At 47.1% G+C, this 144,179-nt stretch overlaps 1 protein-coding gene across 1 annotated transcript; it reads left to right on the top strand.

Moving 5' to 3' along the window:
• Positions 1-9,109: 9,109 nt before the first annotated feature.
• Positions 9,110-98,392, top strand: LOC135057306 (G2/M phase-specific E3 ubiquitin-protein ligase-like). Its single transcript, XM_063963197.1, has 10 exons — positions 9,110-9,123; positions 12,712-12,773; positions 22,464-22,561; positions 31,171-31,272; positions 48,558-48,682; positions 49,866-50,031; positions 52,880-52,986; positions 63,310-63,426; positions 66,118-66,254; positions 98,049-98,392. The coding sequence occupies exons 1-10, from the start codon at positions 9,110-9,112 to the stop codon at positions 98,228-98,230; spliced, it is 1,110 nt and encodes a 369-aa protein (XP_063819267.1). The 3' UTR covers positions 98,231-98,392.
• Positions 98,393-144,179: the final 45,787 nt, after the last annotated feature.

Below are 144,179 nucleotides of genomic sequence, written 5' to 3' on the forward strand. Positions count from 1 at the left end.
CAGATGTCAGCACTCGCTCCAGACTGCCCAGCATCACCGCCAGCGGGTGGGCTCGGAATTCTTAGCCTTTTCCTCGCACCCCCAGTTGCGGGAGAATGTGAAGGAGGAGATGTTGACGGGTCACGTTCCGCTTGACTTGACAATTTTCTCACCAGCAGGTCTTTGAACCTCTGCAGACTTGTGTCTGCCGGAAAGAGAGGTTTTAAATTTAGGATCGAGCACGGTGGCCAAAATGTAGTGCTCTGATTTCAACAGATTGACCACCCGTGAATCCTGGTTAAGCGAATTAAGGGCTCCATCCACAAGTCCCACATGCCTAGCGGAATCGCTCTGTTTTAGCTCCTCCTTCAATGTCTCCAGCTTCTTCTGCAAAAGCCTGATGAGGGGAATTACCTGACTCAGGCTGGCAGTGTCTGAACTGACTTCACGTGTGGCAAGTTCAAAGGGTTGCAGAACCTTGCACAACGTTGAAATCATTCTCCACTGCGCTTGAGTCAGGTGCATTCCCCCTCCTTTGCCTATATCGTAGGCAGATGTATAGGCTTGAATGGCCTTTTGCTGCTCCTCCTTCCTCTGAAGCATATAGAGGGTTGAATTCCACCTCGTTACCACCTCTTGCTTCAGATGATGGCAGGGCAGGTTCAGGAATGTTTGGTGGTGCTCCAGTCTTTGGCACGCGGTGGCTGAATGCCGAAAGTGGCCCGCAATTCTTCGGGCCACCGACAGCATCTCTTGCATGCCCTTGTCATTTTTTAAATAATTCTGCACCACCAAATTCAATGTATGTGCAAAACATGGGACGTGCTGGAATTTGCCCAGATGTAATGCACGCACAATATTGCTGGCGTTGTCCGATGTCACAAATCCCCAGGAGAGTCCAATTGGGGCAAGCCATTCTGCGATGATGTTCCTCAGTTTCCGTAAGAGGTTGTCAGCTGTGTGCCTCTTCTGGAAAGCGGTGATACAAAGCGTAGCCTGCCTAGGAACGAGTTGGCATTTGCGAGATGCTGCTACTGGTACCGCTGCTGCTGTTTTTGCTGCGGGAGGCAATACATCTACCCAGTGGGCTGTCACAGTCATATAGTCCTGAGTCTGCCCTGCTCCACTTGTCCACATGTCTGTGGTTAAGTGGACATTGGGTACAACTGCATTTTTTAGGACACTGGTGACTCTTTTTCTGAGGTCTGTGTACATTTTCGGTATCGCCTGCCTAGAGAAATGGAACCTAGACATAGGCGTGCGCAGCACATTTTATTAGGGGGTGCACCTTCGGAGGGGTGTGTCTAGCACCGCCTTTTGGGGCGTGTCTAGCACCATCTATTGACGGTCAACGCAATATAAAATATCCACCCTTGTACCAATCCTAATAATGCAGATACATTGTCAGATGTTGTGGTGTGCACCAAACAAACACCCCTAATGACACTCACTGCAATTACAGTGCTCTTCCTCAGCCTGGTCTGGCTCCCCCTCTCTTTCCCCTGCAAGCTGCAGCAGCTTACTTACAAGTTAGTAACTAAACTGACACTGACAGTCGCAGACTAGTACTGCTGCTGCTGGAAAAACGAGTGACTTGTCAATGCTGCTGCCGACCGCCTGCCAGTATTGAATTTGTCTTCCTATGAGGAACGCTGGCTGCATGCTGCTCCTCATCAGTGGCTAGCGTTGGCATAGCATAGAAAGAGAGAGGTGTGCATGTGGCGGGTGGGCGTGTGAGCAGCATGACGTACTCACATCACGCTGTTTTTGTACACGGAGGAGGAGCCGGGAGTTTGACAGCCGGTGGCAGTGGCACCCTTGATTAACCCAGGAGTCCGGTCAGTAATGCAGTCCTGACAGGGTGCCTGCTCGGCGATCGCTGCATCAGGCTTGTGAGATCAGGGTGCCAGACATTAGGGGGTGCCTGTGCGCACCAGGCACCCCCCCTGCGCACACCTATGAACCTAGATGGTATTTGGTACCGGGGACACAGTACCTCAATCAAGTCTCTAGTTGCCTCTGAATTAACGGTGGATACCGGAACCACGTTTCTCACCGCCCAGGCTGCCAAGGCCTGAGTTATCCGCTTTGCAGCAGGATGACTGCTGTGATATTTCATCTTCCTCGCAAAGGACTGTTGGACAGTCAATTGCTTACTGGAAGTAGTACAAGTGGTCTTCCGACTTCCCCTCTGGGATGACGATCGACTCCCAGCAGCAACAACAGCAGCGCCAGCAGCAGTAGGCGTTACACTCAAGGATGCATCGGAGGAATCCCAGGCAGGAGAGGACTCGTCAGACTTGCCAGTGACATGGCCTGCAGGACTATTGGATTTCCTGTGCAAGGTGGAAATTGACACTGAGGGAGTTGGTGGTGTGGTTTGCAGGAGCTTCGTTACAACAAGAGGAAGGGATTTAGTGGTCAGTGGACTGCTTCCGCTGTCATTCAAAGTTTTTGAACTTGTCACTGACTTATGATGAATGCGCTGCAGGTGACGTACAAGGGAGGATGTTCCGAGGTGGTTAACGTCCTTACCCCTACCTATTACAGCATGACAAAGGCAACACACGGCTTGACACCTGTTGTCCGCATTTGTGTTGAAATAATTCCACACTGAAGAGGTGATTTTTTTTTGTATTTTGACCAGGCATGTCAATGGCCATATTCGTCCCACGGACAACAGGTGTTTCCCCGGGTGCCTGACTTAAACCACCTCACCATCAGAATCCTCCTTGTCAATTTCCTCCCCAGCGCCAGCAACACCCATATCCTCATCCTGGTGTACTTCAACAGTGACATCTTCAATTTGACTATCAGGAACTGGACTGCGGGTGCTACTTCCAGCACTTGCAGGGGGCGTGCAAATGGTGGAAGGCGCAAGCTCTTCCCGTCCAGTGTCGGGAAGGTCAGGCATCGCAACCGACACAATTGGACTCTCCTTGGGGATTTGTGATTTAGAAGAACGCACAGTTCTTTGCTGTGCTTTTGCCAGCTTGTCTTTTCATTTTTCTAGCGAGAGGATGAGTGCTTCCATCCGCATGTGATTCTGAACCACTAGCCATGAACATAGGCCAGGGCCTCAGACGTTCCTTGCCACTCCGTGTCGTAAATGGCATATTGGCAAGTTTACGCTTCTCATCAGACGCTTTCAATTTTGATTTTTGGGTCATTTTACTGAACTTTTGTTTTTTGGATTTTACATGCTCTCTACTATGACATTGGGCATCGGCCTTGGCAGACGACGATGGCATTTCATCGTCTCTGCCATGACTAGTGGCAGCAGCTTCAGCACGAGGTGGAAGTGGATCTTGATCTTTCCCTATTTTAACCTCCACATTTTTGTTCTCCATTTTTTAATGTGTGGAATTATATGCCAGTATCAATAGCAATGGCCTACTACTATATATACTGCGCACAACTGAAATGCACCACAGGTATGGATGGATAGTATACTTGACGACACAGAGGTAGGTACAGCAGTGGCCTATTGTACCGTAATGCTATATATTATATACTGGTGGTCAGCAAACTGTGCAAAACTGAAATGCTCCACAGGTATGGATGGATAGTATACTTGACGACACAGAGGTAGGTAAAGCAGTGGCCTACTGTACCGTAATGCTATATATTATATACTGGTGGTCAGCAAACTGTGCAAAACTGAAATGCACCACAGGTATGGATGGATAGTATACTTGACGACACAGAGGTAGGTATAGCAGTGGCCTACTGTACCGTAATGCTATATATTATATACTGGTGGTCAGCAAACTGTGCAAAACTGAAATGCACCACAGGTATGGATGGATAGTATACTTGACGACACAGAGGTAGGTACAGCAGTGGCCTACTGTACCGTAATGCTATATATTATATACTGGTGGTCAGCAAACTGTGCAAAACTGAAATGCACCACAGGTATGGATGGATAGTATACTTGACGACACAGAGGTAGGTAAAGTGGCCTTCTGTACCGTACTCCTATATATTATATACTGGTGGTCAGCAAAATTATGCACTGTACTCCTACTATATATTACAATGCAGCACAGATATGGAGTGTTTTTCAGGCAGACAACGTATACTGGTGGTCACTGGTCAGCAAAACTCTGCACTGTACTCCTCCTATTTAATACTGCTGGTCCCCAGTCCCCACAATAAAGCAGTGTGAGCACAGATATATGCAGCACACTGAACACAGATATGGAGTGTTTTTCAGGCAGACAACGTATACTGGTGGTCACTGTCAGCAAAACTCTGTACTGTACTCCTCCTATATAATATACTGGTGGTCCCCAGTCCCCACAATAAAGCAGTGTGAGCACAGATATATGCAGCACACTGAGCACAGATATGGAGTGTTTTTCAGGCAGACAACATATACTGGTGGTCACTGTCAGCAAAACTCTGCACTGTACTCCTCCTATATAATACAGCTGCTCCCCAGTCCCCACAATAAAGCAGTGTGAGCACAGATATATGCAGCACACTGAGCACAGATAAGGAGCATTTTTTTCAGGCAGAGAACGGATAAAACTGGTGGTCACTGATCAGCAAAACTCTGCACTGTACTCCTCCTATATTGATAATACAGCTGCTCCCAAGTCCCCACAATTAAGATATAAGGAAGCACAAATATTTGCATCAACAATGAATAAACGGAGAGGACGCCAGCCACGTCCTCTCCCTAACATTTCCAATGCACGACTAAAAATGGCGGCGACGCGCGGCTGCTTATATAGAATCCGAATCTCGCGAGAATCCGACAGCGGGATGATGACGTTCGGGCGCGCTTGGGTTAACCGAGCCATACGGGAGAATCCGAGTATGCCTCGGACCCGTGTAAAATGGGTGAAGTTCGGGGGGGTTCGGTTTCCGAGGAACCGAACCCGCTCATCACTAATTAAAATAATAAAAAGAAGATACTTATGACACATTCTTTGTCATAAGTATCTTCTTTATACTATTCTAATCATTTTAATACATTCAATTAGTTTGGGAGGTGCCTCCAGTTGACAACGGGAACAGGGATAAAGCTGGGGGCGGGGCCAGTGGGCTGTAAAAGCCCATTGAAAAAAGTGGAGGAAGTGGCACTAGTATAAGTGCCTTATTGACTGGGATGGGCTTTCAGCCCACATCAAACCACGCCAGCATCAGCGAGGCACATGTGATTGGACAGCGGATCCAGCGCTGGATCTGCTGGTCCAATCACCCATACATGGCAGCATCAGTGATTACCTCACTCTCCTTTTTCCCATCGAATCCTCACTGCTGGTGGTGGGAGCCTGACTCCAGCAGCAGCTGCGCGGTGATCTCCTCTGTAACCCCGCCAGAGCCTAGTGTAGCAGTGCAGTGCAGCTGCGCGATGATCTCCGCTACACCGCCGGGGGGGGGGGGCAGAGCCAAGTGCATTGTGCAGCGGCCGGCGCAGTCTCCCCTTTTCCTTTGCCCTCTCCCAGGCAGCAGCCTCAGCAGCAGCACCGGCGCCTCTGCACAGGGCACATGGACCCAGGTGAGGGGGGGAGGTTGTGAAGTGATTGGAATTAATATGGGCAGGGGGCAGCTCACACCCTCATCAGAGACCCTCCTGGGTGACAAGGTTGCAGGGAGCTGCAGTGGCAAATTCAGGGGGGAATAAGAAGGCACGTGCCCCCCTCTGTCATTTTCGTGGCGTATATATTTTTATTTTTATACTGTCATTCTTTTATTGTTGTTTCTGCCGGGCTGCTGTTTCAGCTGTTTCGGATACATAGCCGCTGCAACGGAGCTCCGGTCTGTGTTTTCCCCCACAGTCTCCCTCTCCTCTCTCCTTGTCCTCTGACCCGGGCTGCCGTCACCCAATTAAATCCTTGGAAAAAAGTAAAAATGGAAATGGAGAGGGATCGCTGAGGGGCTGGAGGAAGGATGTCGGCTGCAGCATGTGCAGGGGTGTTGGTTCCGCATAATCTGGGAAACATTTTATGACCTGTTGCTTTGCTGCTGCGGTTGGTACTCAGCTACTCCAGTAACACAGCAGCCCCTCCACCACAGGTCTCTCCCTCAGGCAATGCAGCATTTTTATCCCATTAGAATGCAGGGGGGTTGGGCCAAATTGAGGCCACCCCAACCCCACCAGCAAAACTGACAACCCCCCCAGTGGTAGGGTGGGGGCACCACCCTACCAATAAAATTGGCAACTCCCCCCGCCTCTCACCCCAAATTTGCAACCCCACCTTTAAAATTTATAATCTCCCTACCTGAATGCCCACTGCCCGCCACTATTATGCCTTCTGTGCACTGAAATAGCAGCATCGCAGCATGGGCCTAATGCAGATCTGATCGCAGCAGCAAATTTGTTAGTTAATGGGCAAAACCATGTGCACTGCAGGGGGGCAGATATAACATGTGCAGAGAGAGTTAGATTTGGGTGGGGTGTGTTCAAACTGAAATCTAAATTGCAGTGTAAAAATTAAGCAGCCAGTATTTACCCTGCACAGAAACAATATAACCCACCCAAATCTAACTCTCTCTGCACATGTTATATCTGCCCTCCTGCAGTGCACATGGTTTTGCCCATTAGCTCACATATTTGCTGCTGCTGCGATCAGATCTGAATTACCCCCATATTACAACATGTATGCAATGCTGCCGGGAACTGTCAAGATCTTGGCAATATTTGCTGCAGTATGGGGAACTCCAGTGTGTTAAGGCCCCTTGGAACCCACTTCATCCATCCCCACCCCCCCTGTCCTATAATCTGGCCCTAGGATGAGGCTTCACTTTGTGCCTCCCCAGCCATTGACCTCACCGCACGTCACTGCTAAGAGGATTGCACACAAACTGGGCCCTGGGTGTCTGGCTTCTCTCATAGCAGCCTCCAGGAGATGCAGTGTTTACTAATATGGGAGCCGAGCTGCTGTTCCAGCAGCAGCAGCAGAGTGGAGAAGGTGGGCCACCGGATGATGCGACTGGTGCTGCCGTACTGTGCTGGATCAGGAGTGTCTCCTGTGCTGAGGCAGCAGGCGAGGTGCCCCATGCGATTGCATGGCTCACCCACCCCTAGAAATGGCCCTGCAAACACCTATGGGGATTTACTAAAAATGGCAGGGTGAGGTTGGGGCCAGTGGCGGAACTGGGGCCCGCCACTGTCCAGGGGCCCAAAGCATGTAATGAGTCAAACTGACTCATTACATGCCGCTGTGTGCTGCGGGCAACCGTCGCCCGCAGCACACAACCGCCCACAGCACACAGGAGAGGAGCGCAGCGGCCATGGGGGGGGGGGGGGGGGAGGGAGGTGGAGGAGGGAGCCGCAGCAGCGCTGTGTCATTGGTAGAGGCGCTGCTGCTGCTGTCCCTCTGCTTCACCAAAGGCTGTCCTCCGCCACTGTGAATGCTGGGAAGCGCATCCCAGCATTCACAGCGGCGGAGGGCAGCCTATGGTGAAGGACAGGGACAGCAGTAGCAGCGCCTCCACCAATAACACAGTGCTGCTTCGGCTCCCTCCTCCTCCTTCTCTCCTGCCCGGGATTTCTGCCAGAAGTTGCACCAAGGAGCCTGACTACCAGCAGAGACAGTAAATATAATTCTTTCTTTCTTTCTTTCTTTCTTTCTTTCTTTCTTTCTTTCTTTCTTTCTTTCTTTCTTTCTGTGCAAAAAGGGGGACGCTGCCTTCCGTAATGTGTAAAAAGGGGATGCTTCTGCCGTAATGTGTAAAAAGGGGAATCTTTCCGCCGTAAGGTGTAAAAGGGTCTCTACCTGGTGTAGTGGTGTTACTGTGCGTGTAATTTGAATAATGGAGACTACTGTGCACCGTTTTATGAATTGGTATTATTTTGTGTCCACACCCCTTCCCCATGAAGCCACACCCCTATGTATTTTTGCGCACGCCTGCGGCTCGCACTGCCCCTGTTTTGCATGCTTTGGTGGGGCTCCGATGCCATTTCTTGCACACAGTGCTAAAATGTCTAGTTACGGCACTGTTGCTAGGTATCCAGTTCTCTGGCCCTGAGCAGGTCCCCCTCACCAGATCCTCTCCAGGGGTGTGGGGGTGGACTTGGATGGGATGAGGGAAGGGGGGGCCCAAAGTATTTTGTCGCACCTGGGCCCACCGCTCGCTAGTTCCGCCACTGCTTGGGGCATACTTGTCTACCATCCTGGAAGCTGCCAATTTTTTGCGGTAGTCCCCCGCAAACCCGGGAAGGGTAGGTGTCTCTCCCGCATTTCACCCACATCTATGCCGCTTCCTATTGAAGCTGGCAGCGTGAAGATAAAGACACTGAAAGCACAGCGGCGGGGTGGGGCTAAAAGCCACGATCACGTCATTTAGTCCCACCCCCTACCAGCGAATCGCGGGCATTTCCATGTTTGGGGACAGGGCCAAGTGACGTGCCACTCTGGTCCCACCTCCTGAAGTATCAGGCTGCCTCTCTACTCCGGCCTTCTTCTGGAGAGGAGCCAAAAAAAGTAGGTAACTATTGGTTGGGGGCTAATCATTTATTAGTGTGTAGGAAATAAAAATCTACAGCATGCGTGGGGTTATTTATTTGAAGGTGCTGGGGAGTAACCTAGTCTGAAATTACAGCCACACCCAGTTCATGCTGGTCATGCCCAATCTGGTGGCATGGTGTGAACCCACTCTCAAGAAATCCTGCATTTGCCGCTGATAAAAAGGTGAAGGCAGAATCTGTTGTGAGTGTGCATAGTGCATTAATAATACTATAATACTATATGGTAATACTATATGGTAATAACTTCAGAATGAAAACTTTAAGTTCAAAGACTTGAATTGATTTTTCTTCTTTTTACAAGAAGGTCACTCTCTTTTGCCTCACAATTGCTCTTTTTGGTTTGAGAGAACTAGTAATCCAGTCACCAGGAAATATGGGGACTAGTACAAATGAATCAGGCTACGTTACTGGCCCCAGCTGGCAGCCAAAGAAGTCTGGGCCCCTTACTGCTGTACTGTCATACCCCCTGATGGGGGCCCTGCATGTGCATAAGTGATAGAGTTAGAAGTCTGACCTGCCATTGTTATGCAAATTAGTGTTGTCACAGTCAGTGACATCATAACACAGGACAGCAAGTAATGCTCACACATTGCAGAAGAGACTCATTTTGATTACAGCCTCCTAGGATAGTATATATGAAGAACCATGCCCCCGCCTAGGTAAGTGAGTGCTTCTGTTTTGTTTTTAAAAATAGGGATTGCTTTAAGTGTAATATTTATGATCAGATTTACGGTATCCGGTCAGATGGTCGACAATGTTAAGGTTGACACTCATTAGGTCGACCACTATTGGTCGACATTGACATGGTCGACATAGACTAATAGTAGACACATGGAAATGGTCGACCCGTGAAAAGGTCGACAAGAGTTTTTCACTTTTTTTTTCTTTTTTGGAACTTTTTCATACTTTACGATCCACACTGACTACGATTGGGAACGGTAACCTGTGCCAAGTGCATGGTAGCGGAGCGAGGCACTTTGCCCGAAGCATGTCGACCATGTCAATGTTGACCAATAGTGGTCGACCTAATGAGTGTCGACCTTAACATTGTCAACCATTCATACCGGAATCCAGATTTACAATGCATGTGTCTCTAGTTGCCTGGAACCCAACAGAGCTAATTTTTACTCTAACTACATCAATTTTGTAGAATCCATTTAATAGAATCCAAAATCGATTGCAGTGTTTCCCAAACTTCCTTGAATCACGGTGCCCTATAGTATCAGCATTTTCTTATGAGACCCCTAGGCCTAAAGTTTCTATTTGAGAAATTCATAAAAAATGATTAAATTAAGTATTGTGATTGGGTTAATTTATATGGTAGTGAACAGAGATGCACTTCTGTTTGTCCACATAGATTTTGCTTGCCAGCTGGCAACATTGGTTTTGCCTATAACAATGACTATAAATAATTTGATTTGGTCCTGGACCACCAACCAATGGCACACATGCAAGTGTCCCACGGCACACAATTTGGAAACCACCGGATTCACAAATTGTGCTTCAAACTCTTTGAAACTGAAGCTGAAACACTTTAGTACGCTTTCACTGTTGCACTATATATAAATATAATTGTTAAATGTTATTGTTTTTATTCAAAATGATTACGGGTAACAATTTATTTCTCTTTTGCTAAAAATAAGCATTTTGGTTATTTCTAATTTTTAAATCTATTGAACAGTTTTATGCTGTATCAAAATTCTGTTTAAAAGTGGATTTGGGAAGTGTTCTTAAGAGCAATGAAATTTGAGCTCCAGAAAGATTGAAGTATCATGTACGTAGAAGCTTTAAGGTGTCAGAAATCACAAGGCACATATGTAGCTCCCTGAAAAAGGAGCTCAGGTACATTTTGTGTGTTGTGAGTGGTTTACATTTTTGGGAAGGTGGTTTACCTACGTAGCCAAACAGATATTCAGTGGTGCTCATTCACTTCTTTCTTTCCTCCTAACCCCATATAATAGAAACAGAGAATTTGGCAGCAGATAAAAACCATTTGGCCCATCTAGTCTGCCGATGTACATACCCAATAGGGTTATTTCTTGTTAAAGCCAATTAGCCTACTAGTATATTTTTGGATTGTGGGAAGAAACTGGAGTATCAGAGGAAACCCACGCAAGCACGGGGAGAATATACAAACTCCACACAGTTAGGGCCATGGTGGGAATCAAACCCAATTTATTACAAAATATTAGTACTATTTTTATATGTTTTTGAGATGGCATATTGTATTTTTTTTTTAACGCAATGAAGATTTCCATATTTGTAAAAAATGAAAATAAATCCCACCAATCATCTGTTAGATTTGTTCATCCTGGTGCAGATAGACAGCCTCATGCATGAAAGTAAAATCACACATCACATGTGGAAATACACAATGGGGCTAATTCAGACCTGATCGGAGCTGTGCGTGTTCGCACAGCAGCGATCAGGCCTGAACTGCGCATGCGCCGGAGCCCCAGTGCGATCGCCACTGCCTGATTGACAGACAGAGGCGGTCGCTGGGTGGGAGGGGTCATCCGGTGGTGCTGGCGCATGCGCAGTTCAGGCCTGTTTGCTGGCCTGCAACGAGTAGCTCCCTGCCAGCGAGCAGGAGCTGCACTGGCAGGGAGCTACACCTACAGTACAAAAAACATTGCCGCTGTGCGATGCTTTTGTACTTGTGAGGGAGGGTCGGCCCTGACATGCGGGGTGGACTAGCCCTGTGCTGGGCGTCCCCCCGCATGTCTGTGAAGCTGATCGTAGATGTGGTAGATTTAGCACATCTACGATCAGGTCTGAACAGGGCCGGCGACAGGGGGGGTCAAAGGGGACACCTGTACCGGGCCCCAAGACTAAGAGGGGCCCCAAGGATACGCCACTTAGTGGCCGGCAGTGATGTCAGCCATCTTGCCAAATAGGGCAGCGAGCTGTAGGCAGAGTGACAGGAGCCTCTCACACACAGTGACTGTGCGGCGCGAGTGTGCACCCGCTCTTCCAGGTCCAGCTTAGTTATGGGACATGGCAGGTCCCCTGGCCAGGATTCCGGCACCCTGCACCGACCTCTTCTGGTGGGATGTGAGGGCTGTATAGTACCCGCTGTGCGGTGTTCGGGTCTAATTACTGGGGAGTGCAGCGCAGGTGAGTCTTTCCCCATATTAAGAATGTCTTATAAATAATCTGAGGGGGGCCCCAGAGATATCACTGTACCGGGCCCCAAGATTTCTGTTGCCGGCCCTGGGTCTGAATCACCCCCTTTGTCTTATAAGGAAGAGCATGGAATTGTAGACCCAGATGACTGCAGTGGGGGAATATTTCCACCAATGTAATAACATTTATACACACAAACTTGACACCAGAATTGTCACAGTCCTGATGTCCTCTTTATTGAATTAAACCATAAATATAATGGAGCCATGTAGTATTCTACGCGAAAATCTGAAACTTTTAAATGGTTAAGTGGGGTAGGTTGTACGCGGACATAATGTTTCAATGGGTGTAGTATGGTATGCCGGAGCCGGGATCCTGGCGGCCAGCATACCGGCAGCTGAGCGAGCGCAAATGAGCCCCTTGTGGGCTCGCTGCGCTCGCCACACTATTTATTCTCCCTCCAGGGGGCTCGTGGACCCCCAAGAGGGAGAATATTTGTCGGTATGCCAGGTGTCGGGATTACAGCAGCTGGCATACTGAATACCACCCGCACAAATGTTAGTACAATTACTTTAGCTATACCACAGTCACCACATGATCATTTAAATATCCAGATCTGTCCACAAAATGTAATTATAAGCTTGCAGATCTGGTCTATTAAAATTAGGTAGACTTCGATAGATAGATAGATAGATAGATAGAGAACCTTGAGATGCGCTGTTACTAAAGTGCCAGTCTAATGGTGCAGAATAAGTTATATACCAGTAAAGGGCAAGTGACACGGCTTTGACAGCTACTGATCCCATTCCACCACCCCCCACTCTGAACTGCTCCTTCCCAACCTTCTCCCCTGCTCCATCCCATATCATCCATCACCCCCTGCTCTGCTCTGTCCCCTACTCCCATACTTACATTGTCCCCATTCCTCAGTGCTAGGTCTGTCCCGTCTCCCTCGCAGTGGGAGCCGCTGGAGGGGCAGCGTGTGCCCTGGCCTCCTCAGCAGGCGCATTGAGGAGACAGGACAGACCTTAGGAAACTATTATATAGATAACATATACATGGAGGAAGATTATTATTTGCACATTTAATATACAATTCTGTTTTTGTGTTTCTATGAGTAGGAAAAAAAAGCGGAAGACGAACAGGGATGAATCATCACGCACATCCCAAGATGCCACTCCAAGTAAGACCGGAGCCAGGAGTCCTTAAATAATATAGATGTTATTATTATTACATAGAGCTGGTATCATAAAAGGTGCCTTGTTATAGTAAATATTCCATGTTTCATTTATCAATAATAAGATGTGTATGGATTGAAACACAATACAGTAAAATCCTATGCTGGGGTGTATTTCTCTTGTCCTCCAACTTTAAGTGAAAGCACATACAGATTTATATTTATGTAATATCATTATTGGTTATGATTTGTAATATGACAAATGTGATTCTCACACATACTGTTGATACCCGCTGGGCAAAAACGCCTTCTTTACACAAAATGTCCTGGTGGTCCAGTGGCTTATGCAGCTGCAGCCGCGGCTGCTGTCCGACTGCATCCACAATCTGTTTGCTGGGTGCCCGCTGTTTTCTTATGAGCAGCGCACCTGGCTCAGTCTCTCCACTCCCGAGCTCCAGGCTCTTAGTACCGCCGGCACACTTACAGCATGGGAGGCCCCCAATCCATGCCTAGTATAGGTGTGCTGAGAGTGGCCACTCCCCATCCCTGTCATCAGAACATAGTGACTGATAGCTTTTCCCCGCGGCTCCCATCTGTTATTGCTGCGGTGTGTGGGTTCTGCCTGCAGTGTGAGATAAGTAGTGCTTGTGGGATACAAACAATTATCAAAATTACCAGCAGTGGCGTATATTGCCCTTACCACAGACAGTTATAGAGGATGATCATGACAGATTGCAATCAGAGGGGACCTTACAGGATGGCACATTGATAGCTAAAAACCACCCCCCAAGAATTGGCAATAGGAAAATGTCAAATTACATCTTATATTAGTGATTCCCCATTTCAAATATTATTGGTCCCATTTATACAATGCAATGGGATCCATAATTATCTGTCTTTCAGCACTGTTACTGATCAGTTTAGTTAGATATATTTATGATATATACACATATATGCAATAAACCTAATAACCATAGTGTGGCCAGGTCCCAGTCACAATGCCGACTCCCAGCTCCCTGGTGGTGGCCGGGTAAGATATGCACAGAGCAGGCGATAAGGCCTGAGGAAAGCAAGGTGGTGCTGTGGCAGTTGGCAGGTCAGGGGAGGTGAAGGATGCCTCTGGGCAGACAGCAGCACACTCACTGCACTGCTCACACCCTACTTGCACCTGCCCAGCGATGTGTGTCCGTGCATACCTGTGTGTCTGTGCATTCATACCTGTATGTGTGGTGGTGATGGTGGTGGGCACAGCTGTGTTGCTGTCATAGAGACACAAGGTGTTTTGCATTTTCTTCATGTGTGTACAGTATGACCTCTTCCATACTTCTGGACTGTTTGGTGTCTTAGCTCAGTGACATCATATCACTATAACACAGAGGGTGGGATGCAGAGAGGGACAGGTGGGGCCGATATGGGCTGATAAACAGATTGGAGCAGAACCAAGAGAGGGCTACAGATGGAGCTGTAATGTGGTCAGCAATTTTAGCTAGCATGTGAGAGAAGGATGCCCAAGGGGGCTCCTGTGGTGACACTGGGAGTATTGACTAGAGATGAGCGGGTTCGGTTCCTCGGAATCCGAACCCGCCCGAACTTCATGTTTTTTTTCACGGGTCCGAGCGACTCGGATCTTCCCGCCTTGCTCGGTTAACCCGAGCGCGCCCGAACGTCATCATGACGCTGTCGGATTCTCGCGAGGCTCGGATTCTATCGCGAGACTCGGATTCTATATAAGGAGCCGCGCGTCGCCGCCATTTTCACTCGTGCATTGAGATTGATAGGGAGAGGACGTGTCTGGCGTCCTCTCCATTAGAATAGAGATAGATTAGATAGAGAGAGAGAGATTGTGCAGAGTCGCAGACAGAGTTAGTTTACCACAGTCAGTGACCAGTGCAGTTGCTAGTTAACTTTTATTTAATATAATATATCCGTTCACTTCTCTCTGCTATATCCGTTCTCTGCCTGAAAAAAAAACCGATACACAGCACAGTCAGTCACACAGTGTGACTCAGTCTGTGTGCACTCAGCTCAGCCCAGTGTGCTGCACAGTCATCAATGTATAAATTAAAAGCTTATAATTAATTGTGGGGGAGACTGGGGAGCACTGCAGGTTGTTAGCAGGAGCCAGGAGTACAATTATATTAATTAACAGTGCACACTTTTGCTGCAGGAGTGGTGACCAGTGCCTGACCACCAGTATAGTATTGTTGTATACTACTAATATCTCTTTAAATATCAACCAGTCTATATTAGCAGCAGACACAGTACAGTGCGGTAGTTCACGGCTGTGGCTACCTCTGTGTCGGCACACGGCAGGCAGTCCGTCCGACCAGAATTGTATTATTTATTATTATATACCTACCACCTAACCGTGGTTTTTTTTTCATTCTTTATACCGTCATAGTGTCATCCTAATTGTTACGAGTATACTACTATCTCTTTATCAACCAGTGTACAGTGCGGTAGTTCACGGCTGTGGCTACCTCTGTGTCGGCACACGGCAGGCAGTCCGTCCGACCAGAATTGTATTATTTATTATTATATACCTACCACCTAACCGTGGTTTTTTTTTCATTCTTTATACCGTCATAGTGTCATCCTAATTGTTACGAGTATACTACTATCTCTTTATCAACCAGTGTACAGTGCGGTAGTTCACGGCTGTGGCTACCTCTGTGTCGGCACACGGCAGGCAGTCCGTCCGACCAGAATTGTATTATTTATTATTATATACCTACCACCTAACCGTGGTTTTTTTTTTCATTCTTTATACCGTCATAGTGTCATCCTAATTGTTACGAGTATACTACTATCTCTTTATCAACCAGTGTACAGTGCGGTAGTTCACGGCTGTGGCTACCTCTGTGTCGGCACACGGCAGGCAGTCCGTCCGACCAGAATTGTATTATTTATTATTATATACCTACCACCTAACCGTGGTTTTTTTTTTCATTCTTTATACCGTCATAGTGTCATCCTAATTGTTACGAGTATACTACTATCTCTTTATCAACCAGTGTACAGTGCGGTAGTTCACGGCTGTGGCTACCTCTGTGTCGGCACACGGCAGGCAGTCCGTCCGACCAGAATTGTATTATTTATTATTATATACCTACCACCTAACCGTGGTTTTTTTTTCATTCTTTATACCGTCATAGTGTCATCCTAATTGTTACGAGTATACTACTATCTCTTTATCAACCAGTGTACAGTGCGGTAGTTCACGGCTGTGGCTACCTCTGTGTCGGCACACGGCAGGCAGTCCGTCCGACCAGAATTGTATTATTTATTATTATATACCTACCACCTAACCGTGGTTTTTTTTTCATTCTTTATACCGTCATAGTGTCATCCTAATTGTTACGAGTATACTACTATCTCTTTATCAACCAGTGTACAGTGCGGTAGTTCACGGCTGTGGCTACCTCTGTGTCGGCACACGGCAGGCAGTCCGTCCGACCAGAATTGTATTATTTATTATTATATACCTACCAACTAACCGTGGTTTTTTTTTCATTCTTTATACCGTCATAGTGTCATCCTAATTGTTACGAGTATACTACTATCTCTTTATCAACCAGTGTACAGTGCGGTAGTTCACGGCTGTGGCTACCTCTGTGTCGGCAGTCGGCAGGCAGTCCGTCCATCCATAATTGTATTATTATTATAATATATACCACCTAACCGTGGTTTTTTTATACCACCTAACCGTGGCAGTCCGTCCATAATTGTATACTAGTATCCAATCCATCCATCTCCATTGTTTACCTGAGGTGCCTTTTAGTTCTGCCTATAAAATATGGAGAACAAAAAAGTTGAGGTTCCAAAATTAGGGAAAGATCAAGATCCACTTCCACCTCGTGCTGAAGCTGCTGCCACTAGTCATGGCCGAGACGATGAAATGCCAGCAACGTCGTCTGCCAAGGCCGATGCCCAATGTCATAGTACAGAGCATGTCAAATCCAAAACACCAAATATCAGAAAAAAAAGGACTCCAAAACCTAAAATAAAATTGTCGGAGGAGAAGCGTAAACTTGCCAATATGCCATTTACCACACGGAGTGGCAAGGAACGGCTGAGGCCCTGGCCTATGTTCATGGCTAGTGGTTCAGCTTCACATGAGGATGGAAGCACTCAGCCTCTCGCTAGAAAACTGAAAAGACTCAAGCTGGCAAAAGCACCGCAAAGAACTGTGCGTTCTTTGAAATCCCAAATCCACAAGGAGAGTCCAATTGTGTCGTTTGCGATGCCTGACCTTCCCAACACTGGACGTGAAGAGCATGCGCCTTCCACTATTTGCATGCCCCCTGCAAGTGCTGGAAGGAGCACCCGCAGTCCAGTTCCTGATAGTCAGATTGAAGATGTCAGTGTTGAAGTACACCAGGATGAGGAGGATATGGGTGTTGCTGGCGCTGGGGAGGAAATTGACCAGGAGGATTCTGATGGTGAGGTGGTTTGTTTAAGTCAGGCACCCGGGGAGACACCTGTTGTCCGTGGGAGGAATATGGCCGTTGACATGCCAGGTGAAAATACCAAAAAAATCAGCTCTTCGGTGTGGAGGTATTTCACCACAAATGCGGACAACAGGTGTCAAGCCGTGTGTTCCCTTTGTCAAGCTGTAATAAGTAGGGGTAAGGACGTTAACCACCTCGGAACATCCTCCCTTATACGTCACCTGCAGCGCATTCATAATAAGTCAGTGACAAGTTCAAAAACTTTGGGTGACAGCGGAAGCAGTCCACTGACCAGTAAATCCCTTCCTCTTGTAACCAAGCTCACGCAAACCACCCCACCAACTCCCTCAGTGTCAATTTCCTCCTTCCCCAGGAATGCCAATAGTCCTGCAGGCCATGTCACTGGCAAGTCTGACGAGTCCTCTCCTGCCTGGGATTCCTCCGATGCATCCTTGCGTGTAACGCCTACTGCTGCTGGCGCTGCTGTTGTTGCCGCTGGGAGTCGATGGTCATCCCAGAGGGGAAGTCGTAAGCCCACTTGTACTACTTCCAGTAAGCAATTGACTGTTCAACAGTCCTTTGCGAGGAAGATGAAATATCACAGCAGTCATCCTACTGCAAAGCGGATAACTGAGGCCTTGGCATCCTGGGTGGTGAGAAACGTGGTTCCGGTATCCATCATTACTGCAGAGCCAACTAGAGACTTGTTGGAGGTACTGTGTCCCCGGTACCAAATACCATCTAGGTTCCATTTCTCTAGGCAGGCGATACCGAAAATGTACACAGACCTCAGAAAAAGAGTCACCAGTGTCCTAAAAAATGCAGCTGTACCCAATGTCCACTTAACCACGGACATGTGGACAAGTGGAGCAGGGCAGGGTCAGGACTATATGACTGTGACAGCCCACTGGGTAGATGTATGGACTCCCGCCGCAAGAACAGCAGCGGCGGCACCAGTAGCAGCATCTCGCAAACGCCAACTCTTTCCTAGGCAGGCTACGCTTTGTATCACCGCTTTCCAGAATACGCACACAGCTGAAAACCTCTTACGGCAACTGAGGAAGATCATCGCGGAATGGCTTACCCCAATTGGACTCTCCTGTGGATTTGTGGCATCGGACAACGCCAGCAATATTGTGTGTGCATTAAATCTGGGCCAATTCCAGCACGTCCCATGTTTTGCACATACCTTGAATTTGGTGGTGCAGAATTTTTTAAAAAACGACAGGGCCGTGCAAGAGATGCTGTCGGTGGCCAGAAGAATTGCGGGACACTTTCGGCGTACAGGCACCACGTACAGAAAACTGGAGCACCACCAAAAACTACTGAACCTGCCCTGCCATCATCTGAAGCAAGAAGTGGTAACGAGGTGGAATTCAACCCTCTATATGCTTCAGAGGTTGGAGGAGCAGCAAAAGGCCATTCAAGCCTATACAATTGAGCACGATATAGGAGATGGAATGCACCTGTCTCAAGTGCAGTGGAGAATGATTTCAACGTTGTGCAAGGTTCTGATGCCCTTTGAACTTGCCACACGTGAAGTCAGTTCAGACACTGCCAGCCTGAGTCAGGTCATTCCCCTCATCAGGCTTTTGCAGAAGAAGCTGGAGGCATTGAAGAAGGAGCTAACACGGAGCGATTCCGCTAGGCATGTGGGACTTGTGGATGCAGCCCTTAATTCGCTTAACAAGGATTCACGGGTGGTCAATCTGTTGAAATCAGAGCACTACATTTTGGCCACCGTGCTCGATCCTAGATTTAAAGCCTACCTTGGATCTCTCTTTCCGGCAGACACAGGTCTGCTGGGGTTGAAAGACCTGCTGGTGACAAAATTGTCAAGTCAAGCGGAACGCGACCTGTCAACATCTCCTCCTTCACATTCTCCCGCAACTGGGGGTGCGAGGAAAAGGCTCAGAATTCCGAGCCCACCCGCTGGCGGTGATGCAGGGCAGTCTGGAGCGACTGCTGATGCTGACATCTGGTCCGGACTGAAGGACCTGACAACGATTACGGACATGTCGTCTACTGTCACTGCATATGATTCTCTCAACATTGATAGAATGGTGGAGGATTATATGAGTGACCGCATCCAAGTAGGCACGTCACACAGTCCGTACTTATACTGGCAGGAAAAAGAGGCAATTTGGAGGCCCTTGCACAAACTTCCTTTATTCTACCTAAGTTGCCCTCCCACAAGTGTGTACTCCGAAAGAGTGTTTAGTGCCGCCGCTCACCTTGTCAGCAATCGGCGTACGAGGTTACATCCAGAAAATGTGGAGAAGATGATGTTCATTAAAATGAATTATAATCAATTCCTCCGCGGAGACATTGACCAGCAGCAATTGCCTCCACAAAGTACACAGGGAGCTGAGATGGTGGATTCCAGTGGGGACGAATTGATAATCTGTGAGGAGGGGGATGTACACGGTGATATATCGGAGGGTGAAGATGAGGTGGACATCTTGCCTCTGTAGAGCCAGTTTGTGCAAGGAGAGATTAATTGCTTCTTTTTTGGGGGGGGTCCAAACCAACCCGTCATATCAGTCACAGTCGTGTGGCAGACCCTGTCACTGAAATGATGGGTTGGTTAAAGTGTGCATGTCCTGTTTTGTTTATACAACATAAGGGTGGGTGGGAGGGCCCAAGGATAATTCCATCTTGCACCTCTTTTTTCTTTTCTTTTTCTTTGCATCATGTGCTGATTGGGGTGGGTTTTTTGGAAGGGACACCCTGCGTGACACTGCAGTGCCACTCCTAGATGGGCCCGGTGTTTGTGTCGGCCACTAGGGTCGCTAATCTTACTCACACAGCTACCTCATTGCGCCTCTTTTTTTCTTTGCGTCATGTGCTGTTTGGGGAGGGTTTTTTGGAAGGGACATCCTGCGTGACACTGCAGTGCCACTCCTAGATGTGCCCGGTGTTTGTGTCGGCCACTAGGGTCGCTAATCTTACTCACACAGTCAGCTACCTCATTGCGCCTCTTTTTTTCTTTGCGTCATGTGCTGTTTGGGGAGGGTTTTTTGGAAGGGCCATCCTGCGTGACACTGCAGTGCCACTCCTAGATGGGCCCGGTGTTTGTGTCGGCCACTAGGGTCGCTAATCTTACTCACACAGCTACCTCATTGCGCCTCTTTTTTTCTTTGCGTCATGTGCTGTTTGGGGAGGGTTTTTTGGAAGGGACATCCTGCGTGACACTGCAGTGCCACTCCTAGATGGGCCCGGTGTTTGTGTCGGCCACTAGGGTCGCTTATCTTACTCACACAGCGACCTCGGTGCAAATTTTAGGACTAAAAATAATATTGTGAGGTGTGAGGTATTCAGAATAGACTGAAAATGAGTGTAAATTATGGTTTTTGAGGTTAATAATACTTTGGGATCAAAATGACCCCCAAATTCTATGATTTAAGCTGTTTTTTAGTGTTTTTTGAAAAAAACACCCGAATCCAAAACACACCCGAATCCGACAAAAAAAATTCGGTGAGGTTTTGCCAAAACGCGGTCGAACCCAAAACACGGCCGCGGAACCGAACCCAAAACCAAAACACAAAACCCGAAAAATTTCAGGCGCTCATCTCTAGTATTGACTGGCCTGGAGGTGCAAAACAAGATGCACACTGACCGTCTTGTAACAAATATTGCAGTGTTAACCCCGTTGAACAGGTCCTACATGATATCTGGGTAGGGGCCTCACCTGTTTAGCTGCCTTGCCTTTGTAAGAATAACAGCAATATGGTAATGTGCAGAGTGTAACTGAGAGGGATCAGTATGATTCCCTGACTGACGGGATCCCGGCAAAATACCTTTGGTCGCCACAAGGTTCTATTCCCCCTCAGGTGGTGGCATGGACAACCAAACAAGTGGGGCTTCTGTCCGACAGTCGGGAATCTACATACCAATGGAGAGCAGTATGTGACAATGAGCCTTCACAAATACAATAATCTGTAAAGTGGGCAATAGTAAACCCTTTTCACACCAGTAAGAAAGAAAGAAAGAAAGAAAGAAAGAAAGAAAGAAAGAAAGAAAGAAAGAAAGAAAGAAAGAAAAAGAAAGAAAGAAAGAAAGAAAGAAAGAAAGAGTGATAAAAATGTTCAGTCAGAAAACAACAGATAGCAGATTTAGCATAAGTAACATACAATGCAGGAATCACAATTTAACTGCAGTGGGCACTAAATTCAACTACTCAGCTATGATAGTTGTAGGAATCAGCACTGTGTATAACCTGACTCCAAGGAGAGGTATACAGGGAGACCAAACCCAGCATTCCTGGAGACCTGCAGAGCTCCTGTAATGGCTACCCAGCGTCTCTGTGAGGAAGGAGGGTGGAGGAGGAACAGCTCAGGGCAGGAAGATCACAGCGGAATGGCGCCCTTGGCTGGGGGTACCGCTGGGGAAGCGCTGTCCTCCCCTGGCTGACATTTACCACTGGTTCCCTGGCTTCAATAAAGTGTCCCCAGCACCAGTATTATATGTGCCCTGGTGGTCTAGTAAATCCCAAGACTGGCCATGGCCTGGGTCCACATCAGCAACCTCCGGTCCGTCCCCTGTACCAGAGGTATGGACTGCCACGATCGTGGCAGTCCCTCAAGCGGGATCCTGCCTTACCTGTCTCACACTGTCCAGGTGCACCCCTGTTTGGCTATGCTTGTGAAGGCTGCTGGGTCCCGCCAAAAGTTCCTAGCTGTGGCTGGAGTCGCGGTGCCAGTGGGGGTGATGGAGCAGTGAAAGAAAGTTAAAAATGTTGAAAAATAGAAAGCTTGGTCTGCAAAATGCAGCATGAGTTCCAGGGTGACACAGGGTTAATGCAGTACATGCATAATGTAACATGCGCTACAGAGTCAGAACCAAGAACCTTTGGGCATTTATGTAGGTGGTATGCTGTATAGTGGTGGTAACGCTGGGGTACTTACCAGGGTTTCTCCTGTAGCATACACACAGTCTCCATTGAGGAGACATTCAGGGGCACGTCCTTCCTCTATGAAAGATGGAGCTGTGAGACGTGTGGATGAGCTGCGTGTGTGCAGCAGCCCATTTAGACTGGCTAGGTCAGAGGTTGCGCTGTCACTCCACTGAGGTATTCCGGGGTCCCCTCTGCACAGAAGAGATGGCACTGAGCGCTCTCCTTCAACAGCTTCCACATTACTGCATGACATAACTCATTATGAACATGTATTGCAATATCTGACTGCATAACATAATTACAAATACATATGAAGAGCACCGCTAACTTCTTGTCTTCCTTCCACAGAATGTATCTTCTGTGGGCGAGTAGAGAATGATACATCCAAGTACGGAGAGCTCCTGACTAATGATCAAGAGAAAATAACAACACATCATTATTGTTTGGTAAATATGTAAAATTTATTACTTCATGCACCATTTTATTTTATTTTTTTATTTTAGAAAATTAAAAATATATTTATTTTGTTTACTTAAAATGGTCTAAAACTTATATATATATGGGTTATATACGATATCCCAGCGGTCGGGATGCCGGCAGGCAAGATACCAACTGTGACATTCCGACGCTGGGAATCCCGACACCTGCAAGGTACGTAAACCTAATCCCTAACCCCCCTAACCCTAACTCTCCCTCCCCACAGCCTAAACCTAAACATCCCCGTTGGTGTCTAACCCTAACCTCCCCTCCCCAAAGCCTAAACCTAACCCTCCCTCCTCACAGCCTAAACCTAACCCCAGGGCCGAAACTAGGATTTTTGTCACTCGGGGCAAGGTAGTCATTTGACCCCCCCCCCCCCCCCCGCAAAAATAAATAAATGTATTTTACAATAAATAAATAAAAAAAAAAAATTAAAATAAATAAATAAATGAATAAAAATATTATATATATATATATATATATATATATATATATATATATCTTTCAGAACTTTTTTACCTGAAAAACTGCCTTTTCTAACATAAATTTCATATCCAGGAAAAAGTGTCCCCATTTTACACAGTACGACAGGCAAGTGTCCCCATTCCCCATTTTACACATTGCGGCAGACAGGTGACCCCATTTTACACATTGCGGCAGACAGGTGTCCCCATTTTACACATTGCGGCAGGAAAAAGTGTCCCCATTTTACACATTGCGGCAGACAGGTGACCCCATTTTACACATTGCGGCAGACAGGTGTCCCCATTTTACACATTGCGGCAGGAAAAAGTGTCCCCATTTTACACATTGCGGCAGGCACGTGTCCCCATTTTACACAGTACGCTGGCAAGTGTCCCCATTTTACACATTGCGGCAGGAAAAAGTGTCCCCATTTTACACATTGCGGCAGGAAAAAGTGTCACCATTTTACACATTGCGGCAGGAAAAAGTGTCCCCATTTTACACATTGCGGCAGGCACAGGTCCCCATTTTACACAGTACGCTGGCAAGTGTCCCCATTTTACACATTGCGGCAGGCACAGGTCCCCATTTTACACAGTACGCTGGCAAGTGTCCCCATTTTACACATTGCGGCAGGCACAGGTCCCCATTTTACACTGTACGCTGGCAAGTGTCCCCATTTTACACATTGCGGCAGGCACAGGTCCCCATTTTACACAGTACGCTGGCAAGTGTCCCCATTTTACACATTGCGGCAGGCACAGGTCCCCATTTTACACAGTACGCTGGCAAGTGTCCCCATTTTACACATTGCGGCAGGCACAGGTCCCCATTTTACACAGTACGCTGGCAAGTGTCCCCATTTTACACATTGCGGCAGGCACAGGTCCCCATTTTACACATTGCGGCAGGTGGTGGAGGGAGAGAGAGAGAGAGAGAGAGAGGAAGGGAGAGGGGCTGACTTACATTTGAAGCGGTTCTCGCCGCTCTTCAGCCGCCTCTCCCTCCTCGTCTGCGCGGCTCCCCCTTCTTCCTCCTCCGGCGGGGTTTCGTGGAATGACGCGTTTGCGCCGTGACGCAATCGCGTCATTCCGCGAAACCCCGCCCCCCGAGCTGGGCACTCGGGAGAAGGGGGTTTAAAAGTGCCGCGGCGGGTGTTAGGGGGTCTCGGCGCCCCCTCCAATCCGGCGCCCAGGTCGCCTTCCCCCCTAGCCCCCCCCTAGTTTCGGCCCTGCTAACCCTCCCTCTCCTGCAGCTTAACCCTCTCTGGGGTTGCCTAATTCAGTGGTTCCCAAACGATTTTGAATCACAGCGCACTAGACTATCAGAATATTTCTCTAACGTCCTAGAGGATGCTGGGACTCCGTAAGGACCATGGGGATAGATGGGCTCCGCAGGAGACATTGGCACTTTAAGAAAGACTTTGGATCTGGGTGTGCACTGGCTCCTCCGTCTATGCCCCTCCTCCAGACCTCAGTTTGATACTGTGCCCAGTGGAGACTGGGTGCTTTCAGGGAGCTCTCCTGAGTTTCCTGTAAAAGAAAGTATTTTAGTTAGGTTTTTTATTTTCAGGGAGCCTGCTGGCAACAGACTCCCTGCATCGAGGGACTGACGAGAGAGAAACAGACCCACTTCTCTGAGTTTCAGGGCTCTGTTTCTTAGGCTACTGGACACCATTAGCTCCAGAGGGATCGGAACGCAGGTCTCACCCTCGCCGTCCGTCCCAGAGCCGCGCCGCCATCCTCCTCGCTGAGCCGGAAGAGAGAAGCCAGGTGAGTATGTGAGGAAAAGATCTTCAGAGGCGGCAGAAGACACCTTGATCTTCATAGAGGTAACGCACAGCAGTGAAGCTGTGCGCCATTGCTCCCATTCACCTCACACACTTCGGTCACTGTATGGGTGCAAGGCGCAGGGGGGGGGGAAGCCTGGGCAGCAATAAACACCTCCTGTGGCAAATACACATATATACATGTACAGCTGGGCACTGTACATGTATAAAAACAGCCCCCGCCATGTTATTAGGAAATTTGAGCAGGACAGAAGCCCACCGCCGAGGGGGCGGGGCTTCTCCCTCAGCACTCTCCAGCGCCATTTTTTCTCCACAGCACCGCTGAGAGGAAGCTCCCCGGACTCTCCCCTGCTTGACACACGGTGAAAGAGGATTTTAAAGTAGAGGGGGGGCACATAATTGGCGCATATACATGCTACAAAAGCGCTACTGGGTAAACATTTCCTGTGTGTGTGTGGTGTGTCGGTACGCGTGTGTTGACATGTCTGAGGTTGAAGGCTCACCTAAGGAGGAGGGGGAGTGTATGAATATAAGATCTCCGTCGGCAGCGCCGACACCTGACTGGATGGATATGTGGAATGTTTTAAGTGCTAATGTTAATTTATTGCACAAAAGATTAGACAAAGCTGAAGCTAGGGTACAGTCAGGGAGTCAACCCATGTCTGTCCCAATGTCGCCGGGACTTTCGGGGTCTCAGAAGCGCCCACTATCCCAAATAGTTGACACAGATACCGACACGGATTCAGACTCCAGTGTCGACTATGATGATGCAAAATTGCAGCCAAGGGTGGCTAAATGTATTCGATATATGATTATCGCAATTAAAGATGTTTTGCATATCACAGAGGAACCCCCTGTCCCTGACATGAGGGTACACATGTATAAAGGAAAGAAGCCTGAGGTCACCTTTCCATCCTTACATGAGCTGAACGAGTTATGCGAAAAAGCGTGGGAAACTCCAGACAAAAAACTGCAGATTCCCAAAAGGATTCTAACAGCGTATCATTTCCCGTCACAGGACAGAATACGGTGGGAATCCTGCCCTAGGGTAGACAAAGCTCTGACACGCTTATCAAAAAAGATAGCGCTCCCATCCCAAGATACGGCTACCCTCAAGGATCCTGCTGACCGCAAGCAGGAGGTTACCTTGAAGTCCATTTACACACATTCTGGTACGTTACTCAGACCGGCAATTGCGTCGGCCTGGGTTTGTAGTGCTGTAGCAGCATGGACAGATTCTTTATCAGCGGATATTGAGACCCTTGATAAGGATACCATTTTAATGACCCTAGGGCATATAAAAGATGCTGTCTTATATATGAGGGATGCTCAAAGAGACATTAGTTTACTGGGTTCTGTCCATTTCTGCTAGGCGAGTCTTATGGACCCGACTCAAAGAGGCATATGGAGTTTTTGCCTTACAAGGGTGAAGAATTGTTTGGAGAGGGCCTCTCGGACCTCGTCTCCACAGCTACGGCAGGTAAATCGAATTTTTTGCCATATATTCCCTCACAATCTAAGAAAGCGCCTCATTATCAAATGCAGTCCTTATGTCCAAATAAAAACAAAAGAGTACGTGGATTGTCCTTTCTTGCCAGGAGTAAGGGCAGAGGGAAAAAGCTGCACAACACAGCTAGTTCCCAGGAACAGAAGTCCTCCCCGGCCTCTGCAAAATCCACCGCATGACGCTGGGGCTCCCCTGAGGGAGTCCGCTCCAGTGGGGGCACGTCTTCGACTGTTCAGCCACATCTGGGTTCAATCACAGGTGGATCCCTGGTCAATGGAAATTGTTTCCCAGGGATACAAGCTGGAATTCGAAGAGGTGCCTCCTCGCCGGTTTTTCAAATCGGCGCTAACAACTTCTCCCCTGGAAAGGGAGATAGTGTTACATGCGATTCAAAAATTGTGTATTCAACAAGTGGTGGCCAAGGTTCCCCTGCTTCAGAGAGGGAAGGGGTACTATTCAACCCTGTTTGTGGTCCCGAAACCGGACGGTTCGGTCAGACCCATTTTGAATTTAAAATCCCTGAACCTTTACTTAAAACGGTTCAAGTTCAAGATGGAATCGCTCAGAGCGGTCATCGCCAGCCTGGAAGGGGGGGATTTTATGGTATCGCTGGACATAAAGGATGCATACCGGCATGTTCACATATATCCTCCTCATCAGGCGTACCTGGGATTTGCGATACAGGATTGTCATTACCAATTTCAGACGTTGCCGTTTGGGCTTTCCACGGCCCCGAGAATTTTCACCAAGGTAATGGCGGAAATGATAGTGCTCCTGCGCAAGCAGGGTGTCACAATTATCCCGTACTCGGACGATCTCCTCATAAAAGCGAGATCACGGGAGAAGTTGCAGAACAGCGTATCCCTTTCACTGAAGGTGTTACAGCGACACGGCTGGATTCTCAATATTCCAAAGTCGCAGCTGAATCCTACGACTCGCCTGCCCTTCTTGGGCATGATTCTGGACACAGACCAGAAAAGGGTTTTTCTTCCGACGGAAAAAGCGCAGGAATTCATGACTCTAGTCAAGAACCTGTTGAAGCCGAAACAAGTGTCAGTACATCATTGCACTCAAGTCCTGGGAAAAATGGTGGCAACATACGAAGCCATTCCCTTCGGCAGGTTCCATGCAAGGACTTTCCAATGGGACCTATTGGACAAATGGTCCGGGTCACATCTGCACATGCATCAGCGGATCACCTTGTCCCCCAGGGCCAGGGTATCTCTCCTGTGGTGGCTGCAGAGTGCTCACCTTCTAGAGGGCCGCAGGTTCGGCATTCAGGATTGGATCCTGGTGACCACGGACGCGAACCTCCGAGGTTGGGGAGCAGTTACACAGGGAAGAAATTTCCAAGGCCTTTGGTCAAGTCAAGAGACTTGTCTTCACATCAACATCCTGGAACTAAGGGCCATATACAACGCCCTACGTCAAGCGGAGACCTTACTTCGCGACCGACCAGTTCTGATCCAGTCAGACAACGTCACCGCAGTAGCTCATGTAAACCGCCAAGGCGGCACAAGGAGCAGAGTGGCGATGGTGGAAGCCACCAGAATTCTTCGCTGGGCGGAAAATCATGTAAGCGCACTGTCAGCAGTGTTAATTCCGGGAGTGGACAACTGGGAAGCAGACTTCCTCAGCAGACACGACCTGCATCCGGAAGAGTGGAGACTTCATCAAGAAGTCTTCACGCAGATTGCAAGTCGGTGGGGACTGCCCCAAATAGACATGATGGCGTCCCGTCTCAACAAAAAGCTACAAAGGTATTGCGCCAGGGCAAGAGACCCTCAGGCGGTAGCTGTGGATGCCCTAGTGACACCGTGGGTGTTCCAGTCGGTCTATGTATTTCCTCCTCTTCCTCTCATACCCAAGGTGTTGAGAATAATAAGAAAAAGAGGAGTGAGAACAATACTCATTGTTCCAGATTGGCCATGAAGGACCTGGTATCCGGATCTGCAGGAAATGCTCACAGAAGATCCGTGGCCTCTTCCTCTAAGACAGGACCTGTTGCAACAGGGTCCCTGTCTGTTCCAAGACTTACCGCGGCTGCGTTTGACGGCATGGCGGTTGAACGCCGGATCCTAGCGGAAAAAGGTATTCCAGATGAGGTCATTCCTACGCTAATAAAGGCTAGGAAGGACGTGACATCTAAACATTATCACCGAATATGGAGAAAATATGTTTCTTGGTGTGAGGCCAGGAATGCTCCTACGGAAGAATTCCATCTAGGCCGTTTTCTTTACTTCCTACAAACTGGAGTGAATTTGGGCCTAAAATTAGGCTCCATTAAAGTTCAGATTTCGGCCTTATCCATTTTCTTTCAAAAGAAATTGGCCTCTCTGCCTGAAGTACAGACTTTTGTGAAGGGAGTACTGCATATTCAGCCTCCTTTTGTACCTCCGGTGGCGCCTTGGGACCTTTAACGTGGTGTTAAGTTTTCTTAAGTCACATTGGTTTGAACCACTTAAAACAGTGGAGTTGAAATATCTCACTTGGAAGGTGGTCATGTTGTTAGCCTTGGCTTCGGCTAGGCGAGTTTCGGAATTAGCGGCTTTATCACATAAAAGCCCCTATCTGGTTTTCCATATGGATAGAGCGGAATTGCGGACCCGTCCTCAATTCCTACCTAAGGTGGTCTCATCCTTTCATATGAACCAACCTATTGTCGTGCCTGTGGCTACACGTGACTTGGAGGATTCCGAGTCCCTTGATGTGGTCAGGGCTTTGAAGATTTACGTGGCCAGAACGGCTAGGATCAGAAAAACAGAAGCACTGTTTGTCCTGTATGCTGCCAACAAGGTTGGCGGCCCTGCTTCAAAGCACACTATTGCTCGATGGATCTGTAACACGATTCAGCAGGCGCATTCTACGGCAGGATTGCCGTTACCAAAATCGGTTAAGGCCCATTCCACTAGGAAGGTGGGCTCGTCTTGGGCGGCTGCCCGAGGGGTCTCGGCACTACAGCTGTGCCGAGCTGCTACTTGGTCGGGGTCAAACACCTTTCCAAAGTTCTATAAGTTTGATACCCTGGCTGAGGAGGACCTCCTGTTTGCTCAATCGGTGCTGCAGAGTCATCCGCACTCTCCCGCCCGTTTGGGAGCTTTGGTATAATCCCCATGGTCCTTACGGAGTCCCAGCATCCTCTAGGACGTTAGAGAAAATAAGATTTTAAACGTAGCGGTAAATCTTTTTCTCGTAGTTCGTAGAGGATGCTGGGCGCCCGTCCCAAGTGCGGACTACTTCTGCAAGACTTGTATATAGTTATTGCTTTCATAAGGGTTATGTTATAGTTTTGTCGGTTTTGCACCGATGATATGTTGTTGTTTCATACTGTTAACTAGATAGTATATCACAGGTTATACGGTGTGATTGGTGTGGCTGGTATGAATCTTGCCCTTAGATTAACAAAAATCCTTTCCTCGTACTGTCCATCTCCTCTGGGCACAGTTTCTCTAACTGAGGTCTGGAGGAGGGGCATAGAGGGAGGAGCCAGTGCACACCCAGATCCAAAGTCTTTCTTAAAGTGCCCATGTCTCCTGCGGAGCCCGTCTATCCCCATGGTCCTTACGGAGTCCCAGCATCCTCTACGGACTACGAGATAAAGATTTACCGGTAGGTTTAAAATCTTATTTTTTCATGGCACCCCTGGGCCAAAAGTTTTCTATTGATATATTGAGAATAAATATTAAATGAAGTAAATTGTGTTTACATGTCATCCTTAGGTTCAATTGTGCGGTGAGGAACAGGATTTGCTACTGTTTGTCTACATATGTTATGATTGGCAGCCACCAGCACTGGTTTTGCCTATTACATTGATTATAAATCATTTTACTTGATCCTGGGTCACCAATCCAAGGCACCCCTGCAAGTGTCCTGAGGCACCCCAGGGTGCCACGGCACACAGTTTGGGAACCACTGGCCTAATTATAATCCACCCTTCCCGCAGCCTAACCCTAACCTTCCCACACCCGCAGCCTAACCCTCTCCCGGCAGCCTGAACCTAACTCCCCCCTTCCCCACCCCCTCCCGTGGCTTACTTTTCCTGAGTGGTGGCAGGTCGGCGTTTGGGATCCCAGCATCAGCATTAGCATCCTTGTCGGGATCCCAGCATCGGTATTCCATACATTGGGATTCCGAACGCTGGGATCCTTACCGTAGGGTGACCAGACTATCCCTTTAACCTGGGACACTCATGAAGTACACAGGTTCTGCGGCTGGCTGACTTCAAGACTGCATTTCACCTGGTTTTAAGCAGCCAAAGAACCTGTGTAATTCATGAGTGTTCCAGGTTAAAGGGATAGTCTGGTCACCCTACTTACCGTATCCCATATAAACATAGATAAATTATATATGTGTGTTTGTATATATATACATATATATATATATACAGCATGAAAAAAGGAGCGGCACTCGGCGTCTTGAAAATGGCAAAGTGTATTAAAAAACACAGCAACTGATTCCGACGTTTCGGGGCTTACATGCCCCTTTGTCAAGCCCCGAAACGTAGGAATAAGTTGCTGTGTTTTTTAATACACTTTGCCATTTTCAAGACGCCGAGTGCCGCTCCTTTTTTCATGCTGTATATTACCATTCACCTTGGAAAAGGCACCAGCGCAGCTTTGCAACTGTCCAGGGAGTGCCAACTCACCTATATCCCATATCATATATATATAAAAAAATATTGAACATTCTAAAAATAAACTTTCAGTACTAACACTAGAACACGTTATGCAATTGTTTCAAATTGTTATAGAAATGTATCAGTATCCTAGTTGTGGTCATGGCCATATGTACATTTCCCACTCTTTCTGATTCAGCTCTTGTCCAGTGGTGTGCCGCAGAGAGGCCAAGACCATCAGGGCTTCTACGGGTTCCTCTATCCTGATGTGAGAAAAGCAGCGAGTCAGGCAGCAGAGACGGTGAGGAGCTATATAATCATGCTGATACTCGAGTTGATCGCTAACTGCATTTGTTCACTGTGCAGCGATGAGGGGAAAAAGGCACTTCTGCACATGCATATGTGGCGAAATGCACACGCGCGACGTACTATTACAGCGAACGATGTAGTTTCACACAGGCTCTAGCGAAGCTTTTCAGTCGCACTGCTGGCCGTAGAGTGATTGACATGAAGTGGGCGTTTCTGGGTGTCAACTGACCATTTTCAGGGAGTGTTCGAAAAAACGCAGGGGTGCCAGGAAAAACGCAGGCATGGATGGGCAAACGCAGGGTGTGTTTGTGACGTCAAAACAGGAACTGAACAATCTGAAGTGATCGCAAGCGCTGAGTAGGTATTGAGTTACTCTAAAGCTGCACAAAATAAATTTGTAGCCGCTATGCGATCCTTTCGTTCGCACTTCTGCTAAGCTAAAATACACTCCCAGTGGGAGGCAGCATAGCGTTAGCACGGCTGAGGAAAATGGCAGCAGCACGACTGCCTTCGCAGCCAGGGCGGCTTCCCTTAATCAGCAATGCAATCGCATTACAGACCGCCATTAGAATGCTAGCATTCGCAACCAGTTGCAGTTTTGCTACTTCAGCAAAACTGCAACTGAAGCTGAATAAGGTTCATTGGTGGTCATTCCGAGTTGATTGCTCGCTAGCAGTTTTTAGCAGCCGTGCTAACACATTGTCGCCGCCCACGGGAGAGTGTATTTTCGCTTTGCAGGAGTGCAAACGCCTGTGCAGCTGAGCGCTTGCAAATACATTTTGTACAAAACAAGACCAGCCCTGTAGTTACTCCTGTGCGATGATTGCTGCGACGAGTGACACGGTAATGACGTAAGATACCCGCCCAGCAAACGCCCGGCCACGCCTGCGTTTTTCCAAACACTCCCAGAAAATGGTCAGGTGCCACCCAGAAACTCCCACTTCCTGTCAATCACCTTGCGTTCGGCTGTGCGATTGGAATTGATAAAGCCGAATATTTATCTTATATAAAACCCTTTATGAGGTCTAAGAACACTGTACGCTATTTACGTATGAAGTACCGTAAGGGTACGCTCGTTGCGTAACAATCGCTTAGCCGTAGTCGAGACGCTCAAGCGTCACGTTCGCTCACGGCCAAGAGATCACAGGCAGGCACGCTATTGGCTGCTGACTAACGTAATGATTCGCTATAGCGTAGCGGACGCTCGGGACCACGAGGAGATCACCAGCGGCGCCGACGCTCACAATGTTAAACCTTTAAATCTAAACCATAAACAATGCAATATGCTGTAAAACCTTAGTGTAGAGATAGGGTGTAGATGCAACACAGTGTAACCTTATCTACTCAAAAGCTGTTTGAGCGTCACCGACGCTCTGAGAATACTTAACACTATAAGAAATACACAGATACCTGGGCTTAGGGTCCAACGCCTAATATATATATATATTATGAATGATATACTTGCAAAAGAATTAATACAAATACAAATCATACACTACAATATAACATAGACTACCTAACCAGATAACTACACAGGAAATATAATACAATTACTATTTAAAGGAAAATAAGAGAGAAAGAGGAGAAGAGAGGGAGAGAGAGAAATTGGCCCACAATAACAAGAAGATCAATATAGTTGCGGAGAAAACTTACGCACAAAGGAAACGATCGCATGCGCCTCTGGACATCCAGCTCCCGATTTTCAGCAATGATAACCGTTGAAGAGTGAGAGCTGGATGTGATCGGCTTGTCTATTTATGCCCCACACACAATACAATTCAATGGTCCCTACAATCTCATTGTTCATTGGACACAGGAATTCCTCCTCGCATTATAACAAAAGGTCATAGGTTGATTCATACAGGTGGGCCGTGACTATTTCCAACAGCTCAGGTGGGAGGGAAACTGGGTTTCCCGCCGCATGAATAAGTAAGTGCAAATACAGTAAATGTTCATAAACTTCTTATGTCCATAACTATTCGCACGAGCGATTAATCTGCTTCAAACCAACACCGGAATATTTCTAATTAAATACTCTTCCGATGGGTACTAAACACCACTGTATTACTCCTGTCTGACCCTTCGTATCAAACAAAGAGGGATTTCTCTGTTCACGAACATTCTATATTAACCAAACTTTCAGAATCTATCAAAGGGACCATGATCTACAAAATACATTATATAGTGAAAATATGTAACGATTGAGTCGCACGCTACGATCACATAAACTCTACCGTAAATACGCATACCGTGCGCCTGCGGGTGCCCGCGACTGTGAGTATGCGCACGTACGGGAGAGCGTACGCATGCGCAGCACGGACCTGTGTGAGGTGCAAATATGGTAGTGTGCATAGAGATATTTTTCTGACTTTGACAGTCCACCCTTTGGCAGTCAACAATAACTGCCACCTTCTAAAACATTTCAAAAAGAGAAAAATATATGTCAGGGGTTAATACATTTACATGGTTGGGTAGGGGAGGAGAGGAGAAGGTAGGAAAAGGGTATGACCTAGCGAGATAGCAGAAGCATGTGTGTATGGGGGTCATGTATCATCGTGCCGTACGTGTTTTAAATCAAGCTTCGAGGTATTGCGAAGTATACATTTGAATTCCTTCTTATCCCGTGGTACGGGTCTGTGGATGGGCTGTCAAACTTTACCGAGCTCTTTTCGGCTTTGGTTGTAACAAAATGGGGGAGCACATTTTAGTTGATGATACATGAATGGGGGAGATATGTGATTGCTGATATCTGTGCCTGTATTCCCTATCGACTATGTGTGTCATTACCTGAGGGTTGTAGAATTGAAGAAAAGACATAATTACGGTAAATGCGGTGGTATTCTATGTCAGGTAAATGTACATTCGTCGATTGAGGTCTTGTTTGGTGTCTGTTGAATGCAGTCTTCTTTGTGCTTTTGCCCATAAGGTGCGAGCAAAAGCTGTCAATGTCCATAGATTTACAAAAGTGTTGGGCTAGCGTAATTTTAAAATTTCTAGGGAAACTGGGGATCCATGGCATAGTTCATCAAAAATCTGTGTATCAGGTTGTCAAAACTTCTTCTTTAATCCATCTGTTGTCTGTATATCGGCTCATCAAACTCCTCGTCCAAGTGGGTCTTTTTACCTTGGAGAAAACGGAAAAACAGGTGAAAGAAACGGACCGTAGAAATCGCATTTTCATCACATCATTGTTTCTACATTTGGGTCATAAATCAGATCCATGGGAATTACAGTTTCCTCACTCCTCAGACTCATTACCTCAGGTAGTACTTTTCCAATATAACACAATCCTTCAGAGTTTGGGGCAAGCCACTTGTACGCCTTCCTCCCGCATATGAAATATGCATCATCGGGGAGAACATATGGGACGGAGTAGGACATAACCATATTACACACCTTCCATGTGAAATCTCCTAACCCTAATTCTTCCATCTGCTTAGTACACGTATCAGGTTGTACGATATGTGCACAGTATCCTGGTGATACCTCTCCAACTCTCGTAATCCTATTTCCTAAGGTATACCTATACCGGAAAGATTTTTCCTCTACTGGCTATGTGGCGTACAAGCTCTGTATCTGTCGGCATTCTATCTGCTCTATATGAAAAGGTCATGGTTTGGTTACCCCATGACACTTCCCAATTTCCCAGCTTTCGGGGATTGGAGATGTTAAAACATAATAGGGACCTATCCACATGGTATTGGTGGAGCTTCAAACTAGGAGGGCTGGAGATATTAAACCTCCTGTCCACCGGTTTCCCACCCTTTAGCTCAAGTACCTCCCCTATCGTTAAAGGAAATGGTACTAGTCCTGATTTGCTATGACCTTGAGGTATTTGAGAGCATACCCAACAATCTGTTTGATTTAGCACACTACCCACTAAGGAGTGATAGTCACTCAAGGGATGCCGGTCCATGTGGATATTAAAACTGGATTGGCATTTCTTGATGCACCCATCCTCAACTACATTGTCACAGAGCCTACAGATACAGTTTTCTTTTCAGCTAACAAATGTTTACAAATAACATGGCTGCTAGATCGTTTCCGGTACTCGCCTTTTGCTTGGTGGTTGTGTTGCTATTGGAAATTTACACCTCCGTCTCAGTCATCGGAACCTTTCTGGATCCTTTCTCGACCTCTCTGGTACTCTCGCCGAAATAGACTGCTCTGGTCAACATCATGGTCAACAGGAAAATCCATATCACAGTCTCTTGGGGCAAGTCCATCTTACAGGAGGAGAAAAGAAGAAATTTGTAATGGGGTACAGAAAATCAGTTTGAGGGGGAGAGAAACTTGTTACGATAATTAGTTCTCTCGTCTTGTTGTTCTTCTTGTTCTGCTGTCTTCTCAAAGGTGCTGTCTCTCAGTCTTCCAAACGAACATTCTGGTGATGCAATATTCCCTCCAAACCAGCGATCTTTCTGTAAGGAGCAAAAAAAAAAAAAAAATCCTGCATCACCATTTGTCTAACTGAGGGGTGACATACCATCTTTAAAACATGAAAGCATGAGTGAGAAGAGAGAGAAAACAACAACAGCAAAAAAACAAAAGAGAGAGAGAACAATTCATATATGTCACGATCCGGGTATCTGGACGCCATTTCTTACCCATCAGATGCCTCCTAAGGCTGGCTCAGCGCTCCAGGACCGGATCCCATCTGTTATCCTAATGTTCACATTCCTGCATCCTCTCCTGTCTCTCTGAGACGCTGTCACAGTAACGCCTTATTACATCTGGCATGGCGTCTCCCGCGGCCTCCGCCGCCGTCCCTGAGCTTCTGCATGCAGAGTGTCAGAGTGGCGATTACGTCAGCCGCGGCCTCCGCTGTGTCCGCGTGGTTGGATGTGCACTTGTCAGCCTGGCGTCTCCTGTCTCCAGTGGCCGGCGCCGCCATTACTGTTTTCATTACCACATGGATTACAAACCAAACTTCCCTCCAAGTGTCTGCATGGGCGCAGCCATCTTGGATTCTGTCAGCTGATCATTTCCTCCAATCTGTTGTCAGTATTGTTAATCTGCATAATTGCCTAGCCAATCCCTTCCTTGCTGCAGGTATAAATACACTGTGCCTGAGCAAGGAAGGCGTCAGTGCTTTGGTTGTCAAACCTAGTTCCTGTTTGTCTCTCTCCTGTGATTGTCTTCCAGGTTCCAGCTCCTGTCTCAAGACTTCCACCATAGAGACCCGCACCAGCATTCCACCTGCGGTGTAGCCTGACTCTCCAATCCATTGTGGATTCATCTGTTTCCAGCTACAACATTACCTGCTTCCAGCTCAGCTTCCAGCAGAGTACAGCTTCCCTTAAAGGGCCGGTGTCCTTTCTACACTTTACCACTCTCCACCAGTATTATTATTTCTCCGCTCTCAAGTTCTACATTTCAGTTCATATTTCATCGCTCCCAAGTTCATTTATTATTTAACTGGTTCCAGCCAGTATCCACTCCGTGCTAACAACAGTCTGGTTCCAGCCAGTATCCACAGCAGCTGTTTTATCTTCAGCAACCCAGCTTTTCCTGGAGCACCAGCTGGCACAATCCTGGGTTATCTCCATTGCTACAGTCGGGCCTGGTAAGGACTTTCCATCTAGAAGATCATAAGAACTATCTCACACTACCAGTGCCCTGTGGCTCCTGCCATCCTGTAGTACCCAGGAACTGTATTTATTCTTTGCTGACTTTTACGTTTTCTTTTACTGCTGCTGTGTTGCGGAGTTGTCATAATAAACATCATTGACTTTTATCCAAGTTGTCGTGGTCACGCCTTCGGGCAGTTATTATTCATGTTACTTACATGTCCAGGGGTCTGATACAACCTCCCAGGTTCCGGTACATCTCAGCCCCTACAACTGAGGCTGCCTCCCGTCAGCTCAGGCCCTCAGTTGTGACAGTAAGCACTGACCTAATGAATCCAGCCGGAGACCAGGATCAAGCGGCCAGGCCGATGCAAGAACTGGCAGCCCGACTAGAACATCAGGAGGCTGCACAGGGCCACATCATCCGCTGTCTCCAGGATCTCTCTACTCGGCTGGATGGGATTCAGACAACTCTCCGTGGATCAGGCGCGTCTGGTGCGTCAACCACAGTGACTCCAGCTATAACCCCACCCACCTTACCCATTTCTGCTCCACGTCTTCATCTTCCAACGCCAGCAAAATTCGACGGATCTCCAAGATTCTGCAGGGGATTTCTTAACCAGTGTGAGATTCAGTTTGAGCTACAACCTGGCAATTTTCCCAGTGACCGTACAAAAATTGCCTACATTATTTCTCTTCTCAGTGGCTCAGCCCTTGATTGGGCATCACCGTTATGGGAGAGGTCCGACACCCTGCTATCTTCCTACACTGCCTTCGTGTCAACATTCAGGCGCATCTTCGACGAGCCAGGCCGGGTAATCTCAGCTTCATCCGAGATTCTCCGTTTACGCCAGGGGTCACGTACTGTAGGACAATATCTGATACAGTTCCAGATCCTGGCATCCGAACTGGCATGGAACGACGAGGCCCTGTATGCTGCATTCTGGCATGGCTTATCTGAGCGTATTAAAGATGAGTTAGCTACCAGAGACTTACCTTCTAAGTTAGATGAGCTAATCTCACTCTGCACGAAAGTTGATTTACGTTTCAGAGAGAGAGCAACTGAGCGTGGAAGATCATCTGCTCCAAAATCTTCTGCTCCTCCTCCTCGTCAACTGTCACCATCTAAAGATGAGCCCATGCAACTTGGCCGTTCCCGTTTAACTCCTGCTGAGCGCCGAAGACGTCTCTCCGAGTTTCTCTGTCTCTATTGTGCAGCTCCGTCTCACACCATTAATGCCTGTCCCAAACGTCCGGGAAACTCCAAATCCTAGCTCGCCAAGGAGAGGGCCGGCTAGGAGTAATGATCTCCTCTCCATCTCCTCAAGATTGTAATCTCCCAGTCTCGCTTCAAGTTGCTCAACGTTATCGGAACGTCATTGCCCTCCTTGATTCCGGAGCAGCTGGGAACTTTATTACCGAAGCCTATGTTAAACGGTGGTCCCTACCCACCGAGAGACTTCCTTCGTCCATTTCTTTAACTGCCGTGGATGGCAGCAAAATTTTTGATGCAGTTATTTCTTTAAGGACTCTACCAGTTCGTCTGAGAGTGGGAGTTCTTCATTCCGAACTTATTTCTTTTTTAGTGATTCCAAGAGCCACACATCCTGTGGTCCTGGGCCTTCCATGGCTCCGTCTTCACAATCCTACAATTGATTGGACGACTACGCAAATCCTGGCATGGGGTTCCTCCTGTGCTGAGACATGTTTGTTTAAAGTATTGCCTGTCTGTTCTTCCTCCCCCAGGTCGTCTGATGTTCCACCTCCTCCATATCAAGATTTCACGGATGTGTTCAGTAAAGCTTCTGCTGATATCCTTCCTCCTCATAGAGAATGGGACTGTCCGATTGATCTCGTTCCAGGGAAGGTTCCACCTCGAGGCCGAACTTATCCGTTGTCTCTGCCTGAGACGCATTCTATGGAGGAATATATTAAAGAGAACCTAGCAAAGGGGTTCATTCGACCTTCTTCTTCTCCAGCCGCCGCAGGCTTCTTTTTTGTAAAAAAGAAAGATGGTGGTCTGCGGCCGTGCATCGACTACAGAGGTTTGAACGACATTACCATCAAGAACCGTTATCCTTTACCCCTGATTACTGAGCTCTTTGACAGAGTTAGCGGAGCTACCATCTTTACAAAGCTGGACTTGCGAGGTGCATACAATCTCATCCGGATCCGTGAGGGTGACGAGTGGAAGACCGCCTTTAACACCCGTGACGGACATTATGAGTACCTCGTCATGCCCTTCGGATTGAGCAATGCTCCAGCTGTCTTCCAGCATTTTGTCAATGAGATCTTCAGAGACATTCTATACCGTCATGTCGTGGTCTATCTAGACGATATCCTCATTTTTGCCAACGATTTAGAGGAACATCGTTTTTGGGTTAAAGAGGTTCTGTCCCGTCTCCGTGTCAATCATCTCTATTGCAAATTAGAAAAATGCGTCTTTGAAGTCAAGTCCATTCCGTTTCTAGGGTACATTGTGTCCGGTTCCGGACTAGAGATGGATCCTGAGAAACTACAAGCAATCCAAAATTGGCCGGTACCCTTAACCCTCAAAGGGGTCCAGAGGTTCTTAGGGTTCGCCAACTATTACCGAAAGTTTATACGAGACTTTTCCACCATTGTGGCGCCTATTACTGCTTTCACTAAGAAGGGTGCTAACCCGTCCAAGTGGTCTGAAGAAGCCATGCAAGCATTTCATCTTTTAAAACAAAGGTTCATCTCTGCGCCTGTTCTGAAACAGCCTGACATCGACTCTCCTTTCATCTTAGAGGTGGATGCCTCCTCCGTTGGAGTAGGAGCGGTGTTATCTCAGAGGGCTAAAGATGGCCATTTACACCCTTGCAGTTTCTTCTCCCGGAAGTTCTCCCCAGCTGAGCACAACTATGCCATTGGCGACCAGGAGTTGCTAGCCATCAAGCTCGCTCTAGAAGAGTGGAGGTATCTGTTGGAGGGAGCTTCTCATTCAATCACCATACTTACAGACCACAAGAACCTTTTATACCTGAAGGGCGCACAATGTCTCAACCCTCGTCAGGCCAGATGGGCACTTTTCTTTTCCAGGTTCGACTTTAAACTCCAGTTCTGTCCGGGCTCTCAGAATCGCAAGGCCGATGCCCTTTCCCGCTCATGGGAGCAAGAAAATGAGTCAGAGTCTTCAGACAAGCATCCTATTATAAATCCGTTGGCATTCTCCACGGTAGGGATGGACTCTACGCCCCCATCAGGGAAAAGTTTTGTGAAGCCGATGCTAAGGAAGAAGCTCATGCATTGGGCCCATGCTTCCCGTTTTGCCGGACATACAGGTATCCAAAAAACCCTGGAGTTTATCTCTAGGTCCTATTGGTGGCCAACTCTGAAAAAGGACGTCTTGGAGTTTATTGCATCTTGCCCAAAGTGTGCCCAACATAAAGTATCCCGCCAGTCGCCTGCGGGGCAACTGGTTCCACTATCCGTTCCCCGTCGACCATGGACCCACTTGTCGATGGATTTCATTACAGACTTACCCATGTGCAACAAGTTCAATACCATCTGGGTGGTAGTTGACCGGTTCACCAAGATGGCACACTTCATTCCTCTCACCGGTCTTCCGTCAGCTTCCAAGTTGGCTCAAGTATTCATACAAGAGATCTTCCGACTCCACGGTCTTCCTGAAGAAATTATCTCAGATCGAGGAGTTCAATTCACAGCCAAATTCTGGCGAAGTTTATGTCAAGTCCTCCAAGTCAAGCTAAAGTTTTCCACGGCTTACCATCCTCAGACCAATGGTCAAACCGAGAGGGTGAATCAGGACTTGGAGGCCTTCCTCCGCATCTATGTGTCCTCCTCTCAAGATGACTGGGTTCAATTACTTCCCTGGGCCGAGTTCTGTCATAACAACCAGTATCATTCTTCATCTGCTTCAACACCATTCTTCACTAACTTTGGATTCCACCCTAAAGTCCCTGAGTTCCAACCGCTTCCAGCAACTTCTGTTCCCGCAGTGGATATCACCTTGCATCAGTTTGCCAATATCTGGAAGAGCGTACGATCAGCTCTGCTCAAGGCATCGTTCAGGTACAAGAAGTTTGCGGATAAGAAGCGTCGAGCAGTTCCTGCTCTCAAGGTGGGTGATCGGGTATGGTTATCCACGAAGAATTTGAGGTTAAGAGTTCCCAGTATGAAGTTTGCACCTCGCTATATCGGTCCTTTCAAGATTGAACAAGTCATCAATCCTGTTGCTTACAGACTCCAGTTGCCTCCCTTCTTAAAAATACCCAGGACATTCCATGTTTCCCTGTTGAAACCGCTGATCTTGAATCGGTTTCATTCCTCACTTCCTCCAACTCCGAAAGTCCAAACTCAACGAGGCGTTGAGTATGAAGTGGCCAAGATCCTGGACTCACGTCACCGTTACGGTCAACTACAATATCTTATTGACTGGAAGGGTTATGGTCCTGAGGAACGTTCATGGACCAATGCTTCTGATGTCCATGCTCCTGCCTTGGTCCGGAGATTCCATTCCAAGTTTCCTCAAAAGCCAAAGAAGTGTCCTGGGGCCACTCCTAAAGGGGGGGGTGCTGTCACGATCCGGGTATCTGGACGCCATTTCTTACCCATCAGATGCCTCCTAAGGCTGGCTCAGCGCTCCAGGACCGGATCCCATCTGTTATCCTAATGTTCACATTCCTGCATCCTCTCCTGTCTCTCTGAGACGCTGTCACAGTAACGCCTTATTACATCTGGCATGGCGTCTCCCGCGGCCTCCGCCGCCGTCCCTGAGCTTCTGCATGCAGAGTGTCAGAGTGGCGATTACGTCAGCCGCGGCCTCCGCTGTGTCCGCGTGGTTGGATGTGCACTTGTCAGCCTGGCGTCTCCTGTCTCCAGTGGCCGGCGCCGCCATTACTGTTTTCATTACCACATGGATTACAAACCAAACTTCCCTCCAAGTGTCTGCATGGGCGCAGCCATCTTGGATTCTGTCAGCTGATCATTTCCTCCAATCTGTTGTCAGTATTGTTAATCTGCATAATTGCCTAGCCAATCCCTTCCTTGCTGCAGGTATAAATACACTGTGCCTGAGCAAGGAAGGCGTCAGTGCTTTGGTTGTCAAACCTAGTTCCTGTTTGTCTCTCTCCTGTGATTGTCTTCCAGGTTCCAGCTCCTGTCTCAAGACTTCCACCATAGAGACCCGCACCAGCATTCCACCTGCGGTGTAGCCTGACTCTCCAATCCATTGTGGATTCATCTGTTTCCAGCTACAACATTACCTGCTTCCAGCTCAGCTTCCAGCAGAGTACAGCTTCCCTTAAAGGGCCGGTGTCCTTTCTACACTTTACCACTCTCCACCGGTATTATTATTTCTCCGCTCTCAAGTTCTACATTTCAGTTCATATTTCATCGCTCCCAAGTTCATTTATTATTTAACTGGTTCCAGCCAGTATCCACTCCGTGCTAACAACAGTCTGGTTCCAGCCAGTATCCACAGCAGCCGTTTTATCTTCAGCAACCCAGCTTTTCCTGGAGCACCAGCTGGCACAATCCTGGGTTATCTCCATTGCTACAGTCGGGCCTGGTAAGGACTTTCCATCTAGAAGATCATAAGAACTATCTCACACTACCAGTGCCCTGTGGCTCCTGCCATCCTGTAGTACCCAGGAACTGTATTTATTCTTTGCTGACTTTTACGTTTTCTTTTACTGCTGCTGTGTTGCGGAGTTGTCATAATAAACATCATTGACTTTTATCCAAGTTGTCGTGGTCACGCCTTCGGGCAGTTATTATTCATGTTACTTACATGTCCAGGGGTCTGATACAACCTCCCAGGTTCCGGTACATCTCAGCCCCTACAACTGAGGCTGCCTCCCGTCAGCTCAGGCCCTCAGTTGTGACAATATATGTATATATATAACATAACACATCAATAAACAACAACAGGAAAAAAAAACATTTTTCAAACAAACAGTTTTCAAACATTTTAAAACATTTTAAAACATTGTCAGATCATCAGGCTGTCATATCTACATGTCTAATGGTTTCCTTGCGCAGTCCCTCCCCCCAGCACTTCCATATTCCACTGTCTGTATCTGGCCAGAATACATTGATGCGGATAGGTCATGCTGGGGTTTGGTAGACTTCTGCAAAGACCAAGTATATATGCAATGTTTGAATCCTACCAATATTCGTCAGAGATGGGGAGAGAGAAAAAGAAACATTTCACAGATACATTTACAACGTTTCACCCGGTCATTCCTGTGTCTTCAGGGAATGACCTCCCAATTTTATTAACTATTACCTCAGGCTTACCATTAGTCCTAATGATCACCTTTCCTGATTGCACATTATGGGTGTGGTTCAAAATTCTTCCTATATGGTCCCTGTTTATAATTGCGTGTGTTTTAATTTTGCTCATTTCTTGGTCTAGGGGGTCTGACTTTATGTGGGTTATTACAGTTGCTGGCATAATGCCCTTCTCTTTTACAAATAAAACAAACCCGGGGCTTCTTCCAAGTGTCAGTGACCTGAGGTTTTGGTTGATTTGATGCCTCCTCAAACGCTCGGATGCTCATCACCATCAACCGCTTTCCCTGTGCTTCCCTGCTTCCTTGGATATCATGGTTATGTTGTTGTCTAGGGGATTGATATGACTTTTGTATTCCTCTTGATCTACAATCTCTCGCAAAATGTCCTTTTTTATGACAATTGTAACAGACTTCCACATTTAAATTTCTCGCAGGGGTTTGGGGCTTATGCTGGAGTGGTCTTGTGGTTAGGGCCTGTATACTTGCGGCCATTAATTTATCACTTTGTGACTCTCTGTATCTGGTGATATTTCGATCAATATCAATAGCGGCCTCTCTTAATGCGGCCACTGAGATATTTCTCCAGTTTGGGTTGGTGGTCTGTACCCTTGTACTCAATACCTCCTTTAAACCATTCATTAATACCTTAACCGCTATTTCTCTATGCTGTGCGCATGTTTTGATGTCTGTGATCCCAGTGTTCCTAGCCATTACTTGCAGTGCTCGATTGAAATAACTGGAGATACTTTCCCTTTCGTTTTGTCTTATGGAGAAGATTTCATTCCACTTGACAACGGCAGGGAAATATACTTCCAACTGTTGGTTTATCTGCTTAATACATTCCTGATTGTGTTCCTCCGTTTGAGGTACTTCTGTGTCTAATTGGCAATCAGTAATAAATGTTGCAGAGTCGACACCGGAGGGCAAACATGCCCTCAGCACTGTCCGCCAATCTTTGTTGGTGGGTTCTGTTGAGTTTCCTAGTTCTTTAATGAACCTTTGACATGCAACTAGATTTTTCCGTGGATCAGGAAATTCGGACATAATTGATCTCAATTCGGTCCGGGACCAGGGACAGCGCATTGCACTGTCCTGGACGGGAATGGTTCCCTGATCGTCAGTCTTCCCATTGGGGACTGTGATCACCCTGACAGGACTAAACTCAATTACATCACCTTGTTTTGGTCTTACAATATGGGGTACATTTGTTTGTGCGTGATATACAACATTGTACGTACCTGTGGACACGACCTCACCTGACCCTCCGTTAGGGGGTTTGATTATTGCCTTTACCGATTTGGTCGCGTCCACCTGGATGTCTTGTGTGATGGCTGCTGGAAGAGGTGCCGACATCGTGTTGAGTTCACTTTCTTGCTCGTATTCCTGAGGGAAGTTTGACATGGGGTGCAACTTGCACGGGTTAATAGTTGTACATTTAACAGTATTACAATTATCATTGTTATGTTTATTACACTTATTCTTATCATCTATACTACAGTTGCTAAGTGCGTTTTTATTGTTCAACATTGTGCCTTTCTCCGCAACCATAATCCTCTCCGTTGCCACATCTCTCCTCCCAAGATGAGAGTCAGATATGTCAGTTAGCTCTTTTTGCATTTCACTTTCCTGTTGCCATAACTTTAAACAATCATAATGTTTGATCCGTCTCTTTGCTGGTTCAATAAGACCTATCCTTCTCCTTAGATTTAGTAACACTTCTGGGCTAAAGCTACCTATTCTTGGGAATTTCTCCCCGTCATGTACAGTCATTCTTTCCCATTCATCACATAAAACCTCTGTGTGTGAACCGTATTTTTCACACATTACATACCTGGCCGACCCGATTGGTCGGTTTACTAAATCAACCCGAACCGAGGTTGATCGCCCCCTACCTGAACAACTGGCCCCCATAACTTGCAGGTGTTGCTTTTCTTCAGCGAACCCTTACAAAAACCAAGATGCCCGGGGCAGGCTGGCGGTGAAGTTTACCGAGTACTCCACTCACTTCTCGCCCACGTTGGCCAGTAACACAATCACTGTATCCAGAGCTGTTGTACCCAACCTAGGGCCCCTGTGAACCTTTATTTACTGGGGCGCGTTCCCCAGCAAGTATCGGTTGTTGGATAGTTCCTGAGTGACCAGCGAACTTCCCTTTGTAAAAATAAAAAATTACACAAATCACGTCAGAATGTACAAATAGCGTTTATGACCTTCGTACACAAATAGTACCGGTCAGGTTTACTAATGCACACAATTACGTGCGGTACAATCGTTCAGCACATAAGCAACTAATCTTATGTACGGAGCGACCAGCGGAATCGAAAATTGCGGCTGCGAATTCCTTCAGCAAGAGCTTGTATGGCCTATATGGGTGTTGCACCAACCCTTTTAGGTGTTGTGCCTGTGGACTGTATAGCGGACTTCCTTGTCTGCTGTACCTGAACCTGCTGGTCTGCTATGACCTCCTGGTCTGTTACAGTATGACCTCCTGGTCTGCTATACTCTAATGCTCAAATTTTTTTTTTTTTTTGTTTAACCAAGGATGCCTCCCTAGCCACCGTGCATGTCACTTACACGTATGTACCTCACGAGAACTCGATGATTTCTTTTGGTTCAACCTCAAAATTGTATGTAAAAACACTCACTCACCACATGTACACTTTTGTTTCTATTTCTATTTCTGCGCAGAAATTTCTCTTTAGACCAGATGTGTTACAAATTAGGAGAAGGATCTATTAATTTAAATTTCGAATGTTAAAATAAATTTTCGCTATTTATCGCCTGATGCGCTATTTATCGCCTGTTGCGCTACGTTACTTATCGCCTGTTGCATTACTTAAAAATCAACACTATCGTGTGACTTGAGTTACGTGGGCGTACCCAGACGCTCCGTTGCGTAATTTACGCTGCGTGCGTCGGCCTTTGCGTACGCGAGTCTCAGCCCTTTGTTAGAGACACGTGTACACAAAGCCAATGTCCACCGTAACACAACTAACACGTTTATCAATGTAGATGATCCTCGATTGTCTACCGCGCAACACACCAATCTCTCTTTTTACCTTTAGGTAGAGCTGCGTGTGCTTTATACTTTATCCCTTTACTTTTACACTTTAACTATGAAATAGCAACAACTCTCTTAGCACGTTTTATCAATTATAAAATGGCAAACAGGAGAGTGATATATGAAAATACACGAATGAAAAGAAATGCAGATATGCGTGCGTGTGTACGCAAGACAGAAATAAACAGTTTTAAAAGGACACTATCGTTTTGTTCTTACCTCCGGTCCCGGATTCCTTCAGCACCCTTTACTAAGCGAAGCAGACGCTTATCCAAACAGCACTACGAGGAATATGATCTCCCGCCCTTTGCTGCTGGATAATGTCTGCTGAAATTACCTAGTGCAGATATGTGAAGGACGGGCGAGCCGCCAATTGATAAAGCCGAATATTTATCTTATATAAAACCCTTTATGAGGTCTAAGAACACTGTACGCTATTTACGTATGAAGTACCGTAAGGGTACGCTCGTTGCGTAACAATCGCTTAGCCGTAGTCGAGACGCTCAAGCGTCACGTTCGCTCACGGCCAAGAGATCACAGGCAGGCACGCTATTGGCTGCTGACTAACGTAATGATTCGCTATAGCGTAGCGGACGCTCGGGACCACGAGGAGATCACCAGCGGCGCCGACGCTCACAATGTTAAACCTTTAAATCTAAACCATAAACAATGCAATATGCTGTAAAACCTTAGTGTAGAGATAGGGTGTAGATGCAACACAGTGTAACCTTATCTACTCAAAAGCTGTTTGAGCGTCACCGACGCTCTGAGAATACTTAACACTATAAGAAATACACAGATACCTGGGCTTAGGGTCCAACGCCTAATATATATATATATTATGAATGATATACTTGCAAAAGAATTAATACAAATACAAATCATACACTACAATATAACATAGACTACCTAACCAGATAACTACACAGGAAATATAATACAATTACTATTTAAAGGAAAATAAGAGAGAAAGAGGAGAAGAGAGGGAGAGAGAGAAATTGGCCCACAATAACAAGAAGATCAATATAGTTGCGGAGAAAACTTACGCACAAAGGAAACGATCGCATGCGCCTCTGTTTTACTCGGTTTTACTCGGTTTTACTCGGTTCTCAAAACGGCATCTTATTGGCTATCCAAAACACGTGACATCCCTGAGCCAATAAGATGCCGTTTTGAGAACCGAGTAAAACCGAGTAAAACCGAGTAAAACCGAATCCGCTCATCACTACTCTGGACATCCAGCTCCCGATTTTCAGCAATGATAACCGTTGAAGAGTGAGAGCTGGATGTGATCGGCTTGTCCATTTATGCCCCACACACAATACAATTCAATGGTCCCTACAATCTCATTGTTCATTGGACACAGGAATTCCTCCTCGCATTATAACAAAAGGTCATAGGTTGATTCATACAGGTGGGCCGTGACTATTTCCAACAGCTCAGGTGGGAGGGAAACTGGGTTTCCCGCCGCATGGATAAGTAAGTGCAAATACAGTAAATGTTCATAAACTTCTTATGTCCATAACTATTCGCACGAGCGATTAATCTGCTTCAAACCAACACCGGAATATTGCTAATTAAATACTCTTCCGATGGGTACTAAACACCACTGTATTACTCCTGTCTGACCCTTCGTATCAAACAAAGAGGGATTTCTCTGTTCACGAACATTCTATATTAACCAAACTTTCAGAATCTATCAAAGGGACCATGATCTACAAAATACATTATATAGTGAAAATATGTAACGATTGAGTCGCACGCTACGATCACATAAACTCTACCGTAAATACGCATACCGTGCGCCTGCGGGTGCCCGCGACTGTGAGTATGCGCACGTACGGGAGAGCGTACGCATGCGCAGCACGGACCTGTGTGAGGTGCAAATATGGTAGTGTTCATAGAGATATTTTTCTGACTTTGACAGAATCGTTGCTAGAACCAGTGCAAAACCACAAAGGACTACGTACCCATATGACGCGCGTGCGAATTGCTGTGCATACGCATGCGCAGATTAGCCATTTTTTTCACTGATTGCTACGCAGCAAACAACAGCAGCTAGAGATCAACTCGGAATAATCCCCATTGGTACAACCTCTGTCAGTTACTTTTAGTGCTGCTCTCTATGTAGGAGGGGTGAGTTTTTCTTTTAATTGATTGCCCTTTAAAATTCTGGGAAACTCGCCAGAAACTTGCTGATGCCTACATCACACAGGCTATTAGATTTGCCCCCTAGAGTTGGTATTTCCTATCTCTCCTGCTGGGGAGACCAGAAGGTGGTTAGTAGATAAAGTGGGGAACCTCTTTATCTTATTAATGTTCTTATTATGTCAGTATTGTAATTTTTTGTTTCAATTTTTTACAGCCTTGCACAATATGTAAAAAAAGAGGTGCTTCAATACACTGCAGCATTAAAACCTGTGAACAACTTGTTCACTTTCCTTGTGGCCAGGAGAATGAATTTATTTTCCAGTTTTACAAGCAGTTTCAGTAAGTTATCCATTTGATTTTAAGTATGTTGTTATAGCTAAAGCTTCCTGGTCCTTTAAGTCGGCATTTCTTAGAATATCACCTAATACCGGGAGATGCTGTTACACAATAAACTAGTTGCTAGATATATATTAGTTATATAATTTTATGGGAGGAATTCAGCTGTTAGAGTCGGCAGCGGTCTCTTCTGCGCGCCTGCTGGACCTATTGAATTGTTGCTCCTGTTGAGCGCTATCAGCTGGCAGCATCAGCATTGCAGCTTGCATCCTCCCCTCCCCAGGGTGGTGAGTTGAGATGTGAGAAAAATGACCTGTTTGGGCACCCAAATGGAACTTTTTGTGATCGCGTCCATTAGTTTATTCGAGTTTAGCTGCTTATACACAGCTAAACCCGACACAAATGGGCACGATAACCAGCATCAGTTTAAAATTGCCCCTTTGATCTCCTGTCACTTTAGATAGGAGATCAGGAAGCGATAACAATTGAATCCCCCCTCATGGGCTAGCTGTGCTCGATGCGCTTCGTGCCTGGTGGCGACATTTGGTCGCCACACTATTATTTGGGTGGCGTGGATCATCACCCGAGTGGGAATACCGGGCTTGGGTCAGCATTTCCCTGGCTGTTGGGATTCTGGTGTCAGTATCCTGACCGCTGGGATCCCGACAGCTGTTAATTTAACCACATACCTCCATTTATAATATTTTTCTAATAAAAGATAACTCCATCCAGAAGGTTCCATACCAGGATGCTACAACTGTTTTTCTCTCCAAGTGCACAGCCAGGAAGAGAGCAGCCCGGAGGAGAGGAGGTCCAAACAGCACTGTGTCAGCTGCTAACAGTGAAGCTGAACCAATTCCAGCCAATTAGCATTTATATTACATACTTCCAAAGTGCTGTTCAGATTTGAACTTTTCCCAATGGTCAATGTTGGGACAAGAAGATAGAGTCCTGGCTTTGAGATCCTATGAATGTGTTAGGGGGAAGGAGATATGTTAACTAAAAATATATTGTTGGGTGGGTTAGTCCTTAAGTGTATACTAGTGAAGTAACATGGTCATCATTCCAGCTATGTCAGTCCCAAACATAATACAAGCATGTACAGGAACATTCGTTTACATTGTGTCTATTGACTTTTCATTTGAACTACTCACAACTTATTCTTTTATATTTTATCCCCATACAGATCGTTTTGCTCAAAACATCGGCCTGTTCAAAAAATAACTAAAACACCAAAGGAAAATCTCAGTGTATGCACAATATGCTTGGAAGAGCTAACACCTGCTCCTGCTCATGAGGTGATAAAAAGTCCCTGCTGTAAGAACACATGGCTGCATAGGACTTGTCTGCAGGTAAGCTATACGTTACTATTTACTTTTCATCAGGACAGGCTCTTAAAAATCTTGAAAAATTACCTCAGGAGTAGTGGTTGGTCAAGGAGAACCTGGGGAAAGTTGAGTCATAAAGTATAATGGAGTTTTGGGTTTGAAGGAAAGGTGGCTGGTCATCTGTAACAAATGCTGCTGTGTAGGAATATAGAAATGGATATGGCCATGAAGAGGTCATTGGTGACCTTGATGAGGGCAATTTTAGTGGAATGAAGATACTCAACACCTGTTGGGATAGGGCCTAGGATGGAATGGAAGCAAGGAGACGAATGAGGTGAGGTGGTTGTATGCCATCCACTGATACAGGTCCCAACGGATATGCAACACAGATTGAACATGGACTAACTGCGCTTAGGTATTCACATTAAACTAAACCAAAAGACCAGTAAAAAATTGGTTTATTATATTATGCAAAAATTACCCAAAAATAGTACATTCAAATGCAGGAACAAAGGCTGAAACCACTATAACAGTATCAATAAAAAACTGAGTGGTTACATATAAATTGCCACAATGTAAAAAGTAACAGTTGCTAAAATACATTTAGTAGCACTCCATGGAATAGGCAGCATATAAAGCAGACATTGTTAGATTCCTAAACAACTGGGATTTGTATGGTTAATAGCAGACCGTTTCTTCGGATTAGCCCCATGAGCACATATAATAAAAGTTGCCTTCTATCTGTATGACACATTGCAGCCTTTGATCACTATTTATCCAGGTAGATGAATATTTCAATGCTGTTCAATAAGCAGCACTCCAGCACAATAGAATTACACTGAGATGTAGTTAGGGTATGTATAGAACCAATGTCTAATGGGTGCCAAAATGAACAATGCAGCGCATGCCGCAAAGTACCGATGTTCGCTACTTAGCACACGTGGCAGACTCATGCTGTGCATGTGCAGTACAGGTCTGCAACATCAAATGCAGATCAGCAGCAGACTGTATGGGGCTTGTAGGGGGTGGCGATAGACTTTGTTTCTCCATACAGAGGTGTGTTGCCGCTGTTGTGGGGGAGTGACAAGTCCAGGGTCTCTGTGAGAAGATGGACATTTCCTGGCCTATTTGTTTGATCTGTGGAGGCCGGCATGCACAACCCCACGCAGCCAGCCGATGGTGTCGCAGGTAATCCAATGCCTCGTCCTAGGGTCAGGTCAGATGACTAATGCAAGCAGCTGCATTACCATATTAGAGATATCGCTGCTGCCTCCATGTAACCATCAGCGATAGTTGCTGCAACCACATCTGAATCAGGCCCTAATAGCTCAGAGGTAAAGGGGAGGAGAGATGGCACGGTACTAATGTGACACCCTCTGGGGTAAGTATCACAAAAACCTATAAGACTAAGTTTAACAGCAATTTACAACACACTGTAAATTAGATTAGATTACACAGCGCCTCAGCCCCATCCTCACCACCTTCCTCAGCTCCTCATCGGTGTCCACAGCACCTTCCTCAGCCCCTTATTAGTGTCCACAGGCCCTCGGCACCATCCTCATCACCTTCTCAGCCCTCAACCCGTTATCAGTGTCCACAACACCTCAACACCATCCACCCCACCTTCCTCAGCTCCTCATCAGTGTACAAAGCCCCTCAGCACCATCCTCCCCACCTTCCTCAGCCCCATCCTCAGCTCCTTATCAGTGTACAAAGCCCCTCAGCACCATCCTCCCCACCTTCCTCAGCCCTATCCTCAGCTCCTCATCAGTGTACACAGCCCCTCAGCACCATCCTCCCCACCTTCCTCAGCCCCATCCTCAGCTCCTCATCAGTGTACACAGCCCCTCAGCACCATCCTCCCCACCTTCCTCAGCCCTATCCTCAGCTCCTCATCAGTGTACACAGCCCCTCCCCACCTTCCTCAGCCCCATCCTCAGCTCCTTATCAGTGTTCACAGCACCCCAGCCCCATCCTCAGCTCCTCATCAGTGTCCACAGCACCTTCCTCAGCCCCTCATCAGTGTCCACAGCACCTTCCTCAGCCCCTCATCAGTGTCCACAGCCCCTCAGCACCATCCTCCCCACCTTCCTCAGCCCCATCCTCAGCTCCTCATCAGTGTACACAGCCCCTCCCCACCTTCCTCAGCCCCATCCTCAGCTCCTTATCAGTGTTCACAGCACCCCAGCCCCATCCTCAGCTCCTCATCAGTGTCCACAGCACCTTCCTCAGCCCCTCATCAGTGTCCACAGCACCTTCCTCAGCTCCTCATCAGTGTCCACAGCACCTTCCTCAGCCCCTCATCATTGTCCTCAACCCCTCAGCACCATCCTCAACATGCAGCACCATCCCCAGCCCCCACATCAGCATCCTCATCAGTGTCCATAGCACTCATCCGTGTCCTCAGTGGGTGTGGGTGTACAGCACCCTCCTCTCCTGGCTCCCCTCATTGAGTTAGGATGGTGGAGCTGCAGCCTGCTCCTCTCTGTATTCCCACACCGGCTCATTGTAACGTTGCTGCACATATACTGTACTTCCTGCCGAGCATAGCGCCTGGATGTGGGCCTGTTCGGCAGGACTAGCCAATGAACAGCAGCACATCTGCATGTGTGTGTGGGGTGATCGCTGTCGTATCTTGTACCACTGGCTGAGCAGAGCTCTGGGGCTATGATTCTGCTTTTGGCGTTGCATGTGAGGGTGCCGTGCACATGTCTATAATAACTGTGTTTGCTCTTTACATATGAAGGTGAATGACACATGCGTATTCTCCATGAAATTAATCTGACCTGCGCATCCTTGCTCTTGAGCAGAACTTTTGCTTTATGACTATATATATATATTTTGTATTTCAATATAACTTTTTACATTACAGATGCAGGCACTGAATGCAGGCAAATACCATCTAAAGTGTCCTGTATGTCAAAATCTGACTCATTTTCAGGAAGAGTTGCTTCGTATGGGCATATACATCCCACACAGGTATATAACAATTTCATTTACATTTAAAATAGAACCCTGATATACACGTGACGACATGGGGTATTTTAAGACGGGAGGAGGCCAATGTACAGATTGCCATTGGCTCCTTCATCCCAGAAAATAAAGACACTGGCAAATGCACTGAACATCACACAGACTCTGGTATTTTGCATCCTGTCTTCTGCACATGTGCAATAATATGACATTATGATTGTAAATATGGTGTCAGTGCCATATGACTGGTGATGACTTCAGAAACATAATGCCAGAGCCATATTTCCAAAGAGATCAGTGATATAAAGGTGCAGGTGGCAGCAGGACAGAGAGAAGATAAGTAACTGAAATGGGTGCAAGGTGTGCAGTGTGGGCCCCCCTACTCCTATTATAGATAAGCTACTGGTGCCGACATTAACTGCACATTTGCATAGCTTAAACAAGGAAGTGAAAGCTCACTTCCTGATTTGTTTACTTTGCCTTTTATATTAATGTAATGTCAGAAGTATTTTCTTCTTCAGGGTCCATAGTCTCCGCAGGGAAGACATTGGGGTGCAGGTGGTTGGATAGGACCGGGCACCAAATAGTTAATCTTTTAATCTCCCAGGATGCTCCGGTCCTTCCCCCTATACACCGCCCCTAGCTCAGGCTGTCCAGTTTCGTTTTGGTGCTGGCAGGAGCCAGATGCACCTTTAACAGTGGGGCTGCTTCTAAGCAGCCTCAAGCTTTTATTTTATGTTTTATTTTCAGTTATACTTCCTTAGGGCAAGCAGTGCCAGGCTGTCCTAAGGATGCCAGTGCTGCTGCGCCTTCAACTCCCAGGAAGTGGACTGGTGATTCCAGCGGGCACCACAGAGCTCTGCTAGCTGGCTCCCTGGGGACCCCAGATTTCAGCTAGGAAATGGGGGGACAGGTAATGTGAGTCCCCGCTTGCAGGGACTCGTGTCTTTTTAGGCAGTCTCACCTTTCGGTCATAGAGATGGACCGGAGGAGCTGATGTGGCCCCTGGTTTGTCCTGTGTTGTTAGATGCCAGTGGCCCCTGGAGGTTAACGTCAGCATAGGGGAGGTCATCTCTCCACCGGCAGCCCCTCCCCCAGATTCCACAGTGGCTTCCTGCCTCTGAGCTGCTCCTCCTTCACCCTCCTCCCCTCAGAGACGCTCTGCAGGCATTTTATTATTCAGAGCTGAAGCTGCAGGTCTCTGGGAGTTCTGGGTCCAGTCTCCCTGTATACTTCTCCCAAGAGCCAGGTTATATAGCGCTAAATCATACCATGCACTGTGGTCTGAGTAGTTGATTTCAGTGCCCATTGCAGTTTTATTTCTTTATTTCTGCATTGTATGTAACTTGTGCTAGCGCTGCTGTCTGAATTTCTCTCTGTTAGCTTATATCTATCCCTTCTATTTCTGTAACCCTAAGATACAGGTGTATAAGGTTTCACTATACTTCACATTTACAAGTATTTGTGAAGACTGTCCCATTGCTATACCTGCTACACATTCATTACTGTGTTACAGTGTGCTGTACTGTTACTATGTCTACCAAAGGCAAAGGTAACAAGGAGGCTGTTACTCCTCTGCTGGTCTCATCCAAGTCCTGTTCAGCTGGTTTATCCTCTCAGGACATTGTACAAGATGTTATGTGTGCAGCTTGCTATGTTCCACCTAACCAGCCTGCCCCAACGGCCCCTGTTCAGGACTCCCCCTTGGGTGTCTTCATTTTCACAGATAGCGGACTGCTTAGCAGCTCCCATCTTGCCTCCCACAACAACCTGCTTTACCGTCTATGCCTCCTCTCTTGGTGGATGTTCTCTCTTAATCCAGAATCTGGCTCAAACATCTGTTACTTTTCAGCAGCTGTTACAAGGTGACAGACCCTTAGCTACCAAAGCACATAGATGTACGGTACCTTCCTCACAGTCTACACAGCTTTCAGATTCTGACATATCATCTGGGGAGGCAGATGGGGCAGACATCTCCCTCCCTGAGTCCCCCTCAGGGGAAGAGGAGCGTCATTCTATAGTGGATGTACTCACGCTAGTGTGGGCAGTCAAATCTATTTTACAGACTGAAGAGGAGCCCTCTCCTAAACCAAAAGCCCTGCTTTTCAAATGCCAGAAGGTTGTAAAAACTGAATTTCCTCAATCAGATAAGCTCACTGAACTCATGCGTGAAGCATGGAGCACCTCTAGTAAGAAGTTTTAGATACCAAATTGCCTGACTTCCTTTTACTCCTTCCCATCTGGTGTTTGTGCTAAGTGGGAGGTTCCCCCTACCGTGGATTCCCAAATGGCACGCCTGGTTAAAAGCTCTACTTTGCCTAATATTGAAGCTAAAATCTGTCTATTCTCTTACATGAGCTTTTACACGACTGGGTATGGCTGCTGCCTGGGTGGCTAAGGCCATTGAGAGCTAGGCAGAAGCTCTAGAGCAGTGATGGGAAACCTTTGGCACTTCAGCTGTTGTTGAACTACACATCCCAGCATGCCCTGCTACAGTTTTGCTATTTGGCCATGCTAAAACTGTAGCAGGGCATGCTGGGATGTGTAGTTCAACAGCTGGAGTGCCAAAGGTTCCCCATCACTGGTTCTCAAACTCGATCCTCAGGACCTCACATGGTTCATGTTTTCCATGTTACCCAGCAGCTGCACTGTGTATCACCAACTGCCACATTTTAAAGATCAACAGGTGACCTGCAAAACATGAACCATGTGGGGTATTGAGGACCAAGTTTGAGAACCTGTGCTCTAGAGGAAAGCTTTCCTTCTGATGTTACCAGGGAACAGCTATCCCACATCTCGCATATTAGGGAAGCAGCCTCCTACTTAGGTGAAGCAGCTTTGGTTACTAGTCCTAGCTTTCTAAGGTTTTCTCTACTGCAGTGGTAGCATGCCAAGTCACCGGGCTACTCTGGGAAAGCTGACATGGACTCCAAGAAGGCCCTCGAATCACTGCCTTACACTGGGGAGATCCTGTTTGGTGCAGTTGGACAAAATATTGGTTACTCTGGCAGCCTCCAAATCTGCTTTCCTACCCTGAAGCTTCAGACATCTTCCTTTTGGTCCTTTCACCCCTAAGGTAAAGCTAAAGGACAGTCCTTCCCTCAGCAGTCAACTTCCACGAAAGCCCCCAAGCCCTGAGCTAAACAGGCTTGGCCTACCAGATGTTCAGCCACTAAATCTGAATATAATCCCAGAATAGGAGGCCGACTTCTTCAGCACGCACAGTCCTGGCGTCAGACGCAGATGCCTAGGTGCAAGAAGTGGTCTCTCACAGGTACACTCTCTCATTCCTGAGACCCCCCCCCCCTCAGCAGTTCTTTTGTGTCCTCCAACAGACCTGAGCAAAGCGTTGGCCCTCCAGAAGGCCATCTAGTCTCTGTTGCACTTAGGGGTGGTAATTCCTGTCCCTTCAGCACAGTGAGGGAGTTTTTACTCTACCCTTTTCTTGATTCAGAAACCCAATGGATCTCATCGACCTATCTTCAATCTCAAGTCACTGAACAAGTTAATCAGAGTGCCCAGGTTTTCTATGGAAACCCTCTGCTCCATTCCCCTGGCACTGGAGCCTAGGGACTTTATGGTGGCTCTGGACCTGCATGTGCCTATATCGCCCTCTCATCAATGTCATCTCCGGTTTGCTGTCCTCCAGCACCATTTCCAATTCCAGGCACTACCTTTTGGTCTTTCTACAGCTCCTCTGGTCTTTACTAAGATTATGGATGTTATGGCTGCCCAGCTTCATTATCAGGGGGTCAGAATACTCCCATACCTAGATGACCTGCTGATTTTGGAACACTCTCCAGAGTTCCTTCACTGCCATCATCAGCTGACCATTGCCTTCCTGCAAACACATGGATGGCTCAATGAAAAATCGTAAAACAACTGCGCTGTATGAGTATGTAACAGCTGCTCAGAATGTTAAAAAAATCTTTTATAGTTGAAAAACGAGCGCTATATAAAATGTAAAAACAACTAAATGTGGCACCTGTAAAAAAAAAAAATTGTTAATTGTGTTTATAGCTCTTTTTGGAGTTGATTGGGTAAGCACAGTCCGTGTTTGTAATCTGCAGTGAGTGTGAACTGGCCCTAACTTTCCCTACCTTGCGGCCGTTGGTGGTAGAGAGTCCGTGTGCCGGCAGAGCTGGAAGGGTGTCCGGTCTGTGGCTCTGTATGGATTACTGCGTCCAGCAATCGCAAGTCGCGCCTAAGTGACGTCACGGTTAGGCTGCCGGCGGGATAGTGGGTAATGCAGTACAATCTCCTGGTACTGTGTTTCCCGTGCCTCCAATGCGTTTTGTGCATCTGCACGCACTCTTTCAAGGAGGACAAGAAGCTTTTAGGGATTTCCTTTTTATATTAAAAAATCCATTATTGATCAAGTGTTAAAAAACGGAAATGGAAACAGGATTCTTCAGAAAAAGTGGCAACAATGGGGTATATTTACTAACATTCGTAATTTTCGGAAAAAGGTCAAAGTTCAATCACGAATGACATCGACAGTGTAAAATTGCAACTTTTTGAATTGATTACGACTAATTTACTAAGCTGCCGTATTTTGCCTTTTCGGGTTTTCCGATGTCGATGTCATTCGTGTTTTTTTTCTGTTTTTTACGGCAGTGATTAGCAAAACACTGGCGACTTTTTCAAAATGAATCTCGGCCGGATCTGTGTGATCCGTGCTGGGGTTCATTTTTTTTTTTTTTTAAATAAACACTGTAAAACGTTAAAAAAAATTGCGTGGGGTCCCCCCTCCTAAGCATAACCAGCCTCGGGCTCTTTGAGCCGATCCTGGTTGCAGAAATATGGGGAAAAAAAAAGACATGGGTTCCCCCATATTTAAGCAACCAGCATCGGGCTCTGCGCCTGGTCCTGGTTCCAAAAATACGGGGGACAAAAAGCGTAGGGGTCCCCCGTATTTTTAAAACCAGCACCGGGCTCCACTTGCTGGACAGATAATGCCACAGCCGGGGGTCACTTTTATGTAGTGCCCTGCGGCCGTGGCATCAAAAATCCAACTAGTCACCCCTGGCCGGGGTACCCTGGGGGAGTGGGGACCCATTCAATCAAGGGGTCCCCCCCCCCCAGCCACCCAAGGGCCAGGGGTGAAGCCCGAGGCTGTCCCCCCCCATCCAATTGGCTGCGGATGGGGGGCTGATAGCCTTTTGTGAAAATGAAAAGATATTGTTTTTAGTAGCAGTACTACAAGGCCCAGCAAGCCTCCCCCGCATGCTGGTACTTGGAGAACCACAAGTACCAGCATGCGGCGGAAAAACGGGCCCGCTGGTACCTGTAGTACTACTACTAAAAAAATACCCCAAAAAAGACAAGACACACACACCTTGAAAGTAAATTTTTATTACATTCATCCACACAAACATACATACATACTTACCTTATGTTCACACGCAAGTCGGTCCTCTTCTCCAGTAGAATCCAAGGGGTACCTGTTGAATAAATTATACTCACCAGCTCCAGGGTCCCAGGCTCCTCGTAGCATCCATTTGTAATCCACGTACTTGAATAAAATAAAAAAACGGACACCCGAGCCACGCACTGAAAGGGGACCCATGTTTGCACATGGGTCCCCTTTCCCCGACTGCCAGAAACCCACTCTGACTTCTGTCTAAGTGGGTTTCTTCAGCCAATCAGGGAGCGCCACGTTGTAGCACCCTCCTGATCGGCTGTGTGCTCCTGTACTGACTGACAGGCAGCACGCGGCAGTGTTACAATGTAGCGCCTATGCGCTCCATTATAACCAATGGTGGGAACTTTCTGCCCTGCGGTTGACCGAAAGTGACCTCACCGCTGAGCAGAAAGTTCCCACCATTGGTTACAATGGAGCGCATAGGCGCTACATTGTAACACTGCCGTGTGCCGCCTGTCAGTCAGTACAGGAGCACACAGCCGATCAGGAGGGTGCTACAACGTGGCGCTCCCTGATTGGCTGAAGAAACCCACTTAGACAGAAGTCAGAGTGGGTTTCTGGCAGTCGGGGAAAGGGGACCCATGTGCAAACATGGGTCCCCTTTCAGTGCGTGGCTCGGGTGTCCGTTTTTTTATTTTATTCAAGTACGTGGATTACAAATGGATGCTACGAGGAGCCTGGGACCCTGGAGCTGGTGAGTATAATTTATTCAACAGGTACCCCTTGGATTCTACTGGAGAAGAGGACCGACCTGCGTGGGGCCATAGGTAAGTATGTTTGTATGTTTGTGTGGATGTATGTAATAAATCTTTACTTTCAAGGTGTGTGTGTCTTGTCTTTTTTTGGGTATTTTTTTAGTAGTAGTACTACAGGTACCAGCGGGCCCGTTTTTCCGCCGCATGCTGGTACTTGTGGTTCTCCAAGTACCAGCATGCGGGGGAGGCTTGCTGGGCCTTGTAGTACTGCTACTAAAAACAATATCTTTTCATTTTCACAAAAGGCTATCAGCCCCCCATCCGCAGCCAATTGGATGGGGGGGACAGCCTCGGGCTTCACCCCTGGCCCTTGGGCGGCTGGGGGGGGGACCCCTTGATTGAAGGGGTCCCCACTCCCCCAGGGTACCCCGGCCAGGGGTGACTAGTTGGATATTTGATGCCACGGCCGCAGGGCACTATATAAAAGTGACCCCCGGCTGTGGCATTATCTGTCCAGCTAGTGGAGCCCGGTGCTGGTTTTAAAAATACGGGGACCCCTACTCTTTTTGTCCCCCGTATTTTTGGAACCAGGACCAGGCGCAGAGCCCGATGCTGGTTGCTTAAATATGGGGGAACCCCTGTCAAATTTTTCCCCATATTTCTGCAACCAGGATCGGCTCAAAGAGCCCGAGGCTGGTTATGCTTAGGAGGGGGGACCCCACGCAATTTTTATTTAGAAAATAACCACTTTCCCACCCCTTCCCACTGATATACATGCACGGATCTCATGGATCCCTGCATGCCTATACAATCACGGATTAAAAAAGCAGGTCTGTTTTTTTTTAGCACTTTTTTACGAGTTGTAATTTTTCACGGCAGTGTTTTTTTTTTTTTTGCTTTGCACTTCTTAGTAAATGACCGAGATTCATACTTAAACAGCCGCGTTTTGACCGATGGTGTATTCATTCGTAATTATTTTCATGGACTACCCAAAAATTACGAATGCCCTCATCACTGCCGTGATTTGAGTTTAGTAAATTACCGAGATGACACTTTGAAGAAAAAACGGCATCTCGGTCAAAATCGGGACCTTAGTAAATATACCCCAATGTGTTTAATAGTGCTGACTTGTATTTCTGATAAAAAATAATAATAAAAACATGTAAACATCTGAGGGTGCCACATTTAATAGGGTACAAGTATAAAAAAAGTGTTTTAATGTATGTCAATATGTGAGATAAATATTTTGCTATAAAAAAAGCACTTAATTCGATATCTATTTTAAGACCAGAGGGTTGCAATGTTTTTAACATGGCTGCTTCATCAACTGGAAAAAGACCTCCCTGACTCCTTCTCAAAGGATGTTACATCTGGGAGCTCTTTTGGATTCTCAGGTACAGAGAATTTTTCTGCCAGCAGACAACATTTCTGCAAATGGATACGCAAGTTACTTCATAGTCATTGAATGTCAATCCACTCAGCAATGCATGTCCTGGGGTCCATGGTCTCTACCTTCGACATGGTGGAGTACATTCAATTTCACTCCAGACCCCTTCAACACATGATCCTTTCCAGGTGGATGGTCAACATCATCTAATCAAGTTCCAGACAATGGTCCTCCCTCTGTAAATTCGTCTGCCCCTCTCCTGGTAGCTTCAGACATTCCACTTGGACAAGGGTCGCCCCTTCTGGATTCCGGATTGGGTGCTCCTTACCACGGATGCCAGTCTCCGTGGGTGGGGTGCTGTGACCGGCCAACACTCCTTTCAGGGCCGTTGGAATACCATTGAGAGTTGCTTACTAATCAACGTCCTGGAGCTTTGTGCTGTCTACAGAGCACTCACTCTCATGGGACATTCTCCGGGGGCAGGCCTATCCAAGTCCAGTCCGACAACACCACTGCGGTGGCCTACCTCAGTCATCAGGGAGGCACATGCAGTCTGTTGACAATGTAGAAAGTGGCATACATTCTCCGATGGGCTGAACACCATCTCCCAGCCATCTCGGTGGTATTCATCTCAGGGATCCTCAACTGGGAGGCAGACTTCCTCAGCCATCATGACATACACACCGGCAAATGTGCTCTACACCCAAAAGTCTTCCAGCTTCTGATGGACAAATGGAGCCTACTGGATGTGGACCTTGTGGCCTCACGACACAACCACAAGGTTCCCGTGTACGGGTCCAGGACAAGAGACCCTAAAGCAGCCTTTATGGACACCCTGGCAGTGAAGTGTACCTTCTGTCTGGTGTACGTCTTCCCTCGGGTCTCCCTCCTTCCCAGAGTTCTTCGCAAGTTCAAGCAAGAAGGATGCACCGTCCTGTTGATAACTCCAGCCTGGCCCTGGTGCCTTTGATTCCCCGATCTACGGAGTCTCTCCATAGACTCTCCCTTTCCACTTCCTCTGCGACCAGTCCTGTTGTCTCAGAGTCCCTTTCTGGACTTGGACCTAGCACACCTGTCTTTGATGGCATGGCTCTTGAGTCCTCACTCCTAAGGTCCAAAGGTTTCTCCCACTCTCTCTGATTCAAACCATGCTCAGGAACGAAAATCTGCCTCAGCCCGAATCTATTGCTGTGTGTGGCATGCTTACTTCCAGTGGTGTGCTGCCAGAATCTGTGTCACTCTGCTTTTTGGGGTTTCCTCTGTCCTAGCCTTTCTCCAAACTGGATTGGATCTCAGCCTCCGCCTAGCATCTCTGAAAGTGCCCTGTCAGTCTGGTTCCAGCAAGGATAGTTCCACTACCTTCCTTCAGGGTGTCCTTCATATTTGACTTCCCTTGTCCCTCTAGTGGCTCCATGGGATTTGTCATTGGTTCTCCAGGCTCTACAGGAGCCCCCGTTTGATCCTCTGGACTCAGAAGACCTCAATCGGCTCATGGCAAAAACACTTTTTCTGCTGGCTATTGCCTCTGCCTAATGAGTGTCCTGTCGCTGCCCCTTTTTGATCTTTCATCTGGACAGGTCCTCCAGTCCCGGGCCGGCTACCTCCCCAAGGTGGTGTCCAGAATCCACCTTAATGAAGAACTTGTAGTTCCATCCTTATACAATACAGTGGGGAAGGCCTCCTTGGACGTGGCCTATGCTCTTTGGATTTACGTAGATCATACCAACTCCATCAGGAAAATGGATTCCCTCTTTGTCCTCTGTGGGTTCCACAAGAGGGGCTGGCCAGCTAAGAAGCAGATTCTGGCCAGATGGCTTGGCATGACTATCTCACAGGCTTACAACAGGCTGATCTCCCTGTACCGGATACTGGGGGTCATTCTGACCCGATCGCTCGCTGCAGTTTATTGCAGCGCAGCAATGTGGTCGGAATTGCGCTGGTGCCGCAGTGCGCCAGCGCATGCTGGACAGCCGAAGGCCGTTGTTCAGTAGTGATCGCCTCTGCCTGATTGACAGGCAGAGGCGGTCGCAGGACGGGATGGGGCTGGACGGCGGCGTTAAATCTCTCTGCACATGTTACATTTGCCCCATCTGCAGTGCACATGGTTTTGCCCATTAGTGTGCTTTTTTGGTTTGCTAACAAACCTGAATAACCCCAATGTCAGGTGTAGTTTCTCTGTCTGGATTTGTAGATTTGGTGGTTGGGATGTATATGGAGACACATTTACACGTGTGGATATTAAAGACCTGGCACAATGTCCAAATTTAATTAATTGTGTGTTATTTTTGTTGGACAGTGAATTCCATATAGTTGCCAATTTCTGCCTGGTAATATTGTCATGAGCTTGCCAGACTTAGAAAGGACTACATGAAACAGAATAAAGCATTGTAATGTCACATTGTTTCATTAATTTATACCCCTTTTACACCGGCAGCATATAACACGGGTTATTGCACATGAACGTGCATAACCCGTGTTGCTGCTCGGTGTAAAAGGGCAGAGTTGGAATAATCTAGGTCGAGTGACCTGGTATTCCAACTCGGGTAGTTTGTGGGGTTGAACACGTGTTCAACCCGGCAAACTGTTCAGTGTAAACGGGAGCCGGATCGCGCGACCTGGCATCCCGTTTACACTCTATGTGCAGGCGCGCCGGGTGGCGGTTGGAGATCATGTGATCTCCAAGTGCTGCCCCCGTCGCATCACCGGCGTCACCATCGCAGCCGGGTAACACCCGTGTCAGGGCTCCCGGCTGCGACCCGCTATATTGGTCTAAAAGCGGTATTAGTGTAGTTCAGTGATATTTCCTCACATTAACCTTTCAGAGACGCATCGTGGGAATTAGAAGCCAATGCCTATAGGGAACTTCTCCAAGTTCACGAACAATGTGACGTAGACCCTTGCCTGTGTGATTCAGGACGAAATTACAGCGAGACCGGAAGGTAAAATGTTTAAATTTTGTTTGCTTTGTGCATCACTTGTCCACAACTTTTTTGTATCCGGACTATGGGGGTAATTCCAAGTTAATCGCAGTAGGAATTTTGTTAGCAGTTGGGCAAAACCATGTGCACTGCAGGGGAGGCAGTTTTAACATGTGCAGAGAGAGTTAGATTTGGGTGTGGTGTGTTCAATCTGCAATCAAATTTGCAGTGTAAAAATAAAGCAGCCAGTATTTACCCTGCACAGAAATAAAATAACCCACCCAAATCTAACTCTCTCTGCACATGTTATATCTGCCTCCCCTGCAGTGCACATGGTTTTGCCCAACTGCTAACAAAATTCCTGCTGCGATCAACTTGGAATTGCCCCCTATAGGTCTACACTAAAAAGGTCTACAGTCAATAGTTTGACCATTAATGGCAGACATGCAGGGCCGGCTCTACCATTAGGCAGCTCCCTAGGGGTGCCGGCCCCTGGAGGCAAAAAAATGAAGGATGTCTCTATATGCGACCTCCTCCTTTTACACTGAGCTGACCACTGCTGCTGGTCTAATCAGGTGCAGCCGCCGGTATCAGGCTGTACCACATAGCGCCCCAGCGCTTCCTCCGTGCCGACACATGTATCATCAAGTCATGTTAAGGCATATTGGAGGCATTTGTAATGATGGCTACCGAGGGGTGTCCCCACGGCCACCCCTCATATGCATCTCCTCCAGGCCCCTGGATCCCGACTCTCCAGCAGCAAGCAGCACCTGACTACATGTCTGTACCTGAAGCGTCACTGTAATGCTGCTGCTGCTGCCTGTATGAGGACTCCTGCTAATGACGAGTAAAAAACAAGAAAACAACTTAAGCTAATTAACCTGTGAGGGTTTCCATGAGAGCACAGACAGTACAGATCCTACAGCCCGGTTGGTGGATAGCACTTGTAACAGCATAATAGGGAAAACTCAGGTACTGGGGCACAATACAGTACAAACAGAGGGGGGGGGACACATAAAATCATACAATTAAAGGGATATAGTTGACATCACGGCAGACAGGATGCCAGCATTAAAAATACTGGTGTACTTTAGAAATTTGAGTGTTGTACCTTTTCTCTGTATATGTATAATGATGCAATTCACCACAGCCCACTTAGTGGCCACCTGCATCTCCCCTCCCCTCCTTGAGGTGGTGGTGGTGGGGAAGGGGGGTTTACAGGTTAGGGGGCGCTAGGATGAAGCCTTGCCTAGGGTGCAGGGAGACCTTGCACCGGCCCTGCAGACATGCATTAGGTCAACAGGGTTAAAAAATTGACAAGCAAAATGTAGACAGTTCAAAAGATCGACAGAGTCAAAAGGTCGACATGACAATGGTCAACACACATATGGTAGACACAAGTTTTTTTGTTTTTTTTAAATCATTTTTTAAAAAACTTTTTCATACTTTATCATCCATGTGGACTACGATTGGGAATAGTAACCTGTGCCGAGTGCAGCGGTAGCAGAGCGAGGAAGTGTGCCTGAAGCATGGCAAGTGAAGCAGTACACTAATGGGGCATGTTTATTGTAGAAAAATGACAAAACACCCCCCAAAAAAATTAAAAAAATAGTCTACCTTTTTTTTCCTACCTATTCTATGTGGACCTTTTGACCCTTTTGACTATTTGACCATGTTGACCTTTTCTACTGTCTACCTATTCTATGTCGACCTTTTGACCCTGTCGACCTAATACATTTCTACCATTAGTTGTAGACCTATTGACTGTAGACCTCTTTTGTTTAGATTTAATAATCTACACCCAAGCCTTATTTATCAAAGTCCACCTCTGTGCTTTTGCCAGCAGTAGCCCCTGCCATTATAAGGGTTCACTTGCTGTTTCTATGTAATTAATGGGGCTAAGACTCTTCATAAATAAGCCCCTAAATTTGTTAACAATGGCCCCAAGGGTCTACTGTAGGGCTCAGGGAACTTTTTTACCTTTTTCCCCAAAAATATTTTTAGATATGCCGATGTTACCCCCTTGATTTGAAAGGAAGGAAATCATATATTATTGTGCATAAATATTGGTTATCACTGTTTATATGGCATTTCTGAGATACTGTGTGTGTGTATATATATATATATATATATATATATATATATATATAAAATTAATTTTTATTTTAGACAATTATTTTTTGGCAATGAATGGTTTAATTAACACTTTCTCCCCAAAACACCAGAATGAATGTAAGAAAGATGAATGAGGGGGTAAGGGGGGGGGGGGGGGGTGACACAACTTTTAGGACCACTGTCTAATCCTGCGGAACTCTGTCAGCGGTCAGCCACAGAACACTTCAAGTTCTGCGTGCGGGTTGGCAGGCCACGGGCGGGGGGACAGGACAGCGCAGGATGGGCGGGCGTGAGGGAGCACAGTGTGACATCAGCACGCCACACCCCGGCCAGGAACACAGCACAGGGTGGCCAGGAATACAGCGCAGGGCGGGCAGGAGGAAGCGCGGTGTGACGTCAGCACGTCACATCGCGAGCTGGCCGGTGCTGGCCGAGGCTGTGTCTCGGCAGCGCGACCGTCCATTACCCACAGGAATTTCATTTTTACAATGATGTAATTTACCCGTGTTCCCTGACCGCTGGTCTACTGGGTCCCTTGCTTAGGTTTATAGGTTCAACTTTAAGGAAGATATTTATGTTAAGTTTTTCCTCTTTCAGTCAGTGGTTTCTAATACGCTGCAACTGCTGTGGGTCATCGGGGACACACCTGGCTTGTTCAGCATTGTCAACAGCTGATTGCACCTGGACTTGTGGAGATTGCTCACCCATCCTTGATAAACCTAATGCTGAAGAAGGTAAGTATTTTCCCAGGATATTTACTGTAATATATAAAATCAATTTTAAATGAACCCATTTTGTGATGGTAGGTAGTATTGGTGTCTAACATCATAATTTATATTTTACTAAACAGGTAGAATGAGACATTACTCAAAACTGTTAAGTTAAAATTATTTTAAGTAGCATGAAAAGACATTTATTAACCACTTGCCTGATGTGGTCACATCAGATGAGATCACACCAGGCTGGGCTATCCCTGACATGGCTGCATCTGATGCGACCAGTCAGAAAGCTGCTGGAAGATAGTCTACTAGCAGCTGCCAATCTCAGAATTTAGAATAAAGCTAGGACACATCCCCCTTTCCCAACTATAAATAAGTGCAACATCACACATGTTGCACTTATTTATAGTTACACAATAAGTGCACATCCCCCTTTCTCTAACGTCCTAGAGGATGCTGGGGACTCCGTAAGGACCATGGGGATAGACGGGCTCCGCAGGAGACATGGGCACTTTAAGAAAGAATTTAGTTCCTGGTGTGCACTGGCTCCTCCCTCTATGCCCCTCCTCCAGACCTCAGTTTGATACTGTACCCAGAGGAGCTGGGTGCTTTTCAGTGAGCTCTCCTGAGTTTACTGATAGAAAGTATTTTGTTAGGTTTTTTATTTTCAGGGAGCTCTGCTGGCAACAGACTCCCTGCATCGTGGGACTGAGGGGAGGGAAGCAGCCCTACTCTCTGAAGCTAGGTCCTGCTTCTTAGGCTACTGGACACCATTAGCTCCAGAGGGATTGGTATACAGGATCTCACCCTCGCCGTCCGTCCCAGAGCCGCGCCGCCATCCCCCTCGCAGAGCCGGAAGAAAGAAGCCGGGTGAGTATGAGAAGAAAAGAAGACTTCAGAGGCGGCAGAAGACTTCATGATCTTCACTAGAGGTAACGCACAGCACTGCAGCTGTGCGCCATTGCTCCACACACCTCACATACTCCGGTCACTGTAAGGGTGCAGGGGGGGGGGGGGGGCGCCCTGGGCAGCATTTGGGACCTCATATTGGCAAAAAGAACACATATATACAGCTGGGCACTGTATATATGTATGAGCCCTACACAAAATTACTGTTTAAGTGGGACAGAAGCCCGCCGCCGAGGGGGCGGGGCTTCTCCCTCAGCACTCACCAGCGCCATTTTTTCTCCACAGCACTGCTGAGAGGAAGCTCCCCGGGCTCTCCCCTGCTGATACACGGTAGAAGAGGGTTGAAAAGAGAGGGGGGGAGCACATAATTAGGCTCAAAAACTATAACATACAGCACCTACCTGGTTAACATTAAGTTACTGTGTTATTCCTGGGATATTATAGCGCTGGGGTGTGTGCTGGCATACTCTCTCTCTGTCTCTCCAAAGGGCCTGGTGGGGGAACTGTCTTCAGAAAGGACATTCCCTGTGTGTGTGGTGTGTCGGTACGCTTGTGTCGACATGTCTGATGAGGAAGGCTATGTGGGAGAGGAGCGGGAGCAAATGAATGTGGTGTCTCCGCCGACGGCGCCGACACCTGATTGGAGGGATATGTGGAAGGTTTTAAATGATAATGTTAATTCCTTGCATAAAAGATTTGACAAGGCTGATGCATTGGGGCAGTCAGGGTCTCAACTAGTGATGAGTGGGTTCGGTTCCTCGGAAACCAAACCCCCCCCGAACTTCACCCATTTTACACGGTTCCGAGGCATACTCGGATTCTCCCGTATGGCTCGGTTAAACCGAGCGCGCCCGAACGTCATCATCCCGCTGTCGGATTCTCGCGAGATTCGGATTCTATATAAGCAGCCGCGCTTCGCCGCCATTTTCACTCGTGCATTGGAAATGTTAGGGAGAGGACGTGGCTGGCGTCCTCTCCGTTTGTGCTTATTGTTTAATTGTGGGGACTGGAGAGCAGCTGTATTATATAGGAGGAGTACAGTGCAGAGTTTTGCTGATCAGTGACCACCAGTTTTATCCGTTCTCTGCCTGAAAAACGCTTCATATCTGTGCTCAGTGTGCTGCATATATCTGTGCTCACACTGCTTTATTGTGGGGACTGGGGACCAGCAGTATTATATAGGAGGAGTACAGTGCAGAGTTTTGCTGACCAGTGACCACCAGTATACGTTGTCTGCCTGAAAAACGCTCCATATCTGTGCTCAGTGTGCTGCATATATCCAGGGCCGGCTCCAGGCCTACTAGCACCCTGAGCGAGAAAATGTAAAAGCGCCCCCCCCCCCCCATGCGCGCGCCGAAGGCGCGCGCGCGTTCCCGGAAAAGTGGGTGTGGCCTCTGGAAAAGTGGGCGTGGCATCGTAACTTCATATCATCAAACTATAAACATATTTTCACACAATTAGCAGCCTTACACATAGCCACAGTAGTGTTCCTTACACACAATGTCTCCAGTATAGTGCCAGATACACATAATGTGCAGTGCCAGCTACACATGACATGCAGCGCAGCAGTGCCAGCTACACATGACATGCCCCGCAGCAGTGCCAGCTACACATGACATGCCCCGCAGCAGTGCCAGCTACACATGACATGCCCCGCAGCAGTGCCAGCTACACATGACATGCCCCGCAGCAGTGCCAGCTACACATGACATGCCCCGCAGCAGTGCCAGCTACACATGACATGCCCCGCAGCAGTGCCAGCTACACATGATAGTGTTCACTTTTTAGGGCATGGTGCTGATCACAGGGAGGGCACATTTTTAAGTTAGGAGGGCAAAATGATGTACATACTGCTTGTTGTTCTCATACCTATATGTCAAAGCATGGACAGTGCGCGCCGAAGGCGCGCAGCAAAAATTAAGGGGAGTTACTTCGTGGGGAAGGTACGTGGCCACATAATAGTGGCAATTTGCATTACACCACACAGTAGTGCAGCTAATACACACTGCACCAGGTAGAACCTCCTATACACTTTGCGCCAGGCACAGCACTGAGACACATTGCCTAGCCACAGACGCCTAGCGGGAACACTACATGACATGCTCCCCAGCAGTGCCAGCTACACGTGACATGCCCCCCAGCAGTGCCAGCTACACGCGACATGCTCCCCAGCAGTGCCAGCTACACGCGACATGCTCCCCAGCAGTGCCAGCTACACGCGACATGCTCCCCAGCAGTGCCAGCTACACGCGACATGCTCCCCAGCAGTGCCAGCTACACGCGACATGCTCCCCAGCAGTGCCAGCTACACGCGACATGCTCCCCAGCAGTGCCAGCTACACGTGACATGCCCCCCCCAGCAGTGCCAGCTACACGTGACATGCCCCCCAGCAGTGCCAGCTACATAAATGGCCACACAGTGCCAGATATGCACCCACAGTGCCATATATAAAAATGCCCCCACAGTGCCAGATATGCCCCCAAAGGGCCAGATACATAAATGCCCCCAGTGCCAGATACATAAATGCCCACACATTGCCAGATGCATAAATGCCCCCAGTGCCAGATGCATAAGTGCCCACACAGTGCCAGATGCATTATTGCCCCTCACAGTGTCAGATACATTAATGCCCCCAGTGCCAGATATGCCCCCACAGTGCCAGATACATTAATGCCCCCAGTGCCAGATATGTCCCCACAGTACCAGATAAATAAATGCCCCCCACAGTGCCAGATAAATAAATGCCCCCAGTGCCAGATAAATAAGTGCCCCCACAGTGCAGATATACCCCCACAGTGCCAGATACATAAATACCCCCACAGTGCCGATATGCCCTCCCAGTGCCAGATACAGAAATGCCCCCACAGTGCCAGATACATACATGCCCCCACAGTGCAGATACATAAATGCCCCCACAGCGCAGATATGCCCCCACAGTGCCAGAAATGCCCCCACAGTGCCAGATAAATGCCCCCACAGTGCCAGATAAATAAATGCCCCCAGTGCCAGATAAATAAGTGCCCCCACAGTGCCAGATAAATAAATGCCCCCAGTGCCAGATAAATGAATGCCCCCCAGTGCCAGATAAATAAGTGCCCCCACAGTGCAGATATACCCCCACAGTGCCAGATACATAAATACCCCCACAGTGCCGATATGCCCCCCCAGTGCCAGATAAATAAATGCCCCCACAGTGCCAGATAAATAAATGCCCCCAGTGCCAGATAAATAAATGCCCCCAGTGCCAGATAAATAAGTGCCCCCACAGTGCAGATATACCCCCCCAGTGCCAGATACAGAAATGCCCCCACAGTGCCAGATACATACATGCCCCCACAGTGCCAGATACAGTAATGCCCCCTCACAGTGCACAGATAAATGTCCCCCCCCCCCCCACAGTGCCAGATAAATGAATGCCCCCCAGTGCCCCCACAGTGCCAGATAAATGCCCCCCACAGTGCCACATGTGCCCCCAGTACCTGCTGTGCCGAGGCCGAGGGAGGGTGAGTGCTGCTGTGCTGCCGAGGGAGGGTGAGTGCTGCTGTGCGCGCCCGCTGTCTGTGCGGCGCCGGTGTCTGACATCAGACGCCGGCGCCGCATAGCGCACAGTGCCAGCCGGGACTCGGAGGACAGCAGGGGAGATCAGGGCCGGCTCCAGGCTCCGACATGGCGGCGCCAGCGCACGGCGCCCATTAAGGGTGGCGCCCTGCGCGGCCGCTCGAGTCGAACATGCCTCGAGCCGGCCCTGCATATATCTGTGCTCACACTGCTTTATTGTGGGTACTGGGGACCACCAGTATATTATATAGGAGGAGTACAGTGCAGAGTTTTGCTGACCAGTGACCACCAGTATACGTTGTCTGCCTGAAAACGCTCCATATCTGTGCTCAGTGTGCTGCATATATCTGTGCTTACACTGCTTTATTGTGGGTACTGGGGACCACCAGTATATTATATAGGAGGAGTACAGTGCAGAGTTTTGCTGACCAGTGACCACCAGTATACGTTGTCTGCCTGAAAACGCTCCATATCTGTGCTCAGTGTGCTGCATATATCTGTGCTCACACTGCTTTATTGTGGGTACTGGGGACCACCAGTATATTATATAGGAGGAGTACAGTGCAGAGTTTTGCTGACCAGTGACCACCAGTATACGTTGTCTGCCTGAAAAACGCTCCATATCTGTGCTCAGTGTGCTGCATATATCTGTGCTCACACTGCTTTATTGTGGGGACTGGGGACCACCAGTATATTATATAGGAGGAGTACAGTGCAGAGTTTTGCTGACCAGTGACCACCAGTATATATAGCAGTACGGTACAGTAGTCCACTGCTCTACCTACCTCTGTGTCGTCAAGTATACTATCCATCTAGATTCTATACCTGTGGTGCATTTTAGTTTTGCAGTTTGCTGACAGTGACCACCAGTATATATAGCAGTACGGTACGGAAGGCCACTGCTCTACCTACCTCTGTGTCGTCAAGTATACTATCCATCTAGATTCTATACCTGTGGTGCATTTTAGTTTTGCAGTTTGCTGACAGTGACCACCAGTATATTTAGCAGTACGGTACGGAAGGCCACTGCTCTACCTACCTCTGTGTCGTCAAGTATACTATCCATCCATACAGAAAAAATATATATAAAGGAGTGCGCTATCAACGGCAGCCTGTATTGGGAAGGTCAATTCCCTGGGTAATTACAAAAATGAAAAGAGGTGTGTATACTGGCGCCGGCTGTAAGTCAAATAATAGACATAATACAAATAGAAATATAAAATATATAACCACTATTTTATTTGAACAATCTTAACAGATGTTAACTATTAAAATATTGTAGCAATTGCTAAGAATAGTAGATAAAAGATTGAGATTATAAGGTACCACTGGTTATGTCCTTTAAGGTGAGATGTCCCAAATTTCTGACTAGGACTCTATTCCACTTAAGTTCACAAGTTCAATTGGTGAAATATATTGTTACCAGACTTGCTTCCGGAAAAAGGTCCCCCTAGGAATCTCATACATGAAGATCCAAATTGGCAAACAGGGATATTGTCACACGCCAGAGGCGGCGTTCGCCGCGCTTACCCCTGCGTGCCTGCTGGTCTGTGTTGCGGCCTCCGTCTTCGGTGGGCCACGGGTTCCGGCGTCTGGCTGGCGCGGCTCCCGGCGGTTCTCCAGGGCAGGGGCGCCGCCATGACACCCGGCATCACGTGGGCGGGGAGCAGGTGACGTCATCAGACTGTTCCGTCAATCCAGCGGTGGCGGGAGATTCAAAGTCAGACGCGGACAGAGCCTCGGCGCCTGAGTATCGTCTTTCCCTTGAGGTGGATGCCAGCGCTCTTGTTCCCTGCAAGAATCTCTGAAGTTGTACTCCAGTGTCTCCGGCATTTCCAGGTGCCAGTTCGCTGCATTGGTTCCAGCGTTCCCAGCGGCTGGTGTGTCTCTCTGCGGTCCTGTCACCAGTGCTCCTAGGAATCAGCGTCACAGTCACCGTTAACAAGTTCTTCAAATCATCAGCGTCACAGTCATCGTTCACAAGTTCTACAAAGCATCAGCGTCACAGTCACCGTTCACAAGTTCTACAAAGCATCAGTATCACAGACTCCGTTCTCAAGTTCTACACATCATCAGCGTCTTAAACCACTGCACTTCAGTTCTTCAAATCATCAGCGTCTCAGTCACCGTTCTCAAGTTCTACACATCATCAGCGTCTTAAACCACTGCACTTCAGTTCTTCAAATCATCAGCATCTCAGTCACCATTTTCAAGTTCTACAAATCATCAGCGTCTTAAACCACTGCACTTAAGTTCTTCAAATCACCAGCGTCTTAATCTCCGTTCTCAAGTTCTTTTAGTCATCTGTGCCTTTAACCACCGTTCACAAGTTTCCCAACTCATCAGTTTCTTTTCACAATTTCTTCAGTCACCAGTATCTCTGACATTGCTCACAAACCCTTCAATGTTTCTGGACATTCCCTCATAAGTTCCCTTTATGCTATATGACTTTTGAGTTGTCTTTTCCCTGCAATAAAGCTCTTCAATATTTCACCAAACCTTACTGTCAGAGTCCTGTATGAGGAAATCCTATATCAGATCACCCCTGTTCCGGTTCCTCTTCCCAACCATCGGAAGAATCCCCGAGTTCACAACACACTCAATCTAGGTCAGTGACAGATATATCCGGGTCTGTAAGTGACTTGTGCTGGGATTTTATCCGGTGGATGCAAAAGAGTCCATACCGTCAGAGTTGTTGTTGGAGAAACACCTTGTGGTCCTTAAATAGATAGCTCAACGCGTTTCACTGGTCTTGTAACTGCCAGCTTCCTCAGGAGCATGAAACTAGTGTATTACCAGTGCCCTTTATATACCCTTACAATTAAGGAATAACACAAAACATTTGTTGTCTCCATTCTAATACATTAACTAATATTGCACATAACTCAATTTAAAACGCAGCAGAAAACAATCATTCATAAGCCTCAATGGAACAGTATATTTATTTAAAAAAACGAGGTTAGGAAATACTAAAAAACACTGAAAGTATTTACTTGAATTAATGTCATGTGATCGATTCCGATCACATAACCATTTTCAGCCAAAGAACACTGTCTGTGGAGTGTTCGTAAGTTCCCGCCCGTGGGCACGTGACCTCCTCCGATCACGTGATACCAGGGGCTTGCCGGGTCTCTTCCTTGCGGTCCACGGACCCGGAAGTAGCGGTGCGCTGGATGGAGCGCATTATGCACGGAGAGAGAGTGGGCGCTGCGTTCCATTCTCAAAAGAAACCAGCGCAGACACTTAGGGGTATATTTACTAAGGTCCCGATTTTGACCGAGATGCCGTTTTTTCTGCAAAGTGTCATCTCGGTAATTTACTAAACTCAAATCACGGCAGTGATGAGGGCATTCGTAATTTTTTGGAAGTCCAAGAAAAAAATTACGAATGAATACACCATCGGTCAAAACGCGGCTGTTTAAGTATGAATCTCGGTAATTTACTAAGAAGTGCAAAGCAAAAAAAAAAAAAACACTGCCGTGAAAAATTACAACTCGTAAAAAAGTGCTAAAAAAAACCAGACCTGCTTTTTTTCCCCGTGATTGGATAGGCATGCACGGATCCATGAGATCCGTGCATGTATATCAGTGGGAAGGGGTGGGAAAGTGGTTATTTTCGGGAAAAAAAATGCGTGGGGTCCCCCCTCCTAAGCATAACCAGCCTCGGGCTCTTTGAGCCGACCCTGGTTGCAGAAATATGGGGGAAAAACTGACAGGGGTTCCCCCATATTTAAGCAACCAGCATCGGGCTCTGCGCCTGGTCCTGGTTCCAAAAATACGGGGGACAAAAAGAGTAGGGGTCCCCCGTATTTCTAAAACCAGCACCGGGCTCCACTAGCTGGACAGATAATGCCACAGCCGGGGGTCACTTTTATATAGTGCCCTGCGGCCGTGGCATCAAAAATCCAACTAGTCACCCCTGGCCGGGGTACCCTGGGGGAGTGGGGACCCCTTCAATCTGCGGATGGGGGGCTGATAGCCTTTTGTGAAAATGAAAAGATATTGTTTTTAGTAGCAGTACTACAAGGCCCAGCAAGCCTCCCCCGCATGCTGGTACTTGGAGAACCACAAGTACCAGTAACCAATGGTGGGAACTTTCTGCTCAGCGGTGAGGTCACTTTCGGTCAACCGCAGGGCAGAAAGTTCCCACCATTGGTTACAATGGAGCGCATAGGCGCTACATTGTAACACTGCCGCGTGCCGCCTGTCAGTCAGTACAGGAGCACACAGCCGATCAGGAGGGTGCTACAACGTGGCGCTCCCTGATTGGCTGAAGAAACCCACTTAGACAGAAGTCAGAGTGGGTTTCTGGCAGTCGGGGAAAGGGGACCCATGTGCAAACATGGGTCCCCTTTCAGTGCGTGGCTCGGGTGTCCGTTTTTTTATTTTATTCAAGTACGTGGATTACAAATGGATGCTACGAGGAGCCTGGGACCCTGGAGCTGGTGAGTATAATTTATTCAACAGGTACCCCTTGGATTCTACTGGAGAAGAGGACCGACCTGCGTGGGGCCATAGGTAAGTATGTTTGTATGTTTGTGTGGATGTATGTAATAAATCTTTACTTTCAAGGTGTGTGTGTCTTATCTTTTTTTGGGTATTTTTTTAGTAGTAGTACTACAGGTACCAGCGGGCCCGTTTTTCCGCCGCATGCTGGTACTTGTGGTTATCCAAGTACCAGCATGCGGGGGAGGCTTGCTGGGCCTTGTAGTACTGCTACTAAAAACAATATCTTTTCATTTTCACAAAAGGCTATCAGCCCCCCATCCGCAGCCAATTGGATGGGGGGGACAGCCTCGGGCTTCACCCCTGGCCCTTGGGTGGCTGGGGGGGGGGGGGCCTTGATTGAATGGGTCCCCACTCCCCCAGGGTACCCCGGCCAGGGGTGACTAGTTGGATTTTTGATGCCACGGCCGCAGGGCACTATATAAAAGTGACCCTCGGCTGTGGCATTATCTGTCCAGCTAGTGGAGCCCGGTGCTGGTTTTAGAAATACGGGGGACCCCTACTCTTTTTGTCCCCCGTTTTTTTGGAACCAGGACCAGGCGCAGAGCCCGATGCTGGTTGCTTAAATATGGGGGAACCCCTGTCATTTCCCCCCCCATATTTCTGCAACCAGGGTCGGCACAAAGAGCCCGAGGCTGGTTATGCTTAGGAGGGGGGACCCCACGCATTTTTTTTCTCCGTTTTATAGTGTTTATTTAAAAAAAAAAAAAAATGAACCCCAGCACGGATCACACAGATCCGGCTGAGATTCATTTTGAAAAAGTCGGCAGTGTTTTGCTAATCACTGCCGTATAAAAGGTAAAAAAAACACGAATGACATCGACATCGAAACAAATGAAAAATCCGAATACGACAGCTTAGTAAATTAGTCGTAATAAATTCAAAAAGTTGCAGTTTTACACTTTCGATGTCATTCGTGATTGAACTTTGACCTTTTTCCGAAAATTACGAATGTTAGTAAATATACCCCTTAGTATCTTTAAGGGGAGATGTTCAATATATACAGAAAGGGGGGAGGAGGAGGGGATAAGATATAAAGAAAGGCTATTTAGCCTACAAATAAAGGATATAATTTCTAACACACGAATATTACTAATGATCACAGGCACAGTTGTTACAAACATTGTACTATCAGTGTATCTCAAATACAATAAAGTTGGATCCATACAGTATAGTTAAATCTAATAAATAATATAAATACTAAAAACTCCAAACACATAAGTTAGCCGATGGTCAAATCTAACCTGTAATTATCATATTTATAAAACAATTTCTATAGATATCATTCATTAATAATGCACCATATTTAATTTCTAATATTAACATACAGTATGGATCAATTTTCCATTTTATAGTTATAGAATTTAATAACATTATTAACCGGAAAAAGAAGGTATGAATACTTAATTTTGCGTTTAACATTTCATGATTATATATCCCAAAGTTTAAGGGAATGTGAGTACCTAATATAATACAATAAGCTGGAGGGGAGACAGGAGGAACTCGGAGGCCCGGAAGAAAGAGCCAAATTGAATCTATAACATATGTGTATGAATGCACGTAAGGCATGCGTGGCCCACATCAGTGAGAACACCCGCCCTCGTGCAGACACACCCACAATGAACTAGTCCTACTAGGAATTCAGGAATAGAAAATACTATCCATCCATACCTGTGGTGCATTTCAGTTGTGCGCAGTATATATAGTAGTAGGCCATTGCTATTGATACTGGCATATAATTCCACACATTAAAAAATGGAGAACAAAAATGTGGAGGTTAAAATAGGGAAAGATCAAGATCCACTTCCACCTCGTGCTGAAGCTGCTGCCACTAGTCATGGTCGAGACGATGAAATGCCATCAACGTCATCTGCCAAGGCCGATGCCCAATGTCATAGTAGAGAGCATGTAAAATCAAAAAAACAAAAGTTCAGTTAAATGATAGAGATGAGCGGGTTCGGTTTCTCTGAATCCGAACCCGCCAGAACTTCATGGTTTTTTTCACGGGTCCGAGCAGACTCGGATCTTCCCGCCTTGCTCGGTTAACCCGAGCGCGCCCGAACGTCATCATGACGCTGTCGGATTCTCGCGAGGCTCGGATTCTATCGCGAGACTCGGATTCTATATAAGGAGCCGCGCGTCGCCGCCATTTTCACACGTGCATTGAGATTGATAGGGAGAGGACGTGGCTGGCGTCCTCTCCATTTAGATTATAAGAGACTGAGAGAGATTTACTGGAGCTGACTAGGAGGAGTACTGTTACTGTAGAAGTGTAGAGACTGAGTGGAGAGAGTTTACTAGTGAGGACAGTGCAGTTTACTTTATAATCCGTTCTCTGCCTGAAAAAAGCGATACACAGCACACAGTGACTCAGTCACATACCATATCTGTGTGCACTGCTCAGGCTCAGGCCAGTGTGCTGCATCATCTATTATCTATATATAATATTATATATATCTGTCTGACTGCTCAGCTCACACAGCTTATAATTGTGGGGGAGACTGGGGAGCACTACTGCAGTGCCAGTTATAGGTTATAGCAGGAGCCAGGAGTACATAATATATTATATAGTGAGTGACCACCAGACACACAGTGCAGTTTATTTAATATATCCGTTCTCTGCCTGAAAAAAGCGATACACACAGTGACTCAGTCAGTCACATACCATATCTGTGTGCACTGCTCAGGCTCAGGCCAGTGTGCTGCATCATCTATTATCTATATATAATATTATATATATCTGTCTGACTGCTCAGCTCACACAGCTTATAATTGTGGGGGAGACTGGGGAGCACTACTGCAGTGCCAGTTATAGGTTATAGCAGGAGCCAGGAGTACATAATATATTATATAGTGAGTGACCACCAGACACACAGTGCAGTTTATTTAATATATCCGTTCTCTGCCTGAAAAAAGCGATACACACAGTGACTCAGTCAGTCACATACCATATCTGTGTGCACTGCTCAGGCTCAGGCCAGTGTGCTGCATCATCTATTATCTATATATAATATTATATATATCTGTCTGACTGCTCAGCTCACACAGCTTATAATTGTGGGGGAGACTGGGGAGCACTACTGCAGTGCCAGTTATAGGTTATAGCAGGAGCCAGGAGTACATAATATATTATATAGTGAGTGACCACCAGACACACAGTGCAGTTTATTTAATATATCCGTTCTCTGCCTGAAAAAAGCGATACACACAGTGACTCAGTCAGTCACATACCATATCTGTGTGCACTGCTCAGGCTCAGGCCAGTGTGCTGCATCATCTATATATATTATATATCTGTCTGACTGCTCAGCTCACACAGCTTATAATTGTGGGGGAGACTGGGGAGCACTACTGCAGTGCCAGTTATAGGCTATAGCAGGAGCCAGGAGTACATATTATATTAAAATTAAACAGTGCACACTTTTGCTGCAGGAGTGCCACTGCCAGTGTGACTGACCAGTGACCTGACCACACTGACCACCAGTATAGTTAGTAGTATACTTATATTGTGATTGCCTGAAAAAGTTAAACACTCGTCGTGTGACTTCACTTGTGTGTTTTTTTTTTTTTTATTCTATAAAAATAAAACTCATTCTGCTGACAGACAGTGTCCAGCAGGTCCGTCATTATATAATATATAATATATACCTGTCCGGCTGCAGTAGTGATATATATATATTTTTTATATCATTTATCATCCAGTCGCAGCAGACACAGTACGGTAGTTCACGGCTGTGGCTACCTCTGTGTCTCTGCACTCGGCAGGCAGTCCGTCCATAATTGTAATACCACCTAACCGTGGATTTTTTTCATTCTTCTTTATACATACATAGTTACATAGACATCTTCTCTTTATCAACCAGTCTATATTAGCTGCAGACACAGTACAGTACGGTAGTTCACGGCTGTGGCTACCTCTGTGTCTGCACTCGGCAGGCAGTCCGTCCATAATTGTATACCACCTAACCGTGGTTTTTTTTCATTCTTCTTTATACATACATAGTTACATAGACATCTTCTCTTTATCAACCAGTCTATATTAGCTGCAGACACAGTACAGTACGGTAGTTCACGGCTGTGGCTACCTCTGTGTCTGCACTCGGCAGGCAGTCCGTCCATAATTGTATACCACCTAACCGTGGATTTTTTTCAGTCTTCTTTATACATACATAGTTACATAGACATCTTCTCTTTATCAACCAGTCTATATTAGCTGCAGACACAGTACAGTACGGTAGTTCACGGCTGTGGCTACCTCTGTGTCTGCACTCGGCAGGCAGTCCATAATTGTATACTAGTATCCATCTCCATTGTTTACCTGAGGTGCCTTTTAGTTGTGCCTATTAAAATATGGAGAACAAAAATGTTGAGGTTCCAAAATTAGGGAAAGATCAAGATCCACTTCCACCTCGTGCTGAAGCTGCTGCCACTAGTCATGGCCGAGACGATGAAATGCCAGCAACGTCGTCTGCCAAGGCCGATGCCCAATGTCATAGTACAGAGCATGTCAAATCCAAAACACCAAATATCAGAAAAAAAAGGACTCCAAAACCTAAAATAAAATTGTCGGAGGAGAAGCGTAAACTTGCCAATATGCCATTTACCACACGGAGTGGCAAGGAACGGCTGAGGCCCTGGCCTATGTTCATGGCTAGTGGTTCAGCTTCACATGAGGATGGAAGCACTCAGCCTCTCGCTAGAAAAATGAAAAGACTCAAGCTGGCAAAAGCAGCACAGCAAAGAACTGTGCATTCTTCGAAATCCCAAATCCACAAGGAGAGTCCAATTGTGTCGGTTGCGATGCCTGACCTTCCCAACACTGGACGTGAAGAGCATGCGCCTTCCACCATTTGCACGCCCCCTGCAAGTGCTGGAAGGAGCACCCGCAGTCCAGTTCCTGATAGTCAGATTGAAGATGTCAGTGTTGAAGTACACCAGGATGAGGAGGATATGGGTGTTGCTGGCGCTGGGGAGGAAATTGACCAGGAGGATTCTGATGGTGAGGTGGTTTGTTTAAGTCAGGCACCCGGGGAGACACCTGTTGTCCGTGGGAGGAATATGGCCGTTGACATGCCAGGTGAAAATACCAAAAAAATCAGCTCTTCGGTGTGGAGGTATTTCACCAGAAATGCGGACAACAGGTGTCAAGCCGTGTGTTCCCTTTGTCAAGCTGTAATAAGTAGGGGTAAGGACGTTAACCACCTCGGAACATCCTCCCTTATATGTCACCTGCAGCGCATTCATAATAAGTCAGTGACAAGTTCAAAAACTTTGGGTGACAGCGGAAGCAGTCCACTGACCAGTAAATCCCTTCCTCTTGTAACCAAGCTCACGCAAACCACCCCACCAACTCCCTCAGTGTCAATTTCCTCCTTCCCCAGGAATGCCAATAGTCCTGCAGGCCATGTCACTGGCAATTCTGACGAGTCCTCTCCTGCCTGGGATTCCTCCGATGCATCCTTGCGTGTAACGCCTACTGCTGCTGGCGCTGCTGTTGTTGCCGCTGGGAGTCGATGGTCATCCCAGAGGGGAAGTCGTAAGCCCACTTGTACTACTTCCAGTAAGCAATTGACTGTTCAACAGTCCTTTGCGAGGAAGATGAAATATCACAGCAGTCATCCTACTGCAAAGCGGATAACTGAGGCCTTGACAACTATGTTGGTGTTAGACGTGCGTCCGGTATCCGCCGTTAGTTCACAGGGAACTAGACAATTTATTGAGGCAGTGTGCCCCCGTTACCAAATACCATCTAGGTTCCACTTCTCTAGGCAGGCGATACCGAGAATGTACACGGACGTCAGAAAAAGACTCACCAGTGTCCTAAAAAATGCAGTTGTACCCAATGTCCACTTAACCACGGACATGTGGACAAGTGGAGCAGGGCAGGGTCAGGACTATATGACTGTGACAGCCCACTGGGTAGATGTATGGACTCCCGCCGCAAGAACAGCAGCGGCGGCACCAGTAGCAGCATCTCGCAAACGCCAACTCTTTCCTAGGCAGGCTACGCTTTGTATCACCGCTTTCCAGAATACGCACACAGCTGAAAACCTCTTACGGCAACTGAGGAAGATCATCGCGGAATGGCTTACCCCAATTGGACTCTCCTGTGGATTTGTGGCATCGGACAACGCCAGCAATATTGTGTGTGCATTAAATATGGGCAAATTCCAGCACGTCCCATGTTTTGCACATACCTTGAATTTGGTGGTGCAGAATTTTTTAAAAAACGACAGGGGCGTGCAAGAGATGCTGTCGGTGGCCAGAAGAATTGCGGGACACTTTCGGCGTACAGGCACCACGTACAGAAGACTGGAGCACCACCAAAAACTACTGAACCTGCCCTGCCATCATCTGAAGCAAGAAGTGGTAACGAGGTGGAATTCAACCCTCTATATGCTTCAGAGGTTGGAGGAGCAGCAAAAGGCCATTCAAGCCTATACAATTGAGCACGATATAGGAGGTGGAATGCACCTGTCTCAAGTGCAGTGGAGAATGATTTCAACGTTGTGCAAGGTTCTGATGCCCTTTGAACTTGCCACACGTGAAGTCAGTTCAGACACTGCCAGCCTGAGTCAGGTCATTCCCCTCATCAGGCTTTTGCAGAAGAAGCTGGAGGCATTGAAGAAGGAGCTAAAAGGGAGCGATTCCGCTAGGCATGTGGGACTTGTGGATGCAGCCCTTAATTCGCTTAACAAGGATTCACGGGTGGTCAATCTGTTGAAATCAGAGCACTACATTTTGGCCACCGTGCTCGATCCTAGATTTAAAGCCTACCTTGGATCTCTCTTTCCGGCAGACACAAGTCTGCTGGGGTTGAAAGACCTGCTGGTGACAAAATTGTCAAGTCAAGCGGAACGCGACCTGTCAACATCTCCTCCTTCACATTCTCCCGCAACTGGGGGTGCGAGGAAAAGGCTCAGAATTCCGAGCCCACCCGCTGGCGGTGATGCAGGGCAGTCTGGAGCGACTGCTGATGCTGACATCTGGTCCGGACTGAAGGACCTGACAACGATTACGGACATGTCGTCTACTGTCACTGCATATGATTCTCTCAACATTGATAGAATGGTGGAGGATTATATGAGTGACCGCATCCAAGTAGGCACGTCACACAGTCCGTACTTATACTGGCAGGAAAAAGAGGCAATTTGGAGGCCCTTGCACAAACTGGCTTTATTCTACCTAAGTTGCCCTCCCACAAGTGTGTACTCCGAAAGAGTGTTTAGTGCCGCCGCTCACCTTGTCAGCAATCGGCGTACGAGGTTACATCCAGAAAATGTGGAGAAGATGATGTTCATTAAAATGAATTATAATCAATTCCTCCGCGGAGACATTGACCAGCAGCAATTGCCTCCACAAAGTACACAGGGAGCTGAGATGGTGGATTCCAGTGGGGACGAATTGATAATCTGTGAGGAGGGGGATGTACACGGTGATATATCGGAGGGTGAAGATGAGGTGGACATCTTGCCTCTGTAGAGCCAGTTTGTGCAAGGAGAGATTAATTGCTTCTTTTTTGGGGGGGGTCCAAACCAACCCGTCATATCAGTCACAGTCGTGTGGCAGACCCTGTCACTGAAATGATGGGTTGGTTAAAGTGTGCATGTCCTGTTTTGTTTATACAACATAAGGGTGGGTGGGAGGGCCCAAGGACAATTCCATCTTGCACCTCTTTTTTCTTTTCTTTTTCTTTGCATCATGTGCTGATTGGGGAGGGTTTTTTGGAAGGGACATCCTGCGTGACACTGCAGTGCCACTCCTAGATGGGCCCGGTGTTTGTGTCGGCCACTAGGGTCGCTAATCTTACTCACACAGTCAGCTACCTCATTGCGCCTCTTTTTTTCTTTGCGTCATGTGCTGTTTGGGGAGGGTTTTTTGGAAGGGACATCCTGCGTGACACTGCAGTGCCACTCCTAGATGGGCCCGGTGTTTGTGTCGGCCACTAGGGTCGCTAATCTTACTCACACAGCTACCTCATTGCGCCTCTTTTTTTCTTTGCGTCATGTGCTGTTTGGGGAGGGTTTTTTGGAAGGGACATCCTGCGTGACACTGCAGTGCCACTCCTAGATGGGCCCGGTGTTTGTGTCGGCCACTAGGGTCGCTAATCTTACTCACACAGCTACCTCATTGCGCCTCTTTTTTTCTTTGCGTCATGTGCTGTTTGGGGAGGGTTTTTTGGAAGGGCCATCCTGCGTGACACTGCAGTGCCACTCCTAGATGGGCCCGGTGTTTGTGTCGGCCACTAGGGTCGCTAATCTTACTCACACAGCTACCTCATTGCGCCTCTTTTTTTCTTTGCATCATGTGCTGTTTGGGGAGGGTTTTTTGGAAGGGACATCCTGCGTGACACTGCAGTGCCACTCCTAGATGGGCCCGGTGTTTGTGTCGGCCACTAGGGTCGCTTATCTTACTCACACAGCGACCTCGGTGCAAATTTTAGGACTAAAAATAATATTGTGAGGTGTGAGGTATTCAGAATAGACTGAAAATGAGTGTAAATTATGGTTTTTGAGGTTAATAATACTTTGGGATCAAAATGACCCCCAAATTCTATGATTTAAGCTGTTTTTTAGTGTTTTTTGAAAAAAACACCCGAATCCAAAACACACCCGAATCCGACAAAAAAAATTCGGTGAGGTTTTGCCAAAACGCGTTCGAACCCAAAACACGGCCGCGGAACCGAACCCAAAACCAAAACACAAAACCCGAAAAATTTCAGGCGCTCATCTCTATTAAATGACCCAAAACTCTAAATTAAAAGCGTCTGAGGAGAAGCGTAAACTTGCCAATATGCCATTTACGACACGGAGTGGCAAGGAACGGCTGAGGCCTTGGCCTATGTTCATGGCTAGTGGTTCAGATTCACATGAGGATGGAAGCACTCATCCTCTCGCTAGAAAACTGCAGTTCCACTCCTAGATGGGCCAGATGTTTGTGTCGGCCACTTGGGTCGCTTAGCTTAGTCACACAGCTACCTCATTGCACCTCTTTTTTTCTTTGCATCATGTGCTGTTTGGGGACTATTTTTTAAATCTGCCATCCTGTCTGACACTGCAGTGCCACTCATAGATGGGCCAGGTGTTTGTGTCGGCCACTTGTGTCGATTAGCTTAGTCACACAGCGACCTTGGTGCGTCTCTTTTTTTCTTTGCATCATGTGCTGTTTGGGGACTATTTTTTTGAAGTGCCATCCTGTCTGACACTGCAGTGCCACTCCTAGATGGGCCAGGTGTTTGTGTCGGCCACTTGTGTCGCTTAGCTTAGTCACACAGCGACCTTGGTGCGTCTCTTTTTTTCTTTGCATCATGTGCTGTTTGGGGACTATTTTTTTTTAAGTGCCATCCTGTCTGACACTGCAGTGCCACTCCTAGATGGGCCAGGTGTTTGTGTCGGCCACTTGTGTCGCTTAGCTTAGTCACACAGCGACCTTGGTGCGTCTCTTTTTTTCTTTGCATCATGTGCTGTTTGGGGACTATTTTTTTGAAGTGCCATCCTGTCTGACACTGCAGTGCCACTCCTAGATGGGCCAGGTGTTTGTGTCGGCCACTTGTGTCGCTTGGCTTAGTCACACAGTGACCTTGGTGCGCCTCTTTTTTTCTTTGCATCATGTGCTGTTTGGGGACTATTTTTTTGAAGTGCCATCCTGCCTGACACTGCAGTGCCACTCCTAGATGGGCCAGGTGTTTGTGTCGCCCACTTGTGTCGCTTAGCTTAGCCATCCAGCGACCTCGGTGCAAATTTTAGGGCTAAAAATAATATTGTGAGGTGTGAGGTGTTCAGAGTAGACTGAAAATGAGTGTAAATTATGGTTATTGAGGTTAATAATACTATGGGATCGAAATGACCCCCAAATTCTATGATTTAAGCTGTTTTTGAGGGTTTTTTTGTAAAAAAAACACCCGAACCCAAAACACACCCGAATCCGACAAAAAATTTTCAGGGAGGTTTTGGCAAAACGCGTCCGAATCCAAAACACGGCCGCGGAACCGAATCCAAAACCAAAACAGAAAACCCGAAAAATATCCGGTGCACATCTCTAGTCTCAACCCATGCTTGACCCTATGTCGCAGGGACCGTCAGGGTCTCATAAGCGCCCACTATCCCAAATTGTTGACAGATACTGACATGGATTCTGACTCCAGTGTCGATTACGATGATGCAAAGTTACAGCCAAAATTTGCTAAATCCCTTCGATATATGATTATAGCAATAAAGGATGTTTTGCACATCACAGAGGAAACCCCTGTCCCTGACACGAGGGTGTATATGTATAAGGGAAAGAAGCCTGAGGTAACTTTTCCCCCCTCACACGAACTGAATGAGTTATGTGAAAAAGCTTGGGAATCTCCAGATAAAAAACTGCAGATTTCCAAACGGATTCTTATGGCGTATCCTTTCCCGCCAACGGATAGGTTACGATGGGAATCCATCCCTATGGTGGACAAAGCTTTAACACGCTTATCCAAGAAGGTAGCCCTGCCGTCCCAGGATACGGCTACCCTCGAAGATGCTGCTGATCGCAAACAGGAGGTTACCCTGAAGTCTATTTATACACATTCGGGTACCTTACTAAGACCGGCAATTGCATCGGCCTGGGTGTGTAGTGCGGTAGCGGCATGGACGGATACCTTATCTGAGGAGTTGGATACCCTAGATAAGGATACTGTATTATTGACCCTGGGGCATATAAAAGACGCTGTCCTATATATGAGAGATGCTCAAAGAGACATTAGTCTACTGGGTTCTAGAATAAACGCTATGTCGATTTCTGCCAGAAGGGTCCCGTGGACTCGGCAATGGACAGGTGATGCCGACTCAAAAAGGCATATGGAGGTTTTACCTTACAGGGGTGAGGAATTGTTCGGGGAAGGTCTCTCGGACCTGGTCTCCACAGCTACAGCTGGAAACTCAATTTTTTTGCCTTATGTTCCCTCACAGCCTAAGAGAGCACCGCATTATCAATGCAGTCCTTTCGTTCACAAAGAAACAAGAAAGTCCGAGGTGCGTCCTTTCTTGGCAGAGGTAGGGGCAGAGGAAAGAAACTGCACAACGCAGCTAGTTCCCAGGAACAGAAGTCCTCGCCGGCCTCTACAAAATCCACCGCATGACGCTGGGGCTCAACTGGCGGAGCCGGGCCTTGTGGGGGCACGTCTTCGGAATTTCAGCCACATGTGGGTTCACTCCCAGGTGGATCCTTGGGCAATAGAAATTGTGTCTCAGGGTTACAAGCTGGAATTCGAAGAGGTGCCTCCTCGCCGGTATTTCAAATCGGCCCTACCATCTTCCCCCCAAGAGAGGGAAATAGTGTTAAACGCAATACAAAAATTGTATCTTCAGCAGGTGGTGGTCAAGGTTCCCCTGCCTTCAACAGGGAAGGGGTTATTACTCGACCATGTTTGTAGTCCCGAAACCGGACGGTTCGGTCAGACCCATATTGAATTTAAAATCTCTGAACCTATACTTGAAAAGGTTCAAGTTCAAGATGGAATCGCTAAGAGCGGTCATCGCAAGCCTGGAAGGGGGGGATTTTATGGTGTCACTGGACATAAAGGATGCGTACCTTCATGTCCCCATTTATCCACCTCATCAGGCGTACCTAAGATTTGCGGTACAGGATGTCATTACCAATTTCAGACGTTGCCGTTTGGTCTCTCAACGGCCCCTAGGATTGTCACCAAGGTAATGGCGAAAATTATGGTGCACCTGCGGAAGCAAGGTGTCACAATTATCCCGTACTTGGACGATCTCCTCATAAAAGCGAGATCAAGAGAGCAGTTGCTGAACAGCGTATCTCTTTCACTGAAAGTGTTACAGCAACACGGCTGGATTCTCAATATTCCAAAGTCGCAGTTGGTTCCTACGACTCGTCTGCCCTTCTTGGGCATGATTCTGGACACGGACCAGAAGAGGGTTTATCTCCCGATAGAGAAGGCCCAGGAACTCATGACTCTGGTCAATAACCTATTGAAACCAAAACAGGTGTCAGTGCATCATTGCACTCGAGTCCTGGGAAAGATGGTGGCGTCATACGAGGCCATTCCCTTCGGCAGGTTCCATGCGAGGACTTTTCAATGGGACCTACTGGACAAGTGGTCCGGGTCACATCTTCAGATGCATCGGTTGATCACCCTGTCCCCCAGGGCCAGGGTGTCACTACTGTGGTGGCTGCAGAGTGCTCACCTTCTCGAGGGCCGCGGATTGGGCATTCAGGACTGGATCCTGGTGACCACGGACGCAAGCCTCCGAGGTTGGGGAGCAGTCACACAGGGAAGAAATTTCCAGGGTCTTTGGTCAAGTCAAGAGACTTGTCTTCACATCAACATCCTGGAGCTAAGGGCCAAATACAACGCCCTACGTCAAGCGAAGACCTTACTTCGCGACCGACCAGTTCTGATTCAGTCAGACAACATCACCGCAGTGGCTCATGTTAACCGCCAAGGCGGCACAAGGAGCAGAGTGGCAATGGCGGAAGCCACCAGAATTCTTTGCTGGGCGGATAATCATGTAAGCACAATGTCAGCAGTGTTCATTCCAGGAGTGGACAACTGGGAAGCAGACTTCCTCAGCAGACACGACCTACACCCGGGAGAGTGGGGACTTCATCCAGAAGTCTTCGCACAGATTGTGAGTCGGTGGGAACTGCCACAGATAGACATGATGGCGTCCCGCCTCAACAAAAAGCTACAGAGGTATTGCGCCAGGTCAAGAGACCCTCAGGCAGTAGCGGTAGACGCCCTAGTGACACCGTGGGTGTTCCGGTCAGTCTATGTATTTCCTCCTCTTCCTCTCATACCAAAGGTGTTGAGGATAGTAAGAAGAAAAGGAGTGAGAACAATCCTCATTGTTCCAGATTGGCCAAGAAGGACCTGGTATCCAGATCTGCAGGAACTGCTCACAGAAGATCCGTGGCCTCTTCCTCTAAGACAGGACCTGTTGCAACAGGGACCCTGTCTGTTCCAAGACTTACCGCGGCTGCGTTTGACGGCATGGCGGTTGAACGCCGGATCCTAGCAGAAAAAGGCATTCCGGTTGAGGTTATCCCTACCCTGATAAAGGCTAGGAAGGAAGTTACAGCAAAACATTATCACCATATATGGCGAAAATATGTTTCTTGGTGTGAGACCAGGAATGCTCCTACGGAAGAATTCCATCTGGGTCGTTTCCTTCACTTCCTACAAACTGGAGTGAATTTGGGCCTTAAATTAGGTTCCATTAAGGTCCAGATTTCGGCCCTATCCATTTTCTTTCAAAAAGAATTGGCTTCTCTCCCAGAAGTTCAGACTTTTGTAAAGGGAGTGCTGCATATTCAGCCTCCTTTTGTGCCTCCGGTGGCACCTTGGGATCTTAACGTGGTGTTAAGTTTCCTAAAGTCACACTGGTTTGAACCACTTAAAACGGTGGAGTTGAAATATCTCACTTGGAAGGTGGTCATGTTATTAGCCTTGGCTTCGGCTAGGCGAGTGTCTGAATTAGCGGCTTTGTCACATGAAAGCCCCTATTTGGTTTTCCATAAGGATAGAGCAGAATTGCGGACCCGTTAGCAATTTCTGACAAAAGTGGTTTCATCTTTTCATATGAACCAACCTATTGTCGTGCCTGTGGCTACACGTGACTTGGAGGATTCCGAGTTACTTGATGTGGTCAGGGCTTTGAAAATTTACGTAGCCAGAACGGCTAGAGTCAGGAAAACTGAAGCGCTGTTTGTCCTGTATGCATCCAACAAGATTGGTGCCCCTGCTTCAAAGCAAACTATTGCTCGCTGGATTTGTAACACGATTCAGCAAGCGCATTCTACGGCTGGTTTGCCGTTACCAAAATCGGTCAAGGCCCATTCCACTAGGAAGGTGGGCTCTTCTTGGGCGGCTGCCCGGGGGGTCTCGGCACTACAGCTGTGTCGAGCTGCTACTTGGTCGGATTCAAACACTTTTGCAAAATTCTACAAGTTTGATACCCTGGCTGAGGAGGACCTTTTGTTTGCTCAATCGGTGCTGCAGAGTCATCCGCACTCTCCCGCCCGTTTGGGAGCTTTGGTATAATCCCCATGGTCCTTACGGAGTCCCCAGCATCCTCTAGGACGTTAGAGAAAATAAGATTTGACTTACCGGTAAATCTATTTCTCGTAGTCCGTAGAGGATGCTGGGCGCCCGTCCCAAGTGCGGACTTCTTCTGCAGTACTTGTATATAGTTATTGCTTCAATAAGGGTTATGTTATAGTTGCATCGGTCTTGAACTGATGATATGTTGTTTTCATACTGTTAACTGGGTAGTTATCACAAGTTATACGGTGTGATTGGTGTGGCTGGTATGAATCTTGCCCTTGGATTAATAAAATCCTTTTCTCGTACTGTCCATCTCCTCTGGGCACAGATTCTCTAAAAGAGGTCTGGAGGAGGGGCATAGAGGGAGGAGCCAGTGCACACCAGGAACTAAATTCTTTCTTAAAGTGCCCATGTCTCCTGCGGAGCCCGTCTATCCCCATGGTCCTTACGGAGTCCCCAGCATCCTCTACGGACTACGAGAAATAGATTTACCGGTAAGTAAAATCTTATTTTCTAAACTATAAATAAGTGCAACATGGTTATTCCAAGGTGCAAAATGCTTCTTTTTCATTTTGCTCTTACTCTGATTACACATGCATAACGTACGCACGTAAAAAGTTATGTATTTTGCACAGTTTGCAGAGCTGGATACATCTTAAGATGCATCTAGCTCTGCTAGGGTAGCATATGTGCCAGGATGACGTTAGGATAAAACAATAGTGTATGCACCAAGATCACGCTAGGATAAAACAGTACTGTATGCGCCAAGATCACGCTAGGATAAAACAGTAGTGTATGCGCCAAGATCACGCAGGATAAAACAGTAGTGTATGCGCCAAGATCACGCTAGGATTAAACAGTAGTGTATGCTCCAAGATCACGCTAGGATTAAACAGTAGCATATGCGCCATGATGACGCTAAGATAAAACAATAGTATACATACCAGGATGACACTACGATAAAACAGTAGTGCATGCACCAGGATCAAACTAGGATAAAAGGATAGTATATGCACCAGGATCAAACTAGGATAAAAAAAATAAGAATTTACTTACCGATAATTCTATTTCTCGTAGTCCGTAGTGGATGCTGGGGACTCCGTCAGGACCATGGGGTTTAGCGGCTCCGCAGGAGACAGGGCACAATAATAAAAGCTTTAGGATCAGGTGGTGTGCACTGGCTCCTCCCCCTATGACCCTCCTCCAAGCCTCAGTTAGGATACTGTGCCCGGACGAGCGTGCATAATAAGGAAGGATATTGAATCCCGGGTAAGACTCATACCAGCCACACCAATCACACCGTACAACCTGTGATCTGAACCCAGTTAACAGTATGATAACAACGAAGGAGCCTCTGAAAAGATGGCTCACAACAAGAATAATCCGATTTTTGTAACAATAACTATGTACAAGTATTGCAGACAATCCGCACTTGGGATGGGCGCCCAGCATCCACTACGGACTACGAGAAATAGATTTATCGGTAAGTAAATTCTTATTTTCTCTAACGTCCTAAGTGGATGCTGGGGACTCCGTCAGGACCATGGGGATTATACCAAAGCTCCCAAACGGGCGGGAGAGTGCGGATGACTCTGCAGCACCGAATGAGAGAACTCCAGGTCCTCCTCAGTCAGGGTGTGCCCCTGACCAAGTAGCAGCTCGGCAAAGTTGTAAAGCCGAGACCCCTCGGGCAGCCGCCCAAGATGAGCCCACTTCCTTGTGGAATGGGCTTTTGCTGATTTTGGCTGTGGCAAGCCTGCCACAGAATGTGCAAGCTGAATTGTACTACAAATCCAGCGAGCAATCGTCTGCTTAGAAGCAGGAACACTCATCTTGTTGGGTGCATACAGGCTAAACAGCGAGTCAGATTTTCTGACTCCAGTCGTCCTGGAAACATATATTTTCAGGGCCCTGACAACGTCAAGTAACTTGGAGTCCTCCAAGTCCCTAGTAACCGCAGGTACCACAATAGGTTGGTTCATGTGAAAAACAGAAAACACCTTAAGGAGAAATTGAGGACGAGTCCTCAATTCTGCCCTGTCAGAATAAAAAATTAAGTAAGGGCTTTTATATGATAAAGCCGCCCATTCTGACACACGCCTGGCTGAAGCCAGGGCTAATAGAATCTTCACCTTCCATGTGAAATATTTTAATTCCACAGTGGTGAGTGGATCCAACCAATGTGACTTTAGGAAACTCAAAACAACATTGAGATCCCAAGGTGCCACTGGGGGCACAAAAGGAGGCTGTATATGCAGTACCCCTTTTACAAACGTCTGAACTTCAGGCACTGAAGCCAGTTCTTTCTGGAAGAAATTCGACAGGGTCGAAATTTGAACCTTAATGGACCCTAATTTTAGGCCCATAGACAGTCCTGTTTTCAGGAAAAGTAGGAAACGACCCAGTTGGAATTCCTCTGTAGGGACCTTCTTGGCCTCACATCACGCAACATATTTTCGCCCAATGCGGTGAAAATGTTTTGCGATTACATCCTTCCTGGCTTCGACCAGGGTAGGGATGACTTCATCTGGAATGCCCTTTCAGGATCCGGCGTTCAACTGCCATGCCGTCAAACGCAGCCCCGGTAAGTCTTGGAACAGACAAGGCCCCTGCTGGAGCAGGTCCTCTCTTAAAGGTAGAGGCCACGGTTCTTCCGTGAGCATCTCTTGAAGTTCCGGGTACCAAGTCCTTCTTGACCCATCCGGAACCACGAGTATCGTTCTTACTCATCTCCTTCTTATGATTCTCAGTACTTTTGGTATGAGATGCATAGGAGGGAACACATACCCTGACTGGTACACCCACAGTGTTACCAGAGCGTCCACCGCTATTGCCTGAGGGTCCCTTGACCTGGCGCAATATCTGTCTAGTTTTTTGTTCAGGCGGGACGCCATCATGTCCACCTTTGGTTTTTCCCAACGGTTTACAATCATGTGGAAGACTTCCCGCTGAAGTCCCCACTCTCCCGGGTGGAGGTTATGCCTGCTGAGGAAGTCTGCTTCCCAGTTTTCCACTCCCGGAATTAACACTGCTGAGCGTGTTATCACATGATTTTTCGCCCAGCGAAGAATCCTTGCAGTTTCTGCCATTTCCCTCCTGCTTCATGTGCCGCCCTGTCTGTTTACGTGGGCGACTGCCGTGATGTTGTCCCACTGGATCAATACCGGCTGACCTTGAAGCAGAGGTCTTGCTAAGCTTAGAGCCTTGTAAATTGCCCTTAGCTCCAGTATATTTATGTGGAGAGAAGTCTCCAGACTTGATCACACTCCCTGGAAATTTTTTCCTTGTGTGACTGCTCCCCAGCCACTCAGGCTGGCATCCGTGGTCACCAGGACCCAGTCCTGAATGTCGAATCTGCGGCCCTTTCATAGATGAGCACTCTGCAGCCACCGCAGAAGAAAACACCCTTGTCCTTGGAGACAGGGTTATCCGCTGATGCATCTGAAGATGCGATCCGGACCATTTTCCCAGCAGATTCCACTGAAAGGTTCTTGCGTGAAATCTACCGAATGGGATCGCTTTGTAAGAAACCACCATTTTTCACAGGACCCTTGTGCAATGATGCACTGATACTTTTCCTGGTTTTAGGAGGTTCCTGACTAGCTCGGATAACTCCCTGGCCTTCTTCTCCGGGAGAAAACATCCTTTTCTGGACTGTGTCCAGAATCATTCCTAGGAACATTAGACGTGTCGTCGGAAAAGCTGCGATTTTGGAATATTTAGAAACCACTCGTGCTGTCGTAGAACTACTTGAGATAGTGCTACTCCGACCGCCAACTGTTCTCTGGACCTTGCCCTTATCAGAAAAGCGTCCATATTTCTTTTAGGAAGAATCATCATTTCGGCCATTACCATGGTAAAGACCCGGGGTGCCGTGGACAATCCAAACGGCAGCGTCTGAACTGATAGTGACAGTTCTGTACCACGAACCTGAGATACCTTTGGTGAGAAGGACAAAATTTGGACATGTAGGTAAGCGTCCCTGATATCCAGTGACACCATATCGTCCTGGTTCGCTATCACTGCTCTGAGTGACTCCATCTTGATTTGAACCCTTGTATGTAATTGTTCAAATCTTTTAGATCTCACCGAGCCGTTTGGCTTCAGTACCACAATATAGTGTGGAATAATACCCCTTCCCTTGTTGTAGGAGGGGTACTTTGATTTTCACCTGCTGGGAATACAGCCTGTGAATTTTTTTCCAATACTGCCTCCCTGTCGGAGGGAGACGTTGGTAAAGCAGACTTCAGGAACTTGTGAGGGGAAGACGTCTCGAATTTCCAATGTACACCTGGGATACTACGTGTAGGATCCAGGAGTCCACTTGCGAGTGAGCCCACTGCATGCTGAAACTCTTGAGATGACCCCCCACCGCACCTGAGTCCGCTTGTATGGCCCCAGCGTCATGCTGCGGACTTGGCAGAAGCTGTGGAGGACTTCTGTTCCTGGGAATGGGCTGCCTGCTGCAGTCTTCTTCCCTTTCCTCTAACCCTGGGCAGATATGACTGGCCTTTTGCCCGCCTGCCTTTATGGGTACGAAAGGACTGAGACTGAAAAGACTGTGTCCTTTTCTGCTGAGATGTGACTTGGAGTAACAAAAGTGGATTTTTCAGCTGTTGCCATGGCCACCAGGTCCGATGGACCGCCCCTTTATACGGCAATACTTCCATGTGCCGTCTGGAATCTGCATCACCTGACCACTGTCGTGTCTATAAACATCGTCTGGCAGATATGGACATCACATCTACTCTTGATGCCAGAATGCAAATATCCCTCTGCGCATCTCGCATATATAGAAATGCATCCTTAAAATGCTCTATAGTCAATAAAATATTGTTCCTGTCAAGGGTATCAATATTTTCAGTCAGGAAATCCGACCAAGCCCCCCCAGCGCTGCACATCCAGGCTGAGGCGATTGCTGGTCGTAGTATAACACCAGTATGTGTGTATATACTTTTTAGGATATTTTTCAGCTTCCTATCAGCTGGCTCCTTGAGGGCGGCCGTATCTGGAGACGGTAACGCCACTTGTTTTTATAAGCGTGTGAGCGCCTTATCCACCCTAAGGTGTGTTTCCCAACTCGCCCTCACTTCTGGCGGGAAAAGGTATACCTCCAATAATTTTCTATCGGAGGAAACCCACGTATCATCACACACTTTAATTTATCTGATTCAGGAAAAACTACAAGTAGATTATTCCCACCCTACATAATACCCTTATTTGTGGTACTTGTAGTATCAGAAATATGTAACACCTCCTTCATTGCCCTTAACATGTAACGTGTGGCCCTAAAGGAAAATACGTTTGTTTCTTCACCGTCGACACTGAAGTCAGTGTCCGTGTCTGTGTCTGTGTCGACCAACTGAGGTAAATGGGCGTTTTTACAAGCCCCTGACGGTGTCTGAGACGCCTGGACAGGTACTAATTTGTTTGCCGGCCGTCTCATGTCGTCAACCGACCTTGCATCGTGTTGACATTATCACGTAATTCCTAAATAAGCCATCCATTCCGGTGTCGACTCCCTAAAGAGTGACATCACCAATACAGGCAATTTGCTCCGCCTCCTCACCAACATCGTCCTCCTACATGTCGACACACACGTACCGACACACAGCACACACACAGGGAATGCTCTGATAGAGGACAGGACCCCACTAGCCCTTTGGGGAGACAGAGGGAGAGTTTGCCAGCACACACCAAAAACGCTATAATTATACAGGGACAACCCCTTATACAAGTGTTTTCCCTTATAGCATTTTCACATATGTAATCATATCGCCAAATAAGTGCCCCCCCTCTCTGTTTTAACCCTGTTTCTGTAGTGCAGTGCAGGGGAGAGCCTGGGAGCCTTCCTCACAGCAGAGCTGAGCAGGAAAATGGCGCCGTGTGCTGAGGAGAATAGGCCCCGCCCCCTAAAACGGCGGGCTCTTCTCCCGGAGTTTGTGAGATCTGGCAGGGGTTATATACATCCATATAGCCTCAAGGGCTATATGTGATGTATTTTAGCCATAAAAAAGGTATAATACATTGCTGCCCAGGGCGCCCCCCCCAGCGCCCTGCACCCTCAGTGACCGCTGGTATGAAGTGTGCTGACAACAATGGCGCACAGCTGCAGTGCTGTGCGCTACCTTATGAAGACTGAAAGTCTTCTGCCGCCTGTTTCTGGACCTCTTCAACTTCGGCATCTGCAAGGGGGGTCGGCGGCACGGCTCCGGGACGAACCCCAGGGTGAGACCTGTGTTCCGACTCCCTCTGGAGCTAATGGTGTCCAGTAGCCTAAGAAGCAAATCCATCCTGCACGCAGGTGAGTTTACTTCTCTCCCCTAAGTCCCTCGTAGCAGTGAGCCTGTTGCCAGCAGGACTCACTGAAAATAAAAAACCTAACTTAAACTTTTATTCTAAGCAGCTCAGGAGAGCCACCTAGATTGCACCCTTCTCGGCCGGGCACAAGAATCTAACTGAGGCTTGGAGGAGGGTCATAGGGGGAGGAGCCAGTGCACACCACCTGATCCTAAAGCTTTTATTATTGTGCCCTGTCTCCTGCGGAGCCGCTAAACCCCATGGTCCTGACGGAGTCCCCAGCATCCACTTAGGATGTTAGAGAAATAGTATATGCACCAGGATGACACTAGGATAAAACCAGTAGTGTATGCGCCAGGGTGACACTAGGATAAAACAGTAGTATATGCACCAGGATGACACTAGGATAAAACCATTAGTGTATGCGCCAGGGTGACACTAGGATAAAACAGTAGTATATGCACCAGCATGACACTAGGATAAAACCATTAGTGTATGCGCCAGGGTGACACTAGGATAAAACAGTAGTATATGCACCAGCATGACACTAGGATAAAATGGTAGTGTATGCACCAGGATCATGCTGGACAGCCTGCAGGATAAAACAGTAGTGTATGCACCAGGATGACAAATAGTGAGGCCAATCCCAGGCCATTTTTTCAACCCCGGGTATCGGGATTGGCTTTCAACTGTGTCCGGCCGTCCCCCACGCCCTGACTCGCCTCTCCCCACCCGCCCCGCAGACATAAATACACTTACAAACCTGCGGTGGGTGAGTGAAGAGGTAGCCAGCTGCACGCGGGAGGAGGGAGGATACGGCGGGTGAGTGCAGGGAGAGCTGGGAGCAGGTGGTGAGTGAGTGCAAGGGGAGCCGGGAGGAGGCGGCGGGTGAAGACCGCCGTACCTTCCGTCTATGCGGCTGCTGACAGCGCAGCGTGATCTCACAGTCACAGATCACGCTGCGTGGGGGAACCAGGAGCAGGAAGCTGGGCAGCGTCTGAGCATCCTGAGGATGCTCAACGCTGATCCCTCAATCCCTTGGATTGAATCCCGGACGTTTTTTGGGCCTAAATCCCGGGATTCCCCCGATCCCGATCCCGGGATTGGCCTCCCTAATGACAATAGGATAAAACTGTAGTATGTGCGCCAGGATCACGCCAGAATAAAACAGTAGTGTATGCACCAGAATGACACTAGAATAAAACAGTACTGTATGTATGTATCTATCTATCTATGCCAGGAGATGTGGCACAAAAGCCATAACAATTTATTAGGCAGGTCCAAATTATCCATTGTTTACTATTATAGTAAGACAGTTTTCAATAAAGCAAAAAGGAGAGTGGAACTGTATTTGGTGACTGGTGAAGGCACCTTCACCAATCAGTAACATACTTGTGCCACTTACACCGTATACCAATGGAAGAGGAGGTGCAGCTGGAATATGACACTCCCAGTGTTTCCATTTCAAAGCTAAATAGAATATGATCTTATTGATTGCGGGGGAGTTGAATGGTTTTCCACTACTGGGCTATAAATATTTATAATAAGTACCTATAGGGCTTTTGGCCATAAATTGGATAGAGATTTAAAGGAGCCAATTCTGAGGAAGGTGTCACACTCATTTAGAACCTTGTTAATCAAATTGTACACTCCCCCCACCACAAAGTTTAGATTAAAGAACATTTCTATAAAATGTGCCAGATAGCTTCTATTTTATTACAGTTACAACAACAGAATTTAGTTTGATTAGGTCAAATAATATAGTGTTTGGTGGGAGTGAGTTATAGGCTAATTATTAGTTTAATGTGCATTTTAGTGTGATTTAGACACTGTGGGGGCAATTCAATAGATATCGCCGCCCAATCTCACATTTTATGGGAGATCGCAGAGGTGATATTTTGATGATAATTAATGCCCATTATCGCGTCGATCGCTCCCATTAGTGTCTGGTTTAGCTGCATGACCTGACTAAATTAATGGGCGCGATCACGAAAAAAGTGCAGGTTGGGCGCCCAAACAGGTCACTTTTCTCATCTTTCAGCCATGTAAATGTATGTGTTAAGGGGGGTACTAACGGGGGAGATGTGTGCTGAGCGATCTTAACACTGACCACTCAGCACACATCTCTCCGCCCGCTCAGCACAACGCGATGTGCTGAGCGAGGGGACAGACGGACAGGGGGGCGCTCACTTCACACAGCAGTGAAGTGAGCGACCCGCTAGATTGAGCCTGCATGCAGGCTCAATCTAGCACCGGCTATAGCGATGCGCGGGGCCACACATCGCTATCGCTGGGGGCATACACATGGCAGATCCGTGCTTAAAATCTAAGCAATCTAGTCAGATTGCTTAGATTTTAAACACGGATCTCTCCATGTGTTCCCCCCTTTAACCTTCTCATGTTGTAACAGCCTTAGGCAACCTTGAAATTGTTGTATACAGAGTACATCCCCATAAACATATCATTAACAGTGTTGGATCTCTTTCTGATTGCAGAGTTGTTGAATGATGCAGTAATGCCATCCACTAGTAGTGTGCATGAACACCCTGCAGTAACATCTGGAGGAGAGACAAGTTCTCGTGTAAGAGGCTTTAAAATGATCACCACCCGGAGGACCAGAAGAACACCTTTAGAACGTGCCAACCCTAAGCCCGCAGGGGGCAAAAAACATCATTAAAGTTTAGGCACAGAGTGGGGTCTCCATCCCCCATCCCCCACTCTCTTGTAGTTGGCCACATTTGCTGACTGGGGACACTTGAGCCAACAGACCACCATCTGCTACTGACTGCCATATTTGAAGAACTGGATGCAGTCCTCTTATGCAACGTTATTGATAACAAGTACCAAATCAGATGATGTAAGTCTCACATTGCATACAGGATAGAAGAAGAGGTATGAGGTACTGTCAGCTGATACAGACTAATCTGGTAGGATATGGCCACCAAACTCACTCTTTTCCAACACATTTCGATGCTGTACAGTGTCTTTTTCAAGGAGAGTCCATATCCTCAGATTTGTCTATATCTGCTGACAGTACCTCATACCCGGGTTCCATCGTCTATCCTGTGTGCAATGTAAGATTTACATTATCTGATTTGGTACTTTTTATTATTAATTTTCAAGAAGAGTCCATATCCACATACCACCTCTTAATGCTTTTTATTAATAAAGTGTTGGTCAAGTTTTAAGCATTGCACTTTGTTCTTATTTTACACTGCTGGAGGGGAATACGGTGTCCCACAAACAAGAAGAAAAAAGAAACCTTTATGGGTCTGCTATTCATGTTATTTATGTAAGCATATGTGTAACATCTTCAACTTCATTTGATTATCCTTTCCACCAGTGTGGGGTAACCTACAGTCTGTGGGAGCACATCATCTTTTGGATGTCTATTGGGACTTGCTCACGAATACCATCTAGACACGTGTGTGGTGTGACAGATTCAATCAGTGCTACACTATTGTGTGTTTCCTTTTTTTATATACCATCGGAGGTAATGACTGGAACAGACATTCCCTTAAAAAAAAAAGAAAAAGATGTTGGTATAAGAAAGTAAGACTGCGTAGGTCACGTAATGTGGCCGAAAACAGCATAAACTCACCAAAAAACAGAATTTAGAAAACTGCAATACATCACAAGCGCTAAAAGACTTTAGTGCAACATCACCAGAACGTTCCTTTTGGGTTGGATGGAATGTTCTTTTTATCTGATGTTCTCCTTTGGTTCAGACCATTTAGGTATAGAGACTCCAACAAAGGTGGTATGGAATAAAACAGATATAATAAAAACCAATGTGTAGTAAGTTTTGTAAAAACCAAGGTAAGTATAAGTGCCTTTTTAAGAGGCTTTTTATTCTTCTAGGAGACTATACAGAATCCAAAGCGTACCCCACTCACACTTTAAGCGGGGATATATAAGCACATCAAGGTTTCTTTATAAGGATGGTGGCTTCTACCGTTTTCTATACACCCAGTGCAGATCTCAAGGGGTTCAACCAAGCAAAGCTGTGAATGATTTAGATGTAAGGAGTTGATGCGTACCCCAGTACTCACACTAGGAAGGCGGATATGAAGCTTATCAAGGTATCTTTATCTTCTTAAAGTGGAAGTAGCGGTCCTGATGTAGTGTATTTCAAATCACAGATCAGACCACGACAACTCCAAACAGGATAACATAAAAGAAATGGCAAAGAAAAAACCAATGTGTAGTTTGTTCTATTGACCCTATTGGAAGTTTGGTGAGGTGTGGCTTAAGTACCTCTGACTAACTAAAATGATTCCAAAGCGTACCCCACTCACACTTTGAACTGGGACCATAAGGCACATCAGGGTTTCTTTAAGGGTAAAGACTTTTGCCCCTTGTGTTACACCCGGTGTTAGTCTAAAGCAATACAACCAATCAAAGGTGTGATGAACAATACAGATGCGTACCCAACACTCACACTCAGAAGGAAGGTGGAAAACCCATCAAGGTATCTTTCTCTCCTTAAGATAAACAAATGATTTATCAAAATATGGCGTACCCCAACTCACAGTTTGTGGTACTGAATGACTCCCGTAAAGGTATCTTTCAGGTTCCAAAATAGGGAAATAATATTTCCTGCTTGGGTCTAGTGGTTCTCCATTGCTTCCAAAAAAATTTGTAACTCCCACAACGAAAATGGAGGAAGGGGGTTACAATATTTATTCACAGTACATGGGAAACACGATGACGAGAAACATATAATATGAAAAAAACATATGCAGCCGCACATGAAACAATGGGATAAAAATGGCAAAGAGGAATTTTGGAAAACCACTTGCACAAAGATAGATAAAAATGCAAAGATAAAAAGAAAATAAAATCCAGATGGTGGCAAGCTACTCACACTCCTGCTGTCAACATGTTTCAGCCCTCACCGGGCCTTTATCAAGACATAATGGAGTGTGTTAGTAGCTTAGTATTTAAAAGGCAAGGAGCCAATCAGAAGAGAGCAGGAAGTGACATATTAATTAATTATCAAAACGGTTTGTCTTGCCATTTTCATACCAAAGACATGTTGGGACCATACTTGTTAAATAAACTATGCAATAACATTGAATTTTATTGAATTCTAACTGTGAGAAATTATATTTTAGGCAGAACTGTATAGATAATTGCGGCCGTGGACTTCCGGCGGAAGTGACGATGTTATCGAGTGTTTATGGGGGATGTAGTCTTTTATCGATCCACATTGCCATTAGTTCCGCCGGAAACATCACTTGGGAAACAGTCCATCATATTGCAGTTTTCTAAATTCTGTTTTTTGTATGTATAGCTAAATGTGGTGACATTTATTTGAAATCTGTTGCATCTAAGCTGCTTGGCGCCAGTGAGGACTACTCCCTAAACACATTTATTCAGCATAAACTCACCAGCTGGGCTTCCGGCACGCCTCGTAATGCATCACTCTGGCACGGAAGGGGTTACAGTTTTTGTGGGAGGAATGTAAGAAAAACTGCCTGGATTGTGATTGGCTGGATTCTGTATAGGGGAGGGTCTGACATACATATAGTTTTCAGATCCAGGATATCCTGCCTCTTCCCAGTTTTTCTGTGGACTGTACAGTACTCCTGCTTTATCAGTAATTATCTAATTCATTTTACATTTAACTTTTCTACTCTGTGCTCTCCTTATCTTTATAATCTCTATATTTATTTTCCCTACCCCTGTTCTGCCTTTTTATTCACTCTTTCTCCTCTTTCTCCTTAATCATTTGTATCCCAGAGAGGCCTCCTCTTTCCTCCAGCCAGGCGCAGCGCGGGCCTCCCTGCTCGGCTTCTGGACTCTGCTGTGGTCCGGCTGAGCTGGGGCAGGCCTGCTGCGCCTGGGGTGCGGGAGACGCCGGGCATCCGCGGCCGGGCTTGGCCGTCCGCCCGCGCTCCCTTGTGCCTGCGTTCTCCGTCTCCGTCCCCGCTGCTAGCTGCGGCGGTGGATGGAGCACGGGGGGGCCGTGGGCGGCTTCGGCGCCCTGCAGGAGACGAGGTTGTCCCGTCCCTGCACCCGCCGCTGATCAGTCTGGCGATGACGTCGGGGCGGCTGGCGGGCGCGCTGATCCTGCACTGACGGATCGGCGCTCCCGCCCTGCTCCCCGGTGGCCCCCTTCCACAATCAGCCCCCATTTGTTTTTATTTCCGACGGGTGGGGGTGGGGGGGAACGCGCGGCTGCCGGACGCGGTGGGTCCGGCCAGCTCAAGCATGCGGCTCGGGATTTCACTCGACCACGTGGGCGTGGCCTCCATGACCATTTCTCCCTCCCCACTGGGTGGGCGGGGGGTTGCGCGGCTGCCGGACGCAGTGGGTCCGGACAGCGTGTGCGTGCTGCATTGGAATTGGTCCATCACAGTGAGGGCGACCTCCATGACCTTTCTCCCTCTCCACTGGGCGGGCGGGGGGTCTCGCGGCTGCCGGACACGGTGGGTCCGGGCAGCTCGCGTGTGCTGCATTATTTTTAGTCCTTCGCAGTGGGGGCAGCCTCCATGACCCTCTCCCCGTCTCCTCTGGGCGGGCGGGGGGTCGCGCGGCTGCCGGACACGGTGGGTCCGGGCAGCGCGCGTGTGCTGCATTATATTTAGTCCTTCGCAGTGGGGGCAGCCTCCATGACCCTCTCCCCCTCTCCTCTGGGCGGGCGGGGGGTGCGCGGCTGCCGGACACGGTGGGTCCGTGCAGCGCGTGCGTGCTACCATATCTCGGGTCCGCACCAGGAGAGCCCCAGAGAAGCCTCCTCTTGCTGGGACCAGTGGGGGTCATAATGTCCCAGCTAAGGGCCGAGTGGCGCGCACCCACGGCGGGGCGGTGCGACGCGCCTGCTCTGCCGCAGCTGATGGGCCGGTGCACCGGCAGAACTTTTAGAGACTGTCGCGCAGGGACGCTCCGCGTCCGCCCGCAGCGGGAGGGGCCACCAGGCCTCTCCTGTCGTGGTTGGACCCGTGGCTCCGCCCCCATCTGGGGTTACACGCGCGTCGCATAGTGACGCTGCCAGACGTGGTCCTGGGCTAATTGCCCGGCCGCAGCGTGCACAGGCGGGTAACGGATTGTCCGTCCCTCGCCGCGTCCGTACTGATACCTCGGACGCTGCTGCGGATAGCTCTCTGTCGGACGATGCGCTGCTTCTTTCTAGGAGTGCCGGCGCTCGGGTATTTTATCCTGAGTCCAATGCTCGAGATAGGAAAAGGTCGCGGCGCAGGCGGGTCAGGCAGAACTCATTGCAGCAGGACAGCGATGCCGTTATACGCGACAGCGAGGGGTCGTCCGGGTCCTTGCTCCCTACGAGTGGTTTGCGAGCCTCCCGTGGGGGCGCGGGACTCGCGTGCTGTATCTGAGGTTAGAGCGACGGCGGCCGCACCTTTGGTGGATGCCTCCATCTTATCCGCCATTCGTGCCGCAGTCGTGCCTTGTCATCCTCCGTACCCAGGGGACAGGGGCCGGCCACCGCTTCTTTGGCTGATTGCATCGCGCAGGCGCTTCCGCCGCTACTGTCCCCTGGCGGACTGGCCGGCCCGCCAGCCCCGCTCGCGGCGGCTGCGGGACCGGTGGGGGTCCATGGGCACGATGTCCCCTTTTGTCCCCCCAGCCGTTGACGTCGGGCCTGGAATGGAGTCGGCCAGTGCCTCAGCAAGTCATCCGGAGGGTGCAAGGACGTACGGAGTTGCTTCTCGTGCAGATGAGTCTTCATCGGCCCCTGACTGGTCCCGGGGTAGTGCGGTTACCCCCCGTAGCGGGTTGGGATCAAGTACTCGGTCCCGCTCCTCTAGTGAGGGTGGAAGTACGCGTAGGATTTCCAGTAAGCGCAGTAGACGCAGGCGTAGGGGTCGGGGCACAAACTCATCCCTTGGCTCCGCGTCCTCAGAGGGGGTGTCCTCCTCCGCCGGCGGTTTGCACAGGGTCACACGGCTCGTGCGCCGGTATTCAACCTCTTCCGCCTCGCAAGTGTCGGTCGAGTCGGACACCGTTCACTGCGCTAACACGGCGGTGCTACGTGGTCTGAGGCCCCGGGTCCGGGCCTGGATCCGTGGGGGTCAATACGTCAATATCTTCGCCCTTACTAGCAATTATCGTACAGCTTTGCTTTTCGGCTAGGAAAAAGAACAGGGAAGCGAAGACGCTTTGGGATCCTACCCTACTTGGGTTAGGTGCATGTTAATCTTCGCGGCGTGTTCTTTATAGACGCGCCCGGACGAGCGCATGAACCTAGTGCGCCATCAATTCCTTATACACGTGCTGTACCCTCCGTATAACGGGTCGGCTTGGCGATGTTATTATTAGGACTTCCGGCGCAAACAGCATGGCCGGGAGATCTGCAATTCAAAAAAGAGTGTGTCGAATTGTTCTCGGAGCTGCCACAAGGCCCCGTGGGCACCGCGGAGGGCGGTACGGCGAGACGATGGCCAAAGCGGCCTGGCTCTCGTTCTGCCGCATTTCGAGCGGGTCCATCATGCACGGGGCCTGGTAAATGCTTCGCTTTCCGTAATACCCAATGTGTGTTGGGTGCTCGGGGTCGTTTTCCTCCCTCCTGCATCGGATGTGGCGGAACCCATGGGATCACGGACTGCACCAGTCCTGGGACAGGGGGTCATTCCGGCCGCAGCCCAGGCTGGGTCGCGTTCCCGCGGGCGCTGGCCTTGGCCCCCACCCCAATTAGATTACTGGCGCCCATACCCTGGCCGCTCTCGGATTTCGCGCCGGCTTCCCCTTGCGATATCCGGGCTAGTGGGTCCCGGGGCTGGTACCAACCTGCGTTCGGCTCGGGAGTTTCCGGACATGCTCCGACAGATGGCTCTGGCTGAGGTGTCGTTGGGCAGTATGATAAGCCCCCCTTTTTGGAATCCACCCTTACCGGATTTGGTCTTGTCCCCCAACGGAGTAGTGCCCAAGGAGACCGCGGCCTCATTTAGGCTCCTACACCATTTTTCCTGTCTCCTAGGGTCATCAGTAAATGACGCTATCCCCGATGATCAGTGTAGGGTCATTTACCTGTCCTTTTATTCGGCCATAGCCACTATTAGGCCTTTTTGTACCGGGGGCCATGATGTGTAAATTGGACATCCAGTCAGCGTTTCGTCTTCTCCCTCTGCACCTTTCGGCCTTCCGGTTTATGGGTTTTAAATGGGACGATGGCTATTACATAGATCGGTTCCTCCCTATGAGTTTTTCCATCTCTTGCGCATACTTCAAGAGATTCAGTTGGTGCCTGGAGCATGCTATGGGCGAAAAGGGTATTTCGCACTACATGGACGATTTCCTTTTGATCGGGCCACAGGACTCAGATCGCTGCGCTAACTTTCCGCGTCGTCGTTCTCTTCGCACACTTCGGGGTTCCGGTTGCGCCTGAGAAGACTTAGGGGCCCTCTGCATGCTTGGTTTATCTCAGTATTCAGATTGCTATGGTCGCCGACCCCTGTAGGCTCCCAGTGGATACGGTGTTCCGTCTTCACGATGATATCCTTTATGCGCTTGCTGCGGGCAAGCTTACTCTCATGCCGGCTCGCTCCCTAGGGGGCCTGTTTAATTTTGCTGGCACGGTTCTCCCCATGGGTAGGGTTTTTTTCTGTAGAACATTGGTGCGGGCGACAGTTGGAATTCAGCGCCCGCATCATTCTCTCAGATTGTCCCTTGAAATTCTGAGGGATTTCCGTATATGGGATGAATTTCTAGTTCATTTCAACGGTGTCTGTCCTGGGCAGGAGGCGGTCGTGGCTAGCACCTCCCTGGAGCTTTTCATGGACTCCTTTGGTGCTTGCGGTTTTTGGAGCTTATTTTGCTGGTCGGTGATGCGCGCTCCTTGGCCGAGGGCTTCACGACAAACATGCGGTTGCTGGAAATTTTCCCCCTAATGGGCGCATTGGAGCTATGGCACGTTGCCCTGCGTAACAAACAGGTGATCTTCTGGTGCGAAAATTTGGGCGTGGTGTTTGCCATCAATAGGCTAAGATCCGCATCCTTGCCGGTCCTGCGGGTTATTGCGACGATAGTCTTGCTATGCTTGGTGAAAAACATTACGTTGCGAGCCAAGCATGTCCCGGCAGTGCGCAACGTAATTGCTGATGCCCTTTCTCACGGCGACTGGCAGCGGTTTAGGCCGGTGGCTCCTGCAGCTCTAATCCACAGGTAATTATGTCCTGCTTATGTGTGGCAGGTCATCCGCCCGGATTGGAGGATTTAGCCCACGGGTCGTTGGCTCCTGCAACTGTTGCGGCTTATCTGGCCGCCTGGGAGCGGTGGAGTCGCTACCTTCTGGCGAGGGGCCATCGTGGTTAGACCCCTCATGACTTATTTTTAGATTACATACACCGACGGAATTTCGCGGGCGTAGGTTGATAGGGTTCTAGCGTATCTATGATACTTTCTGCGGCTTCGGGGGGAGGAGGACTTTACTCAGTCCTTTTTCCTCCGGAGGGTGTTGAATGGATGGGCTCGGGCGATCCCATCCCGGCAGGCCGATCGCCGGCCGATCACTGGGTCTTTGTTTAGGCACATTTTAGGATCCCTACGGAGTATTTGCTCTTCGGGGTATGAAGTTCGCCTCTACATGACGGCCTTTACGATGGCTTTTCACGGTGCGTTCAGGGTGGGCGAGCTGGTGTCCGTTTCTCGGACTTCTGCCTCGCCCATGCTGGCGGCCTATGCCGACGTACGCCCCGACGGTTTGCAGTGTAGGATTCAGCGCTCCAAGACTGACGTAGTCGGCGGGGGGCTGTGGGTTCGAATGGCTCGGGCTCGTGTGCGGGGCATTTGTCCAGTTACCGCGGCCCGGTCTTATTCGTCCGCTCGGCCTCCAACGCCTGACGGGTGGCTCGTCCGTAGCGCCGGTTCCCCGTTTACCACATATCAATTCCTGTCGGTTTTGGGGCGTTGTATTTTATACCTGGGTCTATCTCCGGCCGGCTATGGGACTCGCTCTTTCCGCATCGGCGCTGCTTCTGCGGCCGCTGCGGCGGGTTGGTCCGAAGCCGAAGTCCGGGCACTGGGTTGGTGGAGGTCTGGTGCAGTCAGGCGCTATATCCGGCCTTTTCCTCCCAGTGCGCCCCTTTGAGGATTAGCCGCTTGTCACAGTCACCCTTTGCGATTGTGGGGGCCTTGAGGAATTTTTGCTTTATCGTTGGTTTTAATCACGGTTTTTGCCGGCTGACGAAGTTTTGTGTTTTTGCCTCAAGTCAAATTGGGCGACCCCCCCCCCCCTCCCCTGTTAGGGACGCAGGTTAGGTTACTTATTTTCCCCATACTATATTTCGTTTCTTAACCTCCGTCACACCCTTCTTTTGGCCCTGCATGGGGGTGGCACTGATCTGGTACGCCGGGTCTTGAGGTATGTAGCTTCGTGTTCTGTTTTCTTTAGTTGAGTTTTCTTCGTGTTATGCTTTGGTAGTTGAGTTGAGTTTTTGGTCCGGTGGTGGCATAAACTCACCGGCTGGGCTTCCGGCACGCCTCGTAATGCATCACTCTGGCACGGAAGGGGTTACAGTTTTTGTGGGAGGAATGTAAGAAAAACTGCCTGGATTGTGATTGGCTGGATTCTGTATAGGGGAGGGTCTGACATACATATAGTTTTCAGATCCAGGATATCCTGCCTCTTCCCAGTTTTTCCGTGACCCACCCTCCCGCCCTGGGGAGCTGGTTTTTGTTGCTACAGTGGGGTTACTTGTGTCGGCTTTCGGTGGCCGGTTTCCGAACGGTTATTTTAGTTTAACTTAAGGAGTTTATTGTTAGTAAGTTCAGGTGAACTTTTAGGTATTTTTATAGTCTTAGAATTAATTTATGGGCTCCACCGGACTTGGTGGGCCCATATGATGGATCATAAACATATGTGGATATCGGGGCCGTAGGCACAATTTTTACCCCATAGGGGCGGAGCGTACCTCCGTCCCTACAACTGTTGGTGGGCATGGGTAGTGGCAGAAGGTCGACCCCTGGCCTTGGATTTCCGATGTCTGGGATGGAGGCAGGAGGCCGATCCCGGAACATCTGGGGCAGAAGGCCCCCTCACACATGTTTTTATTGCTCGGGATGGAGGCAGTAGGCCAATCCCAGAACATCTGGGGCAGAAGGCCCCCTCACACATATGTGTATTGCTCTATTTTGTCATATAATTTTGGTTAACCGTTCTTCTCCCCGCCACCTTAGTTAGAGAGGGAAGTCTGCATTTTTAGTTTTAGTATTAATAGGCCTTCCTCTCAGTCAAAAATAAAAAGCTGACCCCTTTCACGCCAATTACGGTTGTCGTGTCTTTATTTATTAATATAAGTGTGCTTGAGTGGCGTGCAGATGCATCTGACGTGTGAAGTTTAAGACTGCGTAGGTCACATAATGTGGCCGAAAACAGCATAAACTCACCGGCTGGGCTTCCGGCACGCCTCGTAATGCATCACTCTGGCACGGAAGGGGTTACAGTTTTTGTGGGAGGAATGTAAGAAAAACTGCCTGGATTGTGATTGGCTGGATTCTGTATAGGGGAGGGTCTGACATACATATAGTTTTCAGATCCAGGATATCCTGCCTCTTCCCAGTTTTTCCGTGACCCACCCTCCCGCCCTGGGGAGCTGGTTTTTGTTGCTACAGTGGGGTTACTTGTGTCGGCTTTCGGTGGCCGGTTTCCGAACGGTTATTTTAGTTTAACTTAAGGAGTTTATTGTTAGTAAGTTCAGGTGAACTTTTAGGTATTTTTATAGTCTTAGAATTAATTTATGGGCTCCACCGGACTTGGTGGGCCCATATGATGGATCATAAACATATGTGGATATCGGGGCCGTAGGCCCAATTTTTACCCCATAGGGGCGGAGCGTACCTCCGTCCCTACAACTGTTGGTGGGCAGGGGTAGTGGCAGAAGGTCGACCCCTGGCCTTGGATTTTGGATTTCCGATGTCTGGGATGGAGGCAGGAGGCCGATCCCGGAACATCTGGGGCAGAAGGCCCCCTCACACATGTTTTTATTGCTCGGGATGGAGGCAGTAGGCCGATCCCAGAACATCTGGGGCAGAAGGCCCCCTCACACATATGTGTATTGCTCTATTTTGTCATATAATTTTGGTTAACCGTTCTTCTCCCCGCCACCTTAGTTAAAGAGGGAAGTCTGCATTTTTAGTTTTAGTATTAATAGGCCTTCCTCTCAGTCAAAAATAAAAAGCTGACCCCTTTCACGCCAATTACGGTTGTTGTGTCTTTATTTATTAATATAAGTGTGCTTGAGTGGCGTGCGGATGCATCTGACGTGTGAAGTTTATTATAGGTTTGGACAATTCTGAGCGCATAGATTATTCTTTTTTTTGTTTTATATATTTATGAGTTGGTGACTGTGAAGTACTGCACCAAAGGATTGTTGTTGTTTTTTTTTGTTTCAAGATGAGAAGTGTAACTTCTCAGACCTTGCATGATTGCACTATTTCATTTTGGTATTTGCTGTAGCACAGCTAGATGTGATCAAGTATGTGATCTCTACTTCTAAAGGGGTGTACTGACGGGAGAGATGTGTGCTGAGCGATCTTAACACAGACCGCTCAGCACACATCTCTCCCCCCACTCAGCACAGCGCGATATGCTGAGCGAGGGGGGGGGGGGGGGGGGACAGGGGCTCAATCTAGCACCGGCGATAGCGATGCGCGGGGCTGCGCATCGCTATCGCTGGGGGGCATACACACTGCAGATCCGTGCTTAAAATCTAAGCAATCTAGTCAGATTGCTTAGATTTTAAACCCGGATCTCTCCGTGTGTACCCCCATTTACTGAGTGCAGGGATGGTCTCTTATCAGAGCCCCTGTCCAGGCATAATAGGTTGGTACATTCCCCCTTAAAAAAAGAATCCTTTTTGTTGTAATAAGGCGATAAGGATTATTTATTATCGGGGTTGTGTGTATTCTACTATTGTGACAAAGACAGCACAAATCTGACATGGGTTTAGAACTGCAGGATTGTGGCTGGAGAGAACCCAGGTCAGATTTTGCTGTTATGCAGGGATTAGAAGCTACTAATTGCAGCCACCTTCTGGTTTTAGGCTTTACAACCATTTAAAATTAGAGGTGCAAACCCCCCCACCCTTCCCCCGGGAAATTCCACCTCAATGCAGACGTCCCTCTCAAGGTCATTTATGAACCCCGATCCTACAGACAACCATGTGGTGAAGCTAAAGAAGGGGAAAGTAGATGTTGAAGATGAGGAAGTCTGGAAAGAGGTAGAGAAGGGGGGTGTTCTAGACGGCTGGTTAGAATTGGTGTAGGCAAATCAGGATGTTCGCTTAAGGAACTGGTAACTTCACCAGGGTGGTTAAAGCTAAAAGGGAAAGGGAAATCTGACATGGGTTTAGAACTCCAGGATTGTGACTACGGAGAATCCAGGCCAGGTGTTGCTGTTAGCCAGGGTTGAGAAACTGCTGATTGCAACCACCTGTCAGTTTCTGTTAAAAGGGTTTCAGACACAAGAAGCAGGGCTCCTGATGATGGACAAGCTGCTCAGATGATAGTCCAAGGGGTGGCTACTGTTGGACTTCGGGTCCACTGGAGAACTTGTGTATGCATTTTGAAGAATCTGTGGATTTTACTCCAGTCTGTGTGATTCCTGTCACATTTGTATAATGGGATTTTTGTTCTTACCTGTAAAATCTGTTTCATGGGGACACTGAAACCATAGGTATAGGTGGGGCTGGAGGAGCCTGGTCACTAAATAATTAATGTTTGAAGCTGCAGCACAGGCTCATCCTCATCTATAGCCCACCACCTGCCTCCAGCAGCCAATTAATACTAGCAGAGCCCAAGGACAGGGAGTAGGAGGAGAGGAGGAAAAGACCGGGCAAACAGAAATTAGGCACAAAAAGGGGAGAACCCTGTGACCTAAATGCGTGCCATAAAACAACCCCAAAGCCAGAAAGGGGCATAAGGTCAGGCTTCCAGTGTTCCCCATTGACTCAGAGAAAAGGATTTTACAGGTAAGAACAAAAATCCAGTTTTCTTTTTCTTCTATGGGCTACACTGTGTCAGGAATCTGTATTTAGCACAATGGATATTATCTGCACACTGGTTCGCTAACTTGGGGACGTCAGTTGTCCATGCTGTCTGACTTTTGTTTTTGCTCCATTGCTGTGCTCAGTGTACCCTACTCAGTGTACCCCATTGTTTGGCTGTCATCCCAGATGCTTGGCATAGCCATAACACCCACGGTCAGCTGACTTCAGATCCTCCAACCCCGGCATCCACTGTCGTCAGGTGAAGGCACTGACGAGTTACCAGCGCCTTGAACAATCAGTAACTTCCTGAGCAATGTTCTGGGCTTCAGGTCTCTGTCAGCTATTCTTATAGTTGTCCACTGTCTGCTGTTTCTGTTTGCTGTAGCCTGACTCCTGTTACACTCTCTGAAGCACTGTCAGTTCCAGTAGGGCCGAAACTAGGATTTTTGTCACCCGGGGCAAGGTAGCCATTTGACCCCCCCCCCCCCCCCGCAAAAAAATAAATAAATATATTTTACAATAAATAAATAAAAATAATAATTTTTTTTTAAATAAATAAATAAATGAATAAAAATATTATAATTATATATATATATATATATATCTCTTTCAGAACTTTTTTACCTGAAAAACTGCCTTTTCTAACATAAATTTCATATCCAGGAAAAAGTGTCCCCATTTTACACATTGCGGCAGGAAAAAGTGTCCCCATTTTACACATTGCGGCAGGAAAAAGTGTCACAATTTTACACATTGCGGCAGGAAAAAGTGTCCCCATTTTACACAGTACGACAGGCAAGTGTCCCCATTCCCCATTTTACACATTGCGGCAGACAGGTGACCCCATTTTACACATTGCGGCAGACAGGTGTCCCCATTTTACACATTGCGGCAGGAAAAAGTGTCCCCATTTTACACATTGCGGCAGGCACGTGTCCCCATTTTACACAGTACGCTGGCAAGTGTCCCCATTTTACACATTGCGGCAGGAAAAAGTGTCACAATTTTACACATTGCGGCAGGAAAAAGTGTCCCCATTTTACACATTGCGGCAGGCACAGGTCCCCATTTTACACAGTACGCTGGCAAGTGTCCCCATTTTACACATTGCGGCAGGCACAGGTCCCCATTTTACACAGTACGCTGGCAAGTGTCCCCATTTTACACATTGCGGCAGGCACAGGTCCCCATTTTACACAGTACGCTGGCAAGTGTCCCCATTTTACACATTGCGGCAGGCACAGGTCCCCATTTTACACATTGCGGCAGGTGGTGGAGGGAGAGAGAGAGAGAGAGAGGAAGGGAGAGGGGCTGACTTACATTTGAAGCGGTTCTCGCCGCTCTTCAGCCGCCTCTCCCTCCTCGTCTGCGCGGCTCCCCCTTCTCCCTCCTCCGGCGGGGTTTCGTGGAATGACGCGTTTGCGCCGTGACGTCACGACGCAATCGCGTCATTCCGCGAAACCCCGCCCCCCGAGCTGGGCACTCGGGAGAAGGGGGTTTAAAAGTGCAGCGGCGGGTGTTAGGGGGTCTCGGCGCCCCCTCCAATCCGGCGCCCAGGTACTCGGAAACCACCCCTGCGTGCGCGTGTGATACACATGAGACAATATATAAATAAGAAAGAGCTTTTATTAGAATATATGTATAGATGTTAAAATGATCCGAGACAAGAGCAGATCTTTATCTATTAAAAACCTAATACCGGTATACACTAAAAAACACAAAAATAACAGTTGACAATACGAACATAGAACATATATTATTTAGGGTAGATACACCTGAAGGGCGATTTACTCATCCCCCAATAAGGAAGCAATGTCCCAATCCTTGTTTCAATCTGAATTAACAGACGCCAATTGCTGTAATGTATGAACTAAGGTGGTCATTCCGAGTTGTTCGCTAGCAGTTTTCATTCGCAGCGCAGCGTTTAGGTAAAAAAGCGGCACTTCTGCGCACGCGTATGCGGCGCAATGCGCATGCTCGACGTACTTTCACAAAATCCGAAGTAGTTTCACACAAGGTCTAGCAAAGCTTTTCAGTCGCACTGCTGGCCGCAGAGTGATTGACAGGAAAGGGGCGTTTCTGGGAGGTAACTGACCGTTTTCGGGGAGTGTGTGTAAAAACACAGGCGTGTCAGATACAAACGCAGGCGTGCCTGGGAAAACGCAGGCATGGCTGGCCGAATGCAGGGCGTGTTTGTGAAGTCAAAACAGGAACTAAATAGTCTGAAGTGCTTGCAAGCTAGGAGTAGGTCTGAAGGTATTCTGAAACTGCTCAAAAATATTTTGATGCCGCTCTGCGATCCTTTCGTTTGCACTTCTGCTAAGCTAAGATACACTCCAAAAGGGCGGCGGCTTAGCGTTTGCACGGCTGCTAAAAGCAGCTAACGAACGAACAACTCGGAGTGAGGGCCTAACTTCGAACTGCAGCCTGATCTGCTGAATCATAAAATGAAAAACAAAGTCCTGAATGCAGCCTATTCTGCTGTATTGGAGAAGATTTAACTCACAGTACTTGTACAGGAGGACTGTTCGTAGACGTTCTTAGGGTAAATCCAGGAGTCCAGAGGTCTGCCGGCAGACTATGGAAATAATGCTGGGATCAACTGGTTTCACCTGTTCACAGGCTTCATCAGGATGTATGCAAGCCCACTTCTCCTAGAATTTATACCTCCTACACCATACAGTTCTGCCCTGTTGGGTGCATCACTTCCGCCCTCGTTGTAGTCGCGGGTCATCACTTCCGCCCTCATAGCGGTTCTTTACTTCCGCCATCATTGTAGTCGCGGGTCGAGATGTGTGGCTGGCACTTTTTGTGTTATGGTTCTAATTCCACTTTCGTGTTTTGGTTTTGGCTTGGTTTTGCCAAAACCACCCTTTCGTGTTTTGGTTTTGGATCTGGATGATTTAAAAAAACAACATAAAAACAGCTAAAATCACAGAATGTGGGGGTAATTTTACGGTATTATTAACCTCAATAACAATCATTTCCACTCATTTCCAGTCTATTCTGAACACCTCGCACCTTACAATATTGTTTTTAGGCCTAAAAGTTTAACCGAGGTGGCTGTATGACTAAGCTAAGCGACACAAGTGTGCGGCACAAACATTAGTTCCCAAACAGCACATGATGCAAAGAAGAAAAAGAGGTGCAAGATGGAATTGTCCTTGGGCCTTCCCACCCACCCTTATGTAGTATAAACAGGACTGCACACTTTAACAAACCCATCATTTCGGTGACAGGTTCTGCCACACGACTGTGACTGAAATGACTGGTTTGTTTGGGCCCCCACTAAAAAGAAGCAATCAATCTCTCCTTGCACAAACTGGCTCTACAGCGGCAAGATGTCGACCTCATCATCATCCTCCGATTCCTCACCACTTTCACTGTGTACATCCTCCTCACTGAGTATTAATTCGTCCCCACTGGAATCCATCATCACAGGTCCCTGTGTATTTTCTGGAGGCAATTGCTGGTAAAGGTCTTCCCGGAGGAATTTATAATTAATTTTGATGAACATCATCTTCTCCACATTTAGTAGCAATCTCCTATGCCGATCGCTGGCAAGGTTACCGGCTGCACTAAACACTCTTTCGGATTACACACTGGCAAGGGGGGGGGGGGGGGGGCAACTTAGGTAAAATAAAGCCAGTTTGTGCAAGGGCCTCCAAATTGCCTCTTTTTCCTGCCAGTATACGTACGGACTGTCTGACATGCCTACATGGATGCTGTCACTCATATAATCCTCCACCATTCTTTCAATGGTGACAGAATCATATGCAGTGACAGTAGACATGTCAGTAATCGTTGGCATGTCCTTGAGTCCGGACCAGATGTCAACTTTCGCTCCTGACTTCCCTGCATCACCGCCAGCGGAGGAAATGTTATCCTTTTCCTTGCAGACCCAGTGGTGGGAGAAATTGAAGGAGAAGCTGTTGACAGGTCACGTTCCGCTTGAGTTGACAGTTTACTAACCAGCGGGTCTTTGCACCTCTGCACACTTGTGTCTGCTGGAAAGAGAGATACAACGTAGGCTTTAAACCTAGGATCGAGCACGGTGGCCAAAATGTAGTGCTCTAATTTCAACAGATTGACCACCCTTGAATCCTGGTAAAGCGAATGAAGGGCTCCATCCACAAGTCCCACATACTTTGCGGAATCGCTCCGTCTTAGCTCCTCCTTCAATTTATCCAGCTGCTTCTGCAAAAGCCTTATGAGGGGAATGGCAGTGTCTGAACTGACTTCACGTGTGGCAAGTTCGAAGGGTTGGAGAACCTTGCACAAGACGGAAATCATTCTCCACTGCACTTGAGTCAGGTGCATTACCCCTCCTTTGCCTATATCGTAGGTGGATGTAAAGGCTTGAATGACCTTTTGCTGTTCCTCCATCCTCTGAAGCATATAGAGTGTTGAATTCCAGCTCGTTACCACCTCTTGCTTCAGTTGATGGCAGGGCAGGTTCAGGAGTGTTTGCTGATGCTCCAGTCTTCGGGACACGCAGTGGCAGAATGCCGAAAGTGGGCCGCAATTTTTCGGGCCACTGACAGCATCTCCTGCACACTCCTGTCATTTCAAAAAAAATTCTGCACCACCAAATTAATTGTATGTACAAAACATGGGAAATGCTGGAATTTGCCCAGATGTAATGCACGCACAATATTGGTGGCGTTCTCCAATATCACAAATCCCCAGGAGAGTCCAATTGGGGTAAGCCATTCTGCAGTGATGTTCCTCAGTTTCCGTAAGAGGTTGTCAGCAACGTGCCTCTTATGGAAAGCGGTGATACATAGCGTAGCCTGCCTAGGAACGAATTAGCGTTTTCCAGATGCTGCTACTGGTGCCACTGTTGTTGTCACTGCGGGAGGCCATACATCTACCCAGTGGGCTGTTACAGTCATATAGTCCTTAGTCTGCCCTGTTCCACTTGTCCACATGTCCGTTGTTAAGTGGACACTGAATACAACCGCATTTTGTAGGACACTGGTGACTCTTTTTCTGGTGTCTGTGTACATTCTTGGTATCGCCTGCCTAGAGAAGTGGAACCTAGATGGGATTTGTTACTGTGAACACACTATCTCCATCAATTCTCTAAGTCCCACTGAACTAATGGTGGATACCGGACGCACCTCTAACACCAACATAGCTGTCAAGGCCTCAGTTATCCGCTTTGCAAAAGGATGACTGCTGTCATATTTCATCTTCCTCACAAAGGACTGTTGGTCAGTCAATTGCTTAATGGAAGTAGTACAAGTGGTCTTCTGATTTCTCCTCTGGGATGACGATCCACTCGCAGCAGCAACAACAGCAGCGGCAGCAACAGCAGGCGTATTACTCCAGGATCCTCTGGAGGAATCCCGGTTAGGAGAGGACTCCTCAGTCTTGACAGTGACATGGCCTGCAGGACTAGGGACATTCCTGACTGAAGAGGAAGTTGACGTTGAGGGAGTTGGTGGTGTGGCTTGCAGGAGCTTGTGTACAGGAAAAAGAAGAGATTTAGTTGTCAGTGGACTGCTTATGCTCTTACCCAAAGTTTCACAACTTGACACTGACTTCTGATAAATGTGCAGCAGGTGACGTATAAGGGAGGATGTTCCTAGGTGGTTAACATCCTTACCCCTACTTATTACAGATTGACAGAGGCAACAGATGGCTTGACACCTGTTGTCCGGATTTGTGGAAAAATAATTCCACACCGAAGAGGTGTCTTTTTTGGTAGTTTGCCCAGGCATCACAATGGGCTTCTTCATCCCAAGGACAACAGGTGTCTCCCCTGGTGCCTGACTTAAACAAACCACATCACCTTCAGAATCCTCATCGTCAACTTCCTCCTCAGCGCCAGCAACACCCATATCCTCATCCTGGTGTACTTCAACAGTGACATCTTCAATTTGAATATCAGGAACTGGACTGTGAGTGCTCCTTCCAGCACTTGCAGAGGGCGTGCAAATGGTGGAAGGAGCCATCTCTTCCCGTCCAGTGTTGGGAAGGTCAGGCATCGCAACCGCCGACACACTTGGACTCTCCTTGGGGATTTGTGATACCATCTCAGAACGCACAGTTCTTTTCTGTGCTCTTTCCAGCTTAACTCTTTTAATTTTTCAAGCTGGAGGATGAGGGCTTCCATCGTCATGTGAAGCTGAACCACTAGCCATGAACATAGGCCAGGGCCTCAGCCGTTCCTTGCCACTCCGTGTCGTAAATGGTATATTGGCAAGTTTACGTTTCTCCTCAGACGATTTAAATTTCTTTTTTTGGATCTTTTTACTGAAATTTGGCTATTTGGATTTTACATGCCCTCTACTATCACATTGGGCATCGGCCTTGGCAGACGACGTTGATGGCATTTCATCGTCTATGTCATGGCTAGTGGAAGCAGCTTCAGCACTAGGAGGAAGTGGTTCTTCTTGATCTTTCCCTATTTTATCCTCAAAATTTTTGTTCTCCATTATTTTTTGGGAGTTATATAAGACAATATGTGGCACAGGAATGACTGGAATGACTGATGAGACAGGACACTACCACTGGTCTGATGCAGCACAACACAACAATACTGTAAGAGACTTGTGGTTGTTGTTATTATTTATTATTATATAGCAGCAGTGTATATCGTCACTGGAATGACTGATGATGAGACAGGACACTACCACTGGTCTGATGCAGCACAATACAATACTGTAAGAGACTTGTGGTTGTTGTTGTTATTATTATTATTATTATTATTATTATTATTATACGGCAGCAGTGGACATATAGCAGCAGCATATATCATCACTGGAATGACTGATGATGAGACAGGACACTACCACTGGTCTGATGCAGCACAACACAATACTGTAAGAGACTTGTGGTTGTTGTTATTATTATACGGCAGCAGTGGACATATACAGTAGCAGCAGTGTATATCGTCACTGGAATGACTGATGATGAGATAGGACACTACCACTGGTCTGATGCAGCACAACACAATACTGTAAGAGACTTGTGGTTGTTGTTATTATTATTATACGGCAGCAGTGGACATATAGCAGCAGCATATATCGTCACTGGAATGACTGATGATGAGATAGGACACTACCACTGGTCTGATGCAGCACAACACAATACTGTAAGAGACTTGTGGTTGTTGTTATTATTATTATACGGCAGCAGTGGACATATAGCAGCAGCATATATCGTCACTGGAATTACTGATGATGAGACAGGACACTACCACTGGTCTGATACAGCACAACACAGTCAACAACACTTTATACAGCTACACTGGCAGGAGAGGAAACCGACACTGTGACTGTCTGGACTGATGCACCACAATACACTGTGACTAAACTGGACTGGACTGAGCAGCACAACACAACACAAGACTTGCCACCCCACTTTCCCACCCCCACACAGACACTGGAGGACGGAGACACGTCCTCTCACTACACTTTCCGAGACTGGAGTGAAAATGGCCGCAACGTGCGGGTCCTTATATGGAATCCAAATCCCGCGAGAATCCGACAGCGGGATGATGACGTTTTGCAGCGTTTGGGTTTCCGAGTCAGGCGGGAAAACCCGAGCCTGACTCGGATCCGGGCTCGAGACGTGAAGTTCGGTAGGGTCTCTGAGATCCGAACCCGCTCATCTCTAGTTAATTCCAAACTTTTTCAGATGATTTAATACTGTTTTTCAATTTAAAAATGAAACTCTTTCATTAAATTAGTCCCGACATTCGTGGATTGAATGGTACACATGGGAGTTGCTACCTACGCCAGCCGGGGAGGAGCTCCTTGGACAGCTTGTCCACCCACTAAGTCAAAGACTAATCATCCAACGCGTTTGGTCTAAAGAGACTTCCTTAGGGGTGTCTTAACAGAAAGAAATACATTTTTAAAAATGAAATTCATACAACATCAACAATCATAAACACAAAGGGGTGTTTGGATTTGAAGTGGTAGCCAGTAGCGGTCAGTATAATCAATAAATAAATTGTACATATTACAGATCAAAAACATTTCTGAATTAAGTTTTTTTTAGATTTGTAGCTACTATTCAAATGGATCATACAGGAGGATAGTCCATAAAAGAATAATTAATATATCAAAATACTAAGCGTGAGAGGCAGGACATTTATAAAGACAATAGTACCATATCTGCAAAATAACACTAATCAATTATATACGTTTCTTTTCACTTACTTTCTAAGTGTAAAAGATGCAAACAACATCCTATTAGTTTTTGGGAAAATGTCCCCGTGAATAAAAACTGTGGAAAAGGATATACATAAATTTTAAACATTAACCCTAATATACCTATTTTATTTTTATTTTTTATATTATTTTTTTTACATACTTACACTAAAATCAAATGTGACAGTCCAGGGGATCCTTATTATTAATAAAGCCCCTAGAGAGACAAATTATTATTATTATTATTAATCTAAGAGGATAGACTTATTTTTTACAATTACAATATACCACTGGATTTCAATTATTTATTTTATAGATTAGGTTTAATTATCAAAGTGAAAATTTGTGATAAATATATTATTTATTATATTTTATTACGCATAAACATGTGAAACTTTACCACAGGTGTTAGAATTATAAATAAGTGCCAACAATCTTTAGTAATGTTAAAGCTAAAAGTGCTAACTTAGTGTGCTGGGGGCTGGTGTGTGTGATCCCAACGCTGTCCAGATTAATAATGAGCCACAGGGCAGAAACTGCTGACTATTTAGCTGAGGGATGGATATATATATATATATATATATATATATATACTGTATATACCAAACAGAAAACTCAGCACTCTCCTAAGCAACTTCATTCACCTTAATGCTTTAATATACATCTAAATATATATACACATACTGTATATATATATATATATATATATATATATAACCAACACTTGACTCCGGCACTCCAGACGTCCCTACGGACCTACTTGCTGCGGTGCCTTCCTCCGGGGGGTCACCCCAATGCACAAAGGAGAATAACGAGGCGGCACTCAGAGTCTTGCAGAAGAATCAAACGTGTATTTAGTGTGTCAACGTTTCGGGGACCACCTCCCCTTCGTCAGGATAACAATAACAGTGTACATTTCAAACTTATATAGTGATAAACTTACCCCCCTTGCATGATTCCCCACACTCTCGTCCTCCCCTGGCCACGCCACTCGGGTTTCCGTTCGGCGTCACCACGCGCTTCAGCGGCACCGGAAGTGACGTCGCGGCTCCCTCCTGTGTGGCCATGGAGACGCTGAAAACAAAAGATATAGAAACACGTGTATGTTTGGAAGACTGTTGCATCAACTGCTTTGCAGATAGAAATGTGCATAGTAGTGCTAACAAAAACCGACAACCTTGTTGTCAATGCATGGAAAAGATATTAAAAAAGTTTTTTTTTTAAAAACAAAAATTTTTCTTTTCTTAAAAAAATGTGCGTTGCATAGATATACATGATGCTGCCACTATTCATCCACATACGTTTTTCAGTGTAACATATTAGGTCAAATAAGCCTAATCATCAGTATATAAAGTGCGTGCAAGTGCTATATTAAATGACTAATGCGGCTGTGTCTCATCTAGGTCAATATAGGTGAGCTGTCCATGGAACTTATGAACCTGCTATACTTTCAATCACATGAACTGACTCCATTTTTGCTCCCCTTTCACATCTGCTCTACTGCCAAGTCAACAAAAAGGTGTTGGAGCAGACCATGTATGTCACAAAGAGTTCTCCCTGATTATAGAAAATTAATGAGACCTAGGCTATCATTAAGCCCGCCCGGTTTGAGGGTATTGAGCCTATGTATCCACATAGACTCAAGTTGAAGAAGTTTTTTGCCCCTGTTGCCCCCCCGAGGGGACTCAGGGACGTGATCTATGATACGGTGTTTAAACGTGGCCATGCTGTGTCTATGTTCTACAAAGTGTTTGGCTACTGGCTGTTCGCCACTACCAGCTGCCAGCGCATTCCTGATAGCAAGTCGATGTTGGGCCATCCTCACCTCTAATATGTTACACTGAAAAACGTATGTGGATGAATAGTGGCAGCATCATGTATATCTATGCAACGCACATTTTTTTAAGAAAAGAAAAATTTTTGTTTAAAAAAAAAAAACTTTTTTAATATCTTTTCCATGCATTGACAACAAGGTTGTCGGTTTTTGTTAGCACTACTATGCACATTTCTATCTGCAAAGCAGTTGATGCAGCAGTCTTCCAAACATACACGTGTTTCTATATCTTTTGTTTTGTTTTCAGCGTCTCCATGGCCACACAGGAGGGAGCCGCGACGTCACTTCCGGTGCCGCTGAAGCGCGTGGTGACGCCGAACGGAAACCCGAGTGGCGTGGCCAGGGGAGGACGAGAGTGTGGGGAATCATGCAAGGGGGGTAAGTTTATCACTATATAAGTTTGAAATGTACACTGTTATTGTTATCCTGACGAAGGGGAGGTGGTCCCCGAAACGTTGACACACTAAATACACGTTTGATTCTTCTGCAAGACTCTGAGTGCCGCCTCGTTATTCTCCTTTATATATATATATATATATACACACACACATACTGTATATATATATATATCTATCTATCTATCTATCTATCTATCTATCTATCTATATATGTATATACTGTATATACAGATGGAGCCATTCTCATCTAACCGTTTAATAGGATTATCTGAGCCATAGCATATATATATATATATATATAATATATGTGGGGAAAAAAAGTGGGAAAAAAAAGGGGAAATTGGCGCCCAGGGATTAGTGTAACCCGTAGAATGTACAGAACCCTATGGGTTTCACAAATATTACTGATTTTAAAACAAAAGCATGAACTGTTCCTTCATAAAAGTTTATTAAAATTTACAAAAACAAAATGACATGTCCATCATGTTGCATAGACATTATGATGTAATTTCTCTTATAATGATCCATCAATGAAGTTGTGGAGGAATGTAGACACTTTTAAACAATATCTTAAATCCTTCCTCATAGGATCACTTGATGTGATCTCTGAATATCCTATGAGGAAGGATTTAAGATATTGTTTAAAATTGTCTACATTCCTCCACAACTTCATTGATGGATCATTATAAGAGAAATTACATCATAATGTCTATGTAACATGATGGACATGTCATTTTGTTTTTGTAAATTTTAATAAACTTTTATGAAGGAACAGTTCATGCTTTTGTTTTAAAATCAGTAATATTTGTGAAACCCATAGGGTTCTGTACATTCTACGGGTTACACTAATCCCTGGGCGCCAATTTCCCCTTTCCCCCCCCCCCACATTTCTATACCAAGTTCAGTCTAACAAGGAACTCAGGGAAACAGGCTGCCTTTCTTAAGAAACTTTCTTATCTCACTCTATCTAATACCTATAAAATAGTGCAGGAGGAGAGTATTTGTTTGGTTTGATATATACTGTATATACCAAACAGAAAACCCATCACTCTCCTAAGCAACTTAATTCACCTTAATGCTTTAATATACATCTATCTATCTATATATATATATATATATATATATATATATATATACAGATGGAGCCATTCTCATCTAACCGTTTAATAGGATTATCTGAGCCATAGCAATCGGACTTAATCCCCTGCTGTAATGACTTAATCCCCTGCTCTATTGTTCTCTTTGTATTGTATTGCAGCCGAGAACAATAGATGAAAGGCTTATGCTAATAAACCATGGTGCACCTAGGCGGAGCAGAGAAGCCAAGAAGAGATCCATCTCAGTGGCGTGCGGTGAGGTCAGTGGCTGGTGAGGCACTGCAGCCATAATGTCCGCCGAGTCCCAGCCGATGATCCCTACCGCCGCCGAGCCAATGCCCACTACTGCCCCTGAGCCGATGTCTACTACTGCCACCGTACCTGATGGACGCTACCCCCGCCACTAATGGCCATCACCCCCACCAATGGCTTACAAAATTACCCACCATCAACTGACCCGGCCACCGCCACTAATTCGCATATTAATCCGATGCCGCCGCCACCAATGCCTGCAGCCAGCCTGCTCATCAAACTTGTGATGAGCAGGTGGCTAATATATTGTACATTTTATCAGTCTTTGGGACTGGGGAGGGAGTGGAAGGACATGAATGCAATGTTGTTGTACAGGGCTTCCATTAACTTAATAGCGCTATGGATGCAGCACTATTAAGTTAATGGAAGTCCTGTATAAAGGTGACAGCAGTGGGTGACAGGGAGAGAGTGACGCCAGGTAGAGGGTGACAGCAGTGGGTGATGCCAGGGAAAGCGTAACAGTAGCAGTGGGTGAGAGTGTGACAGAGAGAAGGAAAGGGTGATGGGGACAGGCAGTGAGTGACACTTATATTACTATTTACTTACCTGGTCCAGGGCCTAGAACTGCAGCGTGGCTCCTCCTTTGATGTTAACTCCAGGGATCGCCGGTGGAAATTGCAGCCAGGAATACCAGGTCGGAGGTAGAGTGAGAGAAGAGCGGATGAGCGGGGATGAGCGGAGATCATGGCCTCTCCTCCCCCCTCTGGCCGTACTGCCCTAGGTGACAGCTGCAGCTCATGATTTTAGTTACTGGCCACGGAGTCTGGCAGAGTAGGCCAAAGATGGGCAGTGAAAGTGAGGTTGAAGTGGGCGCAAGGTACGGGACTGGGCAGAGCCAGCACCAACTATTTTGATGCCCTAGGCCCGGAGATAGTGGGTGACTGGCAACGCAGGGTTGACAGGGAGATAGTGGGTGACTGGCGACGCAGGGGTGGCAGGGAGATAGTGGGTGACTGGCGACGCAGGGGTGACACGGAGATAGTGGGTGACTGGCGACGCAGGGGAGACAGGAGATAGTGAGTGACTGGCAATGCAGGGGTGACAGGGAGATAGTAGGTGATGGAGGTAGAGGGTGACATGATCAGGGTGACAGGGAGACACTGGGTGACAGGGAGATAGCGGGTGACATGATTAGGGCGACATGGAGATAGATAGTGGGTGATGGAGGTACTGGGTGACAGGGTACAGCAAGGCTCCTCAAACAACCCCCCCCCTTTTCCATCACAGGGGGTGTCCCAGCAGCACAGACAGCTTCCCACCCCCACAAGTCACGGGGGATGCCTCAAACTACACAGGCAGCCGCCACCTTCCACCATTCTCCCCCCCCCCCGCCTCCCTGCTGTCATAAGAGGATGACTGTCAGCGGCATAGGCACAGCCAGCCCCCTCCCCGCTCACCCGTCCAGGCTCATCAGGCCCGCATCCCCGCACACCAACCACTGCACGTCGTGCGGGGAGATAGTCCAGGCTGCCGCCAGTTCGCAGCCGGAGCCTGGAAGCTCTCACCTCCGAGCACAACTCAAGGAGGCGGAGCTCTTCAACCTTCGTGCCTGTGCATGCTGCTACTGCTGTGTACCTGTCAGCGCAGCAGCAGCAATCAACTGTTTATCACTTTGAAAATTATGGGGCGGAATGGGCTGGCGGCCGGAGGGCGGGTGGGCAGACAGGGATGGCCATGTGCCATATAGTATTGTAAATATGAAATGATAAACAAGACGACAGGGTGGACACCTGCCTTGATGCAGGGGCGTATCTACCTATTGGCCAGGATGGCACTCGCCAGGGGCGCCAGCCGAGGAGGGGCGCCGCCCAGCGGTGCCACCCGCGGCCAGTAGGTAGATTTAATATTAAGCAGCTGTCCACTCCCGCCCCCCAATGTCTGTCTCCCCCCCGCCCGGTAGTTTGTCACCCCGAACTGACACCTGGCTGCACTGTAGACAATAGCAGGCAGCCGCAGCAGCGGCAGTCACTGTAATTAGCGCCGGGGTCCGACACAGCGCTACAATCAGGAAACTACATAAACTACAGCTCCCAGCAGCCTTTGCTGCCGGGAGGTCACTGCAGCAAGGGCCGCTTGTAAGGTGTAGTTTCTTGATTGTAGCGCGGTGTCGGACCCCGGCGCCAATTACTGTGACAGCGGCTGCCTCCTATGGTCGATCCTGGGCGTCAGTGCGGGTGAGGGACTAACGAGGGGGGGGGGGGGGAGGGAGTGCTCTGGGGTACACATATATAAAAAAATTATAATATATACATCAGTTAAGTGGTTTCCCCTCCTATCCCATAAAAGCACCACAAAATGCTGTGGGCACTGGAGAAGGATAGCTTACTATGGTGGGTGGGAACATACAGAACCATAATGCCAGTACATATTAACATATAAATGTGCAGGTTTAATGTAAGATTTTATTCTTTTTCCAAGGAGTACATTTTTCTCATTCCGAAGAATGGCACTGACATTATTTATTTTAAGTAGTTCTTGTTTATCCTTTTTAATGAATACTATTCAAAATAGTTAAACTTTCACACATCTTCCCAGTGCTTAATAATAAATTGGATGTAGTTTTGTATGTATATATACGTATGTGTGTATATGTATGTATACGTGTATGTGTATATATATATATATATATATATATATAAAAGTGTGTGTGTGTGTCTATATATATATATATATATATATATATACATATATGTGTGTATATATGTGTGTGTGTACACACACACACACACACACACACACACACACACACACACACACACACAGACCTGTGTTCCGGCACTTAGGTGATCCAGCCAAGGATCCTGCTTGCTCCGGTGCCCTCCACAGAAGACACACGCCTCATATAGACAGCAAAACGAGGCGGCACTCGGAGTCGGTGTAAACAAATATAACATGTATTAAGAATGAATGTCAACATTTTGGGGAAGATGGGTCCCCGAAACGTTGACATTTATTCTTAATACACGTTATATTTGTTTACACCGACTCCGAGTGCCGCCTCGTTTTGCTGTTTGTATATATATATATATATATATATATATATTTTGAACATAGAATTCAGTTGGTGCGCTACTTTCCTTCTCAATTAATGAATTCAAAAAAGAGTCTTAAGTTGATTAACTTGCACTTTGGTTCCACAGGGTATTCCTGTAGATGGCAGCTCAGTCCTTCAAAGTGTCACCAGGTTTAGTGACAAATTAATCTGGAAAAGACAAAGGGGGAGGGACAAGCGCCTAATAGTGCAGTAACTTCACACCGAATTAGGTTATGTATAGTGTCTTATCTATAGGTAATATGCGTACCAGAAATATGATCTATAGTGGGCACGTCAAACGTTATAATAGCTGGTATTTTGCACCGCAATTGGTCCCCAGGTTGGACGTCAATGTGGATGTTCTCCAAATCATCAGTTTACAAATGCGCCGATCTGTAAATAGTCAGAGCGAGAGGCGCCTCTCATAGTGCAGTAATTACTTTATAAATATATTGGAATTCATAGAAAACGATAGGTATTAAGCGTACCAAAATATGAACACCAAACAGCTTTTAAATATGGTCTTTTTGTCCAGAGCGGTTTTCCCACATGCGGTTAGAGAGTGTCAGGCTTCGTGTATTGCCGTATATAAATAAATATATCACAGGCTAAAAAATAAGTGGGTTTTAATTCATAGGGTAAAAAGAAAACATAAAAAATATTTTCAAAGAAAAGAAGAGTTCATTAAGCTTATCTGGATAGTTCGAGATTTTTTCAGTGGTCCGGGGTATATCCACCGTATAGGTCTGTATCAGGGGTGTTCAGAACAGGTCCTCTACGCGTTTCACCTGTAAAAGGCTTCCTCAGGAGTGTCTATAGGGACAAACCCAGTTCTGACTGTTTTTATCCCCTTATGAGATAAGTGGGTGGCGCCCAATTATGCAAATCACTTCCGGTTTTTGCACCTCGTCCGAGGTAACAAAGGAGTGATTTGTAAACATATGGAGTAGCTTAACAACAGAGAATAGTTATAGACATAGGAGAAGAGGCAATTTTTTATAACAGTAATAAGTAACAGTGTTTTGGCCGCAGACCGGAAGTCGCGTAAAACGCGATGCTCGTGTATCCGGAAATGACGTACCGGAAGTAACATGTCCGGCGGTACACCTCGTCCGAGATAACAAGGAGCGATTTATAAACATATAGAGTAGCTAACGGCAAAGAATAGTTATAGACATAGGAGAGGAAACAATTTTTTATAAGTGTGATAAGTATCAATATTTTTAACGGAAGACCGGAAGTCGCGTAAGACGCGATGCTCATGTATCCGGAAGTGACGTGCCGGAAGTAACATGTCCGGCTGTATATACATTACAGCTGATTGGAAAACGTTGTTGGCGGTACGTAGCGCGTGTCGGGCACATGACCCAAGGTGAACCGCACGACGCTATGTATGAGAAATCCCACGTGTAAACCGGAAGTGCACGTGGAACGCAATGTCGGTGGGACGCAATGTTTAAACGGAAATACATATTTAAATGTGAAATACAGAAACTTCTAATGAATTACAAGATGGTTACATAAAAACAAATGATAATGCTAACATAATAAATCATGATTACACACAGATGGTATCTCTAACAAGAGGTACCATATTATGAGAAATTTTTGAGCCGCACCTGGAACGCAGCCCAGGATAATTGTGTTTCCAACTGTTTACTACATGATATTTTTATGTAAAATGAATTAACTACATAACAAACTATTGAACCAAATGGGCAATATTTTTACATGCTGAGGATTTGTCAGTTATATTTTTTGGTGTATAGCACTTAAATCGTTAGTTAAAAAATATATAAATAATAAATAATAATGATAATTATAATTAAAAGTAAATGAAAATAATATTTAAGTGGAAAAAGAAAAAAAGGGGGGATTACAGTGTAATAGAGGTATTTTGGAAGAGGTATTGGTTTAAAGAAAGGGGGCAATTTCGTATCCTTCATTGTGACCTGATGGACTCAAGGTGTTTAGAGTAAATATCCAGTACATTTCTCGTTGAGACAACAGTTTTGGGAGATCTCCACCTCTTGTTCCTAATGTGACTTTTTCCAGACCCTTAAACGTGAAGGTGTCTGTATTGGAGCAATGGTGAGTCAGGAAATGGTTCGAAAGTGGGTGGCTTTCCACTTTATTTTTGATATTGCGGAGGTGTTCCTGTATCCTTAATTTGAGAGGACGTTTTGTCTTGCCAACGTATTTTAGTCCACATCCACATTCGGCTAGGTAAATTACAGAAGTTGTATTGCAATTGATGAATTATTTTGTTTTAAATTCTGTTTTGTTTGATGAGTCATGAAAGGTTTTTCTATTAGGGTGCACAAATTTGCAGACGATACATCTTCCACATTTGTATGTTCCTGTGCAAATGGGCATGGTCTGGGTGTTAGTTTTTGTAGATGTTTTCAGCTGACTTGGAGCGAGGATCTCTTTTAAGTTTCTAGATTTTCTGAAAATGATTTCCGGACGGTCTGGAAGTACATGATTCAGTATTGGATCCATTTTCAGGATGTGCCAATGTTTAGTGAAGATGTTTCGAATCTTTCTTTCATTGCTGTTATATTGTGTGATGAAAGGAGCTATGAATTTTCTCTTTTGGTCCCTGATCTTTATTTCCAGAAGGTCTTTCTGTTCCAGATTGTTTCCTTTGCTCCTTGCGGTTTCGAGGATACTTTTTGGGTATCCACGTTCTCTGAACCTATTAATATAGATTTCTGATTGTTCTTTGTACGTGTCCGGGTCTGTGCAATTGCGTTTGATACGATATAGTTGTGAATATGGTATATTATTCTTCCAACCGGTGGTATGGGCACTGTCATAGTGTAAGTAACTATTTGTATCAACTGGTTTGATGTAGTTTTTAGTGGTGATCTTGTTTCCTTCAGTGGACAGTACCAAGTCCAGGAATTCCACTTGGGTTTTGCTACTCTTGTAGGTGAATTTCAGATTGAAATTATTATTTTGTAATTGCTCCATAAATTCAGCGAAAGATTCTTCTGTTCCTTCCCAGATCAAAATGATATCGTCGATGTATCTTTTAAAGAGGCGGATATTAGTTTGAAAAAGAGGATTATTGAAGATATGTTGTTCTTCCCACATACCCATTAGTATGTTCGCGTAACTGGGTGCAAATACTGTGCCCATTGCAGTGCCGCGGGTCTGTATGTAAAATTGATCCAAGAATTTGAAGTAGTTGTGGGTCAGAGTGAAGTGGATAAGTTGGCAGATGAAGTTTTTATGAAGTTCATTGATATCTGAATCTTTTTCTAATATTTCTGAACACGCCTTAATTCCTTTGTCGTGTATGATGCTAGTATACAACGATTGGACGTCTATGGTTGTCCATATGTAGTTCTCATTCCATTCAAAATTTTTTAAAAGATTCAGAATATTGGTAGTGTCTTTCAAAAAGGCTGGTAGTCCAGTGACATGAGGTTTAAGGAACACGTCTATGTATTCGGATAAGTGTGAGGTCAATGAATCGATGCCGGCTATTATTGGTCTCCCGGGAGGTGATTCTAGATCCTTATGTATCTTGGGTAAGTGATACATGATAGGTATGATGGGATTGTTTATCATTAAGTATTGAAACTCGTCCTTAGTGATGATGTTATTATGTAATCCCTGAACTAATATATGTCTTAGTTCAGTAGTGAATTCTTCCGTTGGATCTTTACTCAGTGGTTTATAAGATGTTTCGTCATCAAGTAATCTTCTTGCTTCCTTAATATAGATGTCACGGTCCTGAATAACAAGGCCTCCACCTTTGTCTGCCGGTCTTAGAACGATTTCTTCATTTTCTTTGAGTTCTTTTAATGCCAATTTTTCTGCTTTCGTAAGGTTGAATTTTTCTATTTCCGGGTCCTTTTGGTCTATTAAATCCTTTTTTACTAGATCGTAAAAGATGTTTAGATGTGCCCCTTTGGACTCGAGTGGGTAGTATTTCGACGGTTGCTTTAATCCGGATTTGTTAGTTTCAAAATTAGAGATAATTGCATTATCTTTTCTAGCAAAGTGTCTTTGAAGTGTCAATTTTCTAATGTATTTGTTCAGGTCAATGAATGTCTGAAATTTGTTTGGTTTCTGTATAGGGGCAAAAGTTACTCCTTTACTCAGCAAAGAGATTTGCGGTTGAGTTAAAGCATGTTTAGAAAGATTGAAGATTCCTATTTCGTTCACTTTAGAAACTACTTGTGGTTTTTCTTTCTTGGATTTTCTTCTTCCGCCTCGTTTTCCTCGTCTCGTTGTCTTCGTTTTAAAGGAGATGCCAGTTTTATGTTTTCTTTTAGTCTCGTTTGTTGGTCCCTGTCTCTGTATGGTCTTATTGGGTTCCTGGATAAAAAACTCTGTTCTGTTGATGTGCTTGCATGGTCTTCCACTGGATGTCTGTTGATATTTATGTACCTGTTGGTAGTTCTGCTTTCTTCTCTGTTGGTTTTTTTGTGAAATGAGGTAGACCTTGATCTGTGTTGATTCCATCTTTGTGTTTTATTTCTATTGTTCATACGACCTCTTTCTCTGCTGTGAGATTGAAATCTAGACCAATTTTTGACCCTTTTATTTTCATAGTCCAGTTTGTCCCTATAGAATTTATTTTCCTTGTTCCGAATCACCTCTTCTTCAACTTTTTCTAGCTTTTTATTAAGCACTTTCTCATTTATTTTGTATTCTTCGTTATCCTTATGTTTAATGAGTAACTCTTCTTTATTTCTAATGTCAAGCTCTAATGCTGTTAGGGTATTTTTCTTCTCTTTTATGATTAATTTCATAAGATCGAGAGAGCAAGTATGTAGAATTCTATCCCATTCATCTATGAATTCCGTGTTGTCGATTCCGAAGGTGGGTTTTTTTAGGAGTCTTAATCCTCTAGGGATTCTGTCAACTTTGAGGTAGTGCTCCAACCCCTTAATGTCCCACCAAGTTTTGGTTTCTTTAACAAGTGATTTTTCTATTTCCCAAAACAGTGAGTCTAGACTGTCGTTAATTATCGTGGTGTTTGGGGTACCCTCTTCATTGAATACCTTCTGGCATAACTCAGATCTCTTTTTGTTTAACCCACACAAACGTAGCATATTAAACAGAAATAAGAAAGTGTGGTACAATCACAACAATAAGTAATATATTATGTACAATAAAGAAGGGAGTGCTGCTCCAACTTATAACCTGATAGGAAAAGTTTTGAACATAGAATTCAGTTGGTGCGCTACTTTCCTTCTCAATTAATGAATTCAAAAAAGAGTCTTAAGTTGATTAACTTGCACTTTGGTTCCACAGGGTATTCCTGTAGATGGCAGCTCAGTCCTTCAAAGTGTCACCAGGTTTAGTGACAAAATGTTCCTAATGTGACTTTTTCCAGACCCTTAAACGTGAAGGTGTCTGTATTGGAGCAATGGTGAGTCAGGAAATGGTTCGAAAGTGGGTGGCTTTCCACTTTATTTTTGATATTGCGGAGGTGTTCCTGTATCCTTAATTTGAGAGGACGTTTTGTCTTGCCAACGTATTTTAGTCCACATCCACATTCGGCTAGGTAAATTACAGAAGTTGTATTGCAATTGATGAATTGTTTTGTTTTAAATTCTGTTTTGTTTGATGAGTCATGACGTCCAACCTGGGGACCAATTGCGGTGCAAAATACCAGCTATTATAACGTTTGACGTGCCCACTATAGATCATATTTCTGGTACGCATATTACCTATAGATAAGACACTATACATAACCTAATTCGGTGTGAAGTTACTGCACTATTAGGCGCTTGTCCCTCCCCCTTTGTCTTTTCCATATATATATATATATATATATATATATAATCGCAGGGTGGTGGTGGCACTCATCAGACTTGCACAGGTTCCTTAATGCAGTGTCTGTTTATTGACCATTAGGCCGTCATGTTTCGGGGATATACCACGGACACTGTGCAAGTCTGAAGAGTGCCGCCACCACCCTGCAATTATTTAGTGGCACTCAGAGACTCGAAAATAGTGAAATGTCCCAAGAGGGTGCTTTTATTAATTTATGTTTCGGGGGTGATTACCCCTTCTTCAGGACAGGAAAGGAAGACCATCCCCACCCTGTTGGGATATTTTACTATTTAGGAGTCTCCGAGTTCTGCCTGTTCATTCCTGCCTGCATATTTTGGGGCACATACCCCCTAGGAGTGCCCTGGAACACGTTACCCTAAGGGGATCCTGGAGTGCTGGGGAATATTGTGTGTGTGTGTGTGTGTGTATATGTGTGTGTATATATATATATATATAGATATATAATGCTCAAAGTGGGCCGGTATACACTGGAATAGATTTCAAACGGTGACGCCATCGTCAAAGGGACCGAAGGCCATCTCCACACAGCCGCTGCCCTGGGCTTCCTCCTCTTTACCGCTGCCGCCCTTGTCCTCCGCCGCTGCCGCCTATGTCATCCTCCGCTACGCCCCCCAGGGCCTTCTCCTGGTCACCACCACTGCCCAGGGCCTTCTCCTCACTGCCGCTGACTTCAGCCTCTGCACCGCCGCCGACCACAGCCCCATCAGCTGCTCAGGTACTGTCCCTCTGTCAATCTTTCTGTCCCTCTGTCACCGCTGTCACTCTCTCTGTCCCTGCTGTCACTCTCCCTGTCCCTGCTGTCACTCTCTCTGTCCCTGTCCCTGCTGTCTCTCTGTCACTGTCCCTGCTGTCACTCTCCCTGTAACTATGTCCCTGCTGTCACTCTCCCTGTCCCTGAATTTTGGATCATACTGTGTGGCATAATGTGAATTTTGAATCATACTGTGTGGGGTAATGTGAATTTTGGATCATACTGTGTGGGGTAATGTGGGTGGGGTAATGTGAATTTTGGCTCATACTGTGTGGGGTGATGTGAATTTTGGATCATACTGTATGCAGAAATGTGAATTTTGGGGGGTAATGTGGGTGGGGTAATGTGAATTTTGGCTCATACTGTGTGGGGTAATGTGAATTTTGGCTCATTCTGTGTGGGGTAATGTGAATTTTGGCTCAGTCTGTGTTGCATAATGGAAATTTTGGCTCATACCATGTTGCATAATGGGAATTTTGGCTCATGAAGTGTGGCATAATGTGTAAGGGGCACTAGTACTAGATAGTATAAGGGGTCCTACTATTGTGGTGCATAATGTGTATAAGGGGTATATGATATGGTACACTACACTTAAGGACATGCCCCCTTTTGAGTGACCACACCCCATTTTGAGCCACGCCTCATTTTCTCTGAGTGCACGCGCCTTCGGCGCGCACATAATTATAATCTTCACTTTTCTATACCCCCACTCCACAATTTCCACTATTACCACTATATATAATATATGTGTGTGTGTGTGTGTGTGTGTGTGTGTGTGTGTGTGTCTCTTCTACTGGTGGGATGTCTTGAGAAAGGTTACGTTAAGTTTTTGTCTACACTGGTGATGTGAGTAAACAAAACCTGCTGAAAAGTCCCTGGTGAGGGCACCTCTTCTTATTGGAATGGATATATATTATGGTATACTGGGTTAGCATTTGTTGGAGATTTTATATATATATATATATATATATATATATATACTATAGGTCCTACTGTGTGGCATAATGTGTATAAGGGGTGCTACTGTGTAGCGTAACGTGAAACAACGGACATAACTGTGCTGTGTAATGTTAGTAAGGAATGCTACTGAGTGGTGTAATTTGTATTTGAGAACTATTGAGTGGCCACACCCCCTTTTTGGCACATGCGCCTTCGATATTTCAAATATGGGCGGGTGTGGGGCGCGTCCTTTACTTTGCCAGGGGCGCTCAGACCCCTAGATACACCCCTGTCGGCTAGGGCAGTATCCACCTCATGGGCCAGGAAGGCACAAGTGGCAGTCAAGGACATTTGTGCAGCAGCTACGTGGTCTTCTATACATACCTTTTCTAAACATTATGCTTTGGATGTTGTTAAAGCTCACTTTGGAAACCAGGTTCTGCAACAAGCCTTGGTGTAAATAAATATTTAAGCATCAGTGTGATTGTGTTTTCTCTCCCGTAATTCAGCTTTGGTATATCCCATTGTATGGCTGCCATGAAGTAGGAAAAAGAAAACGACGAATTATACTTACGATAATTCCATTTTTTTTAAGTACTTCATGTCATCTCATGAATTATCCACCCTGTGGAGTGTTTTTTCTTTTAAACTGATCAAGGAGGCACTCAAAAAGACAGGGAAGGGAGGGGCGCAGTTATGTAGGAAAAGTGGGCGGAGTTGGAAAGAAAAAACCTGTCTACATTGAAAAAACGGGACATTAACCCATTGTATGGCTGCCATGAAGTACTTCAAATAAACGGCAAATTAATCTTACGATAATTCCGTTTTCTCCACTCTGGGGCCCCGCCAGCGAGACGTTCCTACCCGGGGCCATCTGTTCAGTCCTTTCGTTCTCACTGATTTCGATCTAAGGCCAGAGGTGCCTCCAATGCGACTTGGCACCTGAGGTAGGTCTAGAAAGCCTGCAAGCACCAGGCTCTCAGGAACAGACCACCAGTTCTGCTTCCACTAAGGCCTCAGCATGACAGTGCCCACCCACCCCGAGGGGATCTCGAGGTGGTGGCTCGACTGCGTCACTTCAGCCGCGACTGGAAGACCTCCTGCCAGGATGCCTGGGTCAGAAATCTCGATTATCAAGGCTACAAGCTGGAGTTCGACAGTACTCCTCCCCAACAATTTTTCAAATCAAGCTTACCAGCTTTGGAGAATATGCAAGTTACATTACAACTAGTGATGTGCACCGGACATTTTTCGTGTTTTGTGTTTTGGTTTTGGATTCGGTTCCGCGGCCGTGTTTTGGATTCGGACGCGTTTTGGCAAAACCTCCCTGAAAATTTTTTGTCGGATTCGGGTGTTTTTTTACAAAAACCCCTCAAAAACAGCTTAAATCATAGAATTTGTGGGTCATTTTGATCCCATAGTATTAATCTCAATAACCATAATTTTCACTCATTTTCAGTCTATTCTGAACACCTCACAATATTATTTTTAGTCCTAAAATTTGCACAGAGGTCGCTGGATGACTAAGCTAAGCGACCCAAGTGGCCGACACAAACACCTGGCCCATCTAGGAGTGGCACTGCAGTGTCAGGCAGGATGGCACTTCAAAAAAAATAGTCCCCAAACAGCACATGATGCAAAGAAAAAAGGAGGTTCACCAAGGTCGCTGGATGGCTAAGCTAAGCGACCCAAGTGGCCGACACAAACACCTGGCCCATCTAGGAGTGGCACTGCAGTGTCAGGCAGGATGGCACTTCAAAAAAATAGTCCCCAAACAGCACATGATGCAAAGAAAAATGAAAGAAAAAAGAGGTGCAAGATGGAATTGTCCTTGGGCCCTCCCACCCACCCTTATGTTGTATAAACAGGACATGCACACTTTAACAAACCCATCATTTCAGCAACAGGGTCTGCCACACAACTGTGACTGAAATAACTGGTTGGTTTGGGCCCCCACCAAAAAAGAAGCAATCAATCTCTCCTTGCACAAACTGGCTCTACAGAGGCAAGATGTCCACCTCCTCCTCATCGTCCGATTCCTCACCCCTTTCACTGTGTACATCCCCTTCCTCACAGATTATTAATCCGTCCCCACTGGAATCCACCATCTCAGGTCCCTATGTACTTTCTGGAGGCAATTGCTGGTGAATGTCTCCACGGAGGAATTGATTATAATTCATTTTGATGAACATCATCTTCTTCACATTTTCTGGAAGTAACCTCGTATGCCGATTGCTGACAAGGTGAGCGGCTGCACTAAACACTCTTTCGGAGTACACACTGGAGGGTGGGCAACTTAGGTAAAATAAAGCCAGTTTCTACAAGGGCCTCCAAATTGCCTCTTTTTCCTGCCAGTATACGTACGGACTGTCTGACGTGCCAACTTGGATGCGGTCACTCATATAATCCTCCACCATTCTTTCAATGGTGAGAGAATCATATGCAGTGACAGTAGACGACATGTCAGTAATCGTTGGCAGGTCTTTCAGTCCGGACCAGATGTCAGCACTCGCTCCAGACTGCCCTGCATCACCGCCAGCGGGTGGGCTCGGAATTCTTAGCCATTTCCTCGCTCCCCCAGTTGCGGGAGAATGTGAAGGAGGAGCTGTTGACGGGTCACGTTCCGCTTGACTTGACAATTTTCTCACCAGCAGGTCTTTGAACCTCTGCAGACTTGTGTCTGCCGGAAAGAGAGATCCAACGTACTGTAGGTTTTAAATCTAGGATCGAGCACGGTGGCCAAAATGTAGTGCTCTGATTTCAACAGATTGACCACCCGTGAATCCTGGTTAAGCGAATTAAGGGCTCCATCCACAAGTCCCACATGGCTAGCGGAATCTCTCTGTTTTAACTCCTCCTTCAATGTCTCCAGCTTCTTCTGCAAAAGCCTGATGAGGGGAATGACCTGACTCAGGCTGGCAGTGTCTGAACTGACTTCACGTGTGGCAAGTTCAAAGGGTTGCAGAACCTTGCACAACGTTGAAATCATTCTCCACTGCGCTTGAGTCAGGTGCATTCCCCCTCCTTTGCCTATATCGTAGGCAGATGTATAGGCTTGAATGGCCTTTTGCTGCTCCTCCATCCTCTGAAGCATATAGAGGGTTGAATTCCACCTCGTTACTACCTCTTGCTTCAGATGATGGCAGGGCAGGTTCAGGACTGTTTGCTGGTGCTCCAGTCTTCGGCACGCGGTGGCTGAATGCCGAAAGTGGCCCGCAATTCTTCGGGCCACCGACAGCATCTCTTGCACACCCCTGTCGTTTTTTAAATAATTCTGCACCACCAAATTCAATGTATGTGCAAAACATGGGACGTGCTGGAATTTGCCCAGATGTAATGCACGCACAATATTGCTGGCGTTGTCCGATGTCACAAATCCCCAGGAGAGTCCATTTGGGGTAAGTCATTCTGCGATGATGTTCCTCAGTTTCCGTAAGAGGTTGTCAGCTGTGTGCCTCTTCTGGAAAGCGGTGATACAAAGCGTAGCCTGCCTAGGAACGAGTTGGCGTTTGCGAGATGCTGCTACTGGTGCCGCCGCTGCTGTTCTTGCTGCGGGAGGCAATACATCTACCCAGTGGGCTGTCACAGTCATATAGTCCTGAGTCTGCCCTGCTCCACTTGTCCACATGTCCGTGGTTAAGTGGACATTGGGCACAACTGCATTTTTTAGGACACTGGTGACTCTTTTTCTGAGGTCTGTGTACATTTTCGGTATCGCCTGCCTAGAGAAATGGAACCTATATGGTATTTGGTACCGGGGACACAGTACCTCAATCAAGTCTGTAGTTGCCTGTGAATTATCGGTGGATAACGGAAACACGTTTCTCACCGCCCAGGCTGCCAAGGCCTGAGTTATCCGCTTTGCAGCAGGATGACTGCTGTGATATTTCATCTTCCTCGCAAAGGACTGTTGGACAGTCAATTGCTTACTGGAAGTAGTACAAGTGGTCTTCCGACTTCTCCTCTGGGATGACGATCGACTCCCAGCAGCAACAACAGCAGCGCCAGCAGCAGGAGGCGTTACACTCAAGGATGCATCGGAGGAATCCCAGGCAGGAGAGGACTCGTCAGACTTGACAGTGACATGGCCTGCAGGACTATTGGCTTTCCTGTGTAAGGAGGAAATTGACACTGAGGGAGTTGTTGGTGTGGTTTGCAGGAGCTTGGTTACAAGAGGAAGGGATTTAGTGGTCAGTGGACTGCTTCCGCTGTCATCCAAAGTTTTTGAACTTGTCACTGACTTGATGAATGCGCTGCAGGTGACGTATAAGGGAGGATGTTCCGAGGTGGTTAACATCCTTACCCCTACTTATTACAGCTTGACAAAGGCAGCACACGGCTTGACACCTGTTGTCCGCATTTGTGTTAAAATAATTCCACACCAAAGAGGTGATTTTTTTTGTAATTTGACCAGGCATGTCAATGGCCATATTCGTCCCACGGACAACAGGTGTCTCCCCGGGTGCCTGACTTAAACAAACCACCTCACCATCAGAATCCTCCTTGTCAATTTCCTCCTCAGCGTCAGCAACACCCATATCCTCATCCTGGTGTACTTCAACAGTGACATCTTCAATTTGACTATCAGGAACTGGACTGCGGGTGCTCCTTCCCGCACTTGCAGGGGGCGTGCAAATGGTGGAAGGCGCCACCTCTTCCCGTCCAGTGTTGGGAAGGTCAGGCATCGCACCCGACACAATTGGACTCTCCTTGGGGATTTGTGATTTAGAAGAGCGCACAGTTCTGTGCTGTGCTTTTGCCAGCTTAAGTCTTTTCATTTTTCTAGCGAGAGGATGAGTGCTTCCATCCTCATGTGAAGCTGAACCACTAGCCATGAACATAGGCCAGGGCCTCAGCCGTTCCTTGCCACTCCGTGTCGTAAATGGTATATTGGCAAGTTTACGCTTCTCCTCAGACGCTTTTAATTTTGATTTTTGGGTCATTTTACTGAACTTTTGTGTTTTGGATTTTACATGCTCTCTACTATGACATTGGGCATCGGCCTTGGCAGACGACATTGATGGCATTTCATCGTCTCGGCCATGACTAGTGGCAGCAGCTTCAGCACGTGGTGGAAGTGGATCTTGATCTTTCCCTATTTTACCTTCCACATTTTTGTTCTCCATTTTTTAATGTGTGGAATTATATGCCAGTATCAATAGCAATGGCCTACTACTATATATACTGCACACAACTGAAATGCACCACAGGTATGGATGGATAGTATACTTGACGACACAGAGGTAGGTAGAGCAGTGGCCTTCTGTACCGTACTACTATATATTATATACTGGTGGTCAGCAAAATTATGCACTGTACTCCTACTATATACTACAATGCAGCACAGATATAGAGCGTTTTTCAGGCAGACAACGTATAATACTGGTGGTGACCACCAGTATTATACGTTGTCTGCCTGAAAAACGCTCAGCAAAACTCTGCACTGTACTCCTCCTATATAATACTGCTGGTCCCCAGTCGCCACAATAAAGCAGTGTGAGCACAGATATATGCAGCACACTGAGCACAGATATGGAGTGTTTTTCAGGCAGAGAACGTATAATACTGGTGGTCACTGGTCAGCAAAACTCTGCACTGTACTCCTCCTATATAATACTGCTGGTCCCCAGTCCCCACAATAAAGCAGTGTGAGCACAGATATATGCAGCACACTGAGCACAGATATGGAGCGTTTTTCAGGCAGAGAACGTATAATACTGGTGGTCACTGGTCAGCAAAACTCTGCACTGTACTCCTCCTATATAATACTGCTGGTCCCCAGTCCCCACAATAAAGCAGTGTGAGCACAGATATATGCAGCACACTCAGCACAGATATGGAGCGTTTTTCAGGCAGACAACGTATACTGGTGGTCACTGGTCAGCAAAACTCTGCACTGTACTCATCCTATATAATACTGCTGGTCCCCAGTCCCCACAATAAAGCAGTGTGAGCACAGATATATGCAGCACACTCAGCACAGATATGGAGCATTTTTCAGGCAGACAACGTATACTGGTGGTCACTGGTCAGCAAAACTCTGCACTGTACTCCTATATAATACTGCTGGTCCCCAGTCCCCACAATAAAGCAGTGTGAGCACAGATATATGCAGCACACTGAGCACAGATATGGAGCGTTTTTCAGGCAGACAACGTATAATACTGGTGGTCACTGGTCAGCAAAACTCTGCACTGTACTCCTCCTATAATACTGCTGGTCCCCAGAATAAAGATATTTGCACTGCAGCCCCCTAAAACAAAGTGAGAGGACGCCAGCCACGTCCTCTCACTATCATTTCCAATGCACGAGTGAAAAATGGCGGCGACGCGCGGCTCCTTATAAAGAATCCGAATCTCGCGAGAATCAGACAGCGGGATGATGACGTTCGGGCGCGCTCGGGTTAACCGAGCAAGGCTGGAGGATCCGAGTCTGCCTCGGACCCGTGTAAAAAGGGTGAAGTTCGGGAGGGTTCGGATTCCGAGGAACCGAACCCGCTCATCACTAATTACAACAGGCCATCCAAAAGTTGATCCAGTCTCACGTTGTTGTTGTTGTTCCGGTTCCAATACCGCAATGCGGCAAGGGGTTTTACTCAAACCTATTTGTGGTACCGAAACCGTACGGTTCAGTAAGACCCATTTTAAATCTAAAATCCTTGAATCCTTATTTGAAGGTGTTCAACTTCAAGATGGAATCCCTACGAGCTGTGATTGCTGGCCTGGAGGAACAGGAATTCATGGTCTCCTTGGATATTAAGAACGCCTACCTCCATATTACGATTTGGCTGCCTCTTCAGGCGTACCTGCGGTTTACCCTGCCGGACGATCATTTCCAATTTCAGGCACTGCCCTTCGGCCTAGCCACAGCCCCAAGGGTTTTCACGAAGGTGATTGTGGAAATAATGTTCCAACTCCGAGTCCAGGGGTCAGTGTTGTCCCTTACCTGGACGATCTTCTGATAAAGCAAGATTCAGGGAGCTTTTGTTGCTCCATATCGACCGCACTATCCAACTTCTGTTACACCATGGGTGGATCCCCAATTTACAGAAGTCCCACCCGGAGCCGACTCAGCGTCTCCTGTTCCTTGGGATGTTGTTGGATACTGTGGCCCAGAAAGTGTTCCTACCAGAGGACAAGGCCAGAACACTTTCTGGAGATGGTCCGCATGGTGCTCCGACCTACTCGAGTGTCCATACATCTTTGCATAAGATTATTGGGAAAGATGGTCACCTCATACGAGGCAATCCAGTATGGGAGGTACCATGCCAGAACTTTTCAGCTGGATCTCCTGAGCAAATGGTCCGGATCACATCTTCAGATGCACCGAATGATACGGCTGTCACCTCGGACCAGGATTTCCTGCCGGTGGTGGCTGCAGTCCTCCAATCTACTGGATGGCCGGAGTTTCGGGATTCATGATTGGACCCTCCTCACAATGGATGCGAGTCTACGAGGATGAGGTGCTGTCACCCAAGGGGCGCATTTTCAGGGCAGGTGGTCAGCCCACGAAAGTCTCCTTCCGATCAACATTCTGGAACTTTGGGCGATCTACAATGCTGTGCTTCAGACCTCTCCTCTGCTCAAGGATCACGCGATCCAAGTACAGTCAGACCAGGGCCGTAACTAGGTGTGTGCGGAAGGGGCACCGCACATAGCGCTGCAAGATAGGGGGCGCTGTTGGTAGCACTTGTAAATTATCTATTTTAATTCCTTTTCACTTGCAGCTTTCTCCCTTTGTAAAACCCAGCATCTCCTGTCCGCCCCTGTCTCCTACCCTGACCCATTCTGTCTCTAATACCAATACAACATTCATGAACTCAACTTGAGATTTCTTTGTCAGTCAGTCACACTGTCCTTTATTACATTTCAAGATGCTGACGTATCCGAGATTCAAACCCATTGCCTGTGGCATTTCAGTCAGACAATCTATTAATTGAGCTGTTGGCCCTGGCATAGAAAGCTAGAGAATTTTAAGCTAGAGAATTCTAACTATTTGAAGCTTACCTTGTACTTTGTTAAAAATATTCAGCATTGCAGCTGTGCAGATCTATGTAGTGTGTGGCTACAAGGGATTGGATGTGTGGCTGCACACTACATAGATCTGCTCAATTGCAATGCTGATTATTTTTTTATACAAAGCACCAGTAGCTTCATATAGTGTTCATAGTTTTAATGTAGGATCAAATAGCTCAATGAGTAGGGCGTGTGATTAGAATTCAACAGGTTATAGGTTTGAATCCTGGGTATGGCAGTATATTCAATACTGCCATACCCAGGATTTAATAAAGGGTATTGTAGCTGAATAACAACGAGCTCTCAAGTTAAGTGCATGAATGTGGTATAAAGAGGATTTTTGTTAAATGTGTGTGTAATAAATTACTGTATATATAATGTGGGAATGGGCATCATAACATGGGCTTTCTCCTTGTATCAATCTTGTCATGCCCCTTCCCCATGAGGCATGTACCTTATGCCCCTATTGGGCATACTGTGCAGCGGACTATAAATTGGTATTATTTTGTGGCCACGCCCCTTCCCCATAAAGCCACACTCCTATATTTTGCCTTATTCAAAATATGAATGGGGGGGCGCCGATGATATTTCTTGCACACAGCGCTAAAATGTGTAGTTACGGCACAACCCCACAGCAGTGGCGTACATCAATCGGCAAGGAGGGACAAAAGCAGAGCCTGCATGCGAGAGGTGTCAAGGATACTCCTCTGGGCAGAAAGAAATGCAAGAGCAATGTCTTCAATCCAGGAGTAGACAACTGGGAAGCGGACTTCCTGAGCCGTCACGGTCTCCACCAGCAGGTGTTCCAGCAGATCATCCACCGGTGGAGCTGCCCACAGATAGACAGATAGACATGATGGCTTCTCATCTCAACAAGAAGATTCCTTGGTATTGCTCATGAACCAGAGACCCTCGGGCGAGGGTAGTGGATCCACTGGCGTTGCCTTGGCCTTACTGGCTGGTCTACCTGTTTCCTCCGATTCCATTGCTCCCACGTTTGCTAAAGCGAATCAGAAATCAGAGTCCAGGCAACTCTGATTGCCCCAGATTGGCCTCAGAAGGTGTGTTACGCGGATCTTCTGGGAATGTCCGTTGAAGACCCTTGGCATCTACCACTCAGAAGAGATCTTCAACAAGGACCATTCGTCTACCCTTGGGACTTGGGACCAAAGACGGATCTAGACTTTTCTTTAGGGGGGGCGGTTTACTGTTTAATCTTGACTCCTCCCTCTACAGTCCCAACTCCTCCCATCTGCAATCCTAACTCCTCCTCTCTCAATTCTGACTGAACTTTTTGAGTAAGACTGAGATAGAGCTTTGTGCTTGTTCTATGTACATGTGACTGTGCTATAGGGTAATTGTATTTATTAGACCTAGTACCCACACACCAGCAAGTGAGGGGCAAATGCTCTGTAACCCTTGCTCTCCTGGCTCCTCTGTGCTGCTGTGGTATAAGCTGCAGCACATCGTTCTGCCTCAGGCTCTCCCTAGAGAGCTCTCTTCTGCTCAAAAGTGGGCGTGGCTATGACTGAGGTAGGGGGTGGCGGTCGCCCCCTTTGCCCCCCCCCCTAGATCCGGCCCTGCTTGGGACTTGGGACGTTTCTTATATTTCCTGCAGGCTGGTGTGGATAAGGGCTTACGTCTGGGTTCCATTAAGGTCCAGATTTCAGCCCTCTCCATTTTCTTCCAGAAGAAAATAAGAATTTACTCACCGGTAATTCTGTTTCTCGTAGTCCGTAGTGGATGCTGGGAACTCCGTAAGGACCATGGGGAATAGACGGGCTCCGCAGGAGACTGGGCACTCTAAAAGAAAGATTAGGTACTATCTGGTGTGCACTGGCTCCTCCCTCTATGCCCCTCCTCCAGACCTCAGTTAGGGAAACTGTGCCCGGAAGAGCTGACACAACAAGGAAAGGATTTGGAATCCAAGGTAAGACTCATACCAGCCACACCAATCACACCGTATAACTTGTGATACCATACCCAGTTAACAGTATGAATAACAACTGAGCCTCATTCAACGGATGGCTCATAACAATAACCCTTTAGTTAAGCAATAACTATATACATGTATTGCAGAGAGTCCGCACTTGGGACGGGCGCCCAGCATCCACTACGGACTACGAGAAATAGAATTACCGGTGAGTAAATTCTTATTTTCTCTGACGTCCTAGTGGATGCTGGGAACTCCGTAAGGACCATGGGGATTATACCAAAGCTCCCAAACGGGCGGGAGAGTGCGGATGACTCTGCAGCACCGAATGAGCAAACTCAAGGTCCTCCTCAGCCAGGGTATCAAACTTGTAGAACTTAGCAAATGTGTTTGAACCCGACCAAGTAGCTGCTCGGCAAAGCTGTAAAGCCGAGACCCCTCGGGCAGCCGCCCAAGACGAGCCCACCTTCCTTGTGGAATAGGCTTTCACTGATTTTGGATGCGGCAATCCTGCCGCAGAATGAGCTTGCTGAATCGTGTTACAGATCCAGCGCGCAATAGTTTGCTTTGAAGCAGGAGCACCCAGCTTGTTGGGTGCATGCAGGATAAACAGCGAGTCAGTTTTCCGGACTCCAGCCGTCCTGGATACATAGATTTTCAAAGCCCTGACTACATCAAGTAACTTGGAGTCCTCCAAGTCCCGAGTAGCTGCAGGCACCACAATAGGTTGGTTCAAATGAAACGCTAATACCACCTTTGGGAGAAATTGGGGACGAGTCCTCAATTCTGCCCTGTCCATATGGAAAATCAGATATGGGCTTTTACATGACAAAGCCGCCAATTCTGACACACGCCTAGCTGAAGCTAAGGCCAACAGCATGACCACCTTCCACGTGAGATACTGTAGCTCCACGATCTTAAGTGGCTCAAACCAGTGTGATTTCAGGAAATCCAACACAACGTTAAGATCCCAAGGTGCCACTGGAGGCACAAAAGGGGGCTGAATATGCAGCAATCCCTTAACAAACGTCTGAACTTCAGGCAGTGAAGCCAGTTCTTTTTGAAAGAAAATAGACAGGGCCGAAATCTGGACCTTTATGGACCCCAATTTTAGGCCCATAGTCACCCCTGACTGTAGGAAGTGCAGAAATCGACCCAGCTGGAATTCCTCCGTTGGGGCCTTCCTGGCCTCACACCAAGCAACATATTTCCGCCATATGCGGTGATAATGCTTTGCTGTCACATTCTTCCTAGCTTTTATCAGCGTAGGAATCACTTCATCCGGGATGCCCTTTTCCGTTAGGATCTGGCGTTCAACCGCCATGCCGTCAAACGCAGCCGCGGTAAGTCTTGGAACAGACAGGGCCCCTGCTGTAACAG

The sequence above is a fragment of the Pseudophryne corroboree genome, chromosome 3 (assembly GCF_028390025.1).
Source record: "Pseudophryne corroboree isolate aPseCor3 chromosome 3, aPseCor3.hap2, whole genome shotgun sequence".
In the NCBI taxonomy this organism is placed as follows: Eukaryota; Metazoa; Chordata; class Amphibia; order Anura; family Myobatrachidae; genus Pseudophryne; species Pseudophryne corroboree.

Excerpts from the sequence above, each read along its gene's own strand:
- LOC135057306 (XM_063963197.1), top strand. Across the intron at positions 22,562-31,170 it reads CAACACATCATTATTGTTTG|CTCTTGTCCAGTGGTGTGCC; the intron begins GTAAATATGTAA and ends TTTCTGATTCAG. Across the intron at positions 66,255-98,048 it reads TAAACCTAATGCTGAAGAAG|AGTTGTTGAATGATGCAGTA; the intron begins GTAAGTATTTTC and ends TTCTGATTGCAG.